General features: G+C 46.6%; 4 protein-coding genes across 5 annotated transcripts; 2 read left to right on the top strand and 2 right to left on the bottom strand.

Moving 5' to 3' along the window:
- Window positions 1–30,119: 30,119 nt before the first annotated feature.
- LOC120840264 lies at window positions 30,120–45,501 on the top strand. The gene is made up of 5 exons (XM_040210682.2): window positions 30,120–30,202; window positions 31,164–31,179; window positions 33,689–33,833; window positions 40,004–40,388; window positions 45,173–45,501. The coding sequence occupies exons 1-5, from the start codon at window positions 30,152–30,154 to the stop codon at window positions 45,473–45,475; spliced, it is 900 nt and encodes a 299-aa protein (XP_040066616.1). The 5' UTR covers window positions 30,120–30,151; the 3' UTR covers window positions 45,476–45,501.
- Window positions 45,502–74,033: 28,532 nt separating this feature from the next.
- On the bottom strand, window positions 74,034–94,846 carry LOC8023395. The gene is made up of 4 exons (XM_029983712.3): window positions 94,709–94,846; window positions 94,563–94,622; window positions 76,024–76,428; window positions 74,034–74,291 (listed from the first exon to the last, which is right to left on the bottom strand). Exons 2-4 carry the CDS (start codon window positions 94,606–94,608, stop codon window positions 74,080–74,082), a joined length of 663 nt encoding a protein of 220 aa, XP_029839572.2. The 5' UTR covers window positions 94,609–94,622; window positions 94,709–94,846; the 3' UTR covers window positions 74,034–74,079.
- Window positions 94,847–107,873: 13,027 nt separating this feature from the next.
- On the bottom strand, window positions 107,874–143,752 carry LOC115323325. 2 transcript variants are annotated; one of them, XM_040501067.2, is made up of 5 exons: window positions 143,603–143,752; window positions 143,457–143,516; window positions 116,324–116,385; window positions 110,018–110,422; window positions 107,874–108,131 (listed from the first exon to the last, which is right to left on the bottom strand). In XM_040501067.2, exons 3-5 carry the CDS (start codon window positions 116,364–116,366, stop codon window positions 107,920–107,922), a joined length of 660 nt encoding a protein of 219 aa, XP_040357001.1. In that variant the 5' UTR covers window positions 116,367–116,385; window positions 143,457–143,516; window positions 143,603–143,752; the 3' UTR covers window positions 107,874–107,919. The 2 variants fall into 2 exon arrangements, with proteins under 2 accessions (XP_040357001.1, XP_029839571.2); XM_029983711.4 differs by lacking the exons at window positions 143,457–143,516; window positions 143,603–143,752 and adding an exon at window positions 117,339–117,460.
- Window positions 127,170–136,379, top strand: LOC121837350. Its single transcript, XM_042292943.1, is given in 7 exon segments — window positions 127,170–127,287; window positions 128,652–129,167; window positions 129,284–129,411; window positions 129,976–130,883; window positions 130,885–131,773; window positions 131,885–132,688; window positions 136,365–136,379. Coding segments are annotated over 7 exon segments (3,378 nt in total).
- Window positions 143,753–144,179: the final 427 nt, after the last annotated feature.

Below are 144,179 nucleotides of genomic sequence, written 5' to 3'. Positions count from 1 at the left end.
GTAATGAATGATTTTGGAGTAGATGATATGTTTCATTAGTTTATACGACACGCATGTTAGGGAGATGGGACGGTAGTTAGAAGGGGAGCACTTGTTTCCGTTTTTGTAGATTGGGACGATGTTCCCCACCTTCCAGTCGTATGGCAGGGAACCAGTAGAAAGTGACTGTGCAAAAAGCTTTGCCAATATTACACTAGATATATCTTTAGTATCCTGTAACACTTTTACATTTATTGCGTCAATACCCGCTGATAAAGAAAACTTAAGGGTGTCGATGATTTTCACAATGCCAGCCGGTTCAAACGTGATCAAAACCATGGATGTAGGAAAGGCAGGAGGAGCCATAGAACACATATCATTGCACTCTTGTGTAAACACTGAACAAAAAATATCATTGAATTTTTCTGCACATTCGTCATCAGGAACCGAAGAGTCATCGTCGTTTTTAAGATTGATTACAATATCAGGTTTAGGATTAACAACTTTCCAAAACTTTTTTTGGGTTGCTCGGCAGCATGCATGGCAGATCAGCATTATAAAATGCTCGTTTTTGTGTTCTGATTGCGCTTCTGAATTGTCTGTCGGCACTATAGAACTTATCCCTGTCCGAGTTGCGCTCCGTAGTTTTGGCTTTACGAAAGAGTCTATTTTTTTTTCGTGGTTAAACGTTTCAGGGTGCCATTGAACCATGGAGCAGAAGCGCTTTAAAAAAAATTCACAGTTGGGATGAAACGTTCAGCTAGTTGTTGCATTTTAGATTTGTACATTGTCCAATTTTCGCAGACACACCGATTATCAAAGTCTATCATAAGGAAATCTAGGAATTTTCTTCGCTCAGCATTCATTCCTTTGTAATTCCCCTTCTCGTATTGTTTCACGGTTTTCTTCCGCTTCGATTTTAATCGAATATTTAAAGAAAATGTGCAGTAAATCACCTTATGGTCACTTATTTCGTGTAGGTAGTTTATCGACTTTAAAGAGTCAGGATCAGAAACAAGAATGAGGTCAAGGATGTTAGAAGGGTGGGTGGCTGATCCTGTGGGTTTCGTTACAAGCTGTGAAAGATCGAAATTGAGGCAAAGGTTAACGAAACCAGTCGCTTCACTCGTATCAAGGGAGACTGAAACGGATAAGGCGGACTAGTCGATAGAAGGGTAATTAAAATCACCGAATAGCAGAATACTGTATTTGGGATATTTAAGGTACAATTCGCCGAGAGCTTCATTAAGGTAAATTAGAAAAGATAGATCGCTGTGAGGGGGTCGGTAACATACACCGATTAGGAGCGAAGCATGTTGAACCGTGTAAGAAGCCAAAGCATTTCCAACGGTGAAGAAAGGTTTACTAGGTTGCACACAAAACTATCTCTTATCGCAATCAAGACCTATCCTCCCCGGCCACTTGCCCTATCTTTGCGGAATATATTGAACCCAGAAGTGCCCGTAAAAAATTCTGTATTAGTTACTGATGATGACAGCCATGTTTCAGTAAGCGCAATAATGTCACAATCGGTGGATGCAATTAGGCTACATATCTCGTCTTGTTTAGAAATCACGCTTCTTATATTTGTGTAAATAAAGGCCAGTGGCTTTGGGGATCTGTGTTTATGACCGCGGCGACAAGATCGGGTTAGTTAAGAAGGACACTCTTTTACGGTGTTTGACGCGTCATCAAAAAAGTACCGTTTTTGTTCAATGAGGAGCGTTTTGAAACGTAAGGAAAAGGGCATAGCTTGGTTACGCGCGAAAGTTAACAAATTCCTCCTAGCAAGCTGAACCGAAGGTGAGAAATCTTCACTTACAGCGAAGCTAGTGTCCTTGAACTTTTTACCTTGAGAAAAAATTCGTTCTTTGGCTTTATGAAGAGCAAATTTTACAAATATCGGGCGGTTCTGATCGGGACGATATCGACCTAGTCGGTGGGCACGCTCGATGCCGTCTGGCATGATGTTGATGTCAAGATGTTGTGAACAAAGGTTTATTATTTTTTTTCCGATTGTGCCCCCATTTCCCTATCAGAGTCAGGGAGGCCAAAAAAAAAAGAGGATTCGAGCGCCGCGATCTATTTTCCGAGTCATCTACGCGTTCAACCAGAGTCGCTAAACTATCAGTAAGGGTCGTCGTGACACCGCGGAGTTCATCAAGATCATTTCGGATTGAATTAAAATTAACAAAACTCCTGCTCTATTCGCATCATTCTGTCAGACAGAGTGTTGACCATTTGGTCAGTGAGTGTAAGTTTGTTTTTGATTGCTTTCAGCTCGTCGAGTACAGTTGTTTGGCCGGCGTCAAGCTAAGTCAGCAACGCCATCATAGCTTCTGTGGTGACAGGGCCGGGATTTAGCTCTACATCTCCACAGAGGAGCAACAACTGCCGTACCACGGCAGTACACTCAAACACAATGGCAAGACAACACTGGAAACCTGGTAGCAAGAGAAAACACCTATTACTACTCTTTTTTGTATAAAGGCAGCAGGAATTACGCACCTGTACGAACAAGACGAAGGGCGAGTTAGTAATCATCATGGTAGCGATGCCACCAGGCCGACAGTCCGGCGCGGTCAATGCTTCCTCGTTTATAGGCGAGTCCGTTGCTGTCGATGCCGCTTGGCTTGTAAACTGGCCGAAGATAGTTGCTCCGTTGAAAACGCCCAAAAGAGAGGCCAGGGGAGTTGATAGCGCCGTCATCCCACGAGCAATCAGATGGAGCATACCACGCACGTGCCGGACAAAAGCCAGACACATTTGCGGGCTCAGCGAAGGAAGCGTTGAAGATCAGAATTTGTACGAACAAGACGAAGGGAGAGTTAGTACTCATCTTGGTAGCGATGCCACCAGGGCCACGTGTCGCTTTAGTTCACAGGAGGTAGACAGAAGTGCACGAGAGGGTTCCTGCCATCTTACGCTCTACACGTTGTTGCGAGGTTGTTGCGCGTCTACGAAAGACTAATGTTCCATCAATTCCTTGCTGTGGCAGCGGCGTAGTCAATCTTTTTAGTGAGTTCGGCCTATGTTTAACACCTTCGCACATTGGTTTCCATATGTTTGTCTTTCATCCCGCATGACCTTTCCTGCAAGGGTACAATCTCGAGCTCCCGAAAACTCCCTATGGGGAGCGAATTGAACTATACGAGGCGCTTTGTCCAGCTGCTTTCCAGCACTACATGGTGTTTAGTTTATCCAAAGAAAGGCCTGTAGATGGAATCCTTGACGTCATCTTCTCGATCAAACTCAGAATGCAAATTGAAAAAGAATGCTCTGTCAGCTTTCAGCTTCCACTCGTGTACTTCGGTTCACCTGAAGTTCAGACGCAGCCGAAGCTGCGAGCTGGTGGGACTAATCAGACATAATGCCCCTCCATACAAAAAAATAGCGACAACCTTTGAAGAATTCCGCCTGATATCTTGGGCCGTTCCAGGCTGCGCTACCGTGGACGCACGAGCGCGAAAAAGCAAAATATAACAATAAGAGTCTGCATGAAGGGCGAGCAGGGAAAAGGAATGCCTATGATGTCGGAGTGCAGTGCACGATATGAGCTCAGTGTCGCCAATCAAATTGCACCGACTGTGCAACGTCGCGACATTCATCGTCTTTATTCGCGCACATCCTTCGAGTCTGGTAGACCATGACAGTGCCCTTTTAGCCTGTGTGTATGTATCAGCGTGTCTTTCAGCCTTTGACTGCCCTCTGACTCAAGTATAGGAACGCCGTCTGCTTTCTTGGGCGTATCCAGGTGGCGCTGCAGTCGACACGCGGGTGTAAAAAAGCAAAACATAAAAATAAAAGGTGTGCGCGTCAGAGAAGGAGGGAGGAGATGTCGCTACCTTTTTTATTCAAGGACAGGGTTGCCAGATTGGGCTATATATAGCCAAATTGGGCTAGTTTTATTTGAAGTTGGGGGTAAAAGGTGGTAGTTGGCTAGTATTGGGCTATTTCTGATCTGTGCTGGGCACACCGAAATGACTCAAAGCACATGGGTTTATAGGCTGAAATATGGTATTTCTAGAATAAGTTACGTGAAAATTTGGCGCTTCAGTCTTTTAACTCTGATAAGTATGCGACAGCAAGCGAATTCGTCAGCTCTTTGCGCACACTGTGCAATTGTTTACGCTTGAATCTTGTCCAAATGCGAGCGTGTGCTCCCTATTGAAAATAATTCTAAAGGGCCCATCAGCCTTGAAGGATTATGGGACCGCACAGGCCTTCAAAACCCTTCAAAAATACCCTTCAGGTATACCCCTCAGAAGAAACCCTCCAGCCCCACAGCCCTTCAACCCAAACCCCTTAGCCCATCAAACCTTTAGACGCCCAAATGACTGTGAACCATAGACAAAAATTCAGTTCAAAACATTATTGAAAATTTATTGCGGACATTGAGTTTTACATGCGTATTAAAACTCAAAAAGACGATAAAAACCAACGCTTGTTCAAACCTGGGCGCAAGCAGCTGTCGACGAAAGAGATCATATCAAATAGGAACAACTAACTTCTTTATCACAACGAAAAATATATTTCGAAGTACTCACAATGCCGTTGGGTAAATTCCTGATGTACGGTAGTTCAGCTAATAAAACGGAGCAGGCGCACCTCACGTACACATACACAGTCTCAGTAAGCACGTTTAGCGAAAACCACGAACTCGCAAGCAGATCCCGTCACCGTTGAGAAATTCCGAGCACAGTCACGGTTTCGTCCACGATGTCGTCGGGGCGGCGTCTTCGGCGTATTTTTCGCTCGCTGGATTTTTCTGAGGCCGATCGGACGAAGATGCGCAAGGAACAAGGCGGGACAGCGGCCGTCATCCATCGTCCCAGGACCAACAGTGCTATGATCCCGGTGCGCAGGCACTACATGCGGTGGGACGCTGATCCCGACTGCCAGGCTTGCTGCGAGTAGGCCGAAACCGGCCGCCATCTCCTTGAATGCGCTGAACACGATGGTGCTCGAGCGGTGCTGAAGGCGGCCAACGCCGAACTGGGGTTCACCTGCGGAACCAAGGAAGAAACGGCACGGATTAAAACAGACCAAGGGGCGAGCCCTCAAAGCACTGCTTACCTTTCTGGATGTAGGAAACGGTCCGTTCCAGATCTCCATGGCGGTGAGAAACAAACCGCCCACAAGCGGAAAGAAAATGGCTATAGCGGCCTCCTGACTTCTTCGGCTTCGTTACACCACTCTCTCCCGCCGACCATTGGAGAAGCGTGCTGTCCGGAACTGGCGGTATTGCACCCTCTCCCCATTGCCGGGGGAGAGAAGCGCAGTGTGTGTGTGTAGGCATTGTAAAAGGGGGGGGGATTTGAGTTGCCTGTTCGTGTTTTTGGCGACGGCGAAAAAAAGAGGACTTCCGACTGTGGTGAAAAGCAAAATAGTTTTGTTTATTTATTTATTTTTCCTTTTTGGGGACTGTCCCCCGCGGGGAAACCGGTTCCCGGCACGAGTCGCTGCCGCTTCGCCCTCGGACGAAGCGGCAGCGACGCTGCGCAAGGCAGGTCCCAGCGCAGCGTCCCTGAATTTGGACAACGCGCCCTGCTCTCGGCTTGCCCTTTTTTATTATTATTAGTGCAACAAGTAAAGCTTATTCGCCTCAAAACGCCGCTCGGCCAACAACACTCGGCCCGCGCCTTGTCAATTCTCCACATGGGGCGATCGAACCCGTAGCCCCCTTGGCGACCGAACACCCGGCCAGTGACAGACGGGTCGAGGAGCCCAGTTGTGTTTGATAGAAGAGCAGTAATAAAAAAAAACTGACCGTACACACATACGATCGACATTCTCCATATAATTATTTGTTTTCCCTTTGTGAACAATACGTAGCTATGTTCTAATTCTGCGACATGTATTTTCTCCACCTAGGCCGTGCCCCCACACACCTATCAAGAAGCCTGAAGGTTTTCCCGACCCCATTAGAAAAGTTCTTGACAGGATTTCAGACATTTCAAGGCATTGTAAAGGGGACTTCAAACATTTCAGGAGAGCCTCTGACGGGGCCAACGAACCCACCAGGAAATATCGGTGCACCTTTCAAACATCACAAGAATTCCTGAAGTCCCTTTCACACCCTTTAAAGAATTCCTGAAGTCCCCTCAGAGCGATTTTCAATAGGGCTGTTACTTCTCCATCTCAATCAGTGACGGCGCAATTCCTTGCGGCCCCACCAGCATCCGTTCTTCGCACTCTTTAGGTTGCCTGTTGATTGGCGTGGACCTATACCTTGTGTTTAGTTCTGCATAATTTTCCCGCAAAGTCATCGAGGTCACCGTGCATCGATACTAAGCGTCCCATTAATACAGTTGAAGGTATGTTGTCATGCGCTTGTACGAGCGTTTCAGAAAGTTCTCCGAACGTGCAAGGGACGCCATTTCTAAGATATTTCGGCATCGTCACAGAGCACGCAACACGGTGTTCATTTTTTATGTTCTAAAATCCTTGACACTGGGAACTGAGAAAATCGAGTCGACACGTGTCCCGTTTTGTCCGTAGTGACCCAGGCAGCACCGAGTTCTGGGCCAAAACTTGGCTTGCGTCTGGCAGTTTAGGGCATTAAAAAGCCCGAAGAAGCCAAAGTAGTGCCAAACCTGACCTCCCTTGGCAACAGTCTGGGTATCTTGGCCCTAATTCGCCAAACAAGTGCCAAACTTAGGCTTCGCTGCCGGGTAGTTCGGCTGTCGTCTGGCATCTTCGGGCCTAAATCGCCTAAAAAATGCCAGATTTAGGCTTACTGCCCGGTAGTTCGGCAGATCTTTGGCATTTTTGGGCCAAAATCGCCAAACTAATGCCAAAGTTAGGCTTCACTTTTTAATAGTTCGGCTATCACCTGGCACATTCGGGCCAAAATCGCCACAGATGTGCCAGAGTTAGGCTTACTACCTTGTAGTTCGGCAGAGTTTTGGCATTTTTGGGCCAACATCGCTGAACTAATGCCAAAGTTAGGGTTCACTTTTTGACAGTTCTGCTGTCACCTGGCACATTCGGGCCAAAATCGCCAGAGATGTGCCAGAGTTAGGCTTACTACCTTGTAGTTCGGCAGAGCTTTGGCATTTTCGGGCCAAAATCGCCAAACTTATGCCAAAGTTAGGCTTCACTTTTTCACAGTTTGGCTGTCACCTGGCACATTCGGGCCAAAATCGCCACAAATGTGCCAGAGTTAGGCTTACTACCTTGTAGTTCGGTTGAGATCCGGCATCTTTGGGCCCAAGTCGCCAAACGAGCGCCCAAGTTAGGCTTCGCTTCCCGATAGTTTGGCTGTGATCTGGCAGCTGCGGGCCAAAGTTGCCAAACAAGTGCCAGAACTAGGCTTCCTGCCTTGGAGTTCGGCTGATGAAATATTTGATGTATGCGGGTGGTCTTCATCTTAATTAAATAGAAATCAAGTTTTATTGGGCTGGCAACTTTATCTTATTTTGGGTGCCTCTTGATTTCTGCAGTCCAAAGGTTGGCTGAATGTTTTGACGCGGCTGGAGCAGGCTTTGCAAACGCAAATAAATTGTGCCAGAGGTTGCACTCGCGCGTATACGTACACAAGCCAATATCGGGGCGCGCCGTGAGACTGGTTCGACATTATGGCGCGTTCACACCGGCGATCCGATCTAGTCGCGCCATAACTTTCATCGCAAAAGCAACCATCGCGGGCAAAAAGTGACGGGTTTTGAGCAGTCGCTTGCTGACCCGACTTTGTACGATGCACTCTAGTCGCGGAGAGGCCCAGCCAACCAACGGCGTTCGGAGCGAGAGTTTTTGAGAAGCGACTCGCCAACGAAGGAGTTGGACTCGCTCATCGCGCACGCCAAATTGACCAACTAATTACTTTTATTTATTTATTTATTTATTTTTTTTTGCGATGCGAGTTAGTTGGATTGCGCGACTGCTTACATCCCCGGTGTGAATCCGCCTTTACAGAAAGTGCTGTCAATTGAGCTAACACTGCGCAAGACGGATGTACGCACGTTTCCACAAGAGATATCATTATTAGGCGGCGCATCGCAAAAGCGAGCGCGGCTCTGTGCGTGTCTTGCATTGTGATTGAGCACTGTCAAATCCTAGCGATAACAAAGAGCGGAAACGACCGGGGCTCCGTGGCGCGGCTCCCGCATCACACTTGGGGAATGAAAATAAAATCCTGGAAATTGTACTATTTTAGCGTGTTGATACTTTTTAAACATTAAAAGTGGAGACACAAAAGGGACGATACAGACAGGACAATCTGAACTTTAAAGGCCGCTGTACAAACGGAACGTTCTAAAGAGAAGAACCTTCTCTCCCGAAGCTGGGGGACGGGGAGGGAAAGGGCCATCGTTGGGTGGAAAGAGCGTCTAGAGAATGGGATTAGCCTCGGGGCGAGCCATCCTCTCGAGAGGGAGTGGGGACGGAACAAAGCTGCCGTGGGGGTTCCGGCTAAAAGGTGGAAGAAAGTTAAGCTTGTCAAACGGCGACCTCGGATCCGAGGACGGGCACGTTAGAGAATTTGAAAAAAGCTGCTTGATTAGCCGGACGACCCAGTGTGGTCTACTGGTTCTAGAAGGTGACTCGGATGAAGAAAACTCGTTTTGCTCGAAAACTCTAAAAGCATTCTGGACGTGAACTCTTGCCACAAATAAAAATAACACATGCATGAAAAACTACGAAGGCAACTAAGCTTTCTCCTATGATGGGAGAATGCGTGAGCATTACAGGCAGAGTTATGTTGGCGCAACTTGCAATAAAGAAAGACAAAAAAAGTTATGTTGGCGCAACGGACAGCGCGCTAGTTTCACGATCAAGCGGGCCTAGCTTCGAAACCGGGCTGGTTTTTTTTCTCGTGTTCCTTTTTTTTTATTTCGTTTATCTTTTTTTATTTTTTTTTTGTTTGGTCACGTAACAAGAAAAATCACATGAACAGAAATTTTTTTTTTTGGCCACGTCACCGGATTTTTTTCTTATATCTCCTTTCCTTCAGTCTTTCTTTTTTTTTTCTTTTTTTCGGTTTACGCTTCTTATCGCAAAACTCTTTGCACCTCTTTCGCGTTAAATTGGCGTTAGCCAAATCATTTTTTTTTATGGCAGGGAATTCTGCCGTACGTACCCTATGTTACTATTACCAACCCTGGCTTGCAATTTCTGCTATCCAAAGGACTGGACTATGCCCTTGCTCCACGGTACGTTCCAAAACGTGACTTCATAATTGAAATTGAAGAGAAACTCAGACATGTGCACGATGTCACAGGGGTAAATTTCGCGAGAAGCCGCGTGTCAGTGTTTCGAATAATGTGAAACCGGCCGGGTCAAATTTAGATCAACAAGAACGCATTGCTCTTAATGAGTTGAAGTCAGACAGCTCCATCACGACTTTAAAGGCCGACAAAGGAAAAGGAACCGTTGTGCTTGATAGGGATGACTACATGAAGAAGATGTATGAAGTTATAAATGACAGTCGCTATTTCGTGAGGCTATCAAGAGATCCCGCCGCTAAGTCCGAAAGAGAGTTAGCTGACCACCTTCGAGAGCTGAAAAAGAAAGGACGCATCAGTGATGACCTATACCGTCATCTCTTCTCCTTTGACGCTGCGACACCCAAGATGTATGGACTCCCCAAAATTCACAAACCGGGTTGCCCCCTACGCCCGATTGTATATGTTATTGGTTCATCCACTTACAGCCTTTCCAAATATCTGGTTATGATTCTGAGCCCTCTTACGGGAAACAATGAGTTTAGCGTCCGGAATTCCCGTGACTTTGTTGAACTTATACGCGCTCAGACCCTGCTACCGCACGAGGCTATGGTATCCTTTGATGAAATTTCATTATTTACGAATGTCCGCCTGGCCAACGCCCTGGCGGTTGACGTCGCCCGTGACCGGTTGTTGACAGACCAGTCGTTGTCCACTCGCACAACCCTCCTTGTTGATGACGTTATACTCCTTTTGCGTTTTTGTCTCAACCAGTGTAATTTTAGTTTTAATGGGGACATATATCATCAGGTCAGCGGATGCCCTATGGGGAGTCCAGTTTCCGTAACCGTCTCGAATCTCGTCATGGAATATGTTGAGGAAAAGGTAATGTCTGGCATTGATTTCCCCGTGAAGTTCTACCGTCGCTATGTGGATGACACGTTTGTAATAGTTAACAGAGAGAACGTAACCGATTTTCACCACAATTTGAATAGTGTCCACCCCTCAATTCAGTTCACCTGCGAACATGAAACTGATAGTACCTTGCCGTTTTTATATGTACGTGTCCATAGAACTAGTGAATCTTTCTTTAAGAGAGGCAGAAAGGGTCGTGATCTACCAGGTGCAGTGCAAGGAATGTGACGCTTCCTACATTGGAGAGACGGAACGAAAAAGAAAAACAAGACTAAAAGAACAGGCACGGGATGTCGCCAATTCCACGAACGCCACCCGCTTCAAGTCCGAACTCGTCGACCATGCATGGACGTCAGGACACCAATTTGACTTTGACAAGGCGAAAAATAAGAGGTGGGCACCGAGGAAGCTGCTGGAATCTTGGTTCATCCAGAACGACAAACGCGGAAGTGATTCATCGCTGGTAAACAAGAACCGTGGCCCCCTGCCGGACGTGTACACAAACTTTATGCCTAAATAGCCGAACTTTTTTGTGCGACTCTCACTCGCTCTGCGCTCTACTGAAGATGCCTCCCGCATGGGAGGCGAAACGTTTAATTAAATTGTTATTTTTGTGATGTCAAGCCGTTTTTGTTATTACATTTATCATGTCTTCGCCCGGCTTCTGGAGTATTTTTGCGCTCCTAATTTCACCGGTACGACAGCCATGGGAGGCCACTGCGAGCGAGTGGGGACAGAAATAATTGAGGCTTATCGGATGGCGACAAGCCCGAAAAACATAACCACCCCGTCCATTTGGCTCTCAAGAAAGGAGATTATCTTTCTGAGGCCCTCAATGGAAGCCGAACGCTGACAGACTAGGCGAGGCGACAAGGTCACCGGCAGAAGCGGCCTTTCCTTTTATGCGTTGTTGATGCCCCTTCGACCTCGCCTTTTGCAAATCCTCCAAACCTGCTTTTGTGTCTTCGTGTGGCTGTCAGCGAGCGCGACAGCCGCTTTAAGCAAATCAAGAGGGTGAAGCGAAACGCGTGACCCAGCGTGACCTCTCTACGTAGGACGCGTAGGACAAAAACGTTTGGACGAAACTTTTCACGTGACTTTCTCTGTCACGCTGATGGGATCTCTGGGGCTGTCGTTTTCGCCGTTTGCCTAGTTATAGAAATAAGCGGGCCACGTAGGTCCGGTTTTCGAACTGCTCTTCAGTGTTCTGTTGCTTTCGTGCGCTGCAGACGCGGCTGTGTTTTTTCGTCGTAAACGGTGGGAATACGTCCATGCCAATTTTTCGGTAACAGCCATTTTTTGCACCGGAGTTCGTGGAATACTTGTGATGTGTTTGTTGGACACGCTTCGACAAAAACTGCTCTTCGCCGACGACGAGACGTCAGTCCTCGAATCCTCGAATGTGTTTGTGGGGTGCCTGAGTTGGATTATGCATCTATCAAGGATTACATGATATCGCTCTTTTATTAGTAAGTGCACTGCAAGCATGATTCTGATAGTCGTCCTGCTTTCCTCTCAATCTCCGCGGTATTTGTGTGATGAGTTTTGCTTGGCATGAGGACGGTGTTAATTGTATTTTATAATTTGCTTTTCGTTTTACAGAGAAGTGTGACCTTTGTAAATATGTTGAGAATACACTGTGTGCAATGATAGTTGTTTAATAAACTTCTGGGAGCGATCGAAAAAAATTTGTTTGTCCGTATAAGTGATTGGATATGCAACAAATGACATGCAACGTACACATACTTGCACGACGTTCGGCCAATACGAAGCAGACGCATCGTAGAGTTTTCGCACAATATTGCGCGAACGCTAGGCCGGGGCGAAACAGCTGTACGGCAATACCTGCCGGGTATCAAACGGTGGTACAAAACTGGACAGTTGAGCGATATTGGAACCGACTTTCGGCCGGCACTGGCACGATACTGCAAAGTATTGCCGTGCTGCTTGGGAACGGAGGTGATGACATCTTACCATCGTGTTTCCAACGCTTGTTTAATTTATTTCTCTTCTGGGACGCGTGAAAGAGCACTTCTGTGACACACCAGAGATATTCTAAACTTGGGCTGGCCTCTCTGCTTTCTTTGCCACTGGCATTTATTTGGCACTTCAGTGGGTAGCCAGAGAAAAGCAAAACTTCGGCATGCCCCAAATCGACAAATTAAGATTTACTGCGGCAGTTATGGCTCAAGTCTGGCACCTACTTTGGCGCTCCTCTGGCGGACCAGAGAAACGCCAAACCTTGGCACGTCCCAAATACCGAAATTAGGCGTTACTCTGGCAGTTATGGCTCAAGTCTGGCACCAAATTTGGCGCTCCTCTGGCGGACCCGAGAAAATCCAAACTTTGGCACGTCCCAAATACCGAAATTAGGCGTTACTCTGGCAGCTATGGCTGAAGTATGGCGCCAACTTTGGCGCTCCTCTGGCGGACCAGAGAAACGCCAAACCTTGGCACGTCCCAAATACCGAAATTAGGCGTTTCTCTGGCAGTTATGGCTCAAGTCTGGCACCAACTTTGGCGCTCCTCTGGCGGACCCGAGAAAGGCCAAACTTTGGCACGTCCCAAATACCGAAATTAGGCGTTACTCTGGCAGCTATGGCTGAAGTAGGGCACCAACTTTGGCGCTCCTCTGGCGGACCAGAAAAACGCCAAACCTTGGCACGTCCCAAATACCGAAATTAGGCGTTGCTCTGGCAGTTATGGCTGAAGTATGGCACCAACTTTGGCGGTCCTCTGGCGGACCAGAGAAACGCCAAACCTTGGCATGCCCCGCATTCCCAGATTAGGATTTACTATGGCAGTTATGGCTCAAGTATGGCACCAACTTTGGCACTCCTCTGGCGTACCAGAGAAGAGCCAAACTTTGGCATGCCCTAGGATCGCCCAACTAAGGCTATAGTTAGGCACCGTACTTTGGCACTGATGAGTGCCATGGTGCAAAAACCTAACTGCGCCAAAGTTGGGCCCTTGTGTTTGCCAGACCTTTGCCCAAGTTGGGCATTCCTCTGGCGTGCTACTTGGGGATGTACCCATTCTCTGCCATTGGTTCTTCGAGCTAGTGATGCTAGTGGTGTGAATATTTCTATTTGATATATAAAAATTTATTATGTGTCTCTTATTTTAAAACAAGCGATTCAAATGGTCAATTTTGTGTGGCTATTTTGGGCTATTTTTTTTAAACATCATTTGGCTATTTTTGGGCTATATCTCGGAGAAATTTGGCCGGTCAGAGTACAAACACTTGGCAACCCTGTTCAGGGACATTAATCAGACACCGTCCAGACCGCGCCATGGTGGTGTTTATTATGTTTCTGTACGTGTTTTTTATCATGGCTGAGCCAATCACAAATAAAATGCAGCCAGTGTGTTTCGCTTTTGACGCTGCTTGGTTGGCCTCATGAGCTCATAGCGGAGGCTGCGTTTGGACTTGAGCTGAAACAAAGTTTTGTGAAAAGGTGCTTTACTGACTCAACGAGATCCTCAGATGAACACTGTCGCAAATTCAGCCGGGCGACGGGTAGATAAGTCCAACAAATACTTCATGTTGTTTTTGTCACCATGGGTTTAATTGTGAACTCAGTCTCTGCGGACGCGACACTTACATCTTTTCGTCTTCGAATACGGTCTATTTGAAATGATGGAGGTTGCCAGACTCCTTTTTTTCGTGTTTGACAGAAATATCCTGTGTTCACATTGAAAGTACTAGCGCGGAGATTTATTTGAATATTTAGAAATGGCTTTTATACTCATTTTACTTCAACGAAAAGTCTACCCTTGACCACCAGCAAATTATTCACACATTGCTCCGTGTCATGTTGCAGCAGCAAGATACTCGTCCGAGCGAGTCCCATCAAGTATGGTGAGGCGAAGATCAATTCACTCCAACCAAAGGTGATCTATACGAACTGGGTCCACAATGAACAGCCCTTCAACTCAATGACAACCACGGTGAAGAGGTCCACGATGCACAACACGACGCACTCGCTCAGCACTGAGGGGGCGTTCAATTGCGGCTTTGAGTTATCCGTCAACGCCAAGCTCAACAAATCTGTGGGCATCCCTGCCAACGCATTCACGTATTTCACTCCGAGGAACCTCAACAGCGAATCTTACACTGAGACCGAGAAGTACTCCGTCAAGCAGGTCGTCACTGTGCCGCCACTGAGATCCGTGAAGATCGAGTGGCTGATCACCGACGTTTTCAGGGTGCGTGAACAAAGATTTAGAGCGTAGTTTTTGGTCAGCCTTGCCAACCGTATATGTCACTATGGTCACTGAATGAATGAGAACAGCTGGGCATCTCCTTCAGATGCCCGGCGTTCAGCTAGCTCTCATTGGCTCTCGTCGTGATTGGGCTGCTCATCCACGATCGAGCCCTCATAAAAGATATTCATCCACTTTATACACTATTTTTACAGAAATTTGTACGGAGGCTATAGATATCAAGACAATGAATCCATTTTTCTATACACTGTCTCTATCGTTTGAAATTCCTATAGATCTTAGTGTATAGAGATAGGATATATAAATTGTAGAGAACGCGGATAGAGATTCCAACGACAACGAATGACGAACGCCGATAGGTCAGTTTTTGCAACAAAAAACAAAAACATATTTTCAAAATTCATTTGAGGTTTGGAATAATATATCCAAAGAAACATGCACTGGTGTTTGCCGTGTGCAAACACGCAGGTATCACAAATACGCATGACACGTATTACTCACAACACTATTGATTTGGTGTTTTTCGCAGCTCCACCCTGATATGTATACCTCAACTTTAAAGTCATTCATTTGACCGACGACCATCCCAGTATGTAAAAACAGATTAGAAGTAGGTCGCTCTTTGTTTCGCCAATAATTTATACGGAAAGGAGTTTATAAGCGTGGGTGAACTGCACGTACAACTATAAAGCATTGCGAAAGGTAATAAATATTTGCTTCAGTCAAAACAAAAAGAGCCTCCGCAAGGAGGCTCCAGCTGGGTATGATGTCGCTTAACCACACCCCATTTTATTATTCTATCGAATTTAGTCTATAACGTTTTTGATAATATATGACTGAAAGTCTATTTAGACGTGACAATAGACATTCTACAAGACTTCTAACATCTGTGCTGGATAGAGTTCGTTTGTAAATAAGCCTATAGAAAGTCTAATAAATTTTCGATACGACACGACTAGATAGGAAGTTGAAAAAGTCGTTAAATTTTAGATATGATTTCTCTCCACTTCCAGAATTAGTGTTTGTAAGGGAGGTTTAGGAGACGCCCAAGCGTTATCGAAAAAACCCGAAGCTTCACGCTGGAGGCAGGACGACTGGACGACCCGCGTGCCGTCCTCATCGTGTTGGTGACAATCATCCTGTGTTGGACAAAATACTCGACAAAAGTATTTAAGTTAAGTTACTAAATACCTGCGTCATAAAGTATTTAAAATACTACTCAAGCTACCTTCACTGTAAAGTATCTTGAGTAGAGTACAAATACTTAGAATTGTATTTCAGTTACTTTTGACGATACTTCCGCATTGCTTACTTTGTATCGAAGTCATTGACAACGACAATTATGCCGTTATGCAAATCTAAGTTATCAGAATGGTTTATTAGCACGCAACTACACAAAACGGAAAAAAAATATCGTAGGGCTATTTTATGCAGTCCGACTATAAATAGCAAAATATGCCAACGAATTATAAATGATGAGGCGGCGAATAACTGAAGAAACTAAACTTTTAATGGGGCGAACTTGTTCCCAAAACAAAAGAGAGAAAGGCTAGCGTCGCGGGCGTCGATGTCGGCGAAACAGCAGGATCAACCGCTGGGGCGAGACTGACTCCTGACCGCCACTCGGAGCACCTTTTGTACCCGCGTACGTTTCTGGAACATTCGGCGTAGAAAGTTCGGCGCGTAGAACATTCGTAACTCGAACAGACGACAAAAATTCTCGAACTTACCAGAATGTCAAGTTGAAGAAATAAATAAAAGAGACGTCCGCTTTCTGGTATCGAACCCGGAGATTCCGCGCGAGAGCCAAGCGCGGTAACCATTGGGCGACGCGCTCCCTGGGCAACGCACGTGGCAATATCACTGATACATGTTACAAAACATTTCTAGGACAACAAGAAAGAGGCCGCTTTAGCTATTGGGGAGGAGATCAGACCGTGGCGCCCCAAGCGATTAACTTTAGAAGTAGATCGATGGGGAAAACAAATAGAACGGCTCAGCGCTCGGCTGACTTAACCGAACGCGGCCTCAACGTTCGGCATGAGTTCGTGTTCTCCGTTGAGGGGAAGGAGGGGGCTCTTTTGTTCCCACTCCGGCCTGCATGAACAATGCAGCGTGCACCTACACAGCTCAGCACAAATGCCCAAGTGGGTCAAGTTCACATTCTCTGACGACGGCTTTCGGGGGAGATTCGGCATATAACGTCACTTCACTAATTGTCGGTATATTTTCATTACACAATGCCCCGCGCTCTATTAAAAAAAATATGACACGAACATGCCCACAAGACCTGTGGGCATGTGCAGAGGCCTTGTGTTGGGTAAACACCGAGGTGTGGGGGTGACAAACGGGTCAGAGCGCTTCGCCTATAGTGACATCGCTGAATATCACATCCTGCGGCGCACCTTAGACGCATCGTTTAACTACAATCCATATTCCATATACTTCAGTATAAACAAACTTAGGACACGGATATGAGTGAATGGATAACAAAGAGAACACACCTAATAGCCACGGCAGTGGTCGCACCTTCTTCAAATAGGTTGCGTTCAGAAAAGCACTCAACGTTGGGGGACACTTTGTTGGCATTTTGAGAGGTCACCGAGCTCCTATTTTGTTTCCTGTACTGTTCTCTGCTTATCAATGTTCACTTACAGACAGTGTTCGCGAGAGCAGTAAGTGCCAAACTGACATCACAGAAAAAAAAAAAACTTTATGTTTTGCCTTAGCGGGGTCCAAATATACAAAAACAAATCAAAAATGTCTACTTTTTGTGTGTGGTCAGTTCTCATTTTCTTCTATTTGTTATTTCTTGACACTTAAGTCTGCACTGTTTTCGCGGGTCGTTTCCCGGTCTGCTTGCGCCTCAGCGTGGCATCTTTACTTCTGTAAAGATGCCTTTGGTTTGAGGATTTTTTGGGGGGAAACTCTATAGAAACAAAAGGGGCTTTTGGAAGGCGAGGGGAGAACTTTCATTGTACGAACTTAGGGCTGAAATATGACTCACAGTCGGCAAAAAAGCGATACTTTCACGAGCTCAGTTAAAGTCCCCGTAGCTAATTGGAGCTAGCAACAGAATTCGGTTGCTCGAAAGAATGTTCACGTTTGCCCGTGCCACGCCCACCCCACTTCATACCGAAAAACTCGTAAAATCGCGGAATGTCAGAGATGTATTTAAGATAATGAGTACAAGATACTTGGAATTTTAATTAAAATAGTGTATTTAATACTCTCCATCAAAGGCATTTGCAAGATACCAGGATACCCCAAAAAGTATTTAAGATACAGTGTCTTGAGTGGAGTATTTGAGACAGGCACAAGTCTGCAATCGTCAGTTGATGCTAGGGTAGGATTAAGAATAACAGCTAATCGGACAGCGTTAGTTTATTAAAAGTGCCGGGGAAGTACAAGAACTCCGCCGTGTCCTGTGCAATATTTTTACTCGCTACTAATACAAACGAATGACAGCATGGAGGGGGATTTTGCATATAGCTTACAGTTATTTCATAAAATACTCTTATTTCTGGTATTTCATAGTGATGTCAGTGTATCATTGGCTCAGTCGATTTTCTACTTGTGTGTTGCACAAAGCCCGACACGCGCGTAAACAAAGAATGATTTTTTTATTAACTTTTTTTAACTTGAAGATTCGTATTGGAAACCGGCAAGGTATAGAAATGTTCTTAAGTTAGGCGCGAGGCTGGGAAGCAAACCTTTATGTTGAACACTAATATATAAAAAAAAATATTCAGATAGTTGCCGACGTCTTGTTGAGCTGACTGTATGGTGAGGTGGGCAACAGCTGTTGCGTTCCATATCGGTTTGCTAGTCACTAGGCTCCGAAAGCTTAAAAAAACACTATTATTATCCTTATTATACCCTGCCGCATCATATATCTGTGTGCTCGTGGATCAACGAAGGTCCAGGAATATGAAAATAAGCACAACCCATATAGAGTAAATAGAAGACTAATTTGAAAAAATGCCATGCCGGGAATGCAGCTCAAAATAGTCCCCCCTTCCCCTTTCCCCAAAAGAAAAAAAAAAACAAGAAAAACTATTCCTGTCAAATTTTGTACATTCACAAGCTCGGGGTATTAGGCCTGACCTAGTATATCCAGAGCTTTTCCAAGTCTGTTACCGGCGAAGACATGCATGTCCCCGTGTCTTGCATCAGGTATTGCGTATCACGGGTGTTTAGTAAAGTAAAAAATAGTGTTGGTTTCGAATCCTTCCAAATCATGGCTCCTAAAGGCATGTTCGCAAAGACAAAGTTAAATGCTGCGCCTAATCGGCTGGTTTCATATTAAAGAAATGTCGAGAGGACGCCGTGTAACCGATTTTTGGGTCGAGTGACAAAAGAAGGTGGTTGATATTGTCGCGAATGAAGGTGACGAAAAGCCGAACAGTGAACTGAAAATAAAGATTTAATGGGCGAACTTGTGCCAACCAAAAATAAATAACGAAAGAGCGTCGAGGTAGCAGAAAAGCGGGCGGCGGTTCGGCGGCACTACAGAGTGCTAACGAGACTGGGACTGACTCGACAAGGTCGCGGGAGCTGCTTATCTACCCTGCGTCACTCTCTCGAAAGTTCGGCAAAGAAGGTTCGAGCGTGACGCGCTCGGGGCGAGGATGAACGGGCACTTTCGAGAATAACAAAGCAGAAGGAAAGTTCCGTCTGCTGCGGGAATGACCGGGAATCTCCTAGAAGACCGTGACCAAGCGTTGCCTTCTCGGCTCTGCGGGCGGCATTATCCCCCTTTTAAAAGTGCATCGCCCCGATGCAAAACGAAAGGAAAACGGAAATGGCTAAAACAATTATGGCGAAACAAAACAAACATGCAGTTTCACAATCCTAACGCGCGTAGAACGGCTTGAGTCGAACTACGTGGACGAATTCGGGTCGTGGCTGGCGGCGTCCTGATGGGCGAGTTCCGTCGGGGAGCACCTCGTAGTTCAAGTCCCCAAGGCGGCGGATGACCTTGTAGGGTCCGAAGTCGCGTTTTAACAGTTTCTCGCTGAGGCCGCGGCGGCGAATGGGCGTCCACACCCATACCCTGTCTCCGGGCTGGAACTCCACGTCGCGGCGGCGAAGGTTGTGCCGGCCAGCGTCCACACGTTGCTGGTCCTTTATTCGAAGACAGGCTAGCTGGCGTACTTCTTCTGCTCCTTGGGTGACCAGCTGGGCGTCGTCAGTGCCGTCGTCCGTCAGGTCGTGGGACAGCATGGCGTCGAGCATCGTCCTCACCATTCTGCCGTGCACCAGCTGAAAGGGTGTAACGCCGGTATTTTCTTGAATCGCCGTGTTGTACGCAAACGTCACGTAGGGCAGCACTTCATCCCACGTCTTGTGTTCCACGTCCACGTACATAGAAATCATGTCGGCGATGGTCTTGTTTAGTCGCTCCGTCAGCCGGTTGGTCTGCGGGTGGTATGCCGTGGTCGGGCGGTGGTCGGTGTGGCTCAGGCGGAGTATCTCTTGTGTCAGTTGCGCCATGAACGAGGATCCTCGGTCCGTAATCAGGACTTGGGGAGCGCCGTGTCGGAGGACGATAGACTCCACGAAGAATTTGGCTACTTCCACAGCGGTCCCCGACGGGAGTGCTTTTGTCTCGGCGTACCTGGTGAGATAATCAGTTGCCACGATTATCCACCGGTTTCCCTGCGCCGACGGTGGGAAAGGTCCGAGAAGGTCCATTCCAACCTGCTGGAATGGTGCAATCGGGGGCGCGATCGGTTGCAAGAGACCTGCCGGCTTCGTCGGTGGTTTCTTGCGTCGTTGGCATTCGTGGCACGAACGGACGTAGAGGTGGACAGTCTTCGGAAGCTTGGGCCAGTAGTATTTTTCTCGGATCCGTGCAAGAGACCTACTGTACGGATCCGAGAAACCAGATGTTGGGACGTTGTGGCAGGCTTGGGAGATCTCTTCTCGAAGACTAGCAGGAATCACTAGCAGCCACGTCGAGTTGTTGTCCCCGAAGTTTTCTTTATAGAGGATACATCTCCGGACGGCGAATCTTGGCAGGTCACGTGAGAAGGCTCGGGGAATCGTACCCCCTCGCCCCTCCAAGTGGTCGATCAATGCACGCAGCTCAGGATCGTCCCGCTGGAGCGCTGCCATGCCGTGAATGCTAACCGCGCCAAGAAAGTGGTCGTCGTCGTCGTCGTCTTGGGCACATCCGGCAGCTGACTCGACAGGGGCTCTGGACAGGCAGTCGGCGTCGCTGTGTTTTCGGCCTGACTTGTAAACCACGGTTACGTCGTACTCTTGCAGTCGTAGGCTCCATCGAGCGAGGCGTCCCGATGGGTTCTTCAGGCTCGCTAACCAACAAAGCGAATGGTGGTCGGTGACCACCCGAAAAGGAGTCCCGTACAGGTATGGGCGGAATTTCGTGATGGCCCAGATGACGGCCAGACATTCCTTCTCGGTCGTCGAGTATTTGCGTTCCGCGTTCGACAGCGTCCGGCTAGCGTATGCGATCACGCGCTCCGCACCGTCTTGTCGTTGGACCAGTACCGCTCCGAGTCCTGTATTACTGGCGTCCGTGTGGACCTCCGTTTCGGCTGATTGGTCGAAGTGGCCAAGAATCGGTGGTGACTGGAGCCGTCGCTTCAGTTCGTCGAATGCCTGTTGTTGTTCTTCACCCCAGTCGAAGTTCACGGCGTCTTTCGTAAGGTGCGTTAGCGGCGCAGAAAGCTTGGCGAAATCCTGAACGAATCGCCGGTAGTATGCGCAAAGTCCAAGGAATCTTCGGACGGCAGTTTTGTCGGTGGGCGGTGGAAAGGCCGCTAGGGCGCGAGTTTTTTCAGGGTCAGGACTTACACCTTCGTTGCTCACCACGTGGCCCAGGAACTTCAGTTCGCCGTAGGCACACCGGCACTTCGTCGGCTTGAGGGTGAGTCCAGCGGTCCTGATTGCCTCTAAAACGGCCCGAAGGCGTCGCAAATGCTCGTCGAAGTTGGCCGAGAATACCACGACGTCATCGAGGTAAACAAGACAGCTCTGCCACTTGAGGCCTGCCAGGATGGTGTCCATGACACGTTGGAACGTTGCCGGTGCCGTGCACAGTCCGAAGGGCATCACCTTGAACTCAAACAGTCCGTCGGGCGTGACGAAGGCAGTCTTTTCTCGGTCCCGTTCGTCCACTTCGATCTGCCAGTAGCCACTCTTAAGGTCCATCGACGAAAAGTATCGGGAGTGGCGCAGCCGGTCCAGCGTGTCGTCGATGCGGGGGAGCGGATACACGTCTTTCTTCGTGACCGCGTTGAGCCGCCGGTAGTCAACGCAGAATCGAAGCGTTCCGTCTTTCTTCTTTACCAGCACGACTGGAGAGGCCCACGGGCTGCTCAAAGGCTGAATGATGTCGTCGTTGAGCATCTCCTGTACTTGTTTGTGAATGGCCTCTCGTTCCTTTGGGGAGACCCGGTACGGCGGCCGATGCACAGGGAGCGCGTTCTCGTTGGTAATGATGTGGTGTTTCGCAACTGTTGTCTGGCGCACCCTCGACGTCGCCGCAAAGCAGTCGCCGAACTCGGCGAGGAGGTCTCCAAGCTGTCGTCGTTCCGTGGCGCTGAGCTTGGGGTTAACGTCGAGCTGTGGCGGCACTGTACTGGACGGCTGACATGGTGAGGGCTCGTGGGAGATCGCGGCGATTTCGGCGTCGGCCTGGAGTTCCTCGACGTGTCCTATAGTGGCGCCTTTCGTGAGATTCTGCGCCTACGGTCGAATGTTCGTCACGAGGACCACACAACGTCCATCCTGCAGCTCTGCTACGCCCCTTGCGACGCCTATTCCTCTTCCGAGAAGCAGTTGGACGTTGCCTTCCAGAAGGACTTTCCCGCTGGCAACTGCATCGGTAACGACGGGCACAAGAACACTCGACCGTGGCGGCACGTTCACGTGGTCCGCAATGACTCGGACGGCGGCTGGCGACGTTTTGGATCCTTCTGGAGGTAGCACGGGCTTTCGCAGCGTCAACCTGTTTGCTCCAAGGTCGATCACTGCACCGTACTCACAGAGGAAGTCCATGCCAAGGATGACGTCTCTCGAACAGTCTTTGAGGACGACGAACTTCACAGGGCAGGTCTCTCCGTGGATGTCTACGCGCGCAGAACACCTTCCCACTGGTGTGATGAGATGTCCACCGGCGGTTCGTATTTTCGGGCCTTCACACGGCATCATCACGTTCCGAAGGCGGCGGGAGAGCGTCCCACTTAAAACCGAATAGTCTGCTCCGGTGTCGATGAGCGCCTTCGCGTCGTGGCCGTCGATGATAACGTCGAGGTTATTCGACACCGTCGAAGAACCCTCGTTCCTATCCGTCTCGTGGCTAGTGTGGGAGCCCTCCGACGTTTGTGGAGGATATTGGCGTCGTTCGTCATCGGCAATACCACCTCCCGGTATTGCCGCACTCAGTTTTCCCGGCGGGACACGGGAGACAGGCTCTCTCGGCGGGACCTACGATGAGGCGATGCAGGGCGTTGCGGTGATGGCGATCGGTAACCGCGGCGGGGAGACGGTCCTGGGGATGGCGAACGGCGGAGGTATTCGTCGATGTCCCTAGGTCGCTCTCCGTAGCGTGGTCGCGGGTCATCGGGGTGGAAGCCTCGTAACCCCAGCTGCCGGTACGGGCAACGGCGGTAGACATGATCGGCTTCCCCGCAACGGTAACAAAGCGGGCGTCGGTCGGCCGTTCGCCACACGTCGGTTTTCCTGGGTGCTGGTTTTCCCGGGCGCACGTACTGCCGTTCTTCGCGACGTTGGGAGTACTGTGGCGCTGGAGGTTGACGTCGTGGTGGCACCGTAGCTTGGCGGGGAGCTTGCGGCGGTCGTCTGGCCATGGCGGCGTAGGTCAGCCTCGGTTCCTCAGGGGCTTGCTCGTTGACGGCAGTTTCAGGCTGCAAGGCCCGCTGTACCTCGTCGCGCACGATCTCGGCGACTGACAACGACGCCGGACGCTCAGTAGCGGGGAGCAGCTTTCGGAGCTCCTCTCGGACGACGTCCCGGATAACGTCGCGTATGTCCCGGGTGCGGGCGCCGATGTCGTCATTAAGCAGCGTGGAGGCAACGACGCCGGGATGTCGTAGGTAGTAGGAGGCGCGTGCTTGGAGGGCGCGCTCTATGTTCGTTGCTTCCGTGACAAACGCTTCGACGGTGGTCGGCGGGTAGCGGACGAGGCCCCCAAAGATGTCGTCCCTCACCCCGCGCATGAGGACACGCAGCTTCTTGTCATCAGTGGCTTGTGGGTCGGCACACGCACTCAGTCGCAGGACGTCTTGAACGAAGCTGGTTACGCTTTCGTTGGGGCCTTGCGTCCTCGTCCGAAGGAGGTCCTCGGCTCTCTCCGTTCGGTGGTGACTGGCGAACGTCCCTCGGAGCTCTCCTTGCAGTTGGTCCCATGACGTAATCGAGGTTTCACGATTCTCGAACCAGTGTCGCGCCGTTCCCTCGAGAGAAAAATAGACATTTGAAGACGCTGTTCCGGAGTCCATTGGATGTGCAGCGCCACCCGTTCGTATTGCTGCAACCAATCTTCGACGTCTTCGTAGATCTCGCCGTGGAAGGACGTCGGTGTACGAGGGGCGACGGGCAGGTAGACGACGGGGGCGACGGTCGGGGTCTGCGACGACTGGGGGTCCATGGTCGGCTTCGTCGACTGGTTGGTCTTCTTCGGCAGTAGACGGTATGAAACCCGTGCAAAGTACCCCGCACCTCCACCAGAAATGTCGCGAATGAAGGTGACGAAAAGCCGAACAGTGAACTGAAAATAAAGATTTAATGGGCGAACTTGTGCCAACCAAAAATAAATAACGAAAGAGCGTCGAGGTAGCAGAAAAGCGGGCGGCGGTTCGGTGGCACTACAGAGCGCTAGCGAGACTGGGACTGACTCGACAAGGTCGCGGGAGCTGCTTATCTACCCTGCGTCACTATCTCAAAAGTTCGGCAAAGAAGGTTCGAGCGTCGCGCGCTCGGGGCGAGGATGAACGGGCGCTTTTGAGAATAAGAATCAGAGTAGCGATGTGGGCGAGTTGGTTCATACTTAGAAATAATGGAAACAGCGCGCAAACGAGAAGGACGGGAGGAAAAGGAGTACACAGGACGAGCGCTGAACTGACAACTGAATATTTATTGAAAAGGAACCAACGAAGAAAACACCCACAAAAAACACACTCGCATCAACACGTGTCCATGAAAGTAATCTCCTTCTTATGTAAATACACAGAAGTTTGACTCACGCAGTTCTGTTCCCCCTCCTTCTTTATTCCATACGCTTCTAAAATTTCCCTGGCTGTTTTATCTGCTCCCCTCCCCATGATTGTGATCTTATTGAAATCAGGATGACATTTGCATGTTCCGCAGTGCAGGGGCAAATGCCCTCCTGCTGTTGAATGAAGCGACCAGTCATGTTCGCGTGCCCTTTCATTTATGCAACGGCCCGTTTGTCCGATGTAAACTCTTCCACAGCTTAACGGGATCCTGTACACCACTCCGATCGCACAATCCACGTACTTCTTTCTGTGGTTTACAGTGCATTGGTTCCCACCCCCCCCCTCCTCTCGGCTACTTTTGTAAACCACAGAAAGAAGTACGTGGATTGTGCGATCGGAGTGGTGTACAGGATCCCGTTAAGCTGTGGAAGAGTTTACATCGGACAAACGGGCCGTTGCATAAATGAAAGGGCACGCGAACATGACTGGTCGCTTCATTCAACAGCAGGAGGGCATTTGCCCCTGCACTGCGGAACATGCAAATGTCATCCTGATTTCAATAAGATCACAATCATGGGGAGGGGAGCAGATAAAACAGCCAGGGAAATTTTAGAAGCGTATGGAATGAAGAAGGAGGGGGAACAGAACTGCGTGAGTCAAACTTCTGTGTATTTACATAAGAAGGAGATTACTTTCATGGACACGTGTTGATGCGAGTGTGTTTTTTGTGGGTGTTTTCTTCGTTGGGTCCTTTTCAATAAATATTCAGTTGTCAGTTCAGCGCTCGTCCTGTGTACTCCTTTTCCTCCCGTCCTTGTCGTTTGCGCGCTGTTTCCATTATTTCTAAGAGAATAAGAAAGCAGAAGGAAAGTTACGTCTGCTGCGAGAATGACCGGGAATCTCCTAGACGACCGTGACCAAGCGTTGCCCTCTCGGCTCTGCGGGCGGCAATATTGATCCTCAATCCTTCGCTGGGACTGGTCAGGTATCCTTTGTCGTTTTGGTGATAAAACTTTGAATTTGATTTTAGACATATTAGCGAGATTATGATGATGTAAAGAAATGATTTTTTTTTTAATAGGGACAATTCAGAAATATTTATAAGAAAAATGAATTCGCTTTAGCTTCTTCCGCCATATTGTCTCAGAAAGGTTGATAGAAACAGAGCGTGGAGACTCCCGAGTTGTCTGAAGATTGCTTTGTATCTAGTAAGACTGCGGGACTCGCCGATATCAATGCCAAGGGACGAATAACCAAGGAAGCATCATAACTGGCACTGTGTCCCTAAAGCTGCTCCTTTCTATAATATACAATGTCTTCTTCCAGAAAATCCCCTGGACGGCCGACATCACAGTCACCGGATGGTTCGCGGTTCGATACGAGAAGCGAGTCAATGGCGCATTCCTGTGGTACTACCACGTGACAAAACTGCGGGATCCGTTTTTTAAGCGCGTCGAACGGGGGGTGATGCAGTTCACCACCAATGGAACCTTCTCGAGCGTCTACGGCGTCGACGCTCACCTCAGAGTGTCCGAATACGCGCTCATGGACAAGAACGGGGAACCCTGGGTAATCACCAACCGCACACTACCTTTAAAGGCAGGCCAAGAAAACGTCACTGCCCTTTAATAAATTGTTTTCTTTGTGAAAAGTCCACGATCCTTATTTTTTGAGTCTTGGACAAGTTATTCAACGCATGACGTGGCTTTTACAGCGATAGCGCCCCCCCCCCCTCCCCTTATGGGTATGATGATGATGTTGAGCGTTTGTCGTCAATGTTGTCAAGCGACACCGTGACGTCATAAAGTCCCGGAACGTCATTACGTTATATGACGTCATGGTGTAACGTAACGTTGGTGTGCTTACTTGAAGTCATATCGCCACGTAGCCATGACTTGTCACGTGACTCTATGACTTCACGCTGTCACGTGACATCGTAGTGTCACTTGACGTAAAGATGCCACGTGATGGTACAATAACTGATGACGTCAAAATTGTTGTGATGTGATGTGACGTCATCGTGTCACGTGATGTCATGATGTCAGCAGCATGCTGATACTTGGCCAGTGTCGTACTAGTGTCGTCCATTAATCGGTCCAAATACCGGCCCAATGTCCAGCTAAAGTTGAGGCTTGGGCGAGTTGGTATATCCTTCGGAATTAAAAACAGCGCGGAAAGTCGAGGAGCAAAGAGTGACAGGGACGTACGCTGTTGTGATCCATCACCAATAAAAATAATAAATAAATAAATAAATATATATATATATATATATATATATATATAAAAATGCGCCATGACACAGCCGTACAGAGTACAGAGCGCGACACTGTTAGCGCGAACAAGCCATCGCCGGTTTTTCCAGTTTTTCTCTTTGAAACCAAGGGATGTCACCCAAATTAATATTGGTACGGAAAGATCTCATTTAGTTCTATTATGTAAGCAATAAAAGTTCGTGCTCGCTAATACTATTGAGAAGTAAAAGGCGAAAATGCGCCGATGTCGTGTTCGCGCTAACAGTGTCGCGATGTGTACGTGCTAAAAAACAAGCAAGTCGGAAAACCAGAAAATTCATCTCTCTGCCAGATAGGGCCACAGAAGGACTGCTTACGCATGCTGCAGCCAACCTCGCTATCTCAACAGCCTCTAGAATTTCCCGAATAAGCTGGTCCCTGTGACGCTTAACAACCCCACACCGTTGGAAGCCAGGTAGGCAACCACAGTCGCGGCAATGAATGCCCAGATGACCAGACACGGCTGAGGAGAAACCTTTATGCGTGCTCTCTTAACCTGTCATTGAGACAGCGGCCCGCCTGGCCAACGTAGCGCCTGCCACACGTGAGAGGGAGAGAATAAACAGCCCCCTCAGAACGCATATACACACATCGAATCCGACAATCGCCGCTATTTACGACACTGCACTTCGCCTGTACCGACATCGAACGTCCGAGCCAGTATACGCTGGGTTCCCGGACATGCGGGCATTGCCGGCAACGAGAAGGCCTACAAGGCTGCGTTGGAGGAGCTGTTTAGAGATTTCCCCTTTTCCCATAGGACCTTACCTGTGTCTCCCACGTCGCCCAACGATAATCAGTTTCCCGAGGACGAAGCCTACATGTACAACCCAGTCGATGCTGTTCGCATCGTCCTTCGGGACAGGAAACGCCAACTCGACGACTCTTGGACCACAGAACAGTTCAAAATACCCGAACACACGTTCCGTATTCACCAGATGGCTCTGCTTCGACGCATTAGGAAAGGTGGAGCGGTCACGCTTTATCACGTCTATCGCTTCGAGCTGACCCGGCAATGTAAACTTGATCCTTACTATGTCCAACCAGACCCTCGCTGCCAGCGATACAAAGACCCAGACTCCCTACCGAAACTTCACCATCTCATTTGGGAGTGCGCAGCTTTGTTTGCCCAGCGTCAAAACCAGCCTGGGCTACTCTTCTTCCAAAAGACCTTCCGACGACCATGCAAGGATGGGCCCATCCCGCCGGCGACTCCGAGCGCCGGACGAGGGTCCTGACTTCCCTCCTCAGCTTTGTGCGGCGGAGCGGACTTGGGCCATCGTTATGATGATACACGTCATCATCACACGCCGCCAAGGACGTAGACGGCCCGCTTGAGAGCGACCACTCCGCGTCGATCCCTTGGGCCGGGGTCGCGCTGCTCGTGCACCGTGCAGGGGGCGGTTTGCGGACGTGAGTCGCCACGGTGGTCGTAATTCGGGTGGCGCGTGCCGAGCTTCTCTTTGAACCTGTTGTCCCGCCCCATTCGGGGCACGGTTTTTGCGGTGGCTCGCGATCCAATATATCTGGAGACTGTCTTTTCTGTAGTGTCTGACCGGTGTGGCCCCCGCTTTGGGGACTGGCGTTTTTCCCAGGTTTAAATAAACGTTGTCTTCACCTCATTTGTTTCTGTAGCATCGAGATGTTCTGAAAATCTTGGTTCACAATGAAGTAGAATTTTTTGTGCAACCTCAACTGAGTCATCGCGAAGTAAAAGTTGAATAATCAGCATCAGTTTTTTTTTTTTTATTTATGTAGCCGCTTGGGTGTGGAACACAAGCGAATGAAGAAACGTCATGAAGCCACGAAGGCAGTGCTAGTCCACCTATCTAGCAGAAGCACATCCACGGCGTTCCCTTCGCTAATCAACGCTCGTTGAAATTAATCGTTCAAACTGGCATCTCGCACCCTCCTTCCCCTCTAAGTCGTTCCCCCTCCAATGTTTTCCACCGGACTAGCGAGGCGAGATTGCGCGAACGACTACCTAAGGAGGAGCAAATTGGACGATCCCACATCGGCTTCTTCCCGAAGTGAGTAATGGCGCGTGTTGCTTCGCGTTTTATCCAATAGTACTGTAGGAATATGTAGCGTGACTACATTGTCAAGCCCTGAGTTGAGTAGAGATCACGTGATATCTCTTGATTTTCTACCTTGGCGCAGAGCAGCCCTAGAGATAGGAAACGGTGTGATCGGGTGCGTTTGCGAAAAACAGACGAACAAAACTCTCGCAGTTGACTTTGGCGTCAGATGTTTGTAACATTGGCAAGAATGCGGTGCTGTTACCTTCAGAGAGTGATACATTTGTGCACACAGTCTCAGAAAAAAAAATTCAGGAGGACACTTAAAAGTTTTTACGTGATGGAATGCGACAGCATTCCTACATGGAGCGTATTCCTACAAGCACCGCGCCAAGTCTTCCCACCGCACACGGCGCTCCGGCGGTGACATCGCGCTCCCCGATTGCGCAGGCGTGACCAACTCTGCCGGCTCCACGTCTTCGGTGACGGTGCATCTGCGTTGCTGTGTTACTTTTCTTCGACTTCTTTTCTGAGGTGCTATTTTAACTGCCGTTTATTTAGATACCTGTTTTTCGCTGTCACAACCGACACCGGCTTTTCCATAATTCATAACGCATCTAAGTATACGATTAACTATCTGAAATAAATGTAGATAGGGGAGATGTCCAAAGAATTGAAGAGAATGTTTCAAGCGATTAAGCAAGCGAGTCACTTTGTGCTCGTTTTTTGGGCTCATGCGTATGGAGGGGACTATTCTCCTCTATTGGGTTGAAGGAACATACTGAACGAGGATGTAGTATTAGAATGTGCGCATCTTTTGTTTTTACATTTGGGTTTTTTTATTCGTAAATGTCACATTCGCGAGCTTGGATGAAAACCAGGTTCGATACTTGTGTTGTGCATGTTCCCCTCCAGAAATAACTCAATGTTGTTACTTGCTACTTCATCAAAAAGTTAGAAAAATATGCTATTCGTTCCTTTCACAAAACTAAATCAAATTCTTTTTAATGCCGAAAAAAGTAATTACACACATGTAAAACCCTACAAGCATCCAGTTACTCAAAAATTTGGATTTTGGCATAATCACAAGTTTCTTGGAACGTCACCTTTCGTATAACAGTGGCCTACATCGCTTGACAGTCTTCGTAGGAACACTAGGTATACAAAGTAAAGTATTTCCTATACGAGGCCTTGCAATAACCGAGGTCCAAATACGTCCCACGTTTTCAGTTTATCTGTCGATGACGTCTATATTCTTATCGTCTGCATTGACGCGCGATCCCCGGTATAAAAGGGACTATCACTTGTGCCGATTTTATACGCGAATCTCGTGCTCATAGGTATCAGAAATGACTCCCTACATCTTGCTTCTTCTGGCAATATGCTGCACCTCCAGAATCGTAAGTTTGCCTTATCTATTTCTTGTCTTCTCATACTATGGCTCCTAAGAATGTACAACATTTTTTTTCTTGGAAATGCTTATAATGAACGCTATATATATATTCTCACCAAATATTCTTAATATTCTCACCAAATAAATCAACCGATAAATATAAAATTAAAAATAAAAGTGTAATGAGGTGAACAGGCGCCTCAAACTAAAGCAAAAAAGAACCTACATTCTACGTTGGCGAAACAAGGGCGACTGTCCCGAAGGAGCGCGTTACTGCTGCTTTTGTACTTGCTGTATGATCAGGAAAGTTCTGAACCAGAACGCACGGTGTCAGCCGAGGAGAATCTGGAGCTGTACTGAAGAGCAAAGATGAGGAGAAAAAAATCCACTCAAACAGGGTTTGAACCCCATTCCACAGTGTGGCAGCCGTGTGCGCTGGCGACTGCGCCAAGCACGAGGCAGCATTGATTATCAGGCTTCAGTACTTTTGTTACCTCTTCTTTAGCTACCCTAAAATGATTCAATACATGACTTGTAGGTGTCGTCAGTCTTCCCTTCTTTCTGGTGGCCAGAAGCGCCTTGTTAACGCAGCGAAAGCTACGCTCTCATGCGCCCTTTTCCCCTAGTGGCAAGTCACATCTCTCTAATGCAGCTAAGGCCACCCTCTCAAGCGCCGTTTCCACCAATATATCTGATCAAGTCACGTCAGTGCAAGCTTTTTATAGACTTTTTGCATTCGGAGACAATGTGACACTTAAAGGTGTGTAAAGCTCAAATGGAACTGCTAACCATAACTCGCATGTCAGCTTACGATCATCTTCTTTGCTCAAAGTAGCAATATGGGGATCATTGAAGGGTAGAGTATTGATGCTATAGTTTTCGCGAAATAGAGTTTTTATTTACGAAAACGCGTATTATTTGCTTTTGCATAAATGCGTCTAATTCTGATGTTTAACTTCGCCCCACAGGTGCTTCAGGGCGCTGGTAAGCAGACGAATCCATGCCTCGTCCCCTCGTGAATAGCCGACTCACTAATAGGTCAGAAGTCCCAATGTCAGTTTTCTGAAAGAAAGATCACGCTAACGTCCTTTTCTCCAAAACTACAGCTATACAAAATGAGAGAAGAGACAACCTAAGGAAGGTGGTGAATGTTGTGGGCCATCTGTGCTCACAGTGAAGGCGCATCTAAACACTCAAAGGGACAGCGAACCCCCCAAAGTTTGTTTTTAAGTTCATTGATAGCACAAGTACTGTACTATCAAAGTTATTTCAGTCCAAATTTATATTTTAGTCTTCCAATTTAGGGTTTTAAAATCCCGAAGGCGTCAAGGTAGAAGCAAATTTTGTTGACAAGTGCCTGCCTATCTTGGCCTTAACTCGCCAAACAATCGCCAAAGTTGGGCTTCACTAGTGGTTCTTCGGTTCACAATTTCAGCTGAAATCTGACACCTTGCCAGTTACGTGATGAGCCAGAGAAACGGCAAAGGAACTAATTACGCCACTAACTTACGCCTTAGTGCAAAATCGTAGTAGGCCCAGGGTAGCCGTATCTCTGGCATAAAACTTTATATGTGTAATTAAAAAAAAAAAACAATCGTTAAAAAAAGGTTAACGCATTTTGTACATCCCGAGCCAAATTTTTGAATTAGAACCGACTGCGAAACAGGTTTTTATTTGAGACTTCTGAGCCTCGAGTTAGAAGCACGCCCCCCCCCCCCCCCCCCTCATTCCCAAACAAAAAAAGAAAATAAATTAACTCTCTGGGTGGGAAACGTCTGTCATGAAATAAAGAATCCCCCTAGAAATAATTCCAAAGTAATGTTTACACTATTTCTATTGTACTTAACAATGTACGCATATACAACCCCAAATTGCCTTTTTTCAGCGAATGTACGTTTTGTGGCATAACAGTTGCATTCGGCATACGGTTGTATGTGGGCACGAGCAAAAGAAACCTTTATCATATTGGCCTCATTAAAATAAATTTATTTTCGGAGTGCAGTAGATGAGCGATGAAGGTAAAGAAGGCGCATGGGACGGACACCAACCTGGCAGTGCGAAATGCACGATGTGTTCGAAGCTTCTGGAGAAACCTTGTAAAGTAAGCATTTGGGTTGGAGGCTGTATGAGTCAATACAAAGAACTTAGGCGGCAGAAAGTGGGTTGGTGAAAATGCAATTTTAGCAATAAATAAATAAAATAAAGGTTCCGAAAGAACTTAGATTTGAATTGTTTATCAGTGTTTTTACAACATGTTTGTAAGGCGTATACGTCTTAATGGTTGTCCAAACAGTACACTTCAAGATGCGACACTTGTCCACCATATGAAATGCAATATTCCTCTTTCGCCGTTTTATTTAATTTTTTTTTCGGGTAGAAAGCAGTTCTTTTAATGTCCACTCGTGTTCTTCACAAAGGCCTCGAGCATTGGGGTTTAAATTCAGTCAATCGCTGAAGGCCTCCGCTGCTGTGTTCAACAAGTCCCGAAAACGGCAAAAGGAAGGATACGAGGAATTCCTGCGGGGGGGGGGGGGGGGGGGAGGGGGAGGGGGAGGTCAGGGCGGGGACGGGTCGGCGGTAGAAAGATTGCGAGCCGCGGCAGAACAGGTGGACTGGCAACGGGCACACCAGGCACACCTTCGGCAGGTGGCGTGAGACTTCATATCTGGTGAGCACCGACGTCAAAGAAAGGCAAAGGAGGCGAGAAGGAAAGCCGTGGTGTTTTCCTGGTGGATGTCCGAAGAGGAGACAGACGATCGGACTTCAAATTTCACTTCCAATGCAGAAAAGTGTCGCTTAACGCATTCTGAAAGTATCATTGTTTGGACACACCTTTACAGTTCTCATACGCTTTAGCATTAATCAAGGCATCGAATCAGTGACGATATAACTCTGTCTATGTGCGATCCATGTTAGGAATTTAATTTAATAATCTAAAATTATGTTTTTGGAGGGTATGTTTGGTAGCACATGGCCAAGTTTTTGAGGTGACCCTATTAAGTAGAAATTTATACAATTTCGTTAAATTGAAGAAAAAATAATCCGCCGTCACCCTTTGTTTTAAATAGTGCCTCAAGCTGAGCTAGATACCTCAAGACAGAAGAGAAAAGGCGGCACTCCTTCTTTGACACCAAACAGAATGGTAAAGTTTAAAAAAAATATTTGCGGATATTTGATTATATATTTGTGTTATTTTTTTACCCAAATGAACACAACACTCTGTTCGCTGAGATGCCAAAACGTAGCAGCATCTGTTTACAAAACCAAATGGTTTATGAAGAAGCTGTACTGCGGGAATCGCTCGGATCGGTAGGACGCACGTTTAGTCATATCACTGAGAGACATTGCTTAGTTGAACGTTTTTACTGCGTCCAATGAACGTCACTTACGCTTCGCTTTCCTCGAGAACTATCATAAAAATTACGCCAGAGTGCGTGGTAATTTTTTGTTTCGTTTTTCTTGTGTGTTTCTTTACTTACCACGCAACCAACAGCGGCTAACCCACTCCTATTCGACCTCGAGGAAACAATTCAAGAGTTTGTGGACGCACTGCCGGTGAAGCACGGCGTCAAGGTGTCCTGGTGGGACATGTACGGGAACAACTCGGAACTCGAGTGGTTCAAGGTCAGAACACGAAAGTAAGTTGACAACACATTCATCTTGCATTTGTTGGTTTGATTCGTCTTACGTCTGTCTCTGTGTCTTTAAAGATAATTAATCAGGCATTTCGACACTCCGACGTTTAGATTTATTTTCACTAAAGCCAATACTTTTTAACGCACCCGAGCTCAGAGTATAAACTGAATAAGCTCGCGCTGCGGAACTTGGAGATCAAGACGATGCAGGGTGCCCATTTCTATCTGGAAGAACACCGTACCTGAGTGCGGTCGTGTATGCTACTGCCGTACCCTCTTCTATACTTACAAAACCTGGCAGTTCGACGACGGAGCCATAGAGTGCGCGGTCGCAAATTCGGAGCGCGAGGATCTTGTTGCAACGAGCATCAAAGAGCAATTTCTCGGGGAGCCTTGACGTCAGCGCACAGCTTTTGAAGCGGCGAGGACCCGAAACACACTTGGTCGCTCGGGAGAAGTGTGTTTCTGCGTCTCGCAGCAGCGGGGTGCCAGTCACTTGTCTGTCCTTTCATCCGTTGTCTGCCGCTCCACCTTTTCCATTTGGGCGGCCATTTCTCGTGGCGATTTGCCAGACTTTGTCAGCATATAGAAGGCTATGCTACTGCCTAAAGCACCTGTATTGCTAGTTACATAATGCCGCCAGTCGTAGTTCACTGCCTAAATCTATCTGATGCAACAGTGACACCAGACACCCACCGGGGCTGACTAACTTGCCGCTGTGTAACGGCACATTAACGTTTACATCGATATAGCTTTAATTCGGGTGTCCCCCCTCCCCATTGAAATGATAGTGTAGGGCGGAGCATATCGTCCGTTCCGTGACATCATGGTCTCATGTCACGACAGGTCATATGATGTCGGAGTCACGGGTCGTTACGAGGTGCCACGGTGTCACTTCACGCGATGATGTCACATGAGGCCATTATGTCACGTCGGGTCCGCACTGGGCACCGCGATGTCACGTGACGCCATGAGATCACGTGACCTTATGACGCCATGTGACATCACGCACACCCACACACTCTCACACACACACACACACACGCACACACACACACACACACGCGCACACACACACACATACACACAGCAACACGCCCCGTTCTCCAAGGAAAAACAACAGCAGTAAAAAAGAGACTGGATTTGGAATCCGCTGTGTTTCTCATTAAACACAATTGCGCACTTGACGGTTTGAGCAATCGAAATAAAGCAGCAATTTCGGGAGAATGGCATCACCAGTGTCACTCTCCGAGCGGACATTCGTGATGGCTATTCCACGCAAGGTGCCTTCAACGGCAGAAAAAGCGAAGCGCGAAGCCTCACTCGCCGCTGTAGCGAGAACGTCGGGCTTATACATCAGTGAAGAGATACATTAGGGTCTGACTAGATGTCGCTGGATTCACACAGGTCTAATTTTTTTTATTTGTATCAGATTTATTTAACTGACGAGGCACCGCTCGGAAGCTCCTCAGAAATTTTCCAATGTAAAATGCGAACTGAAAATAACTACAGTGCTCATGTTGGAAGTTCGCCTAATTGTTCCGCAAAAGACTAAAATAAAAAAAAAAAGCTCGATAGGCTTTTTACAATTGTTGCAAACGGACGTTGATAATTAAATCAGAAAGTCCTTATTAGGCGGCGAGCTTAATCGTTGGGACGTTGTAGTAATCTTAAGAACCTTCGGACCGTATTTAAATAAGCCGATCTCACAACACGTTCGCCGCATTCGTGACGCTTTAGTTCACAGGAGGTAGACAGAAGTGAACGAGAGGTTTCGTGCCCTCTTACGATCTACACGTTGTTGCGAGGTTGTTGCGCGTCTACGAAAGACTAATGTTCCATCGATTCCTTGCTGTGGCGGTGGCGTAGTCAATCTTATTGGTGAGATCGGCCTATGGTTAACACCTTAAAGGATTGGTTTTTATAGACCGACACGCGGAGCGGCTCTGTTTACCAACACGGCCGGAAGGCCGCGCATGCGCGGTAGTTATGTGGGCAAAATCAGCCCGGCTCTCCGTGTTTTCACCATTGCGTTCTATGGCGTGCGCTCCTTGTTGACGTTGTAGGGACACTTGTATCCCTATTTGTGCATCGTATTTCCTGACAACGTATGTCATGCTGTGCCCGACTATTTGAGCTCGCTGCCGAGCCTGAACGGCAGCGGTATCGAAACAAACTGTGCGTGGACGGCGTTGCCTACGAGGATCCGTACGCCGTAAACAAGGCCTGCTGGACTTCCGACGTAAGTTGCTGCCACCGAAGTCGACGGCTCACGTCGTCGTTTATTTAGTTTTTTTCGCCAAACCAGTTCGCGGCCGACACGGTGCAGGCGTACAAGTCTCTCGATGCCTGCGATTACGTCGAGTCGGTTTCCGCACTGCCGGCAGGATCAGCAGACTGTGGGTCTGCGGAACTGTATTCATTAATTGATTAAATACACAAAGCGTCTTGAAGTCAAGCTATGATACTTTTCCTACCCTCATGACCACAAAGCATGCCAAGCAGTAACGCTTTGTCCGTTCTGAAGTCTTGGTGGTAACACGTTACAAGTAACGGTGTTGCCGGTAACGCGTTACTTTTTTCAGTAACGTAGTTACCTACTCATTATGTTTTCGACACAGTAACGGGTAACATACTTACGTTACTATTTCAAGTAACGCAGTTACGTTACTCGTTACTACTTCCCGAGTATTAAAGAAATTACACTTCATTTTTTTCCATGTTTTAGGCGTCAAGCCATGTTTTTCTTTGCGTTTTTTCTCGTGAGTATTTAGGTGACACCGTAAAGAGATAAAGTAATTATGTTCAGTTTCTGCATGAACATAATGTTTCTTGATAATGACCTGTATCGTCAAAGCCGTAAATTGTATTAAATCATAATTTAAAAAAAGTAACGCAGAGTAACGTGCGTTACTTCTTATCGGTAGCGGTAACGCGTTCCTTTTATTTTTAGGTAACGTAGCTCAGTAACGCGTACCTCTATTTGCAAGTAACGAGTAACGTATATCGTTACTTTTTTACGGTAACACCTACAACACTGCCGTTCTGCCGCCGATCCCCTTCTGCTTGGTAGCACGGGCGTAGCGAGCCTCCGACGAGCCCTTCGGTCCGATGCTTTGTGCGCGAACACCATGGGAACAAAATCCGGGTGGCCTCGACCAGACAACGGTTTTCCTGCACATAAGTAAGCCTCGGGACGGATATTGAAATGGAATCCGCACTTGGGCCTTCAAGAAAGTGTTTTCCGCACAAACGGTCGTTCGCGCGAGGCGACCATTTTTTTCTATCCACGGATATTATCCACCTTCCATGCCTTTCAGAGTCTGCCGGGAACTTGTGGAAACTCACCCCGCTGCTTTTCTTGTACCTTTCGGTGCAATTAACGGCAACATAGCTTCGCGGCATGCTGAAATGCTACGACGCCCATGCGAAACGTGCGCGCTTTTGCCCACACCACCCGGCTCCGGCGCGATCGCAGCGCCGCCGCAGCTCCGTGACGCCAAGCCCGCGTGTCGGTCTATATGTTGGTCTTTTGTACCGCATGACCTTTCCTGCAAGGGTACAATCTCGAGCTCCCGAATACTCCCTTTTGGGAGAGAATCGAACTATACAAGGCGCTTTGTCCGGCTGCTTTCCAGCACTACATGGTGTTTAGTTTATCCAACGAAAGGCCTGTAGATCGAATCCTTGACGTCATCTTCTCGATCAAACTCGGAATGCAAATTGAAAAATAATGCTCTGTCAGCTTTCAGCTTCCACTCGTGTACTTCGGTTCACCTGAAGTTCAGACGCAGCCGAAGCTGCGAGCTGGTGGGACTAATCAGACATAATGCCCCTTCATACAAAAAAATAGCGACAACCTATGAAGAATTCTGCCTGATATCTTGGGCCGTTCCAGGCTGCGCTACCGTGGACGCACGAGCGCGAAAAGCAAAATATAACAATAAGAGTGTGCATGAAGGGCGAGGAGGGAAAAGGAATGCCTATGATGTCAGAGTGCAGTGCACGATATGAGTTCAGTGTCGCCAATCAAATTGCACCGACTGTGCAATGTCGCGACATTCATCGTCTTTATTCGAGCACATCCTTCGAGTCTAGTAGACCATGACAGTGCTCTTTTAGCCTGTGTGTATGTATCAGCGTGTCTTTCAGCCTTTGACTGCCCTCTGACTCAAGTATAGGAAAGTCGTCTGCTTTCTTGGGCGTATCCAGGTGGCGCTGCAGTCGACACGCGGGTGTAAAAAAGCAAAACATAAAAATAAAAGGTGTGCGCGTCAGAGAAGGAGGGAGGAGATGTCGCTACCTTTTTTATTCAAGGACAGGGTTGCCAGGTTGGGCTATAATTAGCCAAATTGGGCTAGTTTTATTTGAAGTTGGCGGTAAAAGGTGGTAGTTGGCTAGTATTGGGCTATTTCTGATCTGTGCTGGGCACACCGAAATGACTCAAAGCACATGGGTTTATAGGCTGAAATATGGTATTTCTAGAATAAGTTACGTGAACATTTGGCGCTTCAGTCTTTTAACTCTGATAAGTATGCGACAGCAAGCGAATTCGTCAGCTCTTTGCGCACACTGTGCAATGGACCTTTTCCATATACCGACGGCACCAGGCGGTGGCTGCGCGAACTAAAAAATCGAGGAAGTGACCTGCGCTACCAATCAATAATGGGAGCTACGTTACCAGTTGCTTCGCTCTCTGAGCAGCGTCGCGTGCCCAATGCAACGAGGTAGGCCTAGCGCGACTTTAAAGAAGGAAATCCGTAGCGTCCACCCAAACGTCGTGTTTTTCTTTCCGTCCACTTTCTTTTTTTGTGTAACATAATTATATATATGCTGCAATTACGTGTTCTACTCGTCGATTTACAGCCTCATTCCGAATTTCCTCGATTTTTTCGTGCCGACTTCCACCGCTTGGCATCGGGCGCTCGCGCGTGCGCAGAACGCTTCTCGGAAAAGGTCCATTGTTTACGCTTGAATCTTGTCCAAATGCGAGCGTGTGCTGTTACTTCTCCATCTCAATCAGTGACGGCGCAATTCCTTGCGGCCCCACCAGCATCCGTTCTGGGCACTCTTTAGGTTGCCTGTTGATTGGCGTGGACCTATACCTTGTGTTTAGTTCTGCATAATTTTCCCGTGACGTCATCGAGGTCGCGGTGCCCCGATACTAAGCGTCCCATTAATACAGTAGAAGGTATGTTGTCATGCGCTTGTAAGAGCGTTTCAGAAAGTTCGCCGAACGTGCAAGGGACGCCGTTTTTGAGATATTTCGGCATCGTTGCAGAGCACACAACACGGTGCTCATTTTTTGTGTTCGAAAATCCTTGACACTGGGAACAGAGAAAAACAGGCCGGCACGTGTCCCGTTTTGTCCGTAGTGATGTACCCAATCTCTACCATTGGTTCTTCGAGCTAGTGATGCTAGTGGTGTGAATATTTCTATTTGATATATAAAAACTTATTATGTGTCTCTTATGTTTAAAACAAGCGTTTCAAATGGTCAATTTTTTGTGGCAATTTTGGGCTATTTTTTTTTAAACATCATTTGGCTATTTTTGGGCTATATCTCGGAGAAATTTGGCCGGTCAGAATACAAACACCTGGCAACCCTGTTCAGGTACATTAATCAGACACCGTCAAAAGCGCGCATTGGTGCTGTTTATCGTGTTTCTGTACGTGTTTTATCATGGCTGAACCAATCACAAACAAAATGCACCCAGTGTGTTTCGCTTTTGACGTTGCTTGGCTGGCCTCATGAGCTCATAGCGTAGGCTGCGTTTGGGATTGAGGTGAAACGAAGTTTTGTGAAAACGTGCTTCACTGACTCAACGAGATCCTCAGATGAACACTGTCGCAAATTCAGCCGGGCGACGGGTAGATAAGTCCAACAAATACTTCATGTTGTTTATGTCACCATGGGTTTAATTGTGAACTCAGTCTCTGCGGACGCGACACTTACATCTTTTCACCTTTGAATACGGTCTATTTGAAATGATGGAGGTTGCCAGACTTCTTTTTTTCGCGTTTGACAGAAATATCCTGTGTTCATTGAAAGTAATAGCGCGGAGGTTTACCTGAATATTTAGAAATGGCTTTTATACTGATTTTACTTTAATTAAAAGTACACCCTTGACCACCTGCAACTTATTCACACATTGCTCCGTGTCATGTTGCAGCAACAAGATACTCGTCCAAGCGAGTCCCATCAAGTATGGTGAGACGAAGATCAATTCACTCCAACCAAAGGTGATCTATACGAACTGGGTCCACAATGAACAGCCCTTCAACTCAATGACAACCACGGTGAAGAGGTCCACGATGCACAACACGACGCACTCGCTCAGCACTGAGAGGGCGTTCAATTGCGGCTTTGAGTTATCCGTCAACGCCAAGCTCAACAAATCTGTGGGCATCCCTGCCAACGCGTTCACAAAATTCAATCTGACAAACCTCAACAGCGAATCTCACACTGAGACCGAGAAGTACTCCGTCAAGCAGGTCGTCACTGTGCCGCCACTGAGATCCGTGAAGATCGAGTGGCTGATCACCGACGTTTTCAGGGTGCGTGCACAAAGATTGAGAGTTGTCGCGTAGTTTCTGGTCAGCTTTGCCTACCGTTTATATCACTATGGTCACTGAATGAATGAGAACAGCTGGGCATCTCCATCAGATGCCCGGCGTTCAGCTAGCTCTCATTGACTTTCGTCGTGATTGGGCTGTTCATCCACGATCGAGCCCTCATAAAAGATATTCATCCACTTTATACATTATATTTACAGAAAATTATGTATGGTGGTTATATATATCAAGAAAATTAATCCATTTTTTATGCACTGTCTCTATCGTTTGAAATTCCTATAGATCTTAGTGTATAGAGATAGGATATATAAATTGTATAGAACGCGGATAGAGATTCCAACGACAACGAATGACGAACGCCGATAGGTCAGTTTTTGCAACAAAAAACAAAAACATATTTTCAAAATTCATTTGAGGTTTGGAATAATATATCCATAGAAACATGCACTGGTGTTTGCGGTGTGCAAACACGCAGGTATCACAAATACGCATGGCACGTATTGCTCACAACACTATTGATTTGGTGTTTTACGCAGCTCCACCCTGATATGTACCCTCAACTTTAAAGTCATTCATTTGACCGACGACCATCCCAGAATGTAAAAACAGATTAGAAGTAGGTCGCTCTTTTCTTTCGCCAATAATTTATACGGAAAGGAGTTTATAAGCGTGGGTGAACTGCACGTACAACTATAAAGCATTGCGAAAGGTAATAAATATTTGCTTCAGTCAAAACAAAAAGAGCCTCTGCAAGAAGACTCCAGCTGGGTATGATGTCGCTTAACCGCACCCCATTTTATTATTCTATCAAATTTAGTCTATAACGTTTTTGATAATATATGACGGTAAGTCTATTTAGACGTGACAATAGACATTCTACAAAGACTTCTAACATCTGTGCTGGATAGATTTCGTTTGTAAATAAGCCTATAGAAAGTCTAATAAATTTTCTATACGACACGACTAGATAGGATGTTGAAAAAGTCGTTAAATTTTAGATATGATTTCTCGCCACTTCCAAAATTAGTGTTTGTAAGGGAGGTTTAGGAGACGCCCAAGCGTTATCGAAAAAACCCGAAGCTTCACGCCGGAGGCGGGACGACTGGACGACCTGCGTGCCGTCCTCATCGTGTTGGTGACAATCATCCTGTGTTGGACAAAATACTCGACAAAAGTATTTAAGTTAAGTTACTAAATACCTGCGTCATAAAGTATTTAAAATACTACTCAAGCTACTTTCACTGTAAAGTATCTTGAGTAGGGTACAAATACTTAGACTTGCATTTCAGCTACTTTTGAAGATACTTCCGCATTGCTTAGTTTGTATCGAAGTCATTGACAACGACAATTATGCAGTTACGCAAATCTAAGTTATCAGAATGGTTTATTAGCACGCAACAACACAAAACGGAAAAAAAATACCGTAGGGCTATTTTATGCAGTCCGACTATAAAGAGCAAAATATGCCAACGAATTATAAATGATGAGGCGGCGAATAACTGAAGAAACTAAACGTTTAATGGGGCGAACTTGTTCCCAAAACAAAAGAGAGAAAGGCTAGCGTCGCGGGCGTCGATGTCGGCGAAACAGCAGGATCAACCGCTGGGGCGAGACTGACTCCTGACCGCCACTCGGAGCACCTTTTGGTACCGCGTACGTTTCTGGAACATTCGGCGTAGAAAGTTCGGCGCGTAGAACATTCGTAACTCGGACAGACGACAAAAATTCTCGAACTTACCAGAATGTCAAGTTGAAGAAATAAATAAAAGAGACGTCCGCTTTCTGGTATCGAACCCGGAGATTCCGCGCGAGAGCCAGGCGCGGTAACCATTGGGCGACGCGCTCCCTGGGCAACGCACGTAGCAATATGACTGATACATGTTACAAAACATTTCTAGGACAACAAGAAAGAGGCCGCTTTAGCTATTGGGGAGGAGATCAGACCGTGGCGCCCCAAGCTATTAACTTTAGAAGTAGATCGATGGGGAAAACAAATAGAACGGCTCAGCGCTCGGCTGACTTAACCGAACGCGGCCTCAACGTTCGGCATGAGTTCGTGTTCTCCGTTGAGGGGAAGGAGGGGGCTCTTTTGTTCCCACTCGGGCCTGCATGAACAATGCAGCGTGCACCTACACAGCTCAGCACAAAAGCCCAAGTGGGTCAAGTTCGCATCCTCTGACGACGGCTTTCGGGTGAGATACGGCATATAACGTCACTTCACTAATTGTTGGTATATTTTCATTACACGATGCCCCGCGCTCTATTAAAAAAATATGACACGAACATGCCCACAAGACCTGTGGGCATGTGCAGAGGCCTTGTGTTGGGTAAACACCGAGGTGTGGGGGTGACAAACGGGTGAGAGCGCTTCGCCTATAGTGACATCCCTGAATATCGCATCCTGCGGCGCACCTTAGACGCGTCGTTTAAGTACAATCCATATTCCATATACTTCACTATAAACAAACTTAGGACACGGATATGAGTGAATGGATAACAAAGAGAACACACCTAATAGCCACGGCAGTGGTCGCACCTTCTTCAAATAGGTTGCGTTCAGAAAAGCACTCAACGTTGGGGGACACTTTGTTGGCATTTTGAGAGGTCACCGAGCTCCTATTTCGTTTCCTGTACTGTTCTCTGCTTATCAATGTTCACTTACAGACAGTGTTCGCGAGAGCAGTAAGTGTCGAACTGACAACACAAAAAAAACAAAAAAAAAACTCGATGTTTTGCCTTAGCGGGGTCAAATATACAAAAACAAAACAAAAATGTCCACTTTTTTGTGTGTGGTCAGTTCTCATTTCCTTCTGTTTGTTATTTCTTGACACTTAAGTCTGCACTGTTTTCGTAGGTCGTTTCCCGGTCTGCTTGCGCCTCAGCGTGGCATCTTTACTTTCGTAACGATGTCTTTGGTTTGAGGATTTCTTTGGGGGAAACTTTATAGAAACAAAAAGGGCTTTTGGAAGGCGAGGGGAAAACTTTCATTTTACGAACTTTGGGCTGAAATATGGGTCACAGTCGGCAAAAAAGCGATATTTTCACGAGCTGAGTTAAAGTCACCGTAGCCAATTGGAGCTAGCAACAGGATTCGGTTGCTCGAAAGAATGTTTACGTTTGCCCGTGCCGCTCGCACCCCACTTCATACCAAAAAACCCGGAAAATCGCGGAATGTCAGAGATGTATTTAAGATAATTAGTACAAGATACTCGGAATTGTAATTAAAATAGAGTATTAAATACTCTCCATTAAAGGCATTTGCAAGATAGCAAGATACCCCAAAAAGTATTTAAGAAACAGTATCTTGGAGTGGAGTATTTGAGACAGGCACAAGTCTGCAATCGTCAGTTGATGCTAGGGTAGGATTAAGAATAACAGCTAATCGAACAGCCTTAGTTTATTAAAAGTGCCGGGGAGGTACAAGAACTCCGCCGTGTCCTGTGCAATATTTTTACTCGCTACTAATACAAACGAATGACAGCATGGAGGGGGATTTTGCATAGAGCTTACAGTTATTTCATAAAATACTCTTATTTCTGGTATTTCATAGTGATGTCAGTGTATCATTTGCTCAGTCCATTTTCTACTTGTGTGTTGCACAAAACCCGACACACGCGCAAACAAAGAATGATTTTTTATTTTTTTATTTTTTTCAACTTGAACGGTCGTATTGAAAACCGGAAAGGTATAGAAATGTTCTTAAGTTAGGCGCGAGGGTGTGAAGCAAACCTTGGTGTTGAACACTTGCATATAAAAAAATATTCAGATAGTTGCCGACGTCTTGTTAAGCTAACTGTATGGCAAGGTGTGCAACAGCTGTCGCGTTCCATATCGGTTTGCTAGTCACTAGGCTCCGAAAGCTTAAACAAAACATTATTATCATCATTATTATACCCTGCCGCATCATATATCCATATGCTCCGGGATCAACGAAGGTCCAGGAATATGAAAATAAGCACAGCCCATATAAAGTAAATAGGAGACTAATTTGACAAAATGCCATGCCGGGAATGCAGCTGAAGTTACCCCTCCCCCCCCCCCTCTTTCCCCAAAAGAAAAAAAACAAGAAAAACTGTTCCTGCCAAATTTTGTATTTCCACAAGCTCGGGGTATTAACCTATTATATCCAGAGCTTTTCCAAATGTGTTACCGGCGAAAACATGCATGCCCCGTGGCTTGCATCAGGAATTGCGTATCAGGGGTGTTTAGCAAAGTAACAAATAGTGTTTGTTTCGAATCCTTCCAAATTATGGCTCCTAAAAGCATGTTCGCAAAGACAAAGTTAAATGCTGCGCCTAATCGGCTGGTTTCATATAGAAGAAATGTCGAGAGGACGCCGTGTAACCGATTTTTATGTCGAATGACAAAAGAAAGTGGTTGTTATTGATCCTCAATCCTTCGCTGGGACTGGTCAGGTAACCTTTGTCGTTTTGGTAATAAAACTTTGAATTTGATTTTAGACATACTAGCGAGATTATAATGATGTAAACAAATGAAATGTTTTTGTTTTTGTTTTAATAGAGATAATTCGGAAAGTTTTATCCAAAAAATGAATTCGCTTTAACTTTTTCCCCCATACTGTCCCAGAAAGGTTGATCGAAACAGAGCGTGGAGACTCCCGAGTTGTCTGAAGATTGCTTCGCATCTAGTAAGACTGCGGCACTCGCCAATATCAATGCCTAGGGACGAATCACCAAGGAAGAATCATAACTGGCACTGCGTCCCTAAAGCTGTTCATGTCTATATTTTACAATGTCTTCTTCCAGGAAATCCCTTGGACGGCCGACATCACAGTGACCGGATGGTTCGCGGTTCGATACGAGAGGCGAGTCAATGGGGCATTCCTGTGGTACTACCACGTGACAAAACTGCGGGATCCGCTCTTTAAGCGCGTCGGACGGGGCGTGATGCAGTTCACCACCAATGGAACCTTCTCGAGCGTCTACGGCGTCGACGCTCACCTCAGAGTGTCCGAATACGCGCTCATGGACAAGAACGGGGAACCCTTGGTAATCACCAACCGCACACTACCTTTGAAAGCAGGCCAAGGAAACGTCACTGCCCTTTAATAAATTGTTCTTTTTTGTGAAAAGTCCACGACGCTTATCTTTTGAGTCTTGGACAAGTTATTCAACGCATGACGTGGCTTTTACAGTGGTAGCGCCCCCCCCCCCCCCCTTTGTGGGCATGATGTTGAGCGTTTGTCGTCAATGTCGTCAAGCGACACCGTGTCGTCATAAAGTCCCGGGACGTCATTACGTTGTATGACGTCATTACGTTGTATGACGTCACGGTGTAACGTAACATTGGTGTGTTTACTTGGAGTCACATCGCCACGTAGTCATGACTTGTCACGTGACTCTATGACTTCACGCTGTCAAGTGACATCGTAGTGTCACTTGACGTAAAGATGTCACGTGATGGTACAACAACTGATGAGGTCAAGATTGTTGTGATTTGATGTGACTTCATCATGTTCGCGATATCATGATGTCAGCAGCATGCTGATATTTAGCCAGTGTCGTACCATTGTCGCCCATAAATCGGTCCAAATACCGGCCGAATGTCCAGCTAAAGTTGAGGCTTGGGTGAGTTGGTATATCCTTCGGAACTAGAAACAGCGCGGAAAGACGAGGAGCACACAAAGAAGTGACAGGGACGTAGCGCTGTTGTGATACATCACAAATAAAAATAAAACAATAATAAATAAATAAATAAATATATATATATATATATATATATATATATATATATATATATATATATATATATATATATATATATATATATATATATATATATATATATATATATATGCGCCATGACACAGCCGTACAGAGTACGTGCTAAAAAACAAGCAAGTCGGCGAACCAGAAAATTCATCTCTTTGCCTGATAGGGCCACAGAAGGACTGCTTAGGCATGCTGCACCCACCCTCGCTATCTCAACAGCCTCTAGAATTTCCCGAGTAAGCTGGTCCCTATGACGCTTAACAACCTCACACCGTTGGAAGTCGGGTAGGCAACCACAGTCGCGGCAATGAATGCCCAGATGATCAGACACGGTTGTGGAGACACGAAGCGTGCTCTCTTAACCTGTCATTGAGACAGCGCCCCTCTGGCCTACGTGGCGCCTGCCACACGTCAGAGGGAGAGAATAAACAACCCCCCAGAATACGAGACGAAGCGATCTCGATGCCTCGTACTGCAAGCCGTGGCCGCCCTCGAAGAAGGGTTAAAAGCTCTGAACAACCTGGACAACTTCTCCGGGGCAGAGAATAAAACGTCGACGTCACACCTGCCAGCAATGCGTTTTAGGTTGTGGAACAAGCCGTGGGTATGTACGGAATGACCACAAGCTTTCTTCTTTCCCTTCCCTTTCTGTTATTGGCCTCTTCTTCACTTGTCATAGGCCTGCTCTTGATATCTCTCAGCAAAGACTTGGCTACCGTTGTTAACACGTGGGAGGGAAATCCAGCATTTCATAGGCGTTCAGTTTGCCTGTCAAAGCTATGTTTAATTTTATGACAATAAGACCTACGCAGCGCATGTATATAGCGAGTCCTTGCAATCGCCCGCTTGACAGTTTTGGAGTGCGAAGGGCACCAATGGCTTTCCAGCACGGTGTTCATAGCTTCAACAAACATGACCTGGACAAATAGTTAAATTCAAATCCAAAAAACGGATGCATCCTGCCTCAGGCACTTCATGAGTCAGAATAAGTGGCGAAAGGCAATCACTAAAAATGCCTAAAACTTGGATCATTGACGAAAGAAAGGATAAGGCATCGGCATAAAACAAAATAAAAAAAATCATCTACATACCAGAAGACCTTTTTCAACTTTGGTTCCCCCAAGCCGTTCAAAGATTATTCGGTCAAGGCTCGCTAAAAACCAGTCGCTAAGCACGGGGGCAATGCAAGAACCAATACATACCCCTTGCCGTTGCAAATAGATGTTACCCTCCCAAGTCGCAAAGGTAGGCCTCAGATACATATGAAGGAGCTCCATGAAGCCTTCAACTGAAAGTCCCGCGGTATTTTGAAAGGCAACTGCACCAAACACATCTATGCAGTCACGAATGCAGGTAAGGAGTTAAATATGTGGCAAGGAGTGATACAAATCCTTAATATCGAACGAACAGGCCATAAAGCTAGTGCGCTTTATTTCATTATGTGGCAAGGAGTAATAAAAATCCTTAATATCGAACGAACAGGCCATAAAGCTAGTGTCTTTAAGAAAAGAAATGACATTATCGGAAATCTTCACGAGAAAAGGATCGTGAATTAAACAGCTTCAAAAGTTTTTGCAGGAACAAGCCAACCGACTTCTGCCAAGTACCAGCCTCCGAAACAATGACACGCAAAGGGCAATCTACCTTGTGCGTCTTTGCTGCAAAGAAAAGCTCCAAACTAAGCTGTTTTCCAGCGTCAATTTTTCTTGACCAGCTGTTCGAGGTTTAGCCTCTTACACAGTTTTTTCGCCTCATATCTTTGCTTAGTTAGGGAAACGCTGTCCTTAGGCAGGAACACAGACGAAATAGCCACAAGTGCCTTGGATTTATAAAGGTCAACTGGAAGGATGAGGAACCCCCCTTCTTTATCTGAGGCTAATAAAGACAAAACGTTATCTTTCAAAAAGGTTGACACCCTCTTAACCGGGATCTTGCTAGCGCCAGGCGTGCGTCTGGTGAACACATCCAGTCCCTCCGAGACGCACCTCTCGGCCTCCGCTTCCGGAACTTTCCAGGCAACATCCCGGACAAGGCTCAGAAGTTCCGTCTGCGATTTCTTCAGCTCCACGGCAAACTTTGGACCCCGGTCCAAAACACGACGGATGCTCTCAGGCAAAGGAGACCTGACCCAGTGTGTGGACGGTGGACCTGCTTGGAGCAGCCTTCTTGGGAGCCAAAGCTCGTAGCTCCAAAAGCATGTGTCGCCAATGGTACTCAGCAGTAGCATCAGCGAGTTCGCGGTACTCACGCCACCTCCTGCCTCCGTGACCGTTGGAATTCGTGCCTTGAAGCATGAGAAGGAGAATCTCCCTGTAGAAGCGGGCCTGTCGATGCCTTTCCGAACTGAGGACCTTGCACATCCTGACTCCGTGCCCGTGCGAGGGTTGGAAGCCGCCGAAGAGTAGGATTATCTCTGGAGGAAGCTGACGGTGGCGAACGTGAAATGAGAATCTTCGTGCGTTGCAGACGGCGAGGGCGTAGATGGCGACGATGAAACAAGGCTGAACAGTGAAACAATTAAAAAGGCCCATTGTACTAGAAATGAACGATGCTAAAGTTAAGGCCTGGGCAAGTTGGTACATACTTCGGAATTAAAAACAGCCCGGAAAGACGAGGACCAGACAAAGCAGTGACACGGACGTAGCGCTGTACGCGCAGCGCTACGTCCGTGTCACTTCTTTGTCAGGTCCTCGTCTTTCCGCGCTGTTTTTAATTCCGAACGAATGTCCAGGCTTGCAGTATAGCCTCATATCAGGCAGATATTGGCGAAACGTCGTTTCGGCACCGGCCTAGTATCGGCCCGATATCGTGCGAGTACTTTACGTAACTTCGAATCGACCGGTCACTCAGGTATCGACCGGACGCTGCAAACACGACTTCTTTGCATAGGCCGTTGAATACAAGTCGTTTCAAATCACATTCTAAAATAGGGGTAAATGCTTACATCTCCTGTCCCATATAGGAAACCACCAGAGGATTGATAGACAAGTGGTACAACTTATTAAAGTAGAATGTGCGTGCTACTTACTACAAAAAATTAAGGTTTTCTTGACCCAGTTACAATACTTCCGTGTGTATTTTTCTGTAGTATTTTATAAGTAATTAGCTGTTTTATGAGATATATCGCACGTTATCACGCCTTTTTAAAAGCTGGGGCCGTTCGTTCGACGTCAGTGCGCTGTAAGCCGAATTGAAGTTTTGTGGTGCATCATATTGGACAAAAGGGTTTAAGGCCACACCTTTTTGTTTCGAGGGCACTCGCAAATACGGATAAACGAATTCGCTCTCTATCTCAACGAGAGGTTTATAACACCTCTGTCATTACTCAGTCTTTTCTCGACAGATTTTCAAAAGTAATGTTTTTTCTTCAACGTGAAATACATTAATAAATACAAATACACCAATATCAAGCCAAGCAAAACTCCTAAATCAAACACGAAGGAGCGCGGAGATTGAGAGGGAAGCAGGAATGCCTTCAACAGGCATGTTTGCAGCGTACTTAGAAAGAAACCGGCAAACTTCTGTAATCCGTGATATTTTCATAAGCCGCCTCAGCAGAACAAAACAACTCCAAATAGGTCGAAAATGATGAAGGTCGTCTACACTCAACAAAAATCTCGCTGGCGACTATGAGCAGTTCGTCCTCAAGGCACGTCCATATAAAACAAAACGGCCAATATCGCAAAGCGTTCAAAATTCCTTGGATCCTGGTGGTTTTGTGCAGTAAGCTTGCATTTGAAGAGACGGAGTTGTAAAGCGCAACATATTTTATATCGCGCGCCTATTTTGAAGAGCCGCAATTTAAAATGGTGAACGCAGCTGGGGCTTGAAGTTCAAGCAAATTGGCGTGAACGGAATTTCGTTTACGTCGAAAAAGCACTGTCGCGACTGCAACGCATGAAAGCAAGAGAACACTAAAAAAAGGCGTGCCGAAGACCGCTACGTTGTCTCTCTACTTTTACCAAAACTTGGAAAAAGGCGAAGGCAATGGTCCCAGCCCAGACGCGACAAAGTGAGTCACGTGGCAAATTTTCGTTCAAGCTCTCTTGTCATGCGAAGAGTAGTCACGTGCGTCGCTCCTCCCCCCCCCCCCCCCGATTTTCTTAAAGCCAGCGTCACATTCGCTGAGTACCACACGAAGACAAAAAGGAAGGTAGGGTGCAGTAAAGAAAGCGTGGTCAGAGAGGGATCAACGAATCAGCTAAACTTCCTCCGCCTGATTTGTCTGCCCCTCTCGGATAAACAGAAAGCGCATGCTATTTTTCATGCTCTTTTTATTTATTTCTTTGAACATTGGCGTTGAGGAGGACAGAGAATGGGAACACCTCGCCATTACAGCCGATTAACGAGATACACTCAATTGACTCAAGAAGAAAAGGTGGAGGATACGGTATGTTAGATGGTGTCGGCGCGACTCATCCAACACTTCGCAAATTTCGGCTGGATATGATGACAACTCGGCGTAATGCTATGCTGCCTGGCTAGGATCGGCATAATTTATTATCACCGTGACATCTGCCTATGGTTGGCGAGAAGCTATAAAGCCAGAGACGAATGCTCCTCAAAGAGACTATTATCGATTCGCCAGTCAATCGTCTCCTCTTATTTTCTTCGCGTCACTGACGTCTATGCTTGCTAAACTATATTTTTACAGCGAGCTGTTTATAGCTAGGGTCCCGTGGATTTTTTCTGTGCGTCAACAAATCTTTATGCTCGCACCACCGCACGCGCCGCACGCGCGCGCCTTCCCCGTATAAAAGATTCGAAGTAAGGAACCAAAATAAAGCGCTGACGAACGCGTGTGCAAGATGTCATTTGTTTTAGGCTGTTGCTTTAGAACTGTTACTTCTGGCGACGCAGGAACGTGTAGGGCGTGGAACACCATTCACTGCATTATCCTTGATGCTTGGTTAATATGTATTCAGTAGATTAGTTTTGAATATTCACCATTTTTAAGACCAGTAGGCTCTCAGGTAGATCAAGGTTTCTAAATGATTTGCCGCTGTGCACCCCGCGTCGGGCAAGTCTACGATTGCACCGCCCTCGTTTTGTCGTCGTTCCGAGCCGCTTGCGTGCCTAGTTTCCTTTCCTTCCGCTCTCCCGGGGTGGCGGTCCCGTCGCGCGTGTCTACTTTTCGCCAGATGGCGGTCCTGTCGCGCGTGTCTGGTTTTCTCCGGCTCCTCCGGGCGGCGATAGTCGTCCAGGCGAAATATTGACCACCGATCAAGACAAAAAAAAAAAAAAAAATTGTTCGTACCTTTGTTTATAATTCTGTCATGTCTGTGTCATGGGCTAAACAGCTTCGCCGGTCATCAACTTTCACATAATTAAATGATTCATGATTTTATATATCTATATATATATATATATGGCAGCCAGTGCGGTTGTCGATGACATGGGGATTCGCGAGCAGAGCTGGTTTGTCGCAGTTAATCAGCAGCTCTTTAACTTGCCAAAGTTTACGTCTCCAAGTCCAGCCGGTATTCACTCCTCTTCGTGGAAGTTCTTTATGTGACCACGCAAGGATCTAGCGGTCACGTGAACAAAGCGTGCAATCTGTTCGTCAACGCCGTTGCCTTTTCTTGTCGGGGATGATGCTCGCCGGTGACTCAAAATATTGTGCACAGATAGAGAAGAATATTCTTAAGGGAGAAGAATCACGATTTTGTTGGCTATTCCATCTCCCTCTGTACTCAAGACATCAGAAATACTCATTCGTAGGCGACCGATTCCACAATTACAGAGGCCAGTTGTGCGTTGCCCTGCTATCGTAAAAATGTTAATTAAGGCGAAAAACATCCGAGCTGAAGTAATATATTGTCAAACAATAACATTTATACAGGCAAAAACCACTCGACGTATTCACTAAACGAAACTCCACTATAGTTGTTTTTGAAGGGCGAACATATTTTTAAAAAAAAGGATGTGCGCCTCACACTATCGTTGTACTTTTTCTTTCACACCCTTTTCACACCCTTGTACTAATGAAGAGTGGTCTCCGCAATAAAACTCTATTTTCATATTTAAACGAGTGAATCACTCATGTTAAGGGTGTTGAAAGGATGCAGCCAAGGCTAATATTTTCTGAAACACGCTCTTCTTTGCCTTAAGGGTGTAAAGTTTTTAATGTGTAGCGCTATGATTAGTTAGTTTCAGTATTGCGTATACGAGAAAACGCAAGCACTGAGCACTTGCGTTAGCACTGCGTGTTCCACACTGCACGCGCGCGGAGCCAAAACTGCGGTCTTAGATTGGCACGTGGCGATGACCCGCATGCGCAGCGTGGAGCACGCAAGGCTTAGGCAAACGCATAGCGCATTCGTCTGCTACTATACGCAATACAAAAACTCCCTATTGTTTCTTCGCAGTGGAGATTGTGCGGCAGTGAGAAGTTGCTTTGCTCACCGCTGTAAGCTGCTCACTTAACTTTTTTTTACACCCTTATTGATGTAAATGGCTTGCCCCACAAGGAACCCCCTTATTCGTATTCCGAACACCCTAGATAAAGAGTGTTTTCGATCTCCCTTGAAAACCCATTGTAGTGACTAATCAATCTACAAATAGGGGGTTCTAATCTAACCCCCTTAATACAAGGCGTCATTTTTTAGAAAACATGATTGAGCTTTGAAGACAGGGACATAGGAAGAACAGACACCACATAGCGCTAACTTTCAACTGATTTAAATCAAGAGCCTCAGCGTGGAAACACACTGCGTCACCGCACCACATCTCAACCAATCCGTGGCCCTGCCACTGACCGCAAGTACGCTAACTCCTTATCCGCCTAGGCAATTGACGCAACACTGACACAACACATAGCGCTAACTTTGAACTGATTTAATTCAAGAGCCTCAGCGCGAAAACACACTGCGTCACCGCACCACATCTCAACCAATCCGTGGCCCCGCCACTGACCGGAAGTACGCTAACTCCTTATCCGCCAAGTCAATTGAAGCCACACTGACACAACACGCGCCGCAACTATTTATAGCGTCAGCCTCCATAATCTCTCTAACAGTCTTATCTTTGTGCCTAGCGAGAACAGTAGAAGAGGCATATAATGGTTTGCACCCACAGTCATGACAGTGACACGAAAGAGGGCTATCCCGAACCCCGTTCACTTTCTGGTAGTGTTCTCTTAGCCGTACATTTAAACATCTGCCTGTCTGGCCGACATAAATCTTGCCACGTGAAAGCGAAATTCGGTACACCACCCCTTCCGTGCACGCAAAAAACGGACAGGAGTCCGTTTGTCGCGTAGACAAACGTACTCCTGTCACGCACCTTCTGTCGGCGACGGAAGGGTGACTTACCCGTAGCAGCGCGCTGTGGCTACTTTTATGCACGCGGCACGTTCAGGAATGTTCTGGACAAGAACACTCGATGACAGTAGAGAATGCCCCGGGATGCCCTCGAAGAGTACAACATTAATACAATAGAGATCCATCACGGCGAGATTCGAACCCCATTCCTCCGTGTTACAGCCGCATGCCCTGCCGACTGCGTCACGTACTCGGCAAACTACTTCGTTTCACGTTGAAGTCCAGTCACAGCTGACGCTACGAGCTGACGAGACCAATCAGAGAACGTCAAAAGCGCGCCCTCATGGTGTTCGTCATGTATTTGTAAGTGTTCTGTCATCTATAAACCAATCATAAACTAAAAATGCCCAGTTACTTGCGCTTTTGACGCTGCTTGATTGGTCCCCTTAGCTCGTAGCCTCCGCAGCGTCTGGACTTAAGCTAAAGCGAAGTATAGAAACTATCGCTTATGCGGCATTTGCACCACATCCGAATGTACTTCAAAATTTAATCAAATTAATTTAATAATCAACCAAAATTTGTTGAGTATTCTTAATTAGCAAAAATAAACATATTGCTCAAGTCAGAAACTTTCTGAGCAGCATCAAAAACACCTAAATCGTTCAATTTTAAGAAGTAATCGCAGCACATGTGAAAAGCGGTGGTACGCTAGAGTTAGCACTTGTGCAACAGACGTAAGACTGGCGGCGTGCAAACGCGGATGATAATTTTATCACCCGCGTTCATCATTCCAAATCTTCAAAATCAGCGCCTACCGAGTACAAGTAGCATCGTCATAATGTGAGGATTGTTCGGCTCTTTTTAGGCATTCCTTTATCTTTTGAAGTTTAAGCGCACGCGCCTTGCCGGGGAACGTTTTGACAACAACCCAGTTCCAAACTAAAGGCAGAATATAAAATGTGGGGCACTCGAGCACATCCTAGTACTATGGCAAATTCCTCAAAATGAGTCCCTTTTCAGAAAACCTTTCTCAATGTATGAAACGTTCGGCCGTTTCTACGCGTTCTTTCAACTTTTAAAATTTTGGCACACGCGCCTCCCCAGAGAACTTTTTGAGGAAAACCCAGTCTCCAACTGAAATAAGAATATAAAATTGAAAGTCCTCAAGCACTTCCTGCTATTATGGCCAATACCTTAAATTGAGTGCTTTCCGAGAAAACCGATGTGAAAGCGGGGATGGTTCTGCCATTTTTACGCTTTCGTCCATCTTTTGAAAATTTGGCACCCGCGCCTCGCGAGGGAACTTTTCGAGGACAACGCAGTTATTAACCATAGACAGAACGTAAAATGTAAAGCACGTCCTGTTACCGCGACAAATACATTAAAATAAGTCCTTGTTGAGAAAATCGGTGCCAATGTGGAACGGTTTGGCAGTCTTGACACATTCGAGAAATATTTTGCTATTGTGGTACACGCGCCTCACTCAGGGACTTTTTGAGGTCGACCGAGAGCTTAACTGCTAATGAAATACAACATTTATTACCCTCGACTATAAGACGCTGCTATGACAAGATCTCTGAAATGGGCCATTCTTGAGTAAATTGTCTTGAAATGGGAATGGTTCGACTATTTGCAGGCATTCGGTCAATATTTCACGTTCGAACATCCGCCCCTCATCCAGAAACTTTCTGGGATCGGCTGAATACTGAACTGGTAACGAAATACAAACTTTAGGGCTCTCGACTACAATCTGTTTCTATGGTAAATCCTCACAAATGAGCCATCCTTAAAATTACCTGCCTTGAAGTAAACATGGTTCGACTCTTTTCATGCATTCGTTTATCATTTCAAGTTTGGGAACCCGCGCCTTGTTAGGAGTCTGTTTGAGATCTACCGAGTTCTCAAATGGCGGCGAAATATAAAATTTAAGGCCGCTGACTACAAGCTGGTGCTATTTCAGATTCTTCGAGGAATGTGATATCAAGTCGGATATTTCAAAACGCTCATCTGCCGAATTGTTCTATATATTTTTCTGCTTGTGTGCAGAGAAATTAGGATAATTAATTTAATGTAAACATTTAGTACGGGGTTTAATATCACTTTTGACATGTGAATTTTCAGTTCACAAACAAAAATCATCCTCTTAGAAATCGGCTACTCACCGCAGTGGTCCCACTTCTTACAATAAAAATCACTTTGTTATAATCGCATAACACTAATAATTACCCAGAACACTGTGGAAACGTTATTTTATATTTTGGATTATCGTAATATATAAGAGCGTATTTTGTTTGCTAGTTTATTGATGTCACTAACAAAATACTAGAAGCGATCGTAAACAACTGAACGAGAACAAATTCATCATATTTGGCATATTGGTCTCAGAAACCCAAGAAAATACTTTCGACAAAAAAAAGTTCACCCAGCACATTATCGATTCTTTCGGTAAACTGCAAACATATGAAAAATCTTCTGCTTTGTTCTCTTCTTGAATTGTGCTCCTCTGAATTTCACTGCTTCTAAAAAAATTTGAGTGAGGTGCCTTCGAAATATATCTTTTTACAGATATATTACTCATATCTGACTCTACAGACTTTGCCAAAATATTGGGGAGGGATGTTATTTAATCTACACAATCATAAATACCTATTTATACCAAAAAATAAACTGTACACTTTGATTCACTCGGATACTATCCGTAGCCGCATTACATCAAAAAGTTAATTCGACTGAGGAACATGTAGTTTACACGTCATCCCATTTATATTCTGGCACAATAATAGCGGTATGTGACAGAATGGAGTATTAGCATGACAAACTGCTCAAAGTCTAACATTTCGATGGTATAGTTATATTTGCATATTAAGCACATTGGCTTCTATATTGGAGCGCTGCCGTAATTAGCTATGAGATGGCGCAAGCATACGATGGCACACATTTTTTTTTTATTCTTTAAACTATTTCATTTCATTTATGTTATTGGTTCCTTTTAAGACCTACGAGGGGTATTAAAAAAGAGGGAGGGGACATTTGGAAGGGTGAGTTGTAAAAAAATAATACAAAAAAATAAAACTATCACAGATGGAGATGAACGGTAACATTGCCGACGAATTTCGGTGGGTCTATAATTGCCAGAATAGCTTCGGGTAGTTTGTTCCAGTCACTAACAATAAGCTGAAGAGGCGAGAACTTGTGAATATCACTCCTTGAAATGCAAGGTGCAATTCGCAGGAGTGGTGAAGTCGGAGAGAAATAAAAGAGGCAGGTTTCCAGTAGATCGGCTTGCGAGACGGAGAGTGATACAAAAGGTTTGTGAAGCAATTTGAGCCTGTTTATTGTTCTAGGGTATGTTAAAAGGAGAAGCTAAGGGGCGGATTTTAAGTCGGTTACACTTACTTAGTAGTGGTGGGTTCGCAAAATGAAACCAGCTGCTTTATTTTGAATTCACTCTCATTCCTTTCCTAAGAAGGCTTGGTGAGCGTTTCAGATGGCTGAAGCATATTCCAAACGGGGTCGTATTAATGCGGAATAGGCTGTTATTCTTTTTTTTTTTTTCAGATGCGACGTAGAGGGAACGTCGGAAAAAACCGAGTAATTTGTTACCTTATGTTGTTATGTGATTAACATGATATTCCCAAGAAAGGTTACTGCTAAGGAAAACCTCGAGGTATTTATAGTGCATCGCTTGCTCTATGTTGTTGCTGAAAAGAGTCTAATTAAAAGTAGTCGGTGCACGTTTCATAGTAAAAACCATGGACTTAGTTTTTTTAACGTTAATCTCCATCTGCCATTTACGGCACCAACACTCGATCCCGGTTCGGTCATTTGGCAAGGTGCTACAATATTGTACGATACTGCGAAAAACACGTCAGAAATGGTGCAATGAAGGGAGTCAAAGGCATAAGCGGCAACACCAATTGAATGGGCTATGCTGGTTCCAAGGACCGCTTCAAGCAACCCAAAAATATACAGAAATGTATTTAAATCACTGCATTATTTTATTCCTGGGACACTTCATAGCAAATCCACTAGAACTATTAGTAGCGCAGCGTTTCGCGCTTTTGCACAAAGAAAAATACTGAACGGATTGTCTCAAAATATGGCAGGTAATACAAAAATCTCTTCCCAAAAGTCTCGTTCAATATATGCGCAAATATTCGCACGCACCTTGTCTTCCGGAAAATACACATTTAAACACACACCCACTCTTTCTTAAAGATTGTATGTAATTCTTCCGTAGCGGCGCCTCGAGTTTTCGGCCGCATTACTTGACGACGTTCAAGACTCTACAAAAGTGCATTGGTTTCCGTAGCATCAAGATGTTCTGAAGGTTTTGATTAACAATGAACTAGAAGTTTGTTTGCAACCTCATCCGAGTCATCGTGAAGTCAAGGGAAAGTGGTCAACATCAGTTTTTTTTTAACCATGTAGCTGAATGTATCGAGCACAAGCGAATGAACAAACGCCATGAAGCCACGAAAGGCAGTGCTGGTTCACTTATATAGCAGAAGCACATCTACGGCGTTCCCTTCGCTCAACGCTCGTTAAAATTAATCGTTCAAACTGGCATCTTGCACCCCTCTTCCCCTCTAAGTCGTTCCCCCTCCATTGTTTTCCACCGGACCAGCGAGGCGAGATTGCGCGAACAACGACCTAAGGTGGAGCAAAGTGGACGATCCCACATCGGCTTCTTCCCGAAGTGAGTAATGGCGCGCGATGCCTCGCGTTCGATCCGATAGTCCGCTCGGAAAATGTCACGTCACAATATTGTTGGGCCCACAGATCAGTAGAGACATAACCTAGCTCCTCTATATTGACAAAGCCTGGCAGATCGCGACAAGACGCGGCGGCCGAAAGTGAAGAGGTAGAGCGGCAGAACAACGGATGAGAGGAGAGTCATGTAACGGGCGCCCCGCTGCGGCAAGACACCGAAACACACTTCTCCCGTGCGATGGAAGGTCGGTTCATGAGGCGAAAGAAACGGAAGCGCGTTCCTCGTGTTGCCGCTTCTTTTCTTGTCGGGTTTGAAAACCATGTTTCGGGTCCTCGCCGCTGCAAAAGCTTTGCGCTGGATACCAACTTCCCCGGGAAATTCTCTGTCCTGCCAGATTTTCGGGCTGCAAATCTGCGACCGAGGACTCAATGGCTCCGTCGTCGAACTGCCAGGCTTTGTAAGTATGGAGGGGGCTAGGGTAGAGATGAGCTTGACATTTCTTGATTTTCTGCCTTGAGGCAGGGTAGCTCTGAGAAGGGAAACGGTGCGATGGGACAGGTTTGCGAACAACAGACGACCAAAATCTCAGACTACTTATGTGAAGGAATGCGAATAATAATAATTGGGTTGTGTGTGTGTTTATACAGCCTAGAACTTGGTCTGCCTCACAGGGGCGACGAGTCTCCCAGCTGTAGATGAGAAATTTAGCCAGTGCGGTACAGCCGCTAGCCTGGGGTCTTTAACGTCCATCACGCAGTAGTGATACACGACCGCACGCCGGTACGATGCTCATCCAGATCGAAACGGGCAGGGGTGGCGCTCGAACCCAACATCCCTGGGTTCTGCAGCGCCAGCTTTCGCTCCTCGTGCTCCGAGCTGGTGTGCGCTAGACCACTCGGCCACCGATCCCCCGAAGGAATGCGAGAGCATTCTAACTGGTGCAGCGTATTCCTACAAGCACCGCGCCACGTCTTCCAATCGTACACGCCGCTCCGGCAGTGACATCACGCTCCCCAACTGCGCAGGCTGGGCCAACTCTGCCGGCTCCACGCCTTCGGTGACGGTGCATCTGCGTTGCTGTACTACTTTTCTTTGACTTCTTTTTTTTTCTGAGGCACGTCCGCTTTGACCCTGAAGGCCCCGCCCACCCGCCTACTGTCGTGACGAAGTATCTGATATGTCGCGTCACACCAACATTAACTGCGGTCTAATTAGATGCCTGTTTTTCGCAGTCATAGCAAACACCGGCTGCGCTCCATGATACAGTTACTGCTTTTGCATTAAACAGGGTAGTTAACCCCTTGTCCCATATAAGACACGCCGAAGCCTAAGTTCCAACCACAACGCACTGGCGTGGAACCGACGGTACCAAATTTCACGAGCGGCTTGAGTGTCGAGTGGTACAAGGTATTAAAATAGTTAATATGCGTGGTACTGACTAAAATGAATAACGGGTGTTCTCTTGTCCCTAGTGCGAAACCTCGCTTTTCTATTCTTCTGTAGTCTTTGATACGTACTTCAGCTGTTTCCTAGGTTACACACCGCCGGTATCAGGCCTCTCGTAAAAGTTAAGGCTGTATGTTTTACGTCAGTGCACTGTACGTGGAACAGACGTTTCGGGGTGTATTATATTGGGCAAAAGGGTGTAAAACTACTGCCTTCTTTTAGAGTTATTTGTTCTTGCGCTCATCCCGCTCACATTCTACCCCAATCAAATGTCCCCGTATCGTTTGATTTTCGAAACCTGCGTCTTTTCTAAAGCGCGTTATGGCAAAACCTGTCCAAGTAGTGCGGCCTAAGAGGCAGCACCTTTGCACGCTTGTTGTCTTTTCTCTGTTGTAAAGTAGATTTTATTGATGCGCGTAATTGCTGCGCCAATCTCATTAAGTTGCTGATAATTTTCAGAACGCTAATGCTCTTGATCGTGAACTAATATTGCCGCGCGCGCAGCTGGCCAAGTAGGCAGCGCGCGCGTGGCCTAACGGTTATCGCGCTTGCCTCCCACGCAGAAGGCCAGGGTTCGATTCCTTGCCGCGACTACACATTTTTGTTGACAGTGTAATTTGATGTTCTAGTGAATTCGAGAACCGTCTTGCTGATTCCAGGTTAGAATGTTCTACACACCGAACCTTCTACGCCGAACGATCTAGAAACCCACGAGGGTACATAAGGGATTCCGCAAGGCGAGCGGAGTTTCTTTCGCCCCAGCGTTCGACTCTGCTGTTACGCCGACTTCGACGCCCGCGACGCTCTCTTATTATCTTTTGTAACCTTTTATTTTTGCCACAAGTTCGCCACATTAACCGTTTATTTATTCCTGCTTATTTCTTGTTTATTGGTCACCACCCGTGACATTGTGGTGGAGGTGCGGGGTACCCGCATGCCCGTGCAGCGCTCCCCTCCGAGTTCCCGCAGTGCGAGTACGGACACAGCCTCGCGAAGACCGAGCGAAGACCAGATCGAGACCCGATCCAGTCGCCGCACCCAAGGTCTACCCCCGGAACACGGACTTCTCCTACCCCAGACCAGGCAGCCAACGAAGCTGACGATGGACAACCAGTGGTCGCAGAACCCGTCCGCCGCCACCGTCGTATACCTTCCCGTCGCACCCCGGACTCCGACGCCATTCCACGGGGAGGTCCACGAGGACGTTGAAGATTGGCTGCAACATTACGAACGAGTTGCTCGCCATAACGCATGGACCCCGGAGCAGTGCCTTCAGAACGTCTACTTCGCTCTGGAAGGCACGGCACGCACCTGGCTCGAGAACCACGAAGCGTCAATGTCGTCGTGGCAAGACTTCCAGACGGAACTTCGACGCACGTTTGCCAGCCAGCAGCGACGTCAGCGGGCCGAGGAACTTCTTCAAGCAAGAAGCCAAGGGCCAAACGAGAGCGTCACAAGTTTCGTCGAGGACGTTCTCCGCCTCATGAACCGCGCCGACCCAAACGCTCCTGACGAGAAGAAGCTGCGGTTCCTGATGCGAGGGGTGAAAGAGACCATCTTCGGAGGCCTTGTCCGCAACCCCCCAGCGACTGTCGCAGATTTCGTCAAGGAAGCCACAAACATCGAACGGGCCCTTCAAGCACGGGCCTCCCATTACCAGCGACTTCCCGGCGTCGCTGCCTTCTCGACTTCCAGCTGCACCGGCCCGGACCTCCGCGACATCATCCGGGACGTCGTGCTGGAGGAAATCAGGAAGCTTCTTCCAGCTGCCGCAAGCCTGGATTAGCCCTCAATCGCCGTGATTGTCCGGGAAGAAGTTCAGAAGGCGCTGCAGCGACAAGCTCTTGTAAACGCCGCTCCCGAACAACCGACACTGAGCTACGCCGCAGCTACCCGACGACCACCGCCCCCTGCTCACCCGTACACCGCGCCACCCCGACGTGAACCTCCAGCGCCGCAGTTTCCCCGACGCCAGGAAGATCGGGCGCACGCCCACCCAGAACAGGCAGCGTTACGAAAGACCGACGTGTGGAGGACAGCGGATCGACGACCCCTGTGCTATCACTGCGGTGAAGCCGGCCACATTTACCGTCGATGCCCCTACAGACAGCTGGGGCTGCGCGGGTTCCACCCGAGCGACCCGCGCCCAAGATACGACGAACGCCCTCGCGACATTGAGGAGTACCTCCGACGCTCGCCCTCCCCAGTGTCGTCTCTCCGCCGTGAAGCCCGCTCCACATCGCCACTACGTTCAGCGTCCCCAGCGCAACGACCCCGCCGAGAGAGCCTATCTCCCCTGCGTCACCGGGAAAACTAAGTGCGGCAACGCCTGGAGGTGACGTTGCCGAAAACGACGGAAGCAAACAGCCTCCAAGAACGCCGGAGCGCTCCCACTCTACCGACGCCCAGCATCGTACCGACGTCCCTGCAACGGTGTCCAACAGCCTAAACGTTGTTATTGACGGCCTCGACGCATCGACACTCGTGGACACCGGAGCGGACTACTCAGTCTTGAGTGGGAGGCTCTCTCGCCGCCTGCGAAAAGTGACGACGCCGTGGGATGGACCTCAAATACGAACCGCCGGAAGGCATCTCATCACACCAGTCGGAAGATGCACCGCTCGCGTCAAGATCCATGGGGAGACGTGCCCTGTGAAATTTGTCGTTCTACAAGACTGTGCCAGGGACGTCATTCTCGGCATGGACTTTCTGTCTGAATACAGCGCAGTCATCGACCTTCGTGAAAACAGATTGACGCTGCGAACCCTTGTGCCACCTACAGAGAAACCCCAAACAGCGTCAGCCGCCATCTGAGTCGCTGCCGACCACGTGAACCTGCCACCGCGATCAAGTGTTGTCATACCCGTCGTGGCCGATACAGCTACCTGCGGCGAAGTTGTCCTGGAAGGCAACCTTCAATTTCTCCTGGGAAGAGGAATAGGCGTCGCACCCTTCCAGCAGATGGGAATGGATCTACTTGGTCCTTTTCCGCCTTCGACGTCGGGGAACCGCTGGATCATCGTCGCCACAGATTATCTCACGCGGTACGCAGAAACGAAAGCCCTTCCTTCGGGGACTGCGGTTGAAGTCGCCAAGTTTTTCCTCGAGTCCATTGCCCTCCGGCACGGCGCTCCAGAAGTTCTGATTACAGATCGCGGATCGTCGTTCATGGCACAGCTGACCCAAGAAATTCTCCGGCTCAGTCACACCAGCCACCGTCGTACCACCGCATACCACCCGCAGACCAACGGGCTGACGGAGCGACTCAACAAGACAATTGCCGACATGATCTCTATGTACGTCGACGTTGAGCACAAGACGTGGGACGAGGTGTTGCCCTACGTCACGTTCGCCTACAATACGGCGGTTCAAGAGATCACTGGATTCACACCTTTCCAGCTGGTACATGGTGGGAAGGTAACGACCATGCTGGACGCAATGCTGCCCCATGAGCTATCTGACAATGAGGGCGACGACGCCCAGGCGGTTGCTCAACGCGCCGAAGAAGTCCGCCAGCTCGCCCGACTCATGATTCAAGACCAGCAACGCGTCGACGCGGGCCGCTACAACCTTCGTGGGAGGGACGTTCACTTCCAGCCCGGAGACAGGGTGTGGGTGTGGACGCCCATCCGTCGCCGCGGCCTCAGTGAGAAACTGCTGAAACGGTACTTTGGACCATACAAGGTACTTCGTCGCCTCGGCGAGCTAAACTACGAGGTGATGCCCGACGGAACACGAGCATCGTCACGCCGCCCACCACGACCTGAGGTCGTCCACGTCGTGCGACTGAAGCCGTATTACGCTCGATTGGACTGTGGACCTTATGTGTTCCAAATGACCCTTTAGTTTACCGTTCTGTTTTATTTGCTTCGTTTTGTTGCGATGCACTTTTTACAGGGGGGAGTAATGCCGCGCGCGCAGCTGGCCAAGTAGGCAGCGCGCGCGTGGCCTAACGGTTATCGCGCTTGCCTCCCACGCAGAAGGCCAGGGTTCGATTCCTTGCCGCGACTACACTTTTTTGTTGACAGTGTAATTTGATGTCCTAGTGAATTCGAGAACCGTCTTGCTGATTCCAGGTTAGAATGTTTAACACACCGAACCTTCTACGCCGAACGATCTAGAAACCCACGAGGGTACATAAGGGATTCCGCGAGGCGAGCGGAGTTTCTTTCGCCCCAGCGTTCGACTCTGCTGTTACGCCGACTTCGACGCCCGCGACGCTCTCTTATTATCTTTTGTACCCTTTGATTTTTGGCACAAGTTCGCCACATTAAACGTTTATTTATTCCTGTTTATATCTTGTTTATTGGTCAACACCCGTGACAATATGAATGTCATGTACATAGCACACCACTGTTAATTGGGAACAGATAAAGTTTATGACGATGTGGGAACGGCAGGGAGGGGCTTCAGTGTTCCCCCCTCTAGTCATACTTTCAACCACGATGATGCGTTTAGCACACCTGGAATGTGCTTGAGCTGCCAAAGCACGGCTGAATGCATGAAGGGGGGGCTGGAGGCATGGCGTTCGAAAGGCTCCCCGCTGTTCTTATTCTGTCCATGACTAGGTTTTGTTCCATCAAACAAGAAAGCAGCTTAATCAAACCTAGAAACCGTGTGCAAAATGATCATAGAGAACACGTACGCAAAAATTCACAAATGTCGTATTCGAGCTAAGTGTCGCGCATTGACTGTGCATCATTGTGAGCGTGAAGATGAGATCGGCGCTGTTTTTGTATTTTACTTTCAAAGGACATTGCCGTGCAGCATATTTTAGCACATCTGGTAAAGTTCAAAATGAGCATTCTACACCACGGAAGTAGTTTAAATAACACCCACTCGCATCTAAAAAAAAGGTGCAAAAAAAAAACGTAATTCCTTGTTTGCGCTAACCATGACCGGTGATACACATACATATACTCAAACGTGACGGTGCCAGCGAATCGACGATGATGCTTCTCTCGCTGCCCGTTGTCATGACAAAGTTGGGTCAACCCGGTAAACGTTTAGAGTACGGGTGTATTGGGTCTACTATTACAATCACAAACTTTTCAGGCGGTCAGAACACAAGGTGTAACAAGAAGCCCGTAGACCCTTTAAAGACGATTTCGATTACTGGAGTGTATACGAAACATGCACAAAGGGCTTCATGTTCATCAACACCAAAGTTGCACTCTAGGTACCACCTAGAGAAATCGATATCGTGTTAAAAGGGAGTGCGAAGGCTGTTCATTCGAAATAACACCCTTTTTACGATAATATAGATGTAAAAATGTTTAGTTTGTGCGTAAGACGATCAAGTTAAGTCCCCGCTGAGCTGCCTACCGGACTCTGTCTTCGTCTCACCTGGCTTTAGTGAATAAAGTATCTCGCAATGGCGACCTAAAAGCACTTATTACTAATTCGTGGACCATGGCGCCGTTGCCAAGTATCTTCGTTCCGATTGCTTGCATGGTATTTCAACCAAGCATTTTTTGTCGTCCCAATACTGTCCACGACCTGTTGAGCTACTGTGACATAAAGGTGTTATCCGTTGAAATTCCTCTCCTCTCCTGCGGTCACCCGATAAGACGCAAGCTATAAATGCTATCATTCAATTCCTAACAATGATTCATCGCATCGCGACGATGTCGTTCTGTTCTACCTGCAGCGAGCTTCGCGCCTGAAACCGATTTTTCCTATGTTAATATACTTGAAAACCCTCAGACGGGAAAAAACAAAAAGAACCGCCATGTCGAGCAGCAGACGACGGTCTGTCTCGTGAGCGGAGCAGACGCGTCCTGCGGGTTAAGAATTTACCGAGCTCTTAACGTGGCACTGACTCTAGATCGTTTTATAGCTACAGATGACTGTGTCACTGTCTGAGCAGACATTGGCTGCGTCTACATGGATGTGACAATAGCTCATCGAAACGAGTTAGGTAGGTAGGAGGAAAGGAAGTGCGGCGCGCGTGTGTGTTTCGCCCCTCTGCCATTAGAAGTGGGATCGCTGACGTAAACACGTGCTCCGATAGGAACTGGAAATCTAGGAACGCGTCCAGATTGAGGAAATTTTTAAACTCCGTGAAATGCTGATTCTATTGTTCTGATATGAGTTGTGCTAGGTGTTTCCAATGATGCCCCAAAAATTATAATTAAAGCATATTTTTCATTTTCAGAATCAAATACTTAATAGCTCGATACAGGACGGTAATAGTTTTTTTAAGAGTTTCCCTTTGGCAGACACCAATACAAAACTTACCATTTTTTTGTTCGATGAGTACTTTTCGCGGGAACGATTTAGCCCGCGTTTGGAGGGATTATCCTCTGCGTGAAATATTGAGAAGAACAATGGAACGTGCATCTAACCTTTGTGATTGCAGAGACGGTCACCTGCGGATAAGAGTTTTTGAACTGTGGAGATTATAATGTGCTAGAGCAATTGCGTTTGTAATTGCCTCTTCTGTGCATACGAGAACTCTCTCTGTTGCCCCCTGCTCTTAAATGTGCTGCTCGAGAAATAATATTTGCAGAGTCCTGCTAAGAACGCCAGCATCCCTTTTTAGTGTGTTGGCCAGTGTCCTAAAATCGCAGTGACACAGCGGATTGATCATAGAAAAGACTGCTGCCGACGATGGATGAATATATGAATCGCAGAGCCGTATATGTAGAGAGTTTGGTCAATGGGGAGGCGCGGGCAGAGCCAGGGCGTGCGGCAGACTCCGAAAGAGGTCTTGGCATGCTCTCTTGACCAACCAGAAGCCGAAAAGAATCCCCTAGTGGTGGTAGCGAGAAACAGTTCTGATCGAAGGTCTATGTTCGTATATGGTTTCAATAAGTGCGTAAGAGTGAAGTGTAGTAACTCTTTGTGGTTGAAAATAGGGTGCACGTGTTGTTTTGATCATGATCATGCAAAAAGATGTAAGAAACGAATGCGCCGCTCAACTCTGTTTTTCGCGGACAGAGTGAGATCGCTCGGACGGCAGATTCCCGGCCCTCGGCGCTTGGCGTACGTATTATGTCGATCGCTCCGCTAGTCGCACTCTTCCACCATCATTTTGTATGAGTGTGATTGAAACATACGTGTACCATATTTTCAGCCATCGAGAGTTACTGCAATGCAGTTATCAGGTTTGTTTCTCGCGACCACCGCCAGGGTATAATTTTCGGCTTCTGGTTGGTTACATTCGAATTTCTGATGACGCCCTGGAACACGCCCAGCCTGCTTTTTTGCCAATGGCGCCGCTTCATTTGTCTCATATACTCAACGAGGTAGAGGGGCTTAGAGTGATAAACCGGAAGTTCGGAAGTGGCACCCGCCCGGTTGCCGCCATGTTGTACGCAAATGTGACCACTCGTCACGTGACCTCCCAAAAGGTGTGACGTCACAGGTAAGATGGCAGCGCCCAGAGCTGGTGGATGCGAGTTTGTTGGGAGCGCGGTAGCCGTGATGTGCAGCTGCTTTCCGACGACTTCGGGCTTCTTCGTGCTCGCTGACGCAGGTATAATGTGAAAATATGAAGGAATGGGACTTTATACCGTTTTTGCCCAAGATCGCTCTGGATCATCTGGATATTAACGCCTGTGAGACAGCATCAGCTCTGCATTGCCGTACTGGTGCTCGGATTCCGAGATGTGTTCGAGGATCGATAGAACTTTGAGTGCTTTAACATGGAATTTTCGCATTCTCTTAGCTTTGTTAGAACGTTGAAATATCTGAGAATCTACGCGAAATGTATACGTCGCGTTAGGGGCCTAGGGGAAGTTGTTTCAGCCCTGCGTCACCGAACAACCATAGCAACTTTTAGCGAGGAAGCTCCTGCGATTTTAACCTTTTGTGCTAATCCACGATTCTACATTCGATCGTTTTTCTTCCTTTTTTTTTGTGAGTGCGAAGTGCACACTTATTTTCAGCTTCGAGGATGACGTTTTATTGAGTGTGGGGAAGAATAAATCGTTGCAGGCACCTGCTTCAAAGCTATTCGACTTGCTATAAGAACAACTGTTTTGGTGCATGCATAGATTAACTGCACATTTTTTTTCTCTGTCGTAGGATTTATTGCAGCAATACCCTTTTCCACCAAGAGTGCATTGTATTAGTCGGTCGATTATTTAATTTTTCTAATTACCTGGATAATATGATTTATATTTGTGTTCATCCCTTGCCTGGAGAGCAGTCTTGTTGAAAAATTTTCACTACCATTTCTTTCGGTCTCTTTAATAGACTCTATTCAAATGTGTGGGCTGCCTATACTTCGTATCACCGTAACTTGGAAAAGGCCAACCGCCTCAGCCCCCTCGAGCCAATCAGACAGACGGAGCGGAGGTGTGTGACAAATCTGTGCAGGCGAGCACTCTGTGCTCGTCTGCACAGAGGTGTGTATTGACTCACCGACACTGTAGCCTTTGCCGTCTGCCAAATTCTGATGAAACGAATTACAGTAGCTACTACTCTAATTACCCCAGGCTTTCATACTTTGGGCATTTGTTCGACAAGAATGGTATGCCCGCCATTCCTGCGAATTCGGCTCAAAACCTATTGTACTCGAAGGCTGCATTAGCGTTCGACGCGAACTGGGGTCCATTCGTGTGCTTTATGCCAAAAACAATTGTGACAGTTGTGTTGCTTGTAGGGGTTCTGCAAAGAGTCTATTGTGTCATACGTATAGGAAGTGTCCTGCTATATAACAATGCATCAACATATATTATTAAACTATATGCTCAGAGGCAGGCACGTAGCCAGGGGGGTAGCCCAAGGGGCCCGCCCCCCCCCCCCCCCCCCCCCCCCCCCCCCGAAATCTTTCATTTTGCTGGGACCGTCTTTCCCCCTCCCCCTCATACAGCATTTTGTCATGGGTGGCCCCTCCCCGAAACAAAATCCTGGCTACGTGCCTGCTCAGAGGTGTGTTTGTTTTTCCAATTAACAAGTTACAGCAGTGTGCTTTAAAGTTATTATCATGTGTGTAGTTTTAAGTATCCTCTCTGGAATGCCTACGAAGGCCCCTGGAAGGAATAAATTAATAAATAACATTTTCACATCACTGGAGTTGGTTTTTGGATGCACCACATGTTCAGGAAAGGTTGAACGAGTGCAGCCCCATGCAACAAGTCTGCCAGTCTGGTATGTCCCGTTAATTAATATTGAAGGGTCATAGATGCGAGTGCCCTCGTAAGGTCCAGAGCGTGCAGTGAAAACAATTCTCAGTGTATAGACTCTCAAGCCGTGAAGGCAAGCGGAAATAGGTTTATCTCGTTAGTGTATCAAATATGTTTATTTCCACTTGATTACATAAATATTGATTCTTAGGAAATGGTTCCATAACGAGTTCTTTCTGTGACAGTCTCGTGTCAGGCGTTCAGTCTAAGTACCTGTGGACCTTGTTGTCGGATGACACTCCTGGCACGTCGGTGTTCAGTTTGGTCGAGTGGCAACTTTGACCGACTGATGCTGTCTCGTAATCATACGTCATGTGCGGCCACTGACGTCTGATGCACTGAAGCTGCAGGGCTGGTTTCTAATCCGAAAAGTTTCCTGGTAGTTTTCTGCATCAATGCAGCAAGCTCGGGCATGTATCGCTTACGTGGCTGTGCCTTTTCCTGTACCGTTGACTTGATAGCTGGCAACAATGTATGTTTGCTATCCAAGTCTGGTGATGCTTGCAGGTCACTTTTGAGAGCAACCAACCATTCTATTCCTTCAAGTCACTCAGCGGCATTCTCCCGCAAAGTTGGAAATTGTGTGCTTTGAGGAGTGGACACAGATAATTGGTGTCAGCAAATTTTTAGGTATTGTCCTTGGACGACAACCAACACCAAAACCACTGTCACTGCATTGCCGCTCACCTGCTTTGTCGTGCTTACCTCTCGTTGAGGTAATGACATCAGGAGCTTCGGGGTAATCAGGGATTCAGCATTTTTGATTCAGCGCCTTCGGCATCAGGGACAAAGGTCGCCAAAGGTAATGCTTAATCTCCCGTGGTCGCTCTTCGAGACGTGATCGAGGGTCGTTCGGCACGAACCCTCGCAGACCAATTCATTGGTACGGGCAGCATTGGTAGACATGGTCGGCTTCATGCAATGGTAGCAAAGTGGTTTTCGGTCGGCCATTCGCATCACTTACGTTTTCCTCGGTGTACTTTGTTGAGCACAGACCTACACACGATGTCGGGAATGCTTCGGCGTTGGGGTGTCTCATTGAATTGGCATTGAATACTAAGGGGCAGCCGGTGGCGGTCGTCGTACCATTGTGGCGTAAGTTGCCCTTGGTTTGTCAGATGCCGCTTCGCTCGCAGAAGTCTCGGTTAAAATACCTGTCAAACTTGTTTCGAAACAATCTCGGCAATCAAAATAAAAGCCGGGCAACTGATGGCAGGAAGTAGCTTCCTGATCTCCTCCCAGACAACGTCGTGGATGATGTCGGGGCTGCCTGGGAGGCTGGCGTCGAAGTAGCAGCTGGACAACTCGAGCGTCGAGACGCCGGGAAGTTGGTCATAGTGACAGTCTCGAGCATGCCGTGCACATTCAATGTTGGAAGCCTCGGTGATATGAACACTTCGACTGTTGTTGGGGGGTGGCGGACAAGGCTGCCGAAGGTGTTGTCCCTCACATGAGGGACATGGGATTCTTAGGTTCTTGTCTTCTGTAGCATCAAGGTCGGCGTGGGCGTGGGCGTGGGCGCTCGATCAAGCACAAAACATCCTCCACGAATGCGGTGGCGCTCTCGTTGGGCAGTGTCCTGGACAGAATCAAGAATACGGCTCTCTCTCGTTGATGTTGGCTGACGAATGCGCGCTTCAGGTCGATCTTGGAGACTTCCCATGACGTTAAGGAGGATCCATGGTTCTCAGACCAGCGCCGGCAGTTTCTTCCACGAGAAGTATAGGTTCCGCAGCAGATGGTTGTCTGTCCCCCCAATGTGGCGGGCGGCACTGTCATATTGTTCAATCCAATCCTTGACGTCTTCATACACCTTGCGTGAAAAAGCGTCGGAGTGTGATTTGCGACAGGCATGCAAATAATGGTGGGAGGGGACGCGGTTTGCTGCTGCAGGTTTGTCATTGTTGGCTTAGTCAGCTTCGGTTTTTCAGGCAGGAGACCGAATTCCGGTGGTTTTTCCTGGTAGCAGCAACTGGCTCGGATTTTAGGTGCTTCGTGGTGTATTTCCGAGGTTACTCCTTGTGGTACTCGCTCGTCTTGTGGTCATTCTGCCAGGCTCGGGTTAGGACTTTTCTTACGGCTCGCCGGGGGTATAAGACGCAGGATAGTCCGCCACCCGTGTCCCATTATCGGGCAACTCGGCTGAGGAGCCGCCGGGTTCACAAAGAGTGAAGGGCTATCGGTAAAGTACGCAGCACCTCCACCAGAACGTACGATGACAGCCGAGCATGACCTGCAGAGTTTCAGAATAGTGAATATTGATAGAAGATAGGACTGGAACAAGGATCCATGACAATATAACAAAACTCGCAGAAGAGAGTCTATCCTGACCACTGAAGAATCTGTATTGCTTTAGTGGCATTCTGTTTGAATAAACCCTCTCCTTCGGGGTTTGGCGAGTGCCGTGGACGAACTGAACTGAAATGGATGTGGGACCACTTTTCTGGTAATGAGCCACTGCAGACTGTTGCCACAAAGCGGCGTGAGCTGGGTAGGTAGCACGCTCGATGAAATGTCCCTACAGCTTGCAATTCGCGTAACGAGTGTGGATGAAACGTTTGTGTTGACGAAACGTGCGACAGACCAGCGGGATCAATACCATCTGCTACACCTGTGCTCCGTGAAAGTGCATGTCTACGCCGGAGCAATTTCGGAAGCAGCACAGCATCACATAAAGCATGGCAAAAGAACTACCAGCTTGAAGGCAGCTCTTCGGTGCGCCGCACACCTGTGCTCCGTCAAAGTGCACGTCTACGCCGGAGCAATTTCGGAAGCAGCACAGCATCACATAAAGCATGGCAAAAGAACTACCAGCTTCAAGGCAGCTTTCCGGTGCGCCGCACAACCAAAGTGAGCCCTCGGTCATTTGACCGAAGCTGAACCACGATTGCACACCGCCAAGCACGACTAACGCAATTTCCGTCGCTAAACTGTATATCCAAATATATTGCACACGCTTCACTGCAAACCTCGAAGATTCCGATGGTCAACGAGAGAGCAGAAACGTCGCCTAAAATTTTATCCTAGCAGTATCCGAATCAATCCGAGTTCCGAGCAAGGTAGGTCAGATTGTTTCTTCCGTGGCAATATCCCGGTCGTTCACCAGCGAAATGCACACGGTCACCAGCGAAATGCACACGGTAACCAGCGAAATGCACACCGTTCCTCCGTATTTTCACGTTATACGTACGTCAAACACCACGCTGAACTCTGAACTCGCTTTCGGCCAGCCTCATATGACGGCTTCCGCGTCTGAAATCAACTCGCCGAAACGAACGACAACCAACAAAGTATTCGACAAGCTCCGGCCCAGCTGGGGCCAGCCGCCGCATGGGCGCTGCCATCTTTCCTGTGACGTCACGCATTTGGTTCGGTCATGTGACGAGTGGTCAAATTTGCGTACAATGGCAGCCGCCTTATGGGCGTCACTTTCGAGTGCAGACCGGAACCCCGGTTTATCGCTCTAAGCCCCTCTACCTCGTTCCCTATACTTCCCAACGAATGGCCAAACTCTCTACATATACGGCTCTGATGAATCGATGCCAACGGCCGTTGCCTTTATAACGGGCGGTAGCTTGCGCCACCTAACTTAACCCCCCCCCCCCCTAAAACAATTTTGTTTCGTTTTTGTATGCCAATTTTTTCCCCTTTGCATTTCTGTAACTCCCTCCAGGCAGTGTGGAATGTCGCTAGAATGACATGTGGGGGATTCAAGGAAAAAGCTAGAAAGCCTTATCCTTCGATCGCCTTCACACGCCGGCGACGGAGGTGCCAATTTTCCTCTGGTCAAACCCTGTCGGCGTTACTCCAGCACTGAACCCACTGAGATACAGGGTCGAAATCTAGGGGCAAGCCACGCGGGAGGGAGTCCCAATTTTTCCCTGTCATGGCTGCCCCTCAGCTGTGCCAATTAATTTTTCTCCATTAATTGTTTTCTAGATAATTTCCACCGATCATCTAACATTATTCAAGACAACGTAATATGTTAACTTTTTGTTCTTCCGTCCTCGCCAGCGAAACCCAACCCGCTGAGAAATTCTTTACCCATTCAGGGTGGGCAGGCCAGAGCCCTGTGCAGATCAGAAGCATATTTTTAGAGTCTTACAGCTATGGCATACGGAACATTATGTACCTAAGTGCGAAAGCAACTCAAGCATGTCAAAAGCACGCATGTTTGCTTCAAACACAGACAGTTTTATATTACCAGTGTGGCAGGATCATCATACAAAAACGAAACATTCCTCAGAATGTCGTCTGACACCCTTAGGGTGTGTTAAGTAACGAAAAATTTTGTTAGAAATAAGTAAGATTTGTTTTAGAAACGTATCTTTCTGCAGTTGCGTCGGCATTTTTTTTTATCTGCCTATGTTCGTGTCTGCAATTTTGGGCGTATTCGGCCCCCACGCGCGGGGGGCTTCGAGCAGCCGCGGGGCTGGGTGGAGAGGAGTCGGACCCCGGTCGTTAACGAATGTCTCGGGTTTCGAGAGGCGGTGCGGGGAGAACACGTGCTTGGAGCTGCTTGCGGCTTTTAACCGAGTGTGCCTGCATATAGAGGGTTTCACCGCTTAGTGTAAAATTGTCGCTTTTTGCCCGATGCAATAATTTAGCTCTTGTCGCCAGCCAGACTGAGAAAATTGCAGAGACCGAGTCTACAAGGAATTTGGATTTGGCGGTTGGAGCGTCAGGCTGACAGCTCGCCGGCCATTGGACGACAGTGTACCACGTGGGAGTGGTGAAATTTGAAGTGATTGGTCCATCTCTGGAGGGAAAGGAGGCCCCTGTGAGTCTACAAAGGGGCTGCCGAGAGGATTATCGAGGATTCGGCTTTTGAGATCAGGAATATTCGGCTCTTGAGACTGGGGACTAAAGTATGGGTTCTCATTTCGGAAGTTTTGTATATTACGGTTGACTTGTCGGTTTGTTTTAAAATCAACGTGGCCACACTGGCCATTATATACCTACCAACGTTGTAATGTGTCCAGCAAGATCGAACAACTTTTAGTTTTTTTGTTGTTTTTTTTTCTTATTCGACTTCCCGGGGTACTTGCATCGCGCGAACATCATCATCGGTCGTCACCATCCTGACCGGCCCCCTCTCCCCACGGAAAGCTGACTGGGTGCCTTTTAGCCCTGGAACAAGCTAATTTACACTTTTAGGGGATTAAAAATGTTTAACTATGTGGCATCTCCCAGGGTAATGCATACAGAATTGCAAGCAGAGCATCACGCCACCGCTGTTGTCCTTGCTCGTGTGAGCGCGTACGTACAACTGCCGAAGCACTATTGAGCTCGTAATCGCACTCACGGGTGCCAGCCGCACTACTCACGCTACTTCCGAAGACGTTATTGTTGACATTTTATTGAACAATTTTCGCGAGCCACGCTTCATGCCCCTGGGAACGGTGCCATCGCCAAAGCATCGTTGAAAGCCTCCTTGAACTTGCCTTGAAGAACATTAACGAGAGACAGGCGAGAGATCTGGGCGATGCGCCCCTCCAGTGTGCGTTGCCTGAGTGGGTTCAGATTAATCCGCCGGTCCTGGGTTACTTTGAACTTGAGGTCGGGAGCACGCAGAGTTTTTAGAGTAGCGTGACCACCTGAAAAATGGACGGCAAGGCAAAAATATTACTTAAATGTGTGTTTAAATAAAAGCTAGAATATCGGGGGGCTTTGCTTTCACTCAAACTATGGGCATCTGGCACGCTCGAAAAAACAACGCGAAATTAATTTACGTCCCGTGGATACAGCTTATGAAACAATAATCTGAGTAGCACGCCAAGCTGTTTTCGACCCCCAAGTTAATCAAAGAATTGAATATTTATATGATTAAATCTTCAAGCAGCTTTGTTCCTAGCTTCATTAAAGTGATATTTTTACTCCGTGTATTCCTGATTTCTAAATTCGACTGTTGATTATGGCTTGCATCATCACTAGGTCTACCGAATACACAGATTTCACATTGATGTGATATATGTGAACACGCCCAACAACGTGCCGCGTCCGCTTACTACGTCAAGCTATTTTTATGGATTACATATAGTGTTATATTCAAATCATTGAAACATAAAACGTATGAACCAACACATGACTGTGACGTCACACCTCTGTGATATCGTCGCGGTCGTCACAGCGCTTTCGCAGACGTTTCGCCTCACACTTACCAGGTGTGAACGAACGTAATCCGCGAGTTTGTTCGTAACGTAAATTGGCGTAAATATGTAATCACGATTTTTGGTTGCCCTTATCATCTTGGCGAACCGTGTATTCTCGTGTTATTACATGTCCTCTCCCAAGAGTTGTGTTTTTTTTTCCTTTTTTGCCCCAAGAACGTGAATAATTGATTGTGTTTATTCATGGTAGCTCGGTATCAAAGAGAACAAAAACTCCCGCTGCTCACAAGGACTTTATGAGCTCAAACAATGCCGGACCCTAGGCCAGAACGCCGAGGTCTGATTGGACTAATTAGTGGGTTCACGCGAAGCTAGCTGCCTTGGTCTCTACTCAAACTTCGAACGGGTTCGATTGCCAAACGTCGGCGACCAGCCATCTGCGTTTGCGTTCGAACGTGTTCGCAGAGTAAGTAGAGACGAATGTAGCTAGGTTCACGTCTAGAAACCAATCCTTTTAGTCAGAGCTCGGCATTTCGGCATCTTCGCGCGCTCTTGTCTTCTCTTCTCCCCCTGTCTCTCGGTGCACACTCATAGCGGATAAAACAGACTATATTGTGTACGGGCCACGCCAGACCTCTCTAAGCTGCTTGAGCGAGCGCGTGGTTGTACCAAGCATCTCATTCGCAAGTGTCTTTGTGCAGTGAGGCACTTGATACTGTCGCGCGCTTGCTTTGGTAGTTTGACGCTGTTACGCACAGTGAATGTAATATAGCCTTAATGCGTACGCATCTTAGGGTGGTGGCGCACATTGTTTTAACGTTCACTCTTTTTTGCTCTGGAGTGCATGAAACGATCTCACGCCATCTTGCACTCTTAACTTTGGCCCGTTCTTCGCCAACTTTCCGGATCAGGCTTTTCCTTTGTATTTTTCCTGCGATCATTCACGATCGGCACCTGATACTACAAAAGTGAGGTCATACTAATAAAATATGTTTAAGACACTCGAGCATGACCGATTATAGCTTAAACTCTCCACCAGTCGCTGACAATAAATAGCAGCGCAGGAGTGATGTTCAATGTGTGGCGTTACTTGAGTAAGTTGGAATATCCACTGCTCTAGCTCTATGCAAAACGTCACGCCCGCCCTGCCGATAGCCCCCACCACGAGGTTTAAAATGCAGTATAGAAACACGACTTGGAGTAGCACCTTTGCTCTTACCGAATGCGCTGGTGACGTCGATGTAGGCGTTTGCCTTGGAAAGCACAGCCTGGAAAGCAAATTTGACGCGGGATCCGAGCCAGTCAAAACCTCGGGCGGATGCGTCGTAGCTAAGTCGAAGCCCATCCAAGCTCACATAGCAGGAAGTGGTCAGACTAGCGCCTTTCCATGCGGGCTCGTTGCAGTCGCCGCGGCGACGCAGTCTACTCGCCAGTCCGTGCAGTCGTATATTTGTGAGGACGACCCTCAGATCATGGTTCGTGAATCCGGTGGAGGGCACCGTCACGTTGGTGGATGAAACTGGTGCAGGATCTAGGTTGAGGGCACGAACTGCGTTTGGCAAAAGATCGCTGAGCAGGGTGTCCAAGTAGAGGTTCGCTTTTTCGGACGTGCTTGAGAGTGCTCCTGCAAAAGCAAAGGCGAAACATCGCTTATGGTGGAAATACATTACTGCACAACACAAACTCGAAAATAAAATGCAAGAGTATCGATGACACACTTTATATCAACCGTGTCTGATAGCGCTTTACGACATCACTCTCATATGCATAGGCATTTCGGGTCCTTGTTTTGTTGGAGTCCAGCTAGAACCTGCCTGCTTGGTCGTGTTCCCTGGTCAGAACAAAAGCAAAGTCTAAAATAGAACAACGATCCTACCACGAATGACGGGGAAAGGCTCAGAATTGCAAAATTTTACAACTGTTGGATTTTGGTACCTACATAGCAAGTACAAATATAAAAATGAAAGAGGTTTACAACACCCTGTAACGACGAATTGGAGCGTAGCTCTTGAGGAAAAGGAGGGAGGGTACTGGGGGGAAGGGTGTACCCCTCCTCCCTCCTCCCCCTTTCTCACCTCCTCCTCCACTCATCCTTCGACCTCCTCCCCTCCTCTTCCCCTTCTACTCCCTTTTACTCCCGTCCTCTTCGGCGCTAGAGCCGGAAACGGGCGCCTAAGTGTTGCGCAATAAAATATAATGGAAAGTTCCATAATGCAACGGGCGGGTCACGAGTGAAACCCGCGGGTTGCATCTTGGGACTTTTCTTATAATGCAACGCGCGGGACCCTCGTGACATCGCTCGTGACCCCCGTGACGTCACTCGTGACGTCACGAGGGAAACGACACCGTGCCGAAACGTCACAAGGGCCAGGGGTAACCTCACGAGGGTTACGTTTCGGCATGATGCCGAAACGTCACCGCGATGCATTATGGACGTTTCCCATAATGCAACGCGCGGTGCCAAACCGTCGCCCTCGTGACGTCGTCAGTGACCCTCGTGACGTCACGAGTGACTTCACGAGGGTGAAGGGTGACATCACGGCGGTTCCACTCGTTGCATTATGGGAACCTTACCATAATGCTCCGTGTGGTTACGCGGACGCTGACGCCGACGCCGACGCCGACGCCACTCAAGCCGGAAACGGGCGCCTAAGAGCTGTTCTCTAAAATACCGTACACTTTGTGTTGGCGTAATTCAGGTCCATAACTAACGTACAACGACGCATGTCATATAACTTTATTCGTCCCATCATAACTTGGTAAAACGCGAAGGCTACGGTCCCAGTAAGCCAGTCAGCGCTTCGGAGAACAATGTTGTCGAAGCCATGGGCAGGCAAGAGAAAAAAAAAGCTAAATTTGGAGTGGTGGGTAAACCTTTGAGAATGACGAAAGCTACGCCTTGGACGCACAAAAGAGGGTCCATACGAAGAGCAGAATTCCTCCTTTCTGAGAATGTGACTCTCTTAAGCCACGAGCCAAAAGAGTATTTAGATGTGTAATTTAGTGATCACTTTTAGCAGCTAAAATTCTGATTACGCTTTGCGCAAATTAGAGACCCGCGAGTAGCTCTGACGGAGACACGTACGCTCCTAAACGCTTCGATATGAATTATTTTCAAAGGCCCCATAGAGATTTCAATGTTTGCTTCGGATCTGCCATTACAACCATAGTTATGAACGCAGATGTATACGTAAAACTATAGCATGAATAATACGATTCAGGACATAATTCAAACAAACAAAGCATACGCTGGTCAAACTTGTGAACGTCAATATATTTCCTTTCCTGTCCTTCATTTTAGTGACTTTCTCGTGTTACTCCGTTTGGCGCTATAATAACCTGTGTTAGATACACCCCTCAAAGAGATGTTACGAGGCAAAAAATAAGAATGTGGAATATTGCCACGCATGTCGGCTGAGCGAACGCGTGCGTAGCCGAATGGTTACCGCACTTGGTTGTTGCGCGGACGATAGGGGTTTGATTTCGGGGAGCGGAATGTTCTTTTATTTATTCCCTCTAATTGCCGTTCTTTTTTTTTTTAGATCCATTACGTATCGTGCGACGCCAATTCTTTGTTGTTCAAAGAGCATTTGGACGCTGCCTTCCAGAAGACCTTCACCGCGCATGGCTGCGTCGGTTACAACGGTTACGAAAACACTCGACCGCGGAGGCAGGCTCACATGGTTGGCAATAGCTTGGACCGCGGTTGACGTCGCGTTGGTCTCCACCGGCGGCAGAACAGGCTTTCGCAGCGTCAAATGGTTTGCTCTGAGGTCGATGACGGCGCCATGCTCGGAGAGAAAGCCCATTCCGAGGATAACGTCCCTCGCACAGTCTTCCAGAACAACGAACTTCACAGGGCACGTCTCATAGTGCATCTCGACGAGAGCAATACATCTCCCGACTGTTGTAATGAGGTGTCCTCCGGCAGTTGGTATTTGAGGTCCATCCCACGCCGTCATGACTTAATGATGGTGGTGAGAGAGCCTCCCATTCAAGGCTGAATAGTCTGCTCCGGTGTCCACGAGTGCCGATGCGTCGTGGCCGTCGATAATTACGTTTAGGTTGTTGGACACCAATGCAGGGGCGCCGTTGTGATGCCTAGTGTTGGGAGAGCGGCAGCGCCCCGTCGTTCTTGGAGGTACTTCACGTCGTCGATAAACACCGCACCGCCCCGCTCCGTCGGCCCGCCGCTGCACGTCCGCCGAGAAGAAAAGAAGACGACGGTCGGAGCCAGCGGAAAAATCCCACATATTCCCCTGCGAGTTCTTCTCTCAGTAACCCGGTCCATCTCATCGGTCTCTCCTGAAGATAGGATAAATTAACGCCTCTCACCGTTCCGGTCCTGCCAATACCATCATCGACCAAGTGAGCGGCCCGGAAACCTACTTTTTGGACGTTCTTAATCTCTGAGTGTGGCCTCGCCGCACTAAGCCCACCAAAGCTCAGAGCTCTTGGAATGAGAGCCACCTCCGCGCCGGCAGCGCTCCATTTTCGCAGCGCCGCAGCGAGCGTCCCGGCCTGAACTACAACCACGATGGATTCGTCAACGCCAGAAACCTGCCTAACTGACATGGAAACTACCACAGCAGGAGATTCCACCAATACCCGTAGCGACGGCTGGTACACAGCCTACTACCGCGGGCACAAGTTGAGAGCGATTCCAACCGCTGAAGTGGATCTCACCACCGGCAATCCCCTACAGCCCAGCCCACCGATACCCCGTCCACAGAAAAAACCTCAGCGCCTACCCCCGCTGCCGAGGGGAGAATTCAAAGTCGTCATGCGCCCGCGAGACGGCCTCAACCTCTCCAATTGGAAACCGTACCAGGTTGCCCAACACATCATCACGGAGGCTAAGATCACCATCGAGGAACTACACGCTGCAACCAAACTCCAACTCAATCACGACCGCAACATCGTGATAGTAAGCACGGCCCACATAGAGGTCGTTCAAGCCATCACCCAGATCCACCACCTACGACTTGGCGGGAAGGACTACCCAACATACACGTATGTGGCCTCCCCGGACAACTCCATCAAAGGGGTAGTCCACGACATCGAACCGGGTTCCAGCCCCGAAAAACTCCTCCATCACCTAGAGGCCCCAGGATACAGGATCCTGCATGCCCGTCTGCTGGGCAACACTGGCACGGCCCTCGTCACGTTTGAGGGACGGAAGATCCCCCCGTACGTCCAGTACCAGAGCGCGCTTCAGCGCTGCTTCCCCTACCGGCCCATCAGACAGGTTTGCACTAAATGTCTGGTGGCGGGGCATCGGGCCGACGTCTGCCCCACGCCGCACATAAAAATATGCCTCAAGTGTGCAGTACCCAACCCCCCAACCGACCATGTGTGCGCCCCGAAGTGCACCCAGTGCCGCGGCGACCATCCCACCAATGATACAAGCTGTCCGCAGCGGTTTGCCAAACCCCGAGCAACTCAGCGCGTCAGCCGCCCAAGTAGGAGGGGAGGACACGGCAACACAGGCCGTGACCGCAGCAACAACAGGCGACAACAGAACCAGACCCGCTCCCAATCCCGCCCGGCCTCTCGCCCAAATTCCCGTCCTGGCCAGCAACCTCGGGGAAACCTGCCCGGCCCAAACAGACACCGGCGGGAGCATCCGCCAAGCAGGAAGCCACCAGTGGCCAGGCTCTTCAATCGGACAACACCCGGACGGAGCCCTACACCGACACGCAGCAGGTGAGCTGGGCGACGCGGCTCACCGGGTCTCAGACCTTGCCCCCAACCACCAACCCATTACCCCCCCCCCCCCTCCCGCGGCACCCACAACAATCTCCCTAGCTGATACGCGGCAAGAGAGGGTAGAAAATCTCCTCCTCCAAATCATGGAGCGCCTCACTCGCATGGAGGGGCGCATTACTGCGCAGGAGCGGCGAGACACTGATCCTGCTGCCCCCGTTACTACGAGTATCCCTTCCGCAGAAACAATCTGCCACACCCTTAAAGAGGTTACAGATAACATCCGCGCCCACAACCAAAAATTCGACCAAATCCAGGCCGACATTCATGACTTAAAACAAGCCAAGCGGGATTTCTACACCACCCGCAAAAATAGGCGGATAGAAACACGCTGCCAACCATACCCCCCACTATCCCTGCCTCACGATGACGGCACGACGCCCACCGAGTTGTAACCCAACTCGGGTGTGGCAATGGAACTGTCGAGGGTACCGCAGGAAACGCGCTGCTCTTGCGCAGCACATTGCCCATCAGAAATTCCCTCCAGAAGTACTTGCCCTGCAGGAAACTGGTATCATCCCCACCCTAGCAGGCTACCAAGCCTTTACCTCCCCAGACCATCCGCAGGTGGCCACGCTAATTGCTAACCACATTACGGCTAAGCAACACACCATTGCGGGGACCTCAATTGGACACGTTCTAGTTGAACTCCTCCCCACGCGCAGGCATTCCCCCAGTCTTTTCGTACTTAATATATACAGCCCTCCTAGTCACCGTAAAGACGCATTTGAACGCATATTCTCGAGTGATTTAACCTTATCCCAACAAAATCTTCTCATTGTTGGCGACTTCAACGCCCCACATCAGGCTTGGGGCTATCCCAAGGCCACGGCCAAGGGAAATCGGCTATACGAAACGATATGTCAACATCAGCTCACCACCCTTACCGATCCCACTTGCCCGACGCGAACAGGCAACAGCATCACAAGGGACACTTGTCCCGATCTCGCCTTCGTAAAATTCACCCCTCACGCGGAATGGACCAACACAGAGGAAACCCTCGGGAGTGATCATTCCATAATTGAAATTGAAATCGCTCTCAATTCGCAAAGAAAAGCCCTTCGGAAGCAGGCGCTTACTGACTGGGACGCCTTCCGAAAAGCGCGAAAGGACAAAAACTCCCCCTCACCTCCAGACTTCGAATCTTGGCTCCAGCAACTATGCGTGGACGCTAAAGAACCCACAAAATTACTTACCCTCACCCCAGATACCCCAGCAGTAGATCCATACCTTCTCCATCTCTGGGAGGCCAGGCGAGGCCTCCTTAAACGATGGCGCCGCCAAAGGCTTAACCGCAAACTTAAATTAAAAATTGCTACACTGACAGAGGAGGCGTTCCAATATGCCTCCAAATTAGCGCAGTCTAACTGGCACCAGGTATGTGACAGGTTTCAGGGCACGTTGAGCACCGCGCGCACGTGGTCCTTCCTGCGGCACCTGCTCGATCCCACCAAAGGCAAACGGCACTCAAGCCAGACGCTCCGAAAAATAATCCACGATCACCCGGGCACGAATGCTGATATACTTCGGGACCTCACCGAGAGATACATTGGCCCAACGATCAACACAGACTACCCCAACTACAGGGGGTCCGCCAATCCCGACCTGGACAGACCTTTCACGACAACGGAGATCACCCATGCTGTGCTTACCCTCACGAGAAACACGGCCCCTGGTAAAGATGGAATCCAGAACCGCCTCCTTCGCAAATTCGATCCTGACTCTCTCGAAGACCTCACCACGTACTTCAACCAGATCTGGGAAACCCACAAACTCCCGGAAGACTGGAAACATGCTGAGATTGTTCTAATCCCAAAGCCCGGCAAACCACCCAGCCTGAACAACCTACGGCCTATCTCCCTTACATCATGTCTCGGGAAACTGTTCGAGCACGTTGTGCTTAACCGTCTGCAGCCCTTCGTCGAAGACACAGAAGCCTTCCCACACACCATGTTTGGATTCAGAGCCCACCTGTCCGCTCAAGACGTGCTTCTACAACTCAAAGAAGACCTCATAGATAATATATCCTCCTGCAGCACCCAAGCTCTCCTCGCTCTAGACATTAAAGGAGCTTTCGATAGCGTCAGCCAGACCCTAATTCTTCAGAACCTAGCCTCCACAGACTGCGGAGAGAAGACTTACAACTACATATGTAACTTCCTTCGCAACCGCACAGCGACCATTGGCATAGATTCCATCCGAACGGACCCTCTACCCGTCCCCAACAAGGGCACCCCACAGGGCTCCGTTCTCTCCCCCACACTTTTCAATCTGGCCATGCGCAAGCTGCCCGAACAGTTGGAGGAAATCCCGCCCATCAGACACACCCTATACGCAGACGATCTCACCATTTGGACCACCTCGGGGTTGGAGGGCTCCATACAAGACGCACTACAAACCGCGGTAGACACCGTCCAACGATATCTTACTTCGGGCAACTTGCAATGCTCGGCCGAGAAATCAGAGCTACTCCTCCTGCATCGCCGAAACAAGCGGCACCCCGACCAGAATAGCAATATCGAACTCTACCTCGATGGCAGCATCCCCATCCCGACGGTGCCAAGGCTCCGGGTACTTGGCCTCCATCTGCAGGCAGACGGTAGGGCAAACTACACCATACAAACCCTCCAAAAAACAGTCACCCAAATCATGCGCATGGTGGGACGCATCACAAACCGCAAACACGGGCTCAAGGAGACCGACGTGATCCAGCTCACCCAGGCTCTCATCACCAGCCGCATCACCTATTCCATCCCATACCTCAACTTAAACCAGGGTGAGAAGAACAGAATAAATATCCTTATCCGCAAAGCCTTCAAGATTGCTCTGGGCCTGCCACTTTACGCCGCCACAGATAAGCTCCTAGCCATGGGCGTACATAACACCCTTCAAGAGCTCGTACAAGCACACCTAGCCAGCCAGCAAGAACGGCTCGCCCTCACCCCCACCGGCCGCACAGTCCTCCAGAACTTACACTTCCCGATACCCAGCTCGGTGCGGAACACGGTTCGCCTACCAACGGCCATACGAGACCACATTCAAGTGGCCCCGATCCCCAAGAACATGCATCCCATCCTTCACTCCGGCCGCCGCATTGCCCGAGCTCGGGCCCTCCAACACAAATATAGCAGCAAGGCAGACACCCGTTTTACTGACGCTGCCATGTACTCGGATCAACCAGCGGCCGCAGTCAGCGTGATAGACCACGATCTCAAGACGGTAGTTACGGCCTCCATCCGCACTATCAATCCAGTGGAGGCAGAAGAAATGGCCATCGCCCTGGCAATCGCCTCCGGCAAGGAATACCTCAATATCCTCTCCGATTCCCAAACCGCCCTGCGACGATTCCGAGCGGGCAGGATCTCACCATGCGCTCTGCGCATCTTAACAGACCTCAAAACCCCGCTTCCAGAAACGAAGCTCATCTGGACTCCTGGCCATGAATCTGTAGATGGAAATCGGCAAGCCCATGCCGTAGCCCGAGCCTGTACACACCGGGTGCCACAAACAGAGGACCACAACACAATTCTCAAATTTATTCCCGTACCCAACCAATACTCTGAAATCCTCATTCATCAACGAGGCGAGAGATTTAGATACCCCCCTCCACATCGGAGCCTAACGCGGGAAGAGGCCGTGATCTGGCGCCAACTCCAATCCCACACCTACAGACACCTCGCCCTCCTCCACAAGTTTTATCCCACCATGTACCCTGCTAGCTGCCCACATTGCTCAGGGTACCCCTCCTTATACCACGTCACGTGGGCCTGCCGATCCCACCCATCCCTTCCCCCATCTCCTCCCCTTCCCCGGAGACTTGGGAAGCTGCGTTGCTCAGCTCGCACCCGGACGACCAGCGTAGTCTGGTTGAGCGGGCCAAGGCAGCAGCGGCCAGCACTGGAGCCCTGGACTAGGGGCCCCACCCATCTTCGGATATTTCCATATTCAAATAAAAGTTTGCATCATCATCATCATCACGTCGTCCGTCCACGGCAACTTCACCTCCGGGAGTTGCCGCGTTGAGTTTTTCGGGCAGGAAATGGGAGACAGGCTGTCACGGCGTGACCGATGGAAAGGCGATGCGGAACGTCGGGGGAATGGAGACCTTGAAGCTCGTGGTGCTGTCGGCGCTGGTGACGGAGGGTGACGGAGATATTCCTCGATGTCACGAGGGCGTTCGCCGTGTCTTGGGCAAGGGTCATTCGGTGCAAAACCTCGGAGGCGCATTTGTCGGTACGGGCAGCACCGGTAGACGGGAGCGGCCTCGCCGCAGTGATAACATAACGGTTGTCGATCGGCCGTGCGCCACACATCCGTCTTCCTAGGCTCTAGTTGTTCGGTGCGGACGAGCTGGGGCTGCCCTTCCCGACGTTGGAAAGTATGCGCCTCTATTTTAATGCACTTGTGCCCCAAAATAAAGTGGAGAAAGGTTAGCGTGGAATTCATCGATGTCGGCGAAACAGCGTGATTGAGCGCTGGGGTGAAACTAACCCCGGCTTGCCACGCGCGCCTTTTGTAGCCGTGTACGCTTCTGGCACATTCGGCCTAGAACGTTCAGCGAGTAGAATATTCGTAACTCGATCAGACGAAAAAGTTCTCGAATTTGCGAGAACGCCACTTAGAAAGAATAAATAAAGAAACATTCCGCTCCCTGGAATTGAACCCCTCACGTCCGCGCAACAGCCAAGTGCGGTAACCATTCGGCTACGCACGCGCTCGCTCAGCGACGCGCGTGGCATTATCCTTGATCAGCAATCTTTGAGATCTATGTACAGCGTGTCACAAAAGAAAATTTAAACGGTCGTTTTTACCGCAAAAATAAACTAGGCGTCGCGGCACGCTGATTCTCCGCCCAAAGGTAGCGCTAGAGATCACAACCAGATGCCAAATTTTCAGCCCGATCCGATGCCTTAATAAAAAGTTATAAGTGATTTTCTGAAAATTGCAATGAGAAAATGGCGGCCGACGGAGTTTTCGAATACATGGCGCTCTATGGCACCAGAAACCGAAAACGGGCGAAAGTGGGCTCAATTTTCCTATTGAAATTTTCAGAAAATAACATAACTTTTGATGAAGTTATCGGATCGGGCTGAAACTTTGGCACCTGGTTGCTGTCTGGTTGTAACTTCTAGCGCTACCTTTGGGCGGAGAATCAGTGTTCGGCGATGCCTAGTTTATTTTTGCGGTAAAAAAACCCTGTAAACTCTTTTTTTTTTTTTGTGACACACTTTACTTATACTTGTAAGGTAATAAAATTATTTTTGCTTTTCTTATGCAGTCCATTAAATTTTGATTGTTCATATAACTTCGAAGAGGAATACGTTTTGATTACAGCCCATTACTGTTAAAGAAATATCTCATTTACAACTTTCTTTATCCAGCAGAATGAGCCCTTGCGTGGGTTCTGAAGTTGTGATGCACAGTTAACTAGCTCTTGAAGTGCTTCCAAACTTGGTAAATCAATGCCGCATAGAATAATAAAACCCTTCACACAGCCTCCTCTCCCTTCATGAAGCGTCATCAGAGTCGGATCGCGCTAACTCGATTATTGGACCCAAGCCCGACCTTCGACGCCCTGATTGGACACGAGCCCCAGACGAACACTGGCACAGCACTCGTGCCCAATCTCAGGCCTCGATCGATCTGACTGTGATGACGCGTGCGGATTCCTTCTGTCTAGGACCTTAGGAAGTGTTGGTCAGATGTGGTATAAAATACGTTTTCAAGGAGGTTTTGACGAGCGTGTTGGAATAGATGTAGCAGTAAGAAAGCACAAAACAAACAGAAGGACGAAAACAGACATGTACAAGTTTTCATGTTACAACAACATATATTTGACGCCAGCGAACTCTGCACCGACATACGTCGGTGGGGAAGGAGGGAGGAAGCGAGAGGGAGAAAAAAAGGGGGAGAAGGGGGCGAGATGGAGGAGAACGGGGGAGAAGGGGAGGTAGCATATTCGCATACGGAAACAAATTTGACGACCGAAGGCTGATAGAAGGGCGATCTTGTTGTTCAGGGTGGTGCAAGTGGGGTCCGGGGAAACGCCAGCCTCACAAACACGAGTTCTGGCTCAGTCAACGTGAGGAATGGGGATGCCATATTTCTCTTGGTCGTCGTCATCCTATAGGCGTCAATTATCTCTCTCTCGTAGCGCTCCCGGTGGCCCCCGACAACGTTTGTCTCGTTAGACAGTGAGTGCATGCCTGGCAATCTCTGCTTCGCAGGTCCCCCAGCAGGTCGCTGCTACTTTTTCTTAATGTCATTTACGAAAACAGTTTTTAATGGGCATATGAGTCCAATATATGTTGAGTCAGAACATACTAAGCTAATATTTGAACACAATTAAAAATAAAGTGCTTGTAAAATAACTCCTTAAATCCGTCACTCCATGTTTCCACCCCTAGCTTTCATATAAGAGAAACGTACTACCCGTGTATTCCAGCAAATAACGTTATAATAATACAGTGTTTAGTGGGTTGTATAAGAGCATAAACGTATTTCAGCATATTATGTAGTAAGATAAGAAAAGTAAATATGAGCCAGAAAGCACTTCCCAGCGTGAACAAGTGAAGTTACAAGCATATATAAAGTAAACAATTTTGTGCAATTTAAAAGCTACACCAACAGAGCGACACTTGCACCCAAATTGATATAAAGTATCTAGGAAAGGTATTTTGCGGTATTGTTCAACCCACAGCTATGCCAAATGTGCGCATAAACGCGTTCGAAAGAGAAAAAAAGAAAAATATGAAGACACGAGCGTCACTCGATAAGCTAGAAACATCTAACTTAATCATGCTGGCTTGCTTTTAAAGATATCTGACGTTTTTAGCACACGGGTTACGCATTTTCTAAGTATAGGGTCCTTACTACTTTTTTCTACAATTTCAGTGTGAAGACGCTTGAACAATTTTCACATTCTTGAATGCCATTTCAAATTTTACTCCACGCGATTACCTGTAAGCAATTTGAGAACGACGCAGTCCCCAAATAAGGTCCGAATACAAGGTATAAGGCCCTCGGCTGTCTCCTGGTACTATGGAAAATTCCTCAAAATGAGGCCTTTTTGGGAAAACCGGTCTAGGGGAAGTAGGAATGGTTCGGCCGTTTTCGAGCATTCACTCATCATTTCAAATTCGGGCATGCCCGCCTCGCCTTGACATTGTTTTAGATCAAACTCGTGACAAAATATGACATGCATGAGTTCTTAACATCAGAAGTATAAAATTTAAGGCCCTCAACCCTGATCTGTTGCAACGGCATATCCTCTAACATAAGCCATCTTTGAGAAAACGTGCCTCAAAATCGGAATGGTTCGGCTGGTGTTAGGTATTCGTTCATCATTTCAAACTTAGGCTCCTGTTTCTCGTCTGGAAACTTTTAAAGATTGACCGAGTTCTCAGCTTGTAAATAAATATAAAAATGGAAGGCCCTCGACTAAAAGCTGCTTGTATGGCAAATACCCAAAATTAGCCATCTTTGAGAAAACGTGTCTCAAAGTGGGCGTGGTTCCTGTGCTTTCAGGCATTCCTCCCTTCACCATTTCAAATTTGGGCACCTACGTCTTATCCGAGTTCTTTTTGAGATCGGACCAAGCTCTTAACTGGCGACAAAATATAACATTTAAGGCCGCCGAGTACAAGTCGGTGCCGTTAAGGAACCCTGTTCTTCTGCCCTGTTCAAGGAATGTAATACCAACACGGATATATCAATGTGTACATCTCCCAAATTGTGTTGCTATTTAGCTAGTCAGGTGCGGGATATTGGAATAATTGATTTATTATAACAATTTAGAATGTGCAAAAATATTACTTCTTATACGTTTATTCACTACGGCGCTCCAATTATTGGCAATATTAATACATTTATAAATCATATAAAATTAATTATTCAAAAAAAATTCGAAAACGTTTTGACACTTTCAAATTATCGTAATATTAAACAGCCGTTCTGCTGTTTAATACCCTAAAAATAATTTTGGCAAACAAAAACAAAATGTACTCTGCACATTATTGACTCTCATGGTTCAATGCAGTCGAATGGGAAATCTTGTATTTTGTTGAATTTTTAAACTCAACTGGTTTAAATTCGGCTCTTTCTCAAACTTTTGCGTGAGGTGCCTCCGAATTATATCTTTTACGGGTGTAACACACATCTTAGACATCACCGAATTTGCCATTATGTTTGAAAGGAATTGTATTTAGTGTATACAATAATAAGGAGTTTTTTATACCTATTTAATAAACTCTACACTTCGATTGACTTAGATACTATTCGTAGTGGCAATACGCCAAAAAGATTATTCGACCGAAGAGCCTGCAGTTTGCACGTAATCTTGAAATTTCGGCACAAGAATTACGGTATTCGAATAATGGAGAAGTAGCATGGGCAAAGTGTTTTAAGCCTAACTTTTGGGTTGTATTGCCATGTTTGTATATTAAATACACCGCCTTCTATGGGAGCGCTGCCGCAGCCCGCTAAAACATAGCGCAAGCAAAGATTTCGGGGGATTATGGTGCCGAACATGAATTATAGATATTGCGGTTTGTTTACCAGATAGAGGTTTTTTTTATGTTGTATATTATTTTTGTATGATTTTTTTTTTCTTGATATATATGAGATGTCTTTTGTAGATCGAGAGCTTACAGGCCAGCGGAGAGTCCAGAAAACAAAGAAAATCACAAAGGACCGTACGTGATTAAGGAAAGACTCCCCAACAATCCCTCCCTCATGGGAGAACTTCTATTGAGTAAACGAAACCAAAGATGCAACTGTGGTATTGCTCCTGTGGACAAGCTAAAACACTGAAGCACAGGCGACATTGACTCAGAAGAGTCCGAAGAAGATTCCGACCGGGCCGGTAAATAAAGCACGACGGCCGAGTGTAGCCCACGGTTTGCCACAGGTGCGCGAGATGGGTTCACATGTCCTGTCTGCGGGGGCTCGCAGTTGGGGAAGGGGGGGGGGGGGGACTTCACACAGACAAACACTAGCGCGGTCTGTGGGAGCAGAAGCCATACCGGCATGCTCCCTCCTCCTTTTAATGCAAAGTATCCATTAGCTGCCTCTCTCGCAACCTATCTGCCACAAAATAGGGAGCCTATCGCCACGAAATAAGGAGCTCAACACGAGCCACGCATAGGAAGCGGCAGTACGCACTCTCATATTCGCATCCAGGCTATAAAGCAATCACTAAAAACGTTTAGCCTTTCCACTTAGGTGAAGAGGGAAGACCAGCGAAGCTGTACTATGGCGGGAATGAAGTAATGGACGGCCGCAAGTCGGCAGGCCAGAGTGGAAAGGCTCGAAAGGTTGCGCCATCTATGAGCGGCGGCGGCAAGCGAATAACCGTCAAACACAACACTCTGGACAGCTACCGCCATCTATGAGCGACGGCGGAAACAGAGTTTTGTGTCTACATTTCTTTGCGGGGGACACGATCCTGGGGAAACACGCCCTTGACAGCTCCGCTGTAAAAAGAAAAAAAATTCCAAGTAGCGCGCTACAGTCGCAGTGAAGTCAATGATTGCGTCGTAAACCATTTATAAAACCCAATATTGAGGCACTCGTCGTGTCAGATGAGACGGGACCTCGCAACCGACCACTACCTGCAGAAGAAGAGTTCCTTGAGAGGCAACGGCGTCGTGCAGCTGCCCAGCGACCCCGATACGCAACCAATGATCTCTATGACAATCGCTGGACCGCGCATCCCCGCTCCGCTAGTGCGGCCACCGGATGGCCATCTTGCATCTTGAAAAATCTTGTTTTTGGAGCGTTGCGGAGGCTGACGGCAGCGTGCTAAATACATGCTTTGTACTCGTTCGTCCTCATTTGCTCAAGAAGTTATTCAAAACCCTGTGTAAGCCGTGAGACTTTCTGTTGAAAACTCGTAGAAATATTTGCGGAATATTTAGGCCCAACTCGTCGAATGGAAGTTCCGTCTTTCTCGCGGCGTGATCAAACCTTCCTAGGCACGCCGAAACGCTGCGTGTCTGTGCCTTCGCACGCTTCGATACCGATCAAGAATCGGCGCCGCTGCAAAGTTTTGAAGATGTGTCGCGCGTAGATGTCTTTGCATCATATATCGGCCGCGGAGTTCTGAATCATCCAGCTGTTCCTGCGAGTTGCTATCAATAAAGGCGGGAAAATAATCTGTATGGCTGCTCTTATGCAGTGTTAACCATGGCTATGTTCCAAATCTACTCTAAGGGATCACATGGCAGCACTAATAGAGCAACGCTGTGGGGCAAGAAGTATTTACGAAGGCGAAACTACAAGACGGCGAGAATGGAAATGTTTGAAGCGTGACCCATGTGGTGGAGTGCAATTTGTTGATCAATCACAATTGGGCGAGCCGCGCTCAGGTGTCAAGTGCAATTAAGTAGGTTGATAATGAGCCAGAAGTGATCAATGATGGGCGGTTTTTCGCGGTATTCCGAAAGCCATACAACGACGAAAAAAATGCGTACCTTCCCTTTCTCTTCCGTCGTCACTGGACGCTGGACCAAGCTCGTTTCTGAACTGCGAGTGCCGCAAGTTACAAAAACAGTCGCCGGAGTGAAGTAAAACGCTGCTCCAAAGCCACAAACGGCTTCACGCACGTTGTCTCGCAAAACACATTCGCACGGCGTCGATTCTTGATTGGTATCCAAGGGTGCGAAGCAGGGGCGTACACAGGTAGGGGGGAGGGGGCTTTAGCCCCTCTCCCCACCCCCCCCCCCCCCCCCTCGAAGCTTAGCCGACCCTTTAATATACACATGCATTTTGACTCCCTCTCCGTCTCCGCACCCCAAGTCGTCGACATCCTGGCCAACCTCAGCCCCTCCCGAAAAACATTCCTGGCTACGCCACTGGTGAGGAGATGCAGAGACGCAGCCATTAGGCGTGCCAAGAAAGCTTTAATCACGCCGCGAGATTGATGGAACTTGCTTTCAGCGAGTTTTGCCTTCGTTCCGGCGGCACTGCGCTACCGTAAAAATTTCTAGGTGTTCTTAACAGCAAGTCTCACGGCTAACACAGGGCTTAAAATAACTTCTCAGATGAATGACGACGAACGAGTAAAAAACATGGCTTCAGCACACTGTCGCCAGCCTCAGAAACGCTTCAAAGACGCGTAATTTCGAGATGCGAAATGGCCATCTTGTGGTCAACCTCAGGATGCTGTGACCAAATGGAGATGCGCGATCCAGCAGTTTTCATAAAAATCAGTGTATGCAACGAAGGTGGACGATGAGAAGAAACGGCGACTGCAACACATGCGGGAAGCCCATCGACAACGGCGCTTCTGCGAAACTGCCTCCTTGTAGGTGACGTCTTGATCGTTCACATATGATACATCGCGTATTGTAGACAACTAACGTAGTGGTTTCTGCTACAAATGAAGCATTAATCGACGCAGTCAATTTCCCCTAAATGCTGTACGACGTTAACATGTGCGTGTATGTATACACATTGAATAACACTTGGGCGTCCAGTACAATTTGGTCTTGCATGCGCTTAAAAAAAAAAGGCGCAAGGCAACAAGCACGTACTCTAAGCCAGGTATCCAAAAGAGAGGCTCTGCCTTTCTTTTCCTGTAGGTAGTCGTAATACGAACAAAAGCAAATGATGCCCATGAACCACGTAATTGCAAAGAAGCAGGTGACCACTCTCTGGTTTTAGCTTCTCTACATACGCTCGCAGCTCGCCTCTCGTCGTCCTTATCAGTTACTCACATCACCGGGAAAAGTTTCGGACACGGCTAAGTCGCGTGAAACTAAGGAAGGTTCCAACGAAACGCGCGATACCCCACAACTAATTCTCTCCAAATGCCGCATGAAAGTGGAGCGAAAGACTCGGGTGGGAGCATAACAACAAAAATTACATACGCTTAGAATATCCGTACTCCATTCCTAGATTATTGTTTTGTAGGCGCCGCCATTTTTTTGGCTTGTTCGAAGGGCACACAGTTGGTGATATTCACGATTAGAAATTTCGACTTGCTGAGCTCTGATGCGATGTCAGAAAGCTCGAGCAATATCGTTTCGCTGTAATCGCGGACTGTTTTTGACACTTTTGGAGGACGGAAAATCCTTTGCTTAGATGTTAGGCAAATCTCCATGCAACTGACTCCCTCTCTTGAGCTTGAGCTTAGACAACGAAATGGCGGAATTGTAGTTATACTAAACGTGGCGTTTTTAGTCGATTGAGTAGGAGGTATGAAACCGAGGCTCCGAGGAAACCAAGTCTGCAAGGCTACTCGAGGGAACTGCACAAGCTGTGACGCTGTAGCTCGAGGGACACTGACAGATATCTTGGTAGGTCATATGTCCGATATGTACAAACGTGGCCGCTTTTCCTAATCTGAGAGTCCCGCGATTCAATCGAATTTTTCTCTAAAGTCATAAAGTGGTTTATAAAACAAATATATTTGTAAACATATTTTCTAACGAGCAATTAAATATCGAACAAGCATTAAAAGCCTTTATTGTTTCTGCGGAATGACCCCTTTAATCAGAATATACAATTGGTTCAACAAATGAAGTACATTTTGCTCCACTTGGAGGCTAGTCGATTCGGAAGCCGGTCTCTCATATTGAACGTCGTCCATTGTTTCTATCACGTGAGGCATCCAGCGCGATGAGTCCCGTATTAAAAGCATGAGCTGAAGGATCCACCTATTTTTTGTGCTTTATGATTTATTTTTTATTTGTGTACTATAGCATGGCGTATAAACGACAAGGAACAATTTATAAACACTTAACCCTCAATAAAAAAAATAAAAAAAACGAAGCATAAGCGTGCAATGAATACGACAAATCAAGACGAAAACTTCAAGTAGAGCGTCGTTAAATATAGGCAGTGCTGCTGAAGTTAAAAATATGTTAGTGAGATTACGCGATTCGTTAATGTTGTTATGGGAGAAGGAATATTTAAACAAAGTAGCTATATACAAAGGTCATATGACTGCTTCGAAATGTTTGTTGCTCGTAGACCAGGAGCTTTGTTATTTACTGAGTAGTGACCTAGACAGAGGCACAAATTACCGTAGACCCTTATATAAAGAAACTCGGACCGATATATATCTTGCCGCTTAGATAAATCATGCTGTCATGAAACGATTGCGTGATTTATATTTTGGAAATTGAGGAGATATAATTATAACGTGCAGCTGCGTTGTATTTTTACCGTGTGCCATTGTTGTGTTACGTTCACTTCCCTACGCCGGGACATTTCTTAAGATCTCTGATAGCAGATGTTCTTTTTTTTTTTTGCTGCAGTTGATTGGACTGCGATGGGAGCAGGTTTTCATTGGTATCTTAGCGGTCTTCGGCTTACACCTTGCCCAAACGTACTTGTGACTCACTTGGGTCGTTTAAAACGTTTTACAGCGGAAATATACGAGCAAAATTAAATATCTAGCAGTTTATTGTAATTCTTTTTTATATTTTACCGCAAACTTTACGTAAGATGTGACATACTTGATTTTTCCGTATGTGGCAACATTTTTGTTTAGCGACTTTGAAAAATATTTAAATTACCCCCTTGGTGTATTTCTGAAATTTACGGAAGGTGACACCGTGGTAATAGCGTTTCGTTTGAATATACATTGACGGAGTAAAAATTAGCGTCGAATCTCGATGATGATGTTAACGTAGTCCAGCTTTTGTTCAATCATGTGTTACTAATAAACGAAAAAAAATGTAAAGCAGGTTATGCTTTAGTTTGGTGAGGTACGTTACTTGTACGTTTATTCACTTTGATGAGCTCATCGCAACTGTAACAGGACAAGAACCACGCGCCAAGTTTTTGAGAATATATATGTACCTGCTTCGTTCATTTGAGATAAAAAAAAAGTTTTATTATTACTAAATTATCCGAACCTTTGAAGCAGCTCGAAGGAAGCTCTATTTCATTCACCGATCACTCAAAAATGTTTTCAGATGTCTAAATGTTACATTGTTTGGTATACTCATACCGAATATCTAATGAATAAAACTATTTGCTTACCCTTCAGAAAAAGGCTAAGAAAAATGATCTTCGTAAATAGAACCATTGTGGTATGACACTCTGAAAGAAACAAAAATTAACAAATTATATATGTTCAACGCACACAATTTTGCCACTATGAATCGAATTGTGAAAAACGATCTCACCAAATATAATTCAAGATATTTTTCTTTCAATCCTTATTTTGTGAATACAAGCATTAGTATTATTATTTAGATGTTTTACAATTGTGCTCGAAAACAAGCACGAAGTATAGAAAAAACACTCGGCAACAAAACTACCTACCAACTTGCAGCAGTCCCGGCCAAACAGTGGAGCTTTATATATACACGAACCAGTGAAATCAAGACAAGTGCAGGAGTGTTATCTAGTGTTGACGTTAGTATATTTCGATTGTGACCAGCAGATGGAAACCTTCCGCACTTTCTTGCGGAACTGCCGAATAACTACTGCAGATTGCTTGTTTTCGTAAGCAAGCCGTTGAGTTCTGATATTTTACAGAGATAGCTTTTATGTCCTCTTCCCACCACTGGAAATGACGTTCCTTGTTGATGCAGTCGTAGCAGTCGCAGTTGTTTTCCTTGTTGAGGTTGTAATTGGCGTAGCAGATCGTCCGTCGTCTAATATGCAAAATTACTGCTGTGAAACGAATCAAATTGTTTCGTATCCGCGATGAAAACCGCCAGGCTAGGAAGCTTTCCTGAATCATGTATATCAGCGAGTCAGAAAGCGTTTTATGACATCAAAAAAGAAATCAAGGATTGTGTTATCAAAGGAGTGCGCCGATCCTTCCTGCCTTTTTCTTAACGCCAATATTGAACTTTACAAAGTGTAGGGTGAAGTCCAAAGAAGGCAGTTTTTATTTTATTTTGTGTATCTACACAAAAGCTCTCACTTTATAATTGCATCGTGTTATAATCAAGCGTAAGAATATAACATGTAAAAAAAAAAAAAACTCACTCCCGCTTATCAGAATATATATTACAGACAAGGACGAAGTCAAGACGTTGTGTACTGTATAAAAGTGAAGCTGGCGCAGCAGATGACTCGCGTAAATTAGGACTTTTATTAATATGGCATGATGGTAGCGGTGCAAGTGAGAGAAATGCCTAGGCTGCAGGCCTTAAGGGCGATGTCCGTCGTGCAACAGCGGCTCTTGGACTACGAAAAGGGACACATGGTGCAGCAATAAATCTAGCTGGCTTGTGTGACAGTCTTGTCTGGCCATTCGAGAGAACCTTGACCCCAAAAATGGAATTAAAAAAAAATTCCGAACTTGAGCCGCTGGCCGGTCATGTTTGGCTGAGCTGGGCAAGCAAGGGAGGTTTTTAAGCACTGTGTGCGATTCGGTGTTTCCTGCTTGACTTGGTCCTTCAGCAACTGCGTGTCATTTTACCTGTCAAGTAGTGCAGGATGGCAGTAGGTGCTTCGGCTGTGGATCTCAGAAAGCAGAAAAATGTGAAGGGCAACACAGGCGCCTATGTAGGCTACAGTGTTCTTTTAAGACGTTTTGAAAGTTCCTCTCAAACGTCTCCACCGGTTTGAAAGGATTTCAAATGCGTTTTCTGAGACCGTTCGTGTTCAGGACAGTTTATAGTTAAATACACTCCTCTTGGACGCTTCTCCCCTGCCTTCATCATGTTGGCCTTTTTTTTATGTCTACTAGTGCAGTGTGGTTTTATTAGATACTTTTTCATAGGAAAGGGCTCATCTCCGACGATGACGATGAACGAAAGCCCAAAGGGCCTTTTCCAGGCTCAGTCGGATCCGTTCCTAGTTGAAATGCCGCCATCACTTTCCCTGCCAGGACGGCCAATGTCCACTAAAGGAAAGTGGTACCGGGCGTCAACGACAGCAATTAGGACCTAAAAGATTTCTTACAATTATGTATTAGTGAGTGTGCTGGCCAACCAAGTAGTTCATAGCAGAGCTTTATAAACCAGCTGTGGAGATTGGAAACAGGCAAAGTAATTTGAATCTGCTGCAAATATTTTCATATATTGCACTTCCAAACTTATTCAGACAAGCGTGATGGAGTTGGTCATGTATGTATATAAAATGCGCGTAGGCATTAAAACCAAGAGGTTGCTGCGTGACTTTCCTGTCTCTATTTTAATTTTCCGATACACGTCTTACAATTTTAACACTTTTCTGAGTGCACTACTTAAAAAAAATATTCAATTAATTGCGTGGAGATAGCATGAGCCAATTTACTTTGCTGAATATGTGCTTGTACTTGAAATGTGTTGATCCGTTGAGCAGCGGGCACTCGATGGTAATGTGCTTTCGTCCATGGCGCCAACTCAGTTTGAAAAATTCCACAACCTGTAGCACCCGTCAGCAACAGAAGCCCACTCTGACGGCGAGCCCGCTGGCCTCGCGTATTTCGGAACCAGAGGCTTCCATAAAGCCTGGCACGTACTTCAAATTATCAAGCTCGTCGCTGAGTGCCTGGTCAGAAGTATTAATTTTTTTTTTGTGTCTCCACTTTCAAGGAACCAATGAGCACACATTACATTGTTATTACTTTGAAAACTAGATATCTGGCAAATAAAGATACTGCATTCCAAAGAAAAGTAAGTCAAATGCTTAGCTTAATATATGGCATTTACATGAGGTTACTGAAGGCATTATTTACGCGCTCCGCTAACAGCGCAAGCTCAGAATGAATAATATTTTATTGTCTGCGAGGAATGACAGTCTAGATTACTGGTTTTTACAACCATTAGCTGGATCGCGCTTACCGCCCTGGAAATGCGACCACAGGTGAGTCATGTTTATGGGCATATCAACAAGGCCGACGAGACATTGCGGCGAGTGTTATAAAAGATAGAATTGGTGACGCGCAGTCATACATAGGGTTCTTACAATGAATGCTAGAGACTCAGCAAACGCTAGTGTCTACGAGACTTCTGGTTGCAAATTGAAGCAGACAGCAAATAGTCTACTTTTCCAGTCTTCCTGCGTATTCCTATAAGAAAACCTTACAAGATATTTTCCTCTTCGCCAGGGAATAATAGAAATCAGCGTAGTTTCTTTACGCGAAACGGGTACTATGTACTATGTAGCTTTATTCACATTGTAAAAGTGTAATTTATTTAGTTAGTGTTTTTTTTTTTAATTACTGAGTGATGTTTAGTTTAGCAAAAGTTTAGGCCCTGGTCTATGTTGTACAGCGTCATATATTAATACAAGCTATCAATTCAAGCAAAAAAATATGAAAGACTTTAGAGCTCTCTCTAACGCCGAATTGGAGCACAGCTCTCAAGGAGGAGGAGGGGAGGGTACGGAGGGAAGGGTATGCGCCTTCTCCTTCCCCGCTAAATTTAGCGAGAATATTGGAAGTGTTAGATGCGTGTGACGCCAGGTGACGTCACAAGTGACGTCATATGTCCCGTGACGTAACACGTGACGTCACACGTCACGTGTATCCCATAATGACGTCACACGTGGCGTCACGACGGTAACGTTTTGACGTTACTCCCGCGACCCTCACGAGAGTAACACTCAGGGGGAACCACACGTAAGGGTTACCCCCTGTGAGGGTTTCCGTCGTAAGGGTAAACCCCATGAGGGTAACCTCTGTGAGGATTACCTTCACGAGACTAACGCCCGTGAGGGTTACCCTCGTGAGAGTTACCCTCATGAGGGTTACCCTCGCAAAGGTAACCCTTGTGACGGTAACCCCCCGTGAGGGTAATCCTCGTGAGGGTTACCCGATCGTAAGGGTAACCCCCGTGAGGGTTACGCGGGGTTGCCCTCATGGGGGTTACCCTCAAGAGGGTAAGCCTTGTGACGTCACGTGTGGCGTTACACGTCGCATAATGCAACGCGCGGTTTCGCCGACGCTGGCACCACTCAACTCACAAACGGGCGCCTAAAAGCTGCGCTCTAAAATAACTATTAAAAATGATTAGGGTTTATTCAAGCTGTAGTAGCATTGAGATGACGGAAACGCAGTTTGTTACTAATGCACAGTTTGTTACTAATCCAGTACGTGTTCTTTGTTCCATAACTCCATGCTTCGTTCTTGTTGCCTGTTTTTATTGTTTGATTTCGCGTATATTAGCATCCTTTTGGTGTTGTGTCAAGCGAATTCACTCTGTGTGCTTCATAGCATTGACTGTATGCGTAAATACGTGCTTTATAATTGTAGTCTGCAACGTCAACACGTATTATACACGTGTTGCTACAGAAAAACGCTCTAGCACATTTCTTTGTACATCCGATTACAAAGAACGTTCGAAACGTTTCATTTTGTCTCAACACGAAGCAAAATTTGCTGTTATAATCGCGCGCGAATAGAAAACACATTTGCGTTTTCCCATGGAATGCATTACCGGAAGTCAAATTTAGACATGTTTTCTGTCTTCTTTAAAATGCAACAGCACACTAGCGCCACCTGAGCCTCTACCGTTTATTGTAATAACTTTATGCGCGTAGCACTGGAGGAGGGCAGTACAAGCAGCCTCCACAGAGTTTGCGATGACCATGCTGGTACACCCCAGACAAAGCCGACCGGTGGCCACAATCGCGTGCAAGCGCGTTCAAGCGAATTAATTGTCATAAAGATCAGTGGTATCGATGGTGTGGGTGTAGGTTCCTGAAAAACGATTGAGGTTCACCATTACCGCGCGTTCAGCAGCAACGACGTAGAGTTCATCCAAGAATTTAAAAAAGAACAAAACAAGAAAAACATGGAGGACATTTAGAACAACTGACGACCACTCGGCCATTTCCTTCCTCATCGTTTTCCATGTATTTTGTAAAGTGCTCGCGCTCCGGCGTCTCCAGGCTCGAGCGCTGAGCTTTGTGCAGTGCTTTGACGTCCTTTCTTTGCCCAATGTTTGTCTATATTGCCGAGCGCGCAGCCGGCCAAGTAGGCAGCGCGCCCCTGTCCGAACGGTTATCGTGTTTGGCTCCCACGCAAAGGGCCGAGGTTCGATGCCTTGTAGCGGAGGCACCTTTTCGTTGTTTTTTTACTGTCGCGTTTTCGTACATTCTAGAAATGCGCTTCTTGTTTGAGGTCAGATATTGTACGCGCCGAATCTTCTATTCCGATTTTTCCAGAAGTTCGGTCGTGTAGTAAAGGGGCTCCGCGTGGCGAGCCGGGGTCAGTCTCGCCCCAGCGTTCGATCCCCCTGTTTTGCCGCCATCGACGCCTGCGACGCTAGCTTTTCTCTGTTTTGTTTGGGCCCAAGTTCGCCCCATAACGTTTAGTTTGCTTCAGTTTTCGTCGCCTCATGATTTGAAATATGTCACGAATGACAATTGGTGTGGCGACGAAAACTGAAGCAAACTAAACGTTTAATGGGGCGAACTTTTGCCTAAAAGCAAAAAGAAAAAGAATAGCGTCGCAGGCGTCGACGGCGGCGAAATAGCACGATAGAGCGCTGGGGCGAGACAGACACCAACTCGCCACGCGCAGCCCCTTTTGTAAACGTGCGAGCTTCTGGAACAATCGGCGTAGACGATTCGGCGCAAAGAACATTCTGACATCGAACAAGCCAACAGCGATCTACAATTTACCAAAACGCGACAATTAGAAAAACAACAAAAAGGTGCCTCCGCAACAAGGCATCGAACGTCGGCTCTTTGCGTGGGAGCAAAACACGATAATTGTTCGGCCCCGGGCGCGCTGAATACTTGGCCAATGCTGCGGGCGCAACTGGCCAAGTAGGCAGCGCGCCCGTGGTCGAGCAGTTGTCCTGCTTGGCTCCCACGCAAAGAGACCAGGTTCGACGCGCGGCTGCGGATACACTTCTTTTTTTTTTTCCCCTAAATTTTTGTGTTCTGGCAAATTCGAAAACCCGCCTGCTCATTCGAGGTTAAAATGTTCTACACGCCGAGCCGTCTACACAGATTGCTCCAGAAACCCCGTGTAAATAAGGGGCTCCGTGTGGCGAGCCGGAGTGAGTCTCGCCCCAGTGCTCGATCCTGTTGTTTCGCCGGCATCGCCGCCTGCGACGCAAGCCTATTTTGTTTTGGGCACAAGTTCGCTTCATGAAACGTTTAGTTTGTCCCGTCATTTGTCATTCATGACATTCTGATGGAGGCGCGGGGTACAACCCATGCAGAGTACCCTTCTGAGGGCCGGCAGTGCTAGCCCGCTCCTAAGCGAAAGAAGACTTTCCGAGGACGAAGCTGGCGCACGAGCAAGCCGTCGTACCTGAGGTCAGCCACCCTGATTTGGTCTATTGCCCGATAAGTGGAAGGAGATCCCGACGATTACCACCCCGCCCGTCATCGTCCTCCCGGTCCCTCCGCGGACACCTTCTGCCTTCCTCGGCGAGATCTACGATGACGTCGAAGACTGGATCAACCAGTATAATTGCGTGGCCCGCCACAACGGTTGGAGTGACGAGCAGCGCCTGCGGAACCTCGATTTCTCACTTGAAGGAAGAGCAAGGCGCCGGTTTGAAAACCAATAATCTCGCCTCACTTCGTGGGACCTTTGCAAAAATGAGCTAACCCAGACGTTCGGCAGACCACACCGTAGAGAGAGGGCGGAATATCTACTGCAATGCAGAACCCAGGTCCCCAATGAGAGCGTCACGAGCTTCGTGAAAGACGTCCTGCGCCCGGGCCCCCGCTTTGACCCTCAGGCCACTGAGAAAAAGAAGCTGTGTATTCTGATGCGTGGAGTGAAATCTGACATCTTCGGTGGACTCGTGCGCAATCCAACGACGACCCTTTAAGGATTTGTCACCGGGGCGACGAACATGGAGCGCGCCATCCTTGCAAGGGCAACCCAGCAGCAGTGGCACACCGGCGTAGTTGCCCCCCCCCCCCTCCCCCCCCTCCCCCCCCCCCACCGGGTTAGGTCTGCGGCTCCAGACTGACTGGGAAGGGGTAAATGATTCGCGACGTCGTACATGTAGGGCTAAAGAATCTGCTGCCCACTGCTGGACGCCCGGCCTCGCTCTCTGTAGCCCAGGTGGTTCAGGAAGAAGTACAGCGAGCCTTCAAACCAATGGATTCAGACAGCGTGGCCGCCACTGCGGAGCCAACGTTGACGTACGCCGCAGTGGCCCCACGGCCACCGTCACCGCGTCTCTGTTATGCCGCTCCGCCTCAACATCAGTCTTCAGCGCAGCAGTATGCCCGACGCCACGACAACCAAGTCCCATGCAACAACCAGGAGCCCCGTGTCCCTCGGAAGACCGACGTGTGGCGAACGGCCGACCGACGCCCAATCTGCTACAACTGTGGAGATGCCGGTAACCTTAATCGGCGGTGCAGCTTCCGCCAGATGAACCTACGAGGGTTCGCGCCGAACGACCCTCGGCCCCGCATTGGTGAGCAGCCGAGAGATATTGAGGAGTACCTGCGCCGATCGCCGTCTCCGATCCCGGCTGCACCCCGAGGCTCATGTTCGCCGTCCCAGCGAAGTCCAGAGTCAACACTTCACCGTTCCCGCCGACAAAGATTGTCCCCCCCATGCCACGCCGAAAAAACTAAGCGCGGCAACACAGATAGGTGGAGTTTCCGTTCACCGTCGAAGTAAGTATCCTCCCCAAACATTGGAGGGCTCCTCCTCTAATGACGATACGCCACGGAAGAAAGGAAATGTGACGGTGCCGAACATTCTAAGCATAGCTATTGACGGCCATGACGCGACGGCTCTCATCGACACCGGAGCAGACTATTTGGTTCCGAGTGGGAAGCTCTCTCGCCGCCTACAAAAAGTTACAACACGGTGGGATGACCCACAGATAGGAATCGCTGGAGGGCACCTCATCACACCCGACGGAAGCTGTACAGCTGGCGTCGAGATTCATGGCAAAACCTGTCCGGTGAAGTTCGCAGTTCTTCAGGAGTGTGCGAGGGAATGGACTTCTTGTTCGAGCGGGGCGCTCTCATTGATCTAGGAGCGAACAGGTTTATGTTGCAAAAACCTGTTCCACCACCGGACGAAACAAAAATGACGTCAACCGTGGTCCGTGTCCTCGCCGACAATGGAAACCTGCCGCCACGGTCAAGTATTTTTGTACCTGTCGTAACCAATGAAGCTTACTGCGTTGAAGTCCGCTCGAGGGCAGCGTCTAGTTGCTCCTAGAATGAGGACTCGGAGTCGCAAGAGGTGCAACAGTGCTTCGAGACGGGCGCGCCAAATACTTTTTACAAATTTCCGTCAAGAGCCAAAGCACCTTAATAAAAGGGCCGCCGTTGGCCACATTGAGGTGCTTCAGGGCTTAGTCACCATCACTGCACTCTCGGAAGAGTCCTCTTCATTTCAGCCCCAGAGAACGCTACCCTCGGATCTGGACATCGATCCGAAGCTTCCTGCTACAGAACAACGACGGCTGGTTGACCTCCTCGGCGAGTTCACTGAGAGCTTTGCCACATCTTCAAGGGTGCGACAAACGACGGAAGCGAAGCACCACATTGTTACCGACGACGACGGGCTCCCTGTGCACCAATCGCCGTACCGAGTCTCCGTAAAAGAAAGGGAGGTAATCTAAGAACAAGTACAAGAAATGCTCAATGACGACATCATCCCGCCTTCAAGCAGTCTCTGGGCGTCGCAGTGGCCCTGGTAAAGAAGAAGGATGGGACACTGAGTTTCTGAGAAGACTATCGTCAACTAAATGCCGTGACAAAAAAGGACGCCTACCCACTGCCTCGAGTGGACAATACCCTGGGCCGGCTGCGCCACCCAATATTTTTCGTCGATAGTCCTGAATAGTGGCTATTGGTAGATTCATGTCGTCAAGCGAGAGCGTGAGAAAACGACTTTCGTCACGTCCGACGGATTATGCGAGTTTAAAGTGATGAATTTCGGACTTTGTAGGCACCCCCAACTTTTCAGCGTATCGTGGACGCCATGCTAGCAGGTTTGATATAGCAGAGCTGCCTCGCCTACCTACACGAAGTCGTTGTCTTTTCACGAAATTTTGAAGAGCACCTGAGAGACCTTCCAGCAGTACTACAAGTGTTCAAGACCGCTGGACTCCCCTTCAAACCGAAGAAATGCCGCTTCGCCTATGACGGACTAAAGTTCTTAGGCCACTTCCTGAACAACGAAGGTGTTCGCCCTGACTCCAAGAAGAGGCGCGCTGTAGCCGCCTTTTCACCACCGTCGGACAAGAGGGCCATTAGAAGATGTCTGGGTATCTTTGCCTACTATAGGCGCTTCCTTCAAGATTTTGCCAAGCTTTCTGCGCCTCTAGCGCATCTCACAAAGGGCGCTGTGAAGTTCCAAGGGAGAAAAGAACAACAGCGGGCATTTGACGAGGTCAAGCGAAGACTTCAGACACCCCTGACCCTCGGCTATTTCGACCAGTTAGCAGAAATGGAAATCCACACAGACGCAAGTAATACTATTGGTGAGGTACTGGTCCAACGGCACGAGGGTACGGAGCGAGTGATTGCTTACGCAAGTCGGGCGCTGCCTAAGGTAGAATGCAGCTTCTCCAAGACAGAAAAATAAAGCCATGCTGTCGTCTCTGTGATTACAAAGTTTCGGCCGTACTTGTATGGCAGTCCATTCCGCGTGGTCACATATCACCAGTCGCTGTGTTAGATCGGGAACCTAAAGGATCCCTCTGGACGCCTCGCCCGCTCTAGTCTCCGAATGCAGAATTTCGACATGACCATTGCGTAAAAATTAGGTCGCAAACACAGTAACGCCGACTGTCTGCCGAGAGCCCCCGTTGAGGCACCACCTGCCAAAACGACGACGAGGAAGACGAAGGTTTCCTTGGCGCAGTGAAGGTGGGCGACATGGCAGCGCTTTAACATGACGACTGCGAATTTCGTGCCTTGAAGAATTGGTAGAATTTTGTGCCGCGGGAAGAATTGGTTTCGGACCGATTGCACCGGCGGTCGAATATTCCGTTGCCGGCGAGGGGATTCGCCCTCCCGGCGTCAATTTCCCTGCGGATTTGTCTGCGAATCCGCATGTGTGAACGAGCCATTAGTCGCGCGCTAGAAAGCGTCACAAGAGCGCTTTTTCGAGCGCTCACGGCGCGATGACTTAGCTCTCAACTGTACGTGTGAACATGCCCTTACTCTGCTTCATTTAAGAGGTGCAACCAAGTCATTTCGTGGACTAGTCCCCATAGTAAGGGATCGTGAATGCTGTGAACTACGCATCCTAGTAAATTTGAGCGATCTGCTAGATAATTAGCTGCCATGATGACTGCGTGCAAACGAAGTGATTTGGTTAGACGGCACTAAACGTGAACGATCGTTCAAGTTCAATATGACGGAAATACACCACTACCTTCAGGGTCGTTCAGATACCTTTACAGCGAAGCTGTATGTAGGTTTGGTTTTTTCGTGTCCGTCGACAAGGAACCATCGTGCGCCTTATCTTTTAACATGTGGTTTTGACACTTGTTTCAATAAGAAAATCACAAAACAAGTGTCAAAACCACGTAATAGATGATAAGCACGCAGCGCTCCCCGCATGCGTTTCACGGTAAAATTGCGGTTGCATAAGCTGCAGCGGCCACGGCAGCGTACGAAGTCTTTTATATATAAAAACGTTTTGGTACAGAACATTTACTTTTATTTCGTCAATAATTTGTTATCGACCGTTTTGCTGTTTACAACCATCAAGTGTCGCTTGCGCCCCAAGCGACTACCGGTCGCACATTCTTTGCAAGCCTCATGTGCTTGCTTATGTCACGAGTGCTATAGACCTTTTCCACAAGGGCGGCGCCATCTTGAATTGTCGTCACTTCCAGTATGGGCGACGAAAAAAAAGTACAACGTTTCAACCTGTAACTAGTAAAAAAATAGAGGCGAACCAAAACGAGAATGTGTGACGGTTAGGCTTATATCCTAAATGTCTTCTATTGGCGTGGCAACGGCAAAGTAATGTTTTTGCCCATACTGGAAGTGACGTCAATTCAAGATGGCGGCGCGCTTGTGGAAAAGGTCTATAGAAGGCATAAATGCTACAAGGATAACAAAGTTGGAAATTTAACGATGGCATTCGTCTGTACAATTTTGCAGGAGGCAAGTTTGTTTGCAGGAATACTCCAAACATTTTAACATATATCTTACTCCTTCATTTTTTGGCATTCACCTGGAGAATTGGTGTTGAAACGTTTCATCTACATTTCAAGCAGCGGGTTAAGGTAGCCTTTGTTCATATTTTTTTATAAACCGGAAGTTTTCTGGAACGTCCAGGACTGGAGCATCACCTCGGGACGTTTGCCATAAAAAGGGTCTATAATGCAGTAACCTATCGTTGCAGGTAATTGCACAGCTTCACAGTGTGGATTGGAGCCTTAATTTGTTTACTCCCTTTAACTTTGCGGGACCCGAAAATGCGACCGGTAAATGTTATGCCGGCCGCCTTGTTTACATCAGTAGTAAGCCGGAAGCGCGATTAGCCACGGATTGGCACGCTATTGACCGTTTCACATGTTTACTAGAAGATAGCTCTGCCGGTAGAACGCAATCATCATCATCGTTTACGCAGTTTTACGACTCGCTAAATTATTTCAAATTTCACGTACGGTTTCACGGAAGGGATCAGCTGCACAGATCCTTATTTCGGAACCGTGTGCTCTGAAAACTACTCGCTACAACTCCCTAATTAACTTTTAACAGACAAGAAGGGGGAAATACCCTACTGAAAAAAATTATATGAATTTTTTTTCTGATATGTTTATTGAACACCTTTTTCATATCAGAACTTATTATTTCATATCAGTTTCATATGCCGCATGTCAGTTACATTAGGCTATAGGTTGCGCTAGGTACCGCCCAATTCATGTGCTACAAAAATATATTTATTTACTCACGCCATCATGTAGATACATTACGCATACCGCTAACATCAGATGAACGAATACATTGAGCGCATATACACACACACGGCACAACAAACATGAATACAACAACACACCCAATAACTACCTCGGAGCTCTGCGTTTCCGCCTTTTATACAGGTCGTTTTGTAAGTACGGAGTTTTTCGGTGACCAACTGCGGAATAAATAATATTTAATAATATTTTCAGCGTGTTGGATTTTTTTCAGTAATGTCATATCTCTGAGAGTATTTACAACGGCTCAGGGGACGAATCTGTTAATAAAAAGTAAACGCGCATGCCGTAATTATTTGAAAGCCAGTAAATCAAGCCGCTCCACTGCGGTTCCAAGCCACGTGTTTGCTTTCCCGCGCAGGACGTCGTATACTGAAAAAAAAAAATTATAGGAATTTATTTCTGATATGTTTATTGGACACATTCATATCAGTTGGCATATGTTGCATATCAGTTCTTATATGTCGCATATCAGTTTTTGGGTATTTCATGTCAGTTCTAATATCCCATATCAGTTTTTGGATATTTCATATCAGTTTCATATGTCGCATATCAGTTTTTGATATTTCATATCAGTTCTTATATGTCGCATATCAGTTTTTGGGTATTTCACATCAGTTCGAATATCGCATATCAGTTTTTGGATATTTCATATCAGTTTCATATGTCGCATATCAGTTTTTGGATATTTCATATCAGTTTTATATGTCGCATAGTAGTTTTTAGATATTTCATATCAGTTTTATATGTCGCATATCAGTTTTTTGATATTTCATATCAGTTCTTATATAGATTCATATACTATTTTTCAGTAGGGTAATATGCATTATGCGACGGTCGGCAAAGATTCGCTTTAAATTATGTTTGATATGTTCGCACATTGTCTAATAAACATCCCCAACACTGAAACTGCAGCCAAAATACGGTGTTGGCTGGTGTCGTGAAGACAGAATTAGCTACGCAGACGCCTGAAAGGTCTTCGAACCATATTTGCTTCATGAATAACGGTATGCCGGGAACATGTCTGCCCTGAGTTTAGAACCAATGCGACAGAACTAATGCGACAAGAATGGAACACGGCCCAGACGGTGTATGCAGACTGTCCTCCGAAAAATGTATAAGCAATATGACTACGGCTTGACGGTTCTGACATTCCATAAGGTGACCAGACGTCCGGTTTTGCTCGAGGCGGTCCACTTTTAGGGGTTGATTTCTTCAGTTCCGCTATCTTGTCTCAATGACCCCCTTCTTCGTAGAAACGTGCATAGCGGAGAACCGAACCGCTTATTTAGCGGTTGGGGTTGATCAAGCAGCGAAAAAAGTGCAGCGTCATAGCATTCATCTTTCTCTGTGTGTGTGCTATCGCCGGCTAGACAAATCAATCGGAGATAATGCCCCGTGACCTTGCGTTTTTAGTATGTGTGTACTCGTATGTTGTGTAGTCTTGACTACTCTCGGACGTGTGGTGAAACGGAGTATGATAAGTTTCCCTATGCGCAATATTCATGCTGAGATCGAACATGAAATATTCAATATTGCTCGTTTTTTTATTTTTTTCTTCACAACGAGATTGCCTACGCCCTTGGCAGAGCCACCCTGGCAACAGAGCGGTTGAGTGCCTCCCTGAAAGGACCATAGAGCACCCCCAAGAAGAGGTTCTGGACGCTCTGACTGATGGCCTTCTCGAACTTCTTCTGCCTCTTGCTGTTCAAGTTCAGGCTCTTGTTCATGTTGATGCGGAAGTTGACACCTGTCACAGTCAGGGTCTTCAGCACGGCTGGGCGGCCTAAAAAATACAGAGCGAACGAACAACGTTGTAATAACATGGTTTGGTAGAAATTCATGTTTTGTTTCGTAAAGAAAGTCCGAAAGAAGCAATATATCTCTGGGGCTCAGCTATTCTAAGCGCTGGTCAATCCTAATAACATTGGCGAAGGACACAAAACATACCCCAAGAAGTGTTGAGCACGTTATTTGGTTAATAAGTACATCAAATACCCTAGCCGTTCAGTTATAAATTGCAATTATATATCGATACATTTTTTAAACACAATAAGGTAAAATGAAGTTCTATTTAACATCGAATCGGAGTAATAACCGAATACATAAATAATATTCGATATCTTGGTACCTTACGGGCCTGACAAATAGCATGATTATCAATAGTTATTTTATGTTGAATTGGGATGAAACAGTTTTAGAATTGATTATTCTTTTTCAGACGTTTGGCCTATGCGGTATTCAACCTAGCGGGTGTCCGTTCTTATGTCCGCTATCTAATCAAATATCAAAGATATTCCGGTTACCAACATTGGATCTAAATCTCCCCTTTGAAGCACACATGTAGGTTTCTGTAAGCTAGGGTTCTTCCGAACGCCTTCTGGGGTGACCTCGTGACTTATCATTTTAATCTGCGCTACACTTGGAATCTGGTGAAGTAAAAGCTAGTGCTCCAGACTCAAAGTTAATGACGGCCAATATCACCTGATCTGATTTCTATGGAAATTTTTGTTATAGCGACGTTAATTCACATATCTATTGTTCGGTATAAGAATTCCAGGTTAGAAGTCGTACCGCACTTTCAAATAGCACACCTTCGGGTACACAGGTCGACTCAATCTGTAGCAGACAAGCAACAAACTGTTCTTAATAACGCTGCTCTCATCTTGTTTACTAACCTGAAAGGGCGCCAGATATGGCTTGTAGGAAGTGATGAATTACGGATAAAAATACTTCAAACTTCACGCCGGTGAATCCTTCCAAAAAGTATCTCTGCTACATTTCTGGAATCAAGCTTTGTTTAAACCTAAGAAAAAACAATATGCTGCAGTATGTAATGTAGTCTTATCGTAATTACCACCGTTGGCTCACATTAAACCAGGGGCATTGGAAATGTTCGGGAAATAGAAGTGTAGAGTTCGGGTCGTCCCAAAGCGGAGAGAGAGGACGAGAAGAATGCGCTTGCAAACTCTAAATATATTTTAATTCCAACAGAAACGGGAGGACCGATGCGTGGTCCCCGCACGTCTGCCGGACGGACAGCATCTGGGATCGACTCGTCGGGGTCCCTTCCTTCTTTCTCTTCCCCGACGATGTCCTCCTTTCCGGTCCTCCTCGCACCGCGTCTCTCCGTCCTGGCGTCTCTCTTTGCTTCTCAAGGGGAGCTAGGCCGGAGGGAGATATGTGATTCCTGATACTGCTTTCGGTTTTCGACTTGTGTCGGCTTCCGTCGACTTCTCTTCTTAGAACCGCCTTGGCAGGTGGCTACGCCGACGTCGTCACACAAGTAACGGGGAGTTTCCCTCCCTCTCCCTTGAATTCTGTGCTAATATCACTATCAACTTAAGAAGTGCTGCAAGAACTGCGAAGAATCGCACTTCTTGTTGTCTCGAGACTAGTTCTTTGACGTTTTTATTATTTGATATGCAAAGGCCACAGTACCACTACCTACAGAACTAGTGAGATTGTCGTCACGCCTCGCGTGTCTTCAGCTAACATATACAACAAGAACGCCTAAAGAGATTGGAGGACCACTTCCAAGCCCCACTGTTTCAATGCGTTAATGCCTCTGGTTCTAATATCAACTATGCCGCCTCGTGTTGTACTAGAATTATGCGTTTTCATCGTGGTCACGAGCCCCGCAGCTTCGCACAAAAGACAGCGCGCACTTACCGCTCCAACCAGTGGCTTCCACGAAAGCGTTGGTCTTCTCAACGACCAGGTCCATGCTGAAGTCCTTCTTGCTGCCGCTCATGTCGTATCCTTTTGCGGATCCGTCGAAAGTGATACGAAGACCGTCCAGAGACATGTAGCAGCCCGTGGTGACGTTGGCCCCCTGCCAGCCAGGGACGCCGCAGTCCCCGCGGCGCCTGAGAGTGCTCGAGAGGCCGTAAAGGGTTCCGGACCTGAATTCCGCCTTGAGGTCGCGGTTGGTGAAACCCGTGGAGTCGACCTTCACGTTGAATGCCGGGACGCCGACGGGGTCCAGGTTGAGGGAACGGACGTTGTTGGGAAGGTGATCTCGGAGGACCGCGTCCATGTACATGTTGGCATCCTGTATGGAACCGGCGAAAGCACCTGAAACGAAGCAAAGGCCATTTTAAGGGACGGAAAAGAGTCCCATGATTTAAAGGGGCAATCAGCTATCAATAAGACATTTTCAAGTACCGGAATAAGACATGTGGGTATCACGAGAATAGTTTCCCTGAAAAATGCATTTTCTCGCAATACTTCCGTCGGGAGGCCCAGTGACTTTAAAGCACGTTCCCCTTTCGGAGGAGGGGGGGGGGGGGGGGCGGGGTGACGTTTTTGTAATGGTTTTAAAATGCGAATCGTTCCTGATTTGGGACAAGTCTGGTAACGTAAATATTGCGATAAAAGTTCGTTTCTGCTGAAGTATTTTACATAACCTAGGCACATAAAAAATGATTTTTGGAGGAAGGTCAGATTGTCTAGGAGCTATTTGAAACATGATTTTAATCTGGGGTCTGCGTCTCACAATAAAATTACATTTCGGAGTTGCTCTAAACTAAATAAGTGTTTCGTTGTACCGGCATATTTCTATTTTTTTATTCTTTTTCTAGGCGGGGGGGCGGGGGGGGGGGGTATTTGGGACATGGGTGTTCTCTTCGGGCTCATTAAAAAATGCCCTTTGGGAGTTCAGTTCTGTGTCGCTTTGATGGCAAAATCATAACACTTATTGACAACATACAACTTGGACGACGAAACACATAAGCAAAAAGTTAAGACGAAATACAGCGTTTTTCCCAATTCCGGAGTGAACATAACTTGTATTCACTCCTGTGTGCCACAAGGTTATGTCCTTGGACCTCTCATTTTCCTTATCTACATAAACAATCTACCTTCTTGCGTTTTTTCTAACATTCTCTTGTTTGCCGATGACTGCGTGGTTTTTCGCGAAATAACTTGTGATGACGATATAACTAACCTGCAGTCGGACCTTAATGCCATCTCTGAATGGTGCAAAGCATGGTATATGAACCTAAACGTCAATAAATTAAGATATATGCGCGTATCTAGAAAAGCACATATTTTCTAAATCACCGTCCCCTTCATGCCGTCACTTCTTACAAGTAAGTACCTTAGCATTCACATTACAGCCTATCTCACCTGGACCGCTCAAATCTCGTATGTTATTAACAACGCTAACAGAATGCTTGCATACATTCGACGTAACTTCTCAAAAGCCCCTCCGTCCTTAAAACTTTTGCTATATAAGACATTAATCCGTTCAAAACTTGAATAGTCTTCACCTGTGTGGGATCTTTACCAAGAAAATTTTAATAGGTTCACTTGAAATGGTTCAAAATATTTCAGTTCGTTTTATCCTATCTAACTATAACAGAACTGCCAGCATAAGCTCAATGCAATCTAGCCTCAACCTACCAACTCTAGCATCTCGCCGTAAATTATTTCGACTGTGCCTATTTCACAAGTTTTTTCATCACCCATATCTGCGCCATGACTTTATTTTATCTCCCCCGTACATCTCATCCACGTTGGATCATGCTTTTAAGGTTGGAATTCCATTCTGCAAAACTAACGCAGTTTTTCAGTCCTTTTTCCCAAGCACATCAGATGAGTGGAATCGCCTTCCCGCACCTACGGCAACCATGGAAGACCACACTTTTTTCAAGAACGCTTTATCTATCATGCTATGATTAGGAGCCTCCTTTTTGTCTATACCAGTGGTTCTCATGCAGTGATGTTTCACGGACCCCTTGTGAATCGGCGAAAATGGTGGAGGACCCCGTTCGTGTCGAGGGGAAGGGAAAGGTTTATAATGATAATGATATATAATATTTGGATATAACAAAGGGCTGGCGTCAAGTAGACTTTTCCCATTGATGTACAAGCTAGAAAACTCACCCGAAAATTGAAACGTCTCCTCTCAATAGGATAAAATAACACTTTAAAATAACACAATAACACTTGCCCGACTTGACTCACAAGGCAAGGCTTTGCGGACCCCTAGAATGCCTTCGCGGACCCCAAAGGGTCCGGGGACCCCTATTTAAGAACCGCTGGCCTATACTAATAGCTGAAAATGTTGAATTTTCTTATGAAATGTAATCCACTCCCCTCTCTAATGCCTCAAGCCTTGAGGGTAAATAAATAAATAAATATATTGTTTCCCGGAAAAAAATAGTGTACGCATTGCCGAACGCTCTATCCCCACCCATTGTAGCGCTCGCTGTCCAGACCAAATGCAAAGCTGCCATAATTAACTGTTGCCTTATTCAAACGCTATCTGTGTTCTTCTGAAACTTTCAATAGGACATTTGGGCCCTTTCTACGTAGTTTGCGCCATTTAGCCTTATCTATTCTCGAACTTATTTGGCCACCATTTTACCACCAAATAATTTCCGAAATTCACTTATTTCTTTTGAATAAAATAATAGTTCGTTTGAACTCTTCGATACCTGGTTTGGCCCGGTAGCGCTACAATTGGGAGGAAACAACACAATCAACAATGCGTTTCCTCGTTCTTTTTTTCTTTTTTTTTTTCAAGCTAGAAAACGTTTTAAAATCTTTTCGAGAACATTTCGTAGAATCGCCCACTTACTCCCGACATTGGGCGCCTGCTAGCCCTGCAGTGCTAAGGTCGCTATATGTTTGGCAGACGAGGTCTTTGCCGGTTAATACCTTTCGAGTTAGATTTTTGTCATCAAGATTAACAACCCTAGTACGCTTATAAGCAATTAAATGCAAAGGTGCAAGAAAACTGCACAATAATGACGAAAACGCGTTGGCACTATGCTAAATAATAGAAGTGTAGAAGTGTAGTCAGATCTGCCAGAAATGCTCTTTGTGTTTGGCGGTGATATTTTTTTGAATATACGAGGAACCTTTATTTCTTTAAATTACAACCCAGCGCGTTGCGAAAAGTGCAATTTAATGTGATGTCGTGAATTCCAGGCACGGTTTTTACATGCCTTGGGCTTCCCGCGAGCCGAAATTTACGGCTCTTATGTAGGTAGTGCGAAAGCGGCATTAAATCCATTTGTTCAGATGTATCGTCACATGGAAAAATTTTGATTTTATTTATTTATTTCTGCTCACTCGGATTAGCTGTTTCATTATTTATTGTTTACGTACGAGAAATAATGCATAGACTTATTGATACAAAGATTAGCGTAAAGATATAAAATGACATTTATTGATTGTACATTCTTTTTGCAGTGCCAAGGTCGCTAGGGTTTGTATAACGACTGTCGTGAAAACTTTGATATACCGAAAAGTAAACAACTTCTCTTATAAAATGTGCAGATCGCTTATTATTGGACAATAACACGATTCCAAATTTTTGTACGTGTGCTGAGTAAAACATATTTTCAAATGACATTATCTGCAAACTAACCGATTCTATTTACAGTTGATGGCTGCACCTGGTAGGACAAATAATTAGATCTGCTTCAGAGTGGCACGTAGTGTATGAATGCCTCTGGGGGGGGGGGGGGGGGGATTGTAGTCAGATTTTCATTGCTTACGAAGTTAAGACTTCAGTAACAGGCTTCGAAAATTAATACACAGTATTAGAAGAAATAAAGGAAATGTGTCCAACTGCCAGAATGTTAGAGCAGTGTGGCATAACATAAATATTTAGGATGTGAATACGCTGTAGAATATTATAGCATATTCTCCACATAAGCAACTAATCCACATATTTGGTATTTGATACCGTGTCTATTTGACAACACTATTTGGAATATTCTGCCCCACGTACATTATTCTGGTTACGCAGAACGCAAAAAAAAGCATTGGAAGGTAAGTTACAGTGGTGAAGAGTCAAATATTCAAACATTTAAATATTATACGTTAAATGAAGTAAAACGTTTGTTATTCGTACAGTATTTGTTGCGTAGTCGAATTAAAGACAGCAGTCCCGTAATTAAAAGAATTAGGTTTATGGCTTTCTGTTATAGCAAATAATTTAATATACACCGGAAGACATTTAATGCAATATTTAGATTACAAAATAATTAGCAGCTATACAATGGCTAAAACACCTAATATCGATACCATGAACAGTGCAAAATGATTTCTTGAAGTTTTAGCGTCACGGGTAAGTGATAAAATTAGGACTGATAGCAGATGTACCCCGACTTTTTGACACCGTTGCTCGTGGAGAACGCTATGTTCCAGGGCACGTAATACAGCCTCCACGTGGAAAGCAGTATCTCGTGGCTACGTCGGCAAGCGAAAGATAACGGTACATATTATTAGTAGTATCCAGTATATTTCTGGAGTATCTGAAAGTCAGTGCAAGGCGGCCTTTCGCAAAACGCATCAAGAAACCCCTTAAACCTTTAATAGCTTGATTGAATCGGAGCAGAACGTCCTCATATCCTCTCTTTACTTCCTGAAAAGTATGGGTATTCCGCGTTGCGCGTTTTTCATAGTGTTGTGAAAAACCTACGAATGTTTCCTGGGGCATAATCAGCACATCAAAGTCGGTGGTGGGCGTCAATCGATATAGACTACTGTCTTTCGCTCATTGTCAGTTGGCCTCTTCACAAATTGACGCAAAGATACGACGGCCAGGTTAGTTGTGATTGCCTCTAGTTGATTGACAACAAAGGGCTGCGACTCATCGGGTGCACTAACTAACAAAATGGGAACGTAACTTGACCAAAACTTCAAGCTTGCTTCCCCCCTGGTGAATAACTAAACGTGGAGTCGCTGGAAAACGAGGGACGGCGACGTCACCCAACAGTCCCTGAAGGATCGCATTTTTTTCCGTTGTGACCTGGGTGAGCATCGGACCGGCGTGTCGTCGAGCGCAACTACGGTGCGATGCCCGTTGAATACCCCAGGCTAGCACTGGTACTGTATCGGGTAAATTTCTCGTCTACAGCGGTTACATCAGAGGCCCAGTATGCTTGACAGTCTTCCCGCGGTTTAAAACAAACACTTAACTTAAACACTTCGTGTCTTATGAGATGCTGCCATGAGAGTGCGCTTGCTATACCTCTATGCCGAATAACACGTGCATGCATAAATTAATTAACCCAAATTGCAAATATACAAAGAGAACTTTAAGTATAATCTGCATGTCATTCGTGACAATAGAATCCATATTATGGTTACGTTCGCTTACTGGATTTTCTATGACAAGCGACTTGTATTCTTTTATAGTACCATATGCCATCGTTGCTAATATAAAAAAAAAAATCCATGTCCGTCACGCTTGAAATTTTGTTTCAATTTAAGATATGACCTCGTTCCTTTTAAGTCTGGTTGACTGCTTAAATATGAAGAGACATTAGATGAGGTGCTTAACCTACCAGAATAATTTGTTAAACGTTGAGATGAAGCCATATGATCAAGCACTGAGCATTCGAGCTCGAGACGAAGTTTTAGGCGGCGTTGTATCGACTTCGACTGAAGCGACTAAAATTTCGTAAAATTAAAAAAAAAAAAAAAAAATTGATCTCTGAAATGAATTGACAGAACATTACTCAAAATACTGACAGTGAGCAGGCGAGCTGGCGGATATTTTCCATGATGACTTTAAACGGATAGAGGCGCCGAGAAACGAAACACTTTTGCTGAGGTAGAGAAAGCAACAGGGGCAGATCATATCTCCCACTCATCTCCAAACAACTCTGCACACGGAATTATTTTTCTTTTAGTTACACGTCAACATTAAACGACCAGAAACCCAAATATGGTCTTGTTATAAGCAAGGACAATTCTTTGGTAAAGACCCCATTGTGATTAATTTCTCGCAAAAATAGTGCAGGAGTATTTTCGTATAAGTAGACATTAATCTCGGGTGTTTGTTTTTAACATATATCTTTCTAGACTGATCACATTTTTGTTCTCCTTGCAGATCTCTTGGGAATGTCGGCTGCAGTGGTCAGTAACTTTGACATCGAGTAAAATAAAACACCACTAAAAAAAGAAAAAAGAAATGCGCCAAGACGGCTCTCCTGAAAGGAGGTTTCTACTTACCGGCAATAACCAGGCACACGCAGAAGAGGGACGAGATGGCCATCTTGACGGTTTGGCAAGAGCTGAAAACGAGCATATCTTTAAATACATGTTTCCGAACTCTATTATTCAAGGTATACAGCTTACATTCGTGTTACCTTACTGCGCTCCCAGATCCACCCCAGTAATTATTTGAAGAAATTATCTAGGTTTAAAAGCATTCAACATGGTATTTACTGACGAGAAACGATCAGCGAAGCATAATGAGGTTTAGCGTTTGTGCCTTATAAGGGGCAAATATGTTTCGTTGCGCTCCCGGAATAAGTTATTTAATCCTACACACTAAGTGAATATTTCTCTACGTATACCAACCCAAGAAGTCCCTAACCGTCCATGCTCATTACTGTTGGAGAAAAGCTTTCGTGTTGTATCTAAGCAACTTTGATCAGACTAAGTCATAATAAGAGATAATATGTAGTTTCTTGTGTTTTCAATTCAAACCGGAATATTTAGTGTTTAAAAGCAGACACTATTTTCGAACGCTTATTTTCCCCAATTAATCAGTAGCACCCGGAGAAGCAACGCTAGCTCGAACAAAACACTGGTGCTAAGGCGCATTTCGTTTACACGAGAAATTTACGAACTTCAAATTTTGCTACCTAATGAAGTCGCTATGCTCGATGAATACATTTTAGAAAAATGCTACTATTAATGTTATTCGTCCAGCGTCTTCTCGCGAAATAAAAATATAAAAATAAGAAAACCTGTTGATCACTTGTTTACGAAAACCGTGTCGAGCTCTTTACGTGCGAACCTAAATTAAACAGTGTTTTACTTCCTGCCGCATTCTAACCACAGCCTAAGCTAGGATCCGATGTAGCCAATCAAGCAGCGGCAACAATACATCGCGGTGAAGCTCCTTGTTTTCGCGAGCTCAAAGAAACGATGAGCGCATTGACGATGACCTTTCGACGGCGAATTAGGACGGACGCACGTAACAAAACTTCCCCATGCATCGTTACACCGGGCGTCTTACCAGAGACGTTCAAACCCGCTGCAAGTTTCAGTGTTTCGTAGGTTTCTCGGCGTAGTTTATATGTAAGGTGCTATCAGCGCCGAGTGCAGTCGCGGCTTCAAAGTTCTCTGTGATCCAGACAATGTGCAATGTGATTAAGAAAAAAACCCATAAATTCGTCGTGTGCGTAGGACTCATCGGCTAATCTTAGTTACGATAACGCGCCGCAATAGTCTGGAGCACTTCCAGATAAGCCGCTTTCTGTACGGGCATATCTTCTCGCCCGTCACACATACGGGATATTTGCGTTCAGAGACAGACACGACAAAAAACAAAAGAATGAACTTTCCCCCCCGAGTTTCCGTATTGCATAGCTTCGAGCCAATATAATGCATTTGCCTAATTGCCACCGTTGCGGCGTCATCAGACTCTGAGTCAGAAAGAACAAAATTATGGTAATACGAACGCGTACGACCACCTGGAGGCCGATAATTCAAACGTAAATGATGCCCGATATTTTTTTTCTCCAAAGGTTTACATAAGTCAATGTGTGCGTGAAGCTTGAATATTATTGCGAATAATTAGTCCAAAAAAGGGCGCGCTGTGCGCGGTAATAAATTCCTTGTTTATTAAGGCGAAAACCTTGTATGTCTCATCGTTCAGTCGACCTTCAAAGTCCTTGAGCGAAAACGCGTCGGCTACATGAGAGGTACCATAACGTTTGAGTGACAACTCAGGCGAATAAGAGTCAATGAAATTAGGAAGGATGATAAAACAATTTAATAGGAATCAAATTGAATTAAGAAGAATCAAATTGAATTAAGAGGATTTAAAGAGAAGAAACAGTAATCAATGGGAATTAAGAAGGACGACAAAGTTGATTCAGAGGATTGAGATTGAATTCAGAGGAATTAAAGCGAAATATGTGGATGACTTAGTGAATTACCATGAGGACTCAGCACATTGAGAAGGATGGCTCAGAACAATGAGAAGGATGACTCAGCACATTATGAAGATTGACTAAACACATTGAGGGGGTTGACTCAGCAGTTTAAGCTGACTAATGAAGGTGGCTAATTAGTGTGGCTAATTAGCACGGATGACAAAGCGATTTAAGAAGGTCTTGGCGCTTTCGCCTTCAAGTCGTCTTAGGGATAACCTATGAGACCCTGAGAATTTTTCTTTGGCACAAAATACGCTGCACCTTTGTGTAAATGTATTTATTTATTTATTGAGATAACTGCATTGACCGAAGCCAATATTGTAAGGATGTTACATATTATGAATGGGGATTATTTATTTAGTTATTTACAATACTGTGCGCCTGTCGGTCTACGCAGGGGAGGACAAAAAACACATAATACATACATCATCACGAACTCTACACGGGTAAAGCTTGCGCAGGCAATTCGAAGTGCCTGCGCATACGTTTTACATGCAGCACTTAATTTAACAAAAAATCAGTTAATTGGACTCAGAACAGCTCAGGGCTGCAAAAACTGATAAGTTCTTCTGGCAGAGCGTTCCAACCAATAATTGTTCTGCAAAATAAAATAGTATTTTAAGACATCATTATTGTATTGATACGGTGCAATCGCTTTGTTGTTGCTCGTTCTATGTAAATGGGTTGTCGAACGCAACAGATATTTTTTTTCAGAATCAGCTCTTGTCAGCCCGCTTACCATAACGAATAATTATTTCAACCTACAAATATTTATTCTGTTCTCCAGGCTCTTCAACTTCGCCTCAGATCTCATTGCAGTAACACACGACGTATGCCCATATTCCGAAAAAAATAAATCGTAGGACAAGGCTCTCAATTCCTTCTATTTGTGTGACCTGTTTTTTTTTTTCCTGCAGAGGTTCCATACACAACCAAAAAAAAGCGCAAAAATTAGATGAAGTACGAGTGAGTGGTATGTACACGGCAAGCGCTTGTAGTTTACATTCCCCTCATTCGTCCTTCCTCTAATTTGTGCGCTTTTTTAGTTTTAATGCATCACGAACTCGCCTAAGTTACCACTTTTATGCAGGTCCCATAAACAACTTGAGTATTCCAATATCGGACGCACATGCGGTTAATATAACATCTTTATTTGCATATCTCAGGTGCCGTCTAAGAAGCGGTAGTTTTTTATACGCCCTTGAACATATATATACTCCACTTGTCTATTGCAGTGTAGCGTATTACTAAAATTCACACCTAAATACTTATATTCATCTACTTCTGCAAGTTTTGTGCTCCCTGTAGAATAACGAAAATCTAATACTTTCACGCTACTGGTAATACTACACAGCACCGTCTCATTAATATTAATAGCCATGCCCAATGTAGTACATTATAAGCTGATTGACCTCAAAGACGCATTTGGTAACCCTTGATTGCGAACTGTAGTAATTTTAGAAAAGAGCATACAATCATCCGCGAAAAGTTTACCATGTACAGAAGAAAGCAGACTCGCAGCTATGTCATTAGTACAAACAAAAATGAGAGAGGTCCTCAAACCGAGCATTGGGGTAACCCTCAATAGACTGCCAATGGAAGAGAGAACACACTGCAATAACTGACATACTGTGTTCGGTAACTTAAACGTGAACGTATCCATATTAAAAAACTCCGATTCAGTCTTAATTTACAGTTTCCATGAAATTTGTAACGCGGAATATGGCCAAGGGCCTTTGAAATATCCATGCATACTGCATCAACTTGACCATGTTCATATATAACAGACGCGAACTCATGCGTACATTCAAATAGCTGTGTGACCGTTGGTAGACCCTGCCTAAACCCGTGCTGATGCTTGAATAGTAAGTAATTGTTTTCCAAGTCATGAACATTATGTTTTGATATGATATGTTTTAAAAGGTTATAACATATCGCTGTTAACGATATAGGACGATAATTTTCCGTTGCCATCTTGTTCGCAGACTTGTGAATTTGGCACTGCTTTCACACGTAACCTATCTGCCGGTAACCTGCCCTGCCAAAGAAAAGCTTGAAAATTTTCAAATAAGTACCTTGAGACCCACTGTGCCTGTCTTCTTAGAAACGTATTTGTAATATCGTATGGGTCATATGCCTTTTTATCGTTTGTGTTCAAAAGCAATTTAGAGATACAGTTCTCCGACAGAACGAGCTCCGGCATTTCTGACTGATAAGAAACATAGGCAGGGCATTTCGGTGGGTCGCGTGACACAGTAAACGCGAACTGAAAGTATTTTGTAAATTCAGCTGAAATTCGAAGTCGACAAAAAATAGCTTCATTATTAACTGTAACTTGCGAAGTCTCCTTAGCTATCAAAAGAAGCGCCAAAAGCCTTGTGGGGATTCCTTCAAGAACCGCGAGGCCTAAATCAGCTATCTCCATAGAAGTTTCCATTTGTTTTTTTTTTATTTCGGCAGTTTGTTTTTTGTTTGAACTGTAGGATTTCCATAGTAATTCAAGAACGGCCCCTCTTTGCTCACACGTTTCTTGATGGGAAAGAATAATATACACAGTGAAATACTATAGCCTTAAATTTTGCAACTAGCATTCTGACACCAGAGAGTTGACTCTAATCATCAAAATGCCATTCTAAGTAGTCGAAAACAGACACATAATCCGAGTTTTTAAAATCTCGAACCAAATTTTCCGGACGAGCGTTTTAAGATGGCGATTTAGAAAGTTGAATGGTGAATAATAGCATTTAGTGCTCAGATATCCAGTCAATTACAACGACCTCATCAGCTTCGATCACATTACTAAAAAAATGCAGATGCAATGTTGCTTGGCCTGTGTCTGATACTCTAGTTGGGGCGTTCACTAGCTGTCGCATATTAAAACAATGATAGATATTTAACAGAAGCCCAGAGGATGCGACTTCAGTTTTACCTACCTTACCGGATGTCCAATCAAAAATAGGCAGGTTGAGGTCTTCCGTTAAAATAACCCTACTTTCAGCTGATAAGTGCAGTTCCACAAACAACATAAACAAAGAGTATAAACAACCTACACTAAAGAAATAAAGTCACAAAATTCATGACTGCGGATCTAGCAAGCCCATTGCACAACTGAAAACAACGTGAGGCCATTGAAAATTTCAAATTTCAGATGATTACATTCGCGGACTATAAAAGTAAAATAAAAAAAAAATAAAAAATCGGGTATAGCATCGGTGCGGCAGCTGAGCTCACGTGCATGTTTCGCGATCGTTTCGTGGCCGAATGAAATATCAAACCTTCATAAATATAGTTTTATTATTGCCCGTTTGTCTGTTTCATAAATGTATGAGTTGTGGGGAAATATGGTTTCGATACCGAATTTTTTGACACTCGACAGCACATCTTTAATAACCGTTAGTGTATCTCTATATTACGGATGATTTCTGGGGACACACGTGACCAGAGTTGGGGCTATCGTAAATACATTACTTAAGATGCTGTATTTCAATTACCTTTTGTGGTAATTTCATATCTTGCGAAAAAAAACTGATCGAAAGTATTTCCTACATTTTCTTAATTACATTTTTTAGCATCTTTTACTGATTAGCTCAAATACACCTTTAAGCCTAAAAACAAAATTTTCTCTGCAATATTTTACGGGAATAAGAAACGAGAGATACGAGCGCAAAGACTAATCAATTACAAACATGACGCAGAAGCGCCCGAACACAGAACAAGGGAGTAGTCAGAACCAGAATGAAGAGTCAAAATGCAAAAGCAAAAAAATTTATAGAAGGAAATTGAGATGATCCCAAAAAGGCAAGAGGTGTTTTGCTTTGATTTTGTATGTTTTACCATCACCAGGACAACAATGTAAGCTTTTTTCCCCAATCTGGTACTTCCGGGAGTGCTGTTTTTGCCACAGACAGCTGGTGGGGGACAGTGATAGACCAACTGTTTTATCAGGACAGATAATTTTACAAATACCGCAGAAAACAGAATAAGAGTGGGATGAGCTCTTAAAATGCAAATAAAACAAAACAAAAACTTTACAAAGTTGTGCGTTTGCCTGAACATGCTTCTGGAGTTGAAAAATGAGGAAAAATAGAGAAATCGACAACCGCGAGAAACAGAGCGCTGCAGTGCTTCTGTATCCCATTGAAAACTTTTCTGTCTTGTAAGGCTTAGTCCTATCTGAATGCAACATTTTGGTAGCCTACTTTAGGAATACGCGCAAGCGCCATGCATAATTTGCATGATCCCTTCATGCTATTCACCCATTTTTTGTGGTGTCCCAAAGTTCTGCAGTTTAACTCCAAATATAGTGACCATGGTCCTTAGTAAACAATGTCTTTAAATTACGTATTACGAAAACCACAAGATTTTATTTTCGAGGAGGTGATTATTTTCCTAAGGCGACCTATTTCTGCTCATCTGTTTAAAAATACCATCGCGTATCGTCGACCAGGGACGCTACTTCTTTGAATTGAACTGCACATAATGGAACTGCGATTTTATTCTGGTTACTTCTATTACTTGCTGAAAAAGAATCTGGTGCCTTTGAAGTCAATACAAATTACTAAATTCGCAAGCATCTCCAAAAGTAATTGAGTTAACATTCTGGAATAGTAACTTGAGTAGTAGTTTAGATACTTTATACAGGAGCTATTTAGTAATTTATCTTAAATACTTTTGTGGAATATCTTGCCCAACACCTCAGGTAATGCAGTGTAACACACCGGAGTGACGTTTGGTGTCGCGTGACTTGACGTCACACGGCACCATAAAAAAACCACGTGACCATGTCACGTGATGTGACGTCGCGTTGCGTCATGGCAAACCAAGTAGCTTCCGATAACGTCATGCGATTTGAAGCCAGAGTCTCAAGCCGGTGCATCATGTTACGTTACACAGAATGGGACTGGTGTTCGTGTGTCGTCATGCATGTGTTCCAAATCCCACCCAAATGGATCCAAACTACTCCGACGGTTCGTGTCCTGTGAGGACACAGATTGAAAAGTGCTGGACGCGGGTAGGTTTTGGAACACCAAGGTACAAAACCCTTACCCTGGAGTAAGATCGAGTAAATTTTGGAACACGGCCATGATGTCCCGTTATTGTTTTAAGTGACAAGCAGTACTGTTTCCAACATAGCAGTTTTTTCGCACAACTTAACGGTTTTATCAGCTGTTTAGTAGGACAAATTGACTTTTTGAGGGTGTTGAGATTTTTTAGCGTTTTTGAAGTCATGTTAGCGGGTTTTTTTCTCCGGCAATCTACAATGTTTTCAAATTTACAATTGTTAGCCTTAATGCCTTAATTTATTTTGCAAGCTAGAGTCATGGGGTCATAATATTTGCTTTCTCTCAGCAAAACTGTTTTAGTTAGAAGAACGCTTGCGACGACATTGGAATATTATGGAAATTAAAGTGTCATTTTTAAACATGATTTTAGCTGATTTGTGCGTGCATACATATACGTTTTTGAAGTGGGCCAAATAAAATGGGTTCAGTTAACTAGGCACAAAACTTTAAAAAAAACACATGGGGGATATAATCTTTTTTTAACTTGAAGTCTTGTTACTTGAAGTTTCAAGCAACGTTAGACGGGTCAGATACCTCTAGTGGAAAATATAACTTCCTACAAAGCACGTAAATTGAATCTAAAAAATCTTTAAGTTAAACCACATTTTACACGAAAGATAGAAACGATACAGATGTACGTCGGTATGCAGGTGTGGTAAGAAAACACCTGGTAACAGTAAAATCATGCGATGGACATCGTTCTAGTCATGGCAGCGGCGCGCCTTAGTCAAACAGCTGACTTCTACAAATTATTTTACTTATTGAGCTTTTTGTTTACTAATTATAGCAGTAAATTGTCTTAAAAACTCATGACTTCACTTTGCCTCAAAGAGATCAATCATAGGGGTTCATCAGAATTTCCACTCTGTGTTTTTAATTATTTAGTTCGCAACACTGTTGACGATAGTCACGTTGAGGACGTCATGTCAACATCGTCCGGTGAATTTAGCGGGGCACACATCCCGCCAACGTCTGCGGGACATCAGTCCGCTTTATTTGCGGGCATGTAATGGCATTTTTTGTGACTATTTGTTGACGTTCGATTTTTTTTCGACGACACGTTATATTTGTATTTAGGATTTGAGGCCTTAAAGGGGCACTAAACCACTTTCCATGACACTCCATTTATTGCGATAACTGAATTTATATGCTCTAACCATCCATAAAAAAAATCATTAAATTCATGCGTGGACCATATTTTATTAAAATCGGAATCTAAGCAGAATAAAACACCCGCATAATGCGATGACGTCACGTATAGTCCTTATATATCTTTGCACGTAATGCAGCGTGGTGCACGTTCTGCTTAGTAGTCGTAAGGCCGTGACTAGGGATGTCACAAACCTACCGAGGGCCGATTTTGACCACATTCGACCTTCACAAACTTCTGACGCAAAGTTAGACAAAAGTTCGATTGAGGTTCGACTATCATGCGCCCACCTAATAATCGAAAACGGAGGACAAGCTACGCCAGATGGCAGAGAAGGGTTGAAGAATAACTATACCATTCAAAGCTTTAGTGTCGGATTTTATATAAAAAATCGCGCCAAGATGGTGCCGGACAAACACGTACGTGCTGACTGCTCTGGGGAAATCCTCGGTCGGCAGCATTGCCTTGAATGTTGCGGTGACTCTGACCAGCGGTTTCATTCCTAATATATAAACTCAAACGCATGGCGAATACGACGTGCTGATGGGCAGCGGACTAAGTAAGAACAAATGCACATCATGTACCCGACGGCAAAACTCGACAAGTGACACGCCCCTCTTTTCGGAAGAGGCCGACGGTGCCAAAAAATCTAACCAGTGATTGCGACGGTGAGAATGAAAACAAGCTTCTCAGGATTGTGGAAGTGGTCCTCGAGAAAGTGGACAAGCTTACAGTGAAAGTGTCACGTCAAGGGCAGTGATTGCTTCGCTACGTGACCAAAGCGAAAAACTTGGAGCCGATACGACCAAAACGCTGAATGCTATAAACAAACTGTGGGCTGGAATTTAAAAAAAACACCTCTTTCGCGCCCCGAGATAAACATCCGAATACCTTTAAGGGCGTTGTGCAGGCAGGTTCAGCACCCGGCAGATCAACCAGCACTTTCCCACGCACTGTCTCGTCACGAAACGACGCGAGGACAGCCTTGAACGCCATAGCCACGATGTCTAACGAGCAGAGAAATCAACGGTACAACACCCACCAAGCAACGACGGATGAACCTGATGACGGTTTCATCGTTTTATTGTCGTGAGACGGAATAAGAGTACAATGAGATCCGGCACATGCAAGTCTTGAACCATCTTGAGTGGATTTCGCCCACGAAAACTTTTCTTCTTGACACGCCTTCACCCGAACACAACATCTGAAAGTGTATGTCAACTCCTGGTTTCAGTTACGGAGGCAAGCGGTTTTCAATGCGCCAGGCTAGGAAGTAAGTTCAACACTTAAGCACCATTCCACATTGCGGTAGACGATGACAAGGTGGGCATCGTCAGGGACCTTGAACTGTGGCCTGACGGCTGTCTTTTTTGGCCTTTCTGCTGTCCGTTAAAGAACAGTATGCGTTTAAGTCAAGGGAATAATCAGCACAGCAATGGCAATGCATAGATCATGAAAGTTCTTTTACTACCATAACGTACGTAGCATGGGGGGAAAGGTTGCGATATTCAGGGAAAATTGCCTTGCTTTCAATTGCGACATTTATTGCATTACCTGAACGTGGTTGCGAGATGATATTTCAAGTGTCGAGTATTTTCCCTCCCAGTACGTAATTTTCCGCGGAGATAAAGATTACAAACGTTGCAAGCAGATTCTCTGGAGCGGCCTGCTGATAGCGATAAGAAGTTATCTGAATTCTTTCCGCAGACCTGATTTAGAGAGCTACCAAGAGTGTGTGTGGATCGATATTAGTGTTGACGGTCAGCCCAATATCCTCTTGAAAAATTGCTATTTTCCCCTCAATGTAACTGCAATACTTTTAGTTCAACTATCCACCATTCCTTGAACACTATATATTTTACAAATTACCATGTTTTTATTACTGGCAATTTTAAACTGCCACATATGAACTGGAACACTATCGTAAACTCCAGTAACTCAGAGGTGCGCCGGTAAGCCAATTACCTCTCCCAACTCGTAAACTTCTTCAAACTGCTCCACAAAAATACTTTTCTGAAGTGCGAGGGCAACCTATTTTACCCTTTTCATCACGAATGTCAATGAGTGTACACTCGAAGGTGCCAGGGTTTCACTGGTTCCAATAAACACCTCCCATGTTCCATTTGGGCTAACTTGGATGATATTCTGTAAACGGGGCCAAGCGGGCCCGCGACCGACAGCTTTTTCGTACTCAAAGGAGAATTATCTAGGATTCTGGAAAAGTAGATTGGCCAGTTATCACGTCATCTGAAGTAGACGTAAACTCACGAGTATCAATACTTACAGACATAGTCACGACAGCAATGAAAGTGGTTATCATGGTCTCTAAATACCATAAAAGTAAACACTATCCGCACGTAATCATATCCCCCATTCACGCTTAAAAGCTCGAATGGGGGATATGATGACGTCCATTTGGTTGCGTGTGCACACTGGCAGCTGCTTACTCATGGGAAGATAGTGCGCCGCTTATTATACACACTGAAATGTTCGGTTCACCACCCCCTTTAAGATCTATCATCAAGTCAAAATCTAATCATACGCCATTTAATGGACTTCAGATTGAGTGAGGCATTTTCAGTGGAGGTGACATGGCAGATGCTATCAATGATTATTTTATAAACGTTGGTGCTCACAATCGCCCGAATACCACGTCATCGAGTATTTTTACACGTGCTTACCTAGAACATACTAGTATGTTGAATCCTGTCACTTTTGAAGTTGAGGCAGTCATAAAAACAATACAAAGTAAAAGCGCTTCCACGGATGATAACATAAAAGCCGAACCGATCAAACACACATCTATCATTATAAGTGAGCCCTTGCAACATATTATGAATCTTATATTTAAAACTGGTAGTTTCCCATGTGTTTTAACAACTGCGGCAGTAATTATACGTCTCTTTTTTTTTGGCCCCTCCGTAGATGAAATAGAACAAGAGGCTAATAACTACCTACAAGATCTAAACAGGCGGCTCGGCGTAAATAAAATACAATTAAATGCTGCAAAAACAAAGTGAATGGTTTGTACGCCAAAAAATAAACAAGATTCATAAACTGCCGTGTTAGGCAATAAACAATTGCATTATGAACCATATAACTGATTGCATATTTTTAGGGGTATGGTTTAGTGACAAACGGTAATGGACAACACAAACTGAGCATATAAAAAGTGACCTCTCTAGAACAGGACGAATAATTTATAAGGCAAAAGAGCTCTTACCAACATAGTTGGAGGTACAAATGTACTACACCACTTTTTTTCAAAAACTTCACTACTGTTTACTAGTTTGGGGCACCATGGTTAAGACCAACTATAATGGACTTATAAGTTTACAAAAACGTATCTTAAGAATAATGGCCAACTCGAATCACGCTATTGAAGCCGAAACCCTATTCAAACATTAAATATATATCCACTTTTTAAGCTTTACCATTAAGCTTTTCAGCTTATTTATAGAAACGGAGTTAGCGGCTGTGGCCTCATTCCTGCAAACCTGTCTGAATATGATTCAAGGGAAAGAGGACATCCAGACCTCCCATCTATTAGGACTAACTACGGCAAAAAAAATCAATTTTAGGTTCCCCAGCTCCCAAATGCAGTCGGCAATAACGTAACAATTACTGGAAACAAAATTACATTTAAAAAAGATCTACGCTTCTTTTTAATTGCCAATGAGTTAATACTTCTGTTGAGACATTGAAATACATTTTTGAGTATTCTAACCAGTATTTTTTGGTGAATCCGTTTTCATTACAAATTTTGTATATATATATATATATATATATATATATATATATATATATATATATATATATATATATATATATGTTTATTTATTTATTTATTTATTTATTTTATTACCCTCAAGGCCCTGAAATTTTACAGAGTGTAGTAGGGCAAGTTAAATATGGAATACAAACAATATACAAACACTAAAAGCCAAGAACTAAAAATGTCTAAAAAATGTGTAAACAAGTTTAGAAATCATAGAAGGCAAACGAACAGACAAAGATATTAACATATGTAAGCACACACCGCACTCTTAAATAAGGCAAAGGACGGTATGTTTAACAATTGCACGTGAAGGCGCTTTCACCCTAAAGATGTTCTGGGAGTAAAATAGTTATAATAGGCCGAGGTATTGCAATAACAAAATTCCGACTTTCCCACATAGAGGTCGTTCAAGCCATCACCCAGATCCACCACCTACGACTTGGCGGGAAGGACTACCCAACATACACGTATGTGGCCTCCCCGGACAACTCCATCAAAGGGGTAGTCCACGACATCGAACCGGGTTCCAGCCCCGAAAAACTCCTCCATCACATAGAGGCCCCAGGATACAGGATCCTGCATGCCCGTCTGCTGGGCAACACTGGCACGGCCCTCGTCACGTTTGAGGGACGGAAGATCCCCCCGTACGTCCAGTACCAGAGCGCGCTTCAGCGCTGCTTCCCCTACCGGCCCATCAGACAGGTTTGCACTAAATGTCTGGTGGCGGGGCATCGGGCCGACGTCTGCCCCACGCCGCACATAAAAATATGCCTCAAGTGTGCAGTACCCAACCCCCCAACCGACCATGTGTGCGCCCCGAAGTGCACCCAGTGCCGCGGCGACCATCCCACCAATGATACAAGCTGTCCGCAGCGGTTTGCCAAACCCCGAGCAACTCAGCGCGTCAGCCGCCCAAGTAGGAGGGGAGGACACGGCAACACAGGCCGTGACCGCAGCAACAACAGGCGACAACAGAACCAGACCCGCTCCCAATCCCGCCCGGCCTCTCGCCCAAATTCCCGTCCTGGCCAGCAACCTCGGGGAAACCTGCCCGGCCCAAACAGACACCGGCGGGAGCATCCGCCAAGCAGGAAGCCACCAGTGGCCAGGCTCTTCAATCGGACAACACCCGGACGGAGCCCTACACCGACACGCAGCAGGTGAGCTGGGCGACGCGGCTCACCGGGTCTCAGACCTTGCCCCCAACCACCAACCCATTACCCCCCCCCCCCCTCCCGCGGCACCCACAACAATCTCCCTAGCTGATACGCGGCAAGAGAGGGTAGAAAATCTCCTCCTCCAAATCATGGAGCGCCTCACTCGCATGGAGGGGCGCATTACTGCGCAGGAGCGGCGAGACACTGATCCTGCTGCCCCCGTTACTACGAGTATCCCTTCCGCAGAAACAATCTGCCACACCCTTAAAGAGGTTACAGATAACATCCGCGCCCACAACCAAAAATTCGACCAAATCCAGGCCGACATTCATGACTTAAAACAAGCCAAGCGGGATTTCTACACCACCCGCAAAAATAGGCGGATAGAAACACGCTGCCAACCATACCCCCCACTATCCCTGCCTCACGATGACGGCACGACGCCCACCGAGTTGTAACCCAACTCGGGTGTGGCAATGGAACTGTCGAGGGTACCGCAGGAAACGCGCTGCTCTTGCGCAGCACATTGCCCATCAGAAATTCCCTCCAGAAGTACTTGCCCTGCAGGAAACTGGTATCATCCCCACCCTAGCAGGCTACCAAGCCTTTACCTCCCCAGACCATCCGCAGGTGGCCACGCTAATTGCTAACCACATTACGGCTAAGCAACACACCATTGCGGGGACCTCAATTGGACACGTTCTAGTTGAACTCCTCCCCACGCGCAGGCATTCCCCCAGTCTTTTCGTACTTAATATATACAGCCCTCCTAGTCACCGTAAAGACGCATTTGAACGCATATTCTCGAGTGATTTAACCTTATCCCAACAAAATCTTCTCATTGTTGGCGACTTCAACGCCCCACATCAGGCTTGGGGCTATCCCAAGGCCACGGCCAAGGGAAATCGGCTATACGAAACGATATGTCAACATCAGCTCACCACCCTTACCGATCCCACTTGCCCGACGCGAACAGGCAACAGCATCACAAGGGACACTTGTCCCGATCTCGCCTTCGTAAAATTCACCCCTCACGCGGAATGGACCAACACAGAGGAAACCCTCGGGAGTGATCATTCCATAATTGAAATTGAAATCGCTCTCAATTCGCAAAGAAAAGCCCTTCGGAAGCAGGCGCTTACTGACTGGGACGCCTTCCGAAAAGCGCGAAAGGACAAAAACTCCCCCTCACCTCCAGACTTCGAATCTTGGCTCCAGCAACTATGCGTGGACGCTAAAGAACCCACAAAATTACTTACCCTCACCCCAGATACCCCAGCAGTAGATCCATACCTTCTCCATCTCTGGGAGGCCAGGCGAGGCCTCCTTAAACGATGGCGCCGCCAAAGGCTTAACCGCAAACTTAAATTAAAAATTGCTACACTGACAGAGGAGGCGTTCCAATATGCCTCCAAATTAGCGCAGTCTAACTGGCACCAGGTATGTGACAGGTTTCAGGGCACGTTGAGCACCGCGCACGTGGTCCTTCCTGCGGCACCTGCTCGATCCCACCAAAGGCAAACGGCACTCAAGCCAGACGCTCCGAAAAATAATCCACGATCACCCGGGCACGAATGCTGATATACTTCGGGACCTCACCGAGAGATACATTGGCCCAACGATCAACACAGACTACCCCAACTACAGGGGGTCCGCCAATCCCGACCTGGACAGACCTTTCACGACAACGGAGATCACCCATGCTGTGCTTACCCTCACGAGAAACACGGCCCCTGGTAAAGATGGAATCCAGAACCGCCTCCTTCGCAAATTCGATCCTGACTCTCTCGAAGACCTCACCACGTACTTCAACCAGATCTGGGAAACCCACAAACTCCCGGAAGACTGGAAACATGCTGAGATTGTTCTAATCCCAAAGCCCGGCAAACCACCCAGCCTGAACAACCTACGGCCTATCTCCCTTACATCATGTCTCGGGAAACTGTTCGAGCACGTTGTGCTTAACCGTCTGCAGCCCTTCGTCGAAGACACAGAAGCCTTCCCACACACCATGTTTGGATTCAGAGCCCACCTGTCCGCTCAAGACGTGCTTCTACAACTCAAAGAAGACCTCATAGATAATATATCCTCCTGCAGCACCCAAGCTCTCCTCGCTCTAGACATTAAAGGAGCTTTCGATAGCGTCAGCCAGACCCTAATTCTTCAGAACCTAGCCTCCACAGACTGCGGAGAGAAGACTTACAACTACATATGTAACTTCCTTCGCAACCGCACAGCGACCATTGGCATAGATTCCATCCGAACGGACCCTCTACCCGTCCCCAACAAGGGCACCCCACAGGGCTCCGTTCTCTCCCCCACACTTTTCAATCTGGCCATGCGCAAGCTGCCCGAACAGTTGGAGGAAATCCCGCCCATCAGACACACCCTATACGCAGACGATCTCACCATTTGGACCACCTCGGGGTTGGAGGGCTCCATACAAGACGCACTACAAACCGCGGTAGACACCGTCCAACGATATCTTACTTCGGGCAACTTGCAATGCTCGGCCGAGAAATCAGAGCTACTCCTCCTGCATCGCCGAAACAAGCGGCACCCCGACCAGAATAGCAATATCGAACTCTACCTCGATGGCAGCATCCCCATCCCGACGGTGCCAAGGCTCCGGGTACTTGGCCTCCATCTGCAGGCAGACGGTAGGGCAAACTACACCATACAAACCCTCCAAAAAACAGTCACCCAAATCATGCGCATGGTGGGACGCATCACAAACCGCAAACACGGGCTCAAGGAGACCGACGTGATCCAGCTCACCCAGGCTCTCATCACCAGCCGCATCACCTATTCCATCCCATACCTCAACTTAAACCAGGGTGAGAAGAACAGAATAAATATCCTTATCCGCAAAGCCTTCAAGATTGCTCTGGGCCTGCCACTTTACGCCGCCACAGATAAGCTCCTAGCCATGGGCGTACATAACACCCTTCAAGAGCTCGTACAAGCACACCTAGCCAGCCAGCAAGAACGGCTCGCCCTCACCCCCACCGGCCGCACAGTCCTCCAGAACTTACACTTCCCGATACCCAGCTCGGTGCGGAACACGGTTCGCCTACCAACGGCCATACGAGACCACATTCAAGTGGCCCCGATCCCCAAGAACATGCATCCCATCCTTCACTCCGGCCGCCGCATTGCCCGAGCTCGGGCCCTCCAACACAAATATAGCAGCAAGGCAGACACCCGTTTTACTGACGCTGCCATGTACTCGGATCAACCAGCGGCCGCAGTCAGCGTGATAGACCACGATCTCAAGACGGTAGTTACGGCCTCCATCCGCACTATCAATCCAGTGGAGGCAGAAGAAATGGCCATCGCCCTGGCAATCGCCTCCGGCAAGGAATACCTCAATATCCTCTCCGATTCCCAAACCGCCCTGCGACGATTCCGAGCGGGCAGGATCTCACCATGCGCTCTGCGCATCTTAACAGACCTCAAAACCCCGCTTCCAGAAACGAAGCTCATCTGGACTCCTGGCCATGAATCTGTAGATGGAAATCGGCAAGCCCATGCCGTAGCCCGAGCCTGTACACACCGGGTGCCACAAACAGAGGACCACAACACAATTCTCAAATTTATTCCCGTACCCAACCAATACTCTGAAATCCTCATTCATCAACGAGGCGAGAGATTTAGATACCCCCCTCCACATCGGAGCCTAACGCGGGAAGAGGCCGTGATCTGGCGCCAACTCCAATCCCACACCTACAGACACCTCGCCCTCCTCCACAAGTTTTATCCCACCATGTACCCTGCTAGCTGCCCACATTGCTCAGGGTACCCCTCCTTATACCACGTCACGTGGGCCTGCCGATCCCACCCATCCCTTCCCCCATCTCCTCCCCTTCCCCGGAGACTTGGGAAGCTGCGTTGCTCAGCTCGCACCCGGACGACCAGCGTAGTCTGGTTGAGCGGGCCAAGGCAGCAGCGGCCAGCACTGGAGCCCTGGACTAGGGGCCCCACCCATCTTCGGATATTTCCATATTCAAATAAAAGTTTGCATCATCATCATCATCACGTCGTCCGTCCACGGCAACTTCACCTCCGGGAGTTGCCGCGTTGAGTTTTTCGGGCAGGAAATGGGAGACAGGCTGTCACGGCGTGACCGATGGAAAGGCGATGCGGAACGTCGGGGGAATGGAGACCTTGAAGCTCGTGGTGCTGTCGGCGCTGGTGACGGAGGGTGACGGAGATATTCCTCGATGTCACGAGGGCGTTCGCCGTGTCTTGGGCAAGGGTCATTCGGTGCAAAACCTCGGAGGCGCATTTGTCGGTACGGGCAGCACCGGTAGACGGGAGCGGCCTCGCCGCAGTGATAACATAACGGTTGTCGATCGGCCGTGCGCCACACATCCGTCTTCCTAGGCTCTAGTTGTTCGGTGCGGACGAGCTGGGGCTGCCCTTCCCGACGTTGGAAAGTATGCGCCTCTATTTTAATGCACTTGTGCCCCAAAATAAAGTGGAGAAAGGTTAGCGTGGAATTCATCGATGTCGGCGAAACAGCGTGATTGAGCGCTGGGGTGAAACTAACCCCGGCTTGCCACGCGCGCCTTTTGTAGCCGTGTACGCTTCTGGCACATTCGGCCTAGAACGTTCAGCGAGTAGAATATTCGTAACTCGATCAGACGAAAAAGTTCTCGAATTTGCGAGAACGCCACTTAGAAAGAATAAATAAAGAAACATTCCGCTCCCTGGAATTGAACCCCTCACGTCCGCGCAACAGCCAAGTGCGGTAACCATTCGGCTACGCACGCGCTCGCTCAGCGACGCGCGTGGCATTATCCTTGATCAGCAATCTTTGAGATCTATGTACAGCGTGTCACAAAAGAAAATTTAAACGGTCGTTTTTACCGCAAAAATAAACTAGGCGTCGCGGCACGCTGATTCTCCGCCCAAAGGTAGCGCTAGAGATCACAACCAGATGCCAAATTTTCAGCCCGATCCGATGCCTTAATAAAAAGTTATAAGTGATTTTCTGAAAATTGCAATGAGAAAATGGCGGCCGACGGAGTTTTCGAATACATGGCGCTCTATGGCACCAGAAACCGAAAACGGGCGAAAGTGGGCTCAATTTTCCTATTGAAATTTTCAGAAAATAACATAACTTTTGATGAAGTTATCGGATCGGGCTGAAACTTTGGCACCTGGTTGCTGTCTGGTTGTAACTTCTAGCGCTACCTTTGGGCGGAGAATCAGTGTTCGGCGATGCCTAGTTTATTTTTGCGGTAAAAAAACCCTGTAAACTCTTTTTTTTTTTTGTGTGACACACTTTACTTATACTTGTAAGGTAATAAAATTATTTTTGCTTTTCTTATGCAGTCCATTAAATTTTGATTGTTCATATAACTTCGAAGAGGAATACGTTTTGATTACAGCCCATTACTGTTAAAGAAATATCTCATTTACAACTTTCTTTATCCAGCAGAATGAGCCCTTGCGTGGGTTCTGAAGTTGTGATGCACAGTTAACTAGCTCTTGAAGTGCTTCCAAACTTGGTAAATCAATGCCGCATAGAATAATAAAACCCTTCACACAGCCTCCTCTCCCTTCATGAAGCGTCATCAGAGTCGGATCGCGCTAACTCGATTATTGGACCCAAGCCCGACCTTCGACGCCCTGATTGGACACGAGCCCCAGACGAACACTGGCACAGCACTCGTGCCCAATCTCAGGCCTCGATCGATCTGACTGTGATGACGCGTGCGGATTCCTTCTGTCTAGGACCTTAGGAAGTGTTGGTCAGATGTGGTATAAAATACGTTTTCAAGGAGGTTTTGACGAGCGTGTTGGAATAGATGTAGCAGTAAGAAAGCACAAAACAAACAGAAGGACGAAAACAGACATGTACAAGTTTTCATGTTACAACAACATATATTTGACGCCAGCGAACTCTGCACCGACATACGTCGGTGGGGAAGGAGGGAGGAAGCGAGAGGGAGAAAAAAAGGGGGAGAAGGGGGCGAGATGGAGGAGAACGGGGGAGAAGGGGAGGTAGCATATTCGCATACGGAAACAAATTTGACGACCGAAGGCTGATAGAAGGGCGATCTTGTTGTTCAGGGTGGTGCAAGTGGGGTCCGGGGAAACGCCAGCCTCACAAACACGAGTTCTGGCTCAGTCAACGTGAGGAATGGGGATGCCATATTTCTCTTGGTCGTCGTCATCCTATAGGCGTCAATTATCTCTCTCTCGTAGCGCTCCCGGTGGCCCCCGACAACGTTTGTCTCGTTAGACAGTGAGTGCATGCCTGGCAATCTCTGCTTCGCAGGTCCCCCAGCAGGTCGCTGCTACTTTTTCTTAATGTCATTTACGAAAACAGTTTTTAATGGGCATATGAGTCCAATATATGTTGAGTCAGAACATACTAAGCTAATATTTGAACACAATTAAAAATAAAGTGCTTGTAAAATAACTCCTTAAATCCGTCACTCCATGTTTCCACCCCTAGCTTTCATATAAGAGAAACGTACTACCCGTGTATTCCAGCAAATAACGTTATAATAATACAGTGTTTAGTGGGTTGTATAAGAGCATAAACGTATTTCAGCATATTATGTAGTAAGATAAGAAAAGTAAATATGAGCCAGAAAGCACTTCCCAGCGTGAACAAGTGAAGTTACAAGCATATATAAAGTAAACAATTTTGTGCAATTTAAAAGCTACACCAACAGAGCGACACTTGCACCCAAATTGATATAAAGTATCTAGGAAAGGTATTTTGCGGTATTGTTCAACCCACAGCTATGCCAAATGTGCGCATAAACGCGTTCGAAAGAGAAAAAAAGAAAAATATGAAGACACGAGCGTCACTCGATAAGCTAGAAACATCTAACTTAATCATGCTGGCTTGCTTTTAAAGATATCTGACGTTTTTAGCACACGGGTTACGCATTTTCTAAGTATAGGGTCCTTACTACTTTTTTCTACAATTTCAGTGTGAAGACGCTTGAACAATTTTCACATTCTTGAATGCCATTTCAAATTTTACTCCACGCGATTACCTGTAAGCAATTTGAGAACGACGCAGTCCCCAAATAAGGTCCGAATACAAGGTATAAGGCCCTCGGCTGTCTCCTGGTACTATGGAAAATTCCTCAAAATGAGGCCTTTTTGGGAAAACCGGTCTAGGGGAAGTAGGAATGGTTCGGCCGTTTTCGAGCATTCACTCATCATTTCAAATTCGGGCATGCCCGCCTCGCCTTGACATTGTTTTAGATCAAACTCGTGACAAAATATGACATGCATGAGTTCTTAACATCAGAAGTATAAAATTTAAGGCCCTCAACCCTGATCTGTTGCAACGGCATATCCTCTAACATAAGCCATCTTTGAGAAAACGTGCCTCAAAATCGGAATGGTTCGGCTGGTGTTAGGTATTCGTTCATCATTTCAAACTTAGGCTCCTGTTTCTCGTCTGGAAACTTTTAAAGATTGACCGAGTTCTCAGCTTGTAAATAAATATAAAAATGGAAGGCCCTCGACTAAAAGCTGCTTGTATGGCAAATACCCAAAATTAGCCATCTTTGAGAAAACGTGCCTCAAAGTGGGCGTGGTTCCTGTGCTTTCAGGCATTCCTCCCTTCACCATTTCAAATTTGGGCACCTACGTCTTATCCGAGTTCTTTTTGAGATCGGACCAAGCTCTTAACTGGCGACAAAATATAACATTTAAGGCCGCCGAGTACAAGTCGGTGCCGTTAAGGAACCCTGTTCTTCTGCCCTGTTCAAGGAATGTAATACCAACACGGATATATCAATGTGTACATCTCCCAAATTGTGTTGCTATTTAGCTAGTCAGGTGCGGGATATTGGAATAATTGATTTATTATAACAATTTAGAATGTGCAAAAATATTACTTCTTATACGTTTATTCACTACGGCGCTCCAATTATTGGCAATATTAATACATTTATAAATCATATAAAATTAATTATTCAAAACAAATTCGAAAACGTTTTGACACTTTCAAATTATCGTAATATTAAACAGCCGTTCTGCTGTTTAATACCCTAAAAATAATTTTGGCAAACAAAAACAAAATGTACTCTGCACATTATTGACTCTCATGGTTCAATGCAGTCGAATGGGAAATCTTGTATTTTGTTGAATTTTTAAACTCAACTGGTTTAAATTCGGCTCTTTCTCAAACTTTTGCGTGAGGTGCCTCCGAATTATATCTTTTACGGGTGTAACACACATCTTAGACATCACCGAATTCGCCATTATGTTTGAAAGGAATTGTATTTAGTGTATACAATAATAAGGAGTTTTTTATACCTATTTAATAAACTCTACACTTCGATTGACTTAGATACTATTCGTAGTGGCAATACGCCAAAAAGATTATTCGACCGAAGAGCCTGCAGTTTGCACGTAATCTTGAAATTTCGGCACAAGAATTACGGTATTCGAATAATGGAGAAGTAGCATGGGCAAAGTGTTTTAAGCCTAACTTTTGGGTTGTATTGCCATGTTTGTATATTAAATACACCGCCTTCTATGGGAGCGCTGCCGCAGCCCGCTAAAACATAGCGCAAGCAAAGATTTCGGGGGATTATGGTGCCGAACATGAATTATAGATATTGCGGTTTGTTTACCAGATAGAGGTTTTTTTTTATGTTGTATATTATTTTTGTATGATTTTTTTTTTCTTGATATATATGAGATGTCTTTTGTAGATCGAGAGCTTACAGGCCAGCGGAGAGTCCAGAAAACAAAGAAAATCACAAAGGACCGTACGTGATTAAGGAAAGACTCCCCAACAATCCCTCCCTCATGGGAGAACTTCTATTGAGTAAACGAAACCAAAGATGCAACTGTGGTATTGCTCCTGTGGACAAGCTAAAACACTGAAGCACAGGCGACATTGACTCAGAAGAGTCCGAAGAAGATTCCGACCGGGCCGGTAAATAAAGCACGACGGCCGAGTGTAGCCCACGGTTTGCCACAGGTGCGCGAGATGGGTTCACATGTCCTGTCTGCGGGGGCTCGCAGTTGGGGAAGGGGGGGGGGACTTCACACAGACAAACACTAGCGCGGTCTGTGGGAGCAGAAGCCATACCGGCATGCTCCCTCCTCCTTTTAATGCAAAGTATCCATTAGCTGCCTCTCTCGCAACCTATCTGCCACAAAATAGGGAGCCTATCGCCACGAAATAAGGAGCTCAACACGAGCCACGCATAGGAAGCGGCAGTACGCACTCTCATATTCGCATCCAGGCTATAAAGCAATCACTAAAAACGTTTAGCCTTTCCACTTAGGTGAAGAGGGAAGACCAGCGAAGCTGTACTATGGCGGGAATGAAGTAATGGACGGCCGCAAGTCGGCAGGCCAGAGTGGAAAGGCTCGAAAGGTTGCGCCATCTATGAGCGGCGGCGGCAAGCGAATAACCGTCAAACACAACACTCTGGACAGCTACCGCCATCTATGAGCGACGGCGGAAACAGAGTTTTGTGTCTACATTTCTTTGCGGGGGACACGATCCTGGGGAAACACGCCCTTGACAGCTCCGCTGTAAAAAGAAAAAAAATTCCAAGTAGCGCGCTACAGTCGCAGTGAAGTCAATGATTGCGTCGTAAACCATTTATAAAACCCAATATTGAGGCACTCGTCGTGTCAGATGAGACGGGACCTCGCAACCGACCACTACCTGCAGAAGAAGAGTTCCTTGAGAGGCAACGGCGTCGTGCAGCTGCCCAGCGACCCCGATACGCAACCAATGATCTCTATGACAATCGCTGGACCGCGCATCCCCGCTCCGCTAGTGCGGCCACCGGATGGCCATCTTGCATCTTGAAAAATCTTGTTTTTGGAGCGTTGCGGAGGCTGACGGCAGCGTGCTAAATACATGCTTTGTACTCGTTCGTCCTCATTTGCTCAAGAAGTTATTCAAAACCCTGTGTAAGCCGTGAGACTTTCTGTTGAAAACTCGTAGAAATATTTGCGGAATATTTAGGCCCAACTCGTCGAATGGAAGTTCCGTCTTTCTCGCGGCGTGATCAAACCTTCCTAGGCACGCCGAAACGCTGCGTGTCTGTGCCTTCGCACGCTTCGATACCGATCAAGAATCGGCGCCGCTGCAAAGTTTTGAAGATGTGTCGCGCGTAGATGTCTTTGCATCATATATCGGCCGCGGAGTTCTGAATCATCCAGCTGTTCCTGCGAGTTGCTATCAATAAAGGCGGGAAAATAATCTGTATGGCTGCTCTTATGCAGTGTTAACCATGGCTATGTTCCAAATCTACTCTAAGGGATCACATGGCAGCACTAATAGAGCAACGCTGTGGGGCAAGAAGTATTTACGAAGGCGAAACTACAAGACGGCGAGAATGGAAATGTTTGAAGCGTGACCCATGTGGTGGAGTGCAATTTGTTGATCAATCACAATTGGGCGAGCCGCGCTCAGGTGTCAAGTGCAATTAAGTAGGTTGATAATGAGCCAGAAGTGATCAATGATGGGCGGTTTTTCGCGGTATTCCGAAAGCCATACAACGACGAAAAAAATGCGTACCTTCCCTTTCTCTTCCGTCGTCACTGGACGCTGGACCAAGCTCGTTTCTGAACTGCGAGTGCCGCAAGTTACAAAAACAGTCGCCGGAGTGAAGTAAAACGCTGCTCCAAAGCCACAAACGGCTTCACGCACGTTGTCTCGCAAAACACATTCGCACGGCGTCGATTCTTGATTGGTATCCAAGGGTGCGAAGCAGGGGCGTACACAGGTAGGGGGGAGGGGGCTTTAGCCCCTCTCCCCACCCCCCCCCCCCTCGAAGCTTAGCCGACCCTTTAATATACACATGCATTTTGACTCCCTCTCCGTCTCCGCACCCCAAGTCGTCGACATCCTGGCCAACCTCAGCCCCTCCCGAAAAACATTCCTGGCTACGCCACTGGTGAGGAGATGCAGAGACGCAGCCATTAGGCGTGCCAAGAAAGCTTTAATCACGCCGCGAGATTGATGGAACTTGCTTTCAGCGAGTTTTGCCTTCGTTCCGGCGGCACTGCGCTACCGTAAAAATTTCTAGGTGTTCTTAACAGCAAGTCTCACGGCTAACACAGGGCTTAAAATAACTTCTCAGATGAATGACGACGAACGAGTAAAAAACATGGCTTCAGCACACTGTCGCCAGCCTCAGAAACGCTTCAAAGACGCGTAATTTCGAGATGCGAAATGGCCATCTTGTGGTCAACCTCAGGATGCTGTGACCAAATGGAGATGCGCGATCCAGCAGTTTTCATAAAAATCAGTGTATGCAACGAAGGTGGACGATGAGAAGAAACGGCGACTGCAACACATGCGGGAAGCCCATCGACAACGGCGCTTCTGCGAAACTGCCTCCTTGTAGGTGACGTCTTGATCGTTCACATATGATACATCGCGTATTGTAGACAACTAACGTAGTGGTTTCTGCTACAAATGAAGCATTAATCGACGCAGTCAATTTCCCCTAAATGCTGTACGACGTTAACATGTGCGTGTATGTATACACATTGAATAACACTTGGGCGTCCAGTACAATTTGGTCTTGCACGCGCTTAAAAAAAAAAGGCGCAAGGCAACAAGCACGTACTCTAAGCCAGGTATCCAAAAGAGAGGCTCTGCCTTTCTTTTCCTGTAGGTAGTCGTAATACGAACAAAAGCAAATGATGCCCATGAACCACGTAATTGCAAAGAAGCAGGTGACCACTCTCTGGTTTTAGCTTCTCTACATACGCTCGCAGCTCGCCTCTCGTCGTCCTTATCAGTTACTCACATCACCGGGAAAAGTTTCGGACACGGCTAAGTCGCGTGAAACTAAGGAAGGTTCCAACGAAACGCGCGATACCCCACAACTAATTCTCTCCAAATGCCGCATGAAAGTGGAGCGAAAGACTCGGGTGGGAGCATAACAACAAAAATTACATACGCTTAGAATATCCGTACTCCATTCCTAGATTATTGTTTTGTAGGCGCCGCCATTTTTTTGGCTTGTTCGAAGGGCACACAGTTGGTGATATTCACGATTAGAAATTTCGACTTGCTGAGCTCTGATGCGATGTCAGAAAGCTCGAGCAATATCGTTTCGCTGTAATCGCGGACTGTTTTTGACACTTTTGGAGGACGGAAAATCCTTTGCTTAGATGTTAGGCAAATCTCCATGCAACTGACTCCCTCTCTTGAGCTTGAGCTTAGACAACGAAATGGCGGAATTGTAGTTATACTAAACGTGGCGTTTTTAGTCGATTGAGTAGGAGGTATGAAACCGAGGCTCCGAGGAAACCAAGTCTGCAAGGCTACTCGAGGGAACTGCACAAGCTGTGACGCTGTAGCTCGAGGGACACTGACAGATATCTTGGTAGGTCATATGTCCGATATGTACAAACGTGGCCGCTTTTCCTAATCTGAGAGTCCCGCGATTCAATCGAATTTTTCTCTAAAGTCATAAAGTGGTTTATAAAACAAATATATTTGTAAACATATTTTCTAACGAGCAATTAAATATCGAACAAGCATTAAAAGCCTTTATTGTTTCTGCGGAATGACCCCTTTAATCAGAATATACAATTGGTTCAACAAATGAAGTACATTTTGCTCCACTTGGAGGCTAGTCGATTCGGAAGCCGGTCTCTCATATTGAACGTCGTCCATTGTTTCTATCACGTGAGGCATCCAGCGCGATGAGTCCCGTATTAAAAGCATGAGCTGAAGGATCCACCTATTTTTTGTGCTTTATGATTTATTTTTTATTTGTGTACTATAGCATGGCGTATAAACGACAAGGAACAATTTATAAACACTTAACCCTCAATAAAAAAAATAAAAAAAACGAAGCATAAGCGTGCAATGAATACGACAAATCAAGACGAAAACTTCAAGTAGAGCGTCGTTAAATATAGGCAGTGCTGCTGAAGTTAAAAATATGTTAGTGAGATTACGCCATTCGTTAATGTTGTTATGGGAGAAGGAATATTTAAACAAAGTAGCTATATACAAAGGTCATATGACTGCTTCGAAATGTTTGTTGCTCGTAGACCAGGAGCTTTGTTATTTACTGAGTAGTGACCTAGACAGAGGCACAAATTACCGTAGACCCTTATATAAAGAAACTCGGACCGATATATATCTTGCCGCTTAGATAAATCATGCTGTCATGAAACGATTGCGTGATTTATATTTTGGAAATTGAGGAGATATAATTATAACGTGCAGCTGCGTTGTATTTTTACCGTGTGCCATTGTTGTGTTACGTTCACTTCCCTACGCCGGGACATTTCTTAAGATCTCTGATAGCAGATGTTCTTTTTTTTTTTTTTGCTGCAGTTGATTGGACTGCGATGGGAGCAGGTTTTCATTGGTATCTTAGCGGTCTTCGGCTTACACCTTGCCCAAACGTACTTGTGACTCACTTGGGTCGTTTAAAACGTTTTACAGCGGAAATATACGAGCAAAATTAAATATCTAGCAGTTTATTGTAATTCTTTTTTATATTTTACCGCAAACTTTACGTAAGATGTGACATACTTGATTTTTCCGTATGTGGCAACATTTTTGTTTAGCGACTTTGAAAAATATTTAAATTACCCCCTTGGTGTATTTCTGAAATTTACGGAAGGTGACACCGTGGTAATAGCGTTTCGTTTGAATATACATTGACGGAGTAAAAATTAGCGTCGAATCTCGATGATGATGTTAACGTAGTCCAGCTTTTGTTCAATCATGTGTTACTAATAAACGAAAAAAAATGTAAAGCAGGTTATGCTTTAGTTTGGTGAGGTACGTTACTTGTACGTTTATTCACTTTGATGAGCTCATCGCAACTGTAACAGGACAAGAACCACGCGCCAAGTTTTTGAGAATATATATGTACCTGCTTCGTTCATTTGAGATAAAAAAAAAGTTTTATTATTACTAAATTATCCGAACCTTTGAAGCAGCTCGAAGGAAGCTCTATTTCATTCACCGATCACTCAAAAATGTTTTCAGATGTCTAAATGTTACATTGTTTGGTATACTCATACCGAATATCTAATGAATAAAACTATTTGCTTACCCTTCAGAAAAAGGCTAAGAAAAATGATCTTCGTAAATAGAACCATTGTGGTATGACACTCTGAAAGAAACAAAAATTAACAAATTATATATGTTCAACGCACACAATTTTGCCACTATGAATCGAATTGTGAAAAACGATCTCACCAAATATAATTCAAGATATTTTTCTTTCAATCCTTATTTTGTGAATACAAGCATTAGTATTATTATTTAGATGTTTTACAATTGTGCTCGAAAACAAGCACGAAGTATAGAAAAAACACTCGGCAACAAAACTACCTACCAACTTGCAGCAGTCCCGGCCAAACAGTGGAGCTTTATATATACACGAACCAGTGAAATCAAGACAGGTGCAGGAGTGTTATCTAGTGTTGACGTTAGTATATTTCGATTGTGACCAGCAGATGGAAACCTTCCGCACTTTCTTGCGGAACTGCCGAATAACTACTGCAGATTGCTTGTTTTCGTAAGCAAGCCGTTGAGTTCTGATATTTTACAGAGATAGCTTTTATGTCCTCTTCCCACCACTGGAAATGACGTTCCTTGTTGATGCAGTCGTAGCAGTCGCAGTTGTTTTCCTTGTTGAGGTTGTAATTGGCGTAGCAGATCGTCCGTCGTCTAATATGCAAAATTACTGCTGTGAAACGAATCAAATTGTTTCGTATCCGCGATGAAAACCGCCAGGCTAGGAAGCTTTCCTGAATCATGTATATCAGCGAGT

Source organism: Ixodes scapularis, unplaced genomic scaffold, assembly GCF_016920785.2.
Source record: "Ixodes scapularis isolate PalLabHiFi unplaced genomic scaffold, ASM1692078v2 PGA_scaffold3__209_contigs__length_174095766, whole genome shotgun sequence".
Lineage (NCBI taxonomy): Eukaryota > Metazoa > Arthropoda > Arachnida > Ixodida > Ixodidae > Ixodes > Ixodes scapularis.
Note: the sequence above shows the minus strand (reverse complement) of the source record. Positions and strands in the feature narration are given on the sequence as shown.

Excerpts from the sequence above, each read along its gene's own strand:
- LOC115323325 (XM_040501067.2), bottom strand. The coding sequence starts at position 116,366 with ATGGCCATCTCGTCCCTCTTCTGCGTGTGCCTGGTTATTGCCG. Across the intron at positions 110,423-116,323 it reads CGTGTGCCTGGTTATTGCCG|GTGCTTTCGCCGGTTCCATA; the intron begins GTAAGTAGAAAC and ends GCTTCGTTTCAG. Across the intron at positions 108,132-110,017 it reads GGAAGCCACTGGTTGGAGCG|GCCGCCCAGCCGTGCTGAAG; the intron begins GTAAGTGCGCGC and ends TGTATTTTTTAG.
- LOC120840264 (XM_040210682.2), top strand. The coding sequence starts at position 30,152 with ATGACTCCCTACATCTTGCTTCTTCTGGCAATATGCTGCACCTCCAGA. Across the intron at positions 33,834-40,003 it reads TTCAAGGTCAGAACACGAAA|CAACAAGATACTCGTCCAAG; the intron begins GTAAGTTGACAA and ends GTCATGTTGCAG. Across the intron at positions 40,389-45,172 it reads TGATCACCGACGTTTTCAGG|GAAATCCCTTGGACGGCCGA; the intron begins GTGCGTGCACAA and ends GTCTTCTTCCAG.
- LOC8023395 (XM_029983712.3), bottom strand. The coding sequence starts at position 94,608 with ATGGTTCTATTTACGAAGATCATTTTTCTTAGCCTTTTTCTGAAGG. Across the intron at positions 76,429-94,562 it reads TCTTAGCCTTTTTCTGAAGG|GAGCACTCTCAAGCACGTCC; the intron begins GTAAGCAAATAG and ends TTGCTTTTGCAG. Across the intron at positions 74,292-76,023 it reads CGACGTCACCAGCGCATTCG|GTGGTCACGCTACTCTAAAA; the intron begins GTAAGAGCAAAG and ends TCCATTTTTCAG.